The sequence below is a fragment of the Rattus norvegicus genome, chromosome 19 (genome assembly GCF_036323735.1).
Source record: "Rattus norvegicus strain BN/NHsdMcwi chromosome 19, GRCr8, whole genome shotgun sequence".
NCBI lineage: Eukaryota > Metazoa > Chordata > Mammalia > Rodentia > Muridae > Rattus > Rattus norvegicus.
The window spans coordinates 26,579,938-26,724,116 of record NC_086037.1 but is presented as its reverse complement, the minus strand read 5'-3'; the positions used below and the strand labels follow the sequence as shown (position 1 = coordinate 26,724,116).

Below are 144,179 nucleotides of genomic sequence, written 5' to 3'. Positions count from 1 at the left end.
CCAGACTGTCTGGTTGAGGTCCTTCTCCTTTCTCATACGGACAACACCATTTGAGAGACATCTGAGGGGACTGCCTTGACGTCTTGTCCTAGAGGAGAAACAGCACTACAACTGTGTTTCTAAATGTTCATTAAGAAAATGCTGTTAAGAAATGTTTTTGGTTATGATTTTCATTGAAGTTTTCTTTTTGTTATTTCATACTTATATATTCTTGTTACTGTTTTTCATTTTTTATACCATTTTAGTTGTTCATTTTATGCCTGTTTTTTGTAAATTGTATTCCTTATGAATAAAAATTGATTTGTAACTCTTGACTCTTAAGACCATCTTATTCAAGGGTCCTTTCCCCTCCTGTAGACTTAGAACTGACAGCTAGATATGGATCTTTGCATGGTCCAGGCAGCATGGGTAAATAGGGAATTCAAAGCCACCAAGGTGTACACAGGGTGATAGTGTCTTTTGTGTGGATAATGTGACTTTTTTTATGGACACACACTGTATGATGTAATCACTGACATACTGTATCCATGCTGTATTGTCTTCTGCTCATCCTAGTCTATATCAGTCTACAACACACATTCCTTATTGACTGTGTGCACCAGATATTGAGTAACACACACTCATGCCTGTAGAGCTGCAGAAAAAATGACAACTTTCACAAAGGATTATAGAATAATCCTAATCGAGAACCATGTGCCTCAGTTTTTCTTACAATACAGCATTAGTATTAAACCACAAAGATAATGACTATCAACGTCATTTTGGGAAATAGGTTTTTATAGGTGCTGTTTCACTTGATCATTCATATGCTGTGTTTTTTATTGTTGCTGATTATATTTATTTTATCATTTAACTCAATGGATCTTTTTTTTTCAAATGCATGTCTGGTCCACTCCTGAGTGCATTTCCCTTATGATCCAAAAGAGGGAATAGCATTCCCCATTGTAGATGATTGTTAGGGACCATGTGGCTCTTCTGAGAGAGCAGCAGATGCTCTAACCTGGGAGTCATCACCACAGCTCCTGTAGGTAGCTTTTGTCCTTCCAGGGCATGTGCTGTACTAGGTGGACACGATCACCTCCCATTTAGGAGAGAGATCTCAGGAGATGTGTATGTACAGGTGGTTGAGCAGTGCCTGCTCAATGTGGTAGGCTGCTAGGCAACCAACTGAACCCCAGCCCTGCTCCACCTGCATTCTTCGAGGCAGAGTTTCTATAGCCCAGGATGGTCTAGAATGCATCATCTAACTATGTCTTTTTTCCAATAATGCTAGGGTGAGGAGCATATGTCCTCCACACCCTTCTTTCCAAACAATGAACATGCTCATGGTCTGGTTATCACATGGCCATGAGGGAGGTAAATAACACTCAGCCAAAACAGAGGCGCATTCCACAGTCACACAGACAGCCTGGACAGATCTGACACGATCAGCACCAGGTTTGACTGCCACTACTTGAAGCAAGGTCCTCCAGTGTTAGGACAACCATTCAAACAGCAAAGAATGAACCTGTTCCCAGCATCCGAGGAGTGGGAGACCCAGAAACCCATGTGTCAATGTGGCCATTTGGAAAATGGAAGAGGGGAGGCAGGGAAGCAGCCAGAACTGGACACAGTTGCAGGGACCCAGGCAAAGAGGGAATATTGGGGCAGAGTCCATGAGATGTCAGTAGGCAACAGGCCAGCTGGGACTAGTGTGGGTACAGGGCTTCTAGTGTGGGTATGAGAGGAGCAAAAGTAGCAATGGTCAGATTCTGATGCAGCATAAATATTGGAAGGAGCTTAGACCGTCTCAGTGTCGTATAGGGGCATTATAGACACTGATGGGCAGTATGGGGATTGCAGGGTCCCTTATAGTGGTCTCTGCAGGTGTCAGGGCTCTGTCAGACCTATGACTATCAGGCAGGCTCTGAGCGCAAGTGAGAGTCACGGGACAGGCCCTGTGTACAGCCTGGTTTGGGGACATTTCCAGGTGCCCCATGGACTGCAAAATAAAGGCAAAGGACACAGGGAAGCCAGCAGTTCCCATGCACAGGACATAAATACTTGTAGACCTTTCTAGAATTTCCATAGACCATCTGTCACTAGTCCTCACTATAGAAGGCACCAGCATTCTGCCCTCTACTTCAATTGGTGAGACAGCTAGTCTAACTCCAGCAGTAAGGCCTCAGGGAAGACAGTAAGAACTCACAGGTGACCTCTTTTACTATTGAAACAGGCTCTTCCTATGGAGCCCAGAGTGACTGTAGGGTCCTAATTCTCCTGCCTCACAGTGACTGTAAATTCAAATCTACCTTCAAGAGCAATTGATTAATAGCACAGGGGGGAAGATCAGATTAAGGCTATCTAAAGGCCCCAGGGTGGTAGGATTACCAGGGTCCTAGTAAGTTTCTCCAGCCTTAATTAGAACCTGAGTCAGTCCTGCTGTATGGGATATCACCTGCTGCCCAGTGATATCACAACTTGGAATTCTTTGTCAAATATAAGCTGTTATGGGAATGAAGTAGCCACACAATAAACACTGGTCTGGATACTCCTAGGTCAAGAATCCCCTGTTGGAAATGCCTTGGACCGCACCATTTTACATTCTGGATCCTTCTGGCTTTTTAGCAGATTTATAAATACAAAAAAGAAAAATGGGCATAGTAATTTAAGCCTATGATCCCAGTCATGGGAAACTGAGTCAGGGTGATGGAAGACTGTAAGTTCCAGGGCAACCTGTGTTTCTAGAAAAAAAAAAAAAGGCATGGTGAAGATTCCACTCAAGTAGAAACCAAAAGGCTTTCACATGGGGCCTGCATTCCACTGGTCAGCACTCCCATCGTCACAGCCACAGGGAGACACTGGGGAATTTTTCCCACTGTCTCGCTTTGGGATGCAGTCCACCCCATGATTCTATGTGAGGAATGCCCCAAAGGTTGCATCATGTGAGGGACCTAGATAGTTCCAGGATTGGGAGAATTCAGGAGTTTATTATTAGGGATGATCTACAGCTTTGGCAAAGCTTTTCCCTCCACATGGCAGCCCCAGGTTTGGCCCCAACAGTAAAAATAAAATCCCCCCCAAAATAATGCCAACAAAATATCACGAAGCCTAAATGTCTGACCAGTCTCCTCAAAAGTGCACAGGAACCTGACTCCACATTTAGGACCCACTATGGCCTCTGTGACCTGTGAGAAGGGATCTAATATGGGAATTAGTACAGTATGACTTATCCTTATGGATATCTTTGGTGACAATCACCACCTGACCCCTGAAAACCCATCTACCTGGGAGGCTCAGCACTCATGTCACCAAAAAAAGCCCAGATCCTAGGGCCAGCATGGGCAGGAGGTGAAGAAAGTTTGTCCCTCGTGAACATCAGTTGCTGCTCCTGGCCTGACTCTATCCTCAGGAGACAATGTTGCCCCAGAAAGTGTGGGTGTCAATGGCTATTCCCAGGCCAAGGCTGGGATACTGCTGGTCATCCCCGCAGTGACACCTCACCCCTGCATTGTGTGGTCATCCCCGCAGTGACACCTCACCCCTGCAGTGTGTGGTCATCCCCGCAGTGACACCTCACCCCTGCAGTGTGTGGTCATCCCTGCAGTGACACCTCACCACTGCAGTGTGTGGTCATCCCCGCAGTGACACCTCACCCCTGCAGTGTGTGGTCATCCCTGCAGTGACACCTCACCCCTGCACTGTGTGGTCATCCTCGCAGTGACACCTCACCCCTGCAGTGTGTGGTCATCCCTGCAGTGACATCTCACCCCTGCAGTGTGTGGTCATCCCCACAGTGACATCTCACCCCTGCAGTGTGTGGTCATCCCTGCAGTGATACCTCACCCCTGCAGTGTGTGGTCATCCCTGCAGTGACACCTCACCCCTGCAGTGTGTGGTCATCCCCGCAGTGACACCTCACCCCTGCACTGTGTGGTCATCCCTGCAGTGACTCCTCACCCCTGCAGTGTGTGGTCATCCCTGCAGTGACTCCTCACCCCTGCACTGTGTGGTCATCCCTGCAGTGATGCCTCACCCCTACAGTGCAGACCTTTGGGCCTGTGGCCTTCAGGATCCGGATTATCTGTTAAACTCAGTTCATAATCAGAATGTTTTGTGTTCAGCCTCTGCCTGGACTGTACTCCAAGAAGAGTTCAAGGTTTTCTGTGGCAACATCTAGCGATCAAGCCTGAGCAAAAGGATTCTCACATCACCCTGCAGGCAGATTCCCATAGTCATTTCTAGTCCATTTAAGCTGCTGCTGAAGATGCCTTGAAGGCATAGCCACAGCGACCCTGTGTGTTCAGAGGTGATGTTTTCCTTCAGGAACCTGATGCTGAGTCTTCTAACCCAGCAGGCGGTCCCTGCATCAGGCTGGAGTCTTGAGTTTCTGTGTTGTCCTGATACCACCTGCTGTGTTCTCCTGGGGCAGAATGGATCTCAGAAGGTCTGGGCCAGTCTCACTGGTTGAGGATTCTTGCAAGGCCTCATCTCCAATTCCTGAGGGAAGGTGTAGGTTAGGAGAATGCCTGGATTCGAAATTCAATGTTTTCAGATTTCAGGATTGGATGAGGGGTACTCAGCATGTGCATGTGTCCATGTCTCTGTATGCATGCACATGCAGGCCAGGGATGGACACCAGCAAACTTCCTCAGTCACCCTACCCCTCTCACACAAAGGAGCTCTCACACAGAAGCTGTGGCTCACAGATGAGGTTGCTCAGGGTTAGAGTCCCAGAGATTCTTCTGCTGTGCTTCAAAACTTTGAGAGAGAGAGAGAGAGAGAGAGAGAGAGAGAGAGAGAGAGAGAGAGAGAGAGATTCTAGCAGCTTGTACAACCATGCATGCACATATGGATGCCAGAGGGAAATATCCGGTGTCTTCCTTTTCGAACAGGGTCCTAATCAACTATCAGGTCTCTATATCTTAATATCTAGAAGGGGTCCCAGCATGAGCATAGCCAGGGCATACACATGCTTGGCTGTCAGTCAGGCAAGACGCAGAGATCTTGTTCTATTTTTCATGGTTAATGCTCTTAGCACCCTTGAGGGCCTGGCGGAAAGCTGCCTGGAGACTGCTGGATCTGATGCTGGCCTAGACAGCCAGGGCTATTGATGATGGATGTCCAAAGTGGCCCTCATTCTTGGCAAACTTCTCTCTTCTAGTCTAAATGTGCTTGGGTGTTTAATGCAAGGACTGGGTTGTAGTTTTCCTGTTCTATCCTGCTGCCCCCTTGTTTTCTTCAGCGGGTCACCTGCCCTAGTGAGGAAAGAGAAGTGTGTGAGCCACAGCACCACCCTCCCATGCTTCTGCTTGCTGATCTGTGGTATCTGTTGATGTAGAACCGTTCCTGTGGCAGTCCTGTTGATGTTTGTGAGTTTTGAGGATTTACGCCAGTGTAGTAATGTGCATAGTCACCCTGGAAAACCCCACAGGAAGTTGGTCCCCAGGTTTCAGCACACAGAAGCACAGGCCATAAGAGATGCCCAGGTGTTGAAGGAGGTCCAGTAGATGTGCTGTTAGTTTCCTGTGTCTGATGCATGATTGTCACTTGCTTAATAAAATGTATACACAAAACTCTTTAAGTGTCCCACTGACCTCTGAGAAAGAACATCAGTGGGAAGATGGCTTTGAACTCTTAACTCCCTGTTCCTTTCCTCATAACAGGTTTCTGTAGCAACCAAAGGAGAGAAGCCACCTGAGGGAAGGAAGTCCAAGACAGTGCCTAGGAGCAGAAGTAGGGTCTGGCTGTAGAGGGGACAAGTGGCTGGGTATAGGGACTCTAGGATCAGAAAAGAGGTTGCCTGGCATCTCCCACAGCAACGAAGACAGTCACACATAGTCATGCTCAAAGGCCAGTCTGATCCAGACTGTCCCTCATTTCCCAGGCGATTATAGATGGTGTCAGGTAGCAGTTGAAAACTGGCCATCAGGGCATGATTCAAGTGTTTATTAAGGTATCATGGCATCAAGAGTATATGAGGGAATAGCCATATGTACACAGAACGACTTGCAGATCCAGAGAGCAGGGAGGGAATAGTCAGGAGCTCCTGCTTGCTGCTGCCTTAGGGGTTCTACAGAAATCCCAGTGGCACTTGGGAAGTGGAGGCAATATCAATTAGGGATTGTGGCCACATGGGGAGATTGAGACCAGCCATGTGCTGTGGCATCAGAACACTGACCAGCGATGACAAAATGAAACATAAAACACTGGTTGCTCAGCTTTGATACTGCTGACTGCTGACGTGGCCAGGGGCCATCCGGTTCACCAAAGGCTCAGCCAACAGTTGTCTCTCCACTCAATAAAAGTCAAAGAGTGGCCCAGCTCCAAAACCAAATGTGTGCCCACATTGCAATGGCTCCGGTACTGTTTCACCTCAGCTGCGGAGATCTCAGGATCCATGAGTGTCCAGCACGCACACACCCAAAAGAGACAGTCTTAGGGGTCTTAGGCAGCACTGAGGGTGGTGAGCCTCTGCCTCACGGCTCAACGGCCCTGACCTTGGCATTGTTTGGGCACAAGAGAGCAAAGTGCTGGGGACAGACAACCTGCAGTCTACCATACTGGAAGGGCATGACTAACACTGATTGATCACATCCATGTGACTACTGAAGCTTTTCCTGCTCTCTGTAGTGGTGACCTTACAGAAACCATGCACACCCGGTTTAGACTGTATTAAAGTAGCCACCATTTCAGGGTTCCCTGCAAGGTGCCATGGGACAGTAGTAGCATGAGTCTGCATGTATCTCGACAGTTTTCACTAGGGACTACACACACACACACACACACACACACACACACACACAAACACACACATACACACACACTTACTGACATGGTGCACATTCTTTGCACACAGAAGAAAGTGAGTAGTAGTGAAAACACACCAATCATGGAATTGATGGAGGGAGTTGTGGGCAGAAGCTGGGGTTTAGTGTTACTTAAAGGCCCTATGCAGGCTCTCCTTTTGTTGGATGAGAAACTTCAACTGCAATGTGGTTCTTTATTTTCTTTCTCTAAAGCACAGAGGGCTAGGGTGGATCTCAGGGCTTTGAGCATGTTCGGCAAGTGCAGTCACACTGAATTAAATCCTAGGGCTGGAAACCCTATTAATCTTCTACAGAATTATAGAGCAGGCTGGATGAAGACTCTTAGCTGAAAATGTGGACAACTCAAGACAGGTACTGGACAATGGCTGTCAGACTTGACTGAAGACTGGAAATGTTTTGCTATCTCACAGGAAAAGAAGGCCCCTCCCACTACACTGTACTCTAAGGACATTTTATTCAGGATAGGATGACATGAACTATTGTCTCATGTCACAGATGTCAGCACAAAGTATCCAAGGTATTGTATGCCAATGGTAGCATCAACAGAACAAAGCACACAGTGTCATGAAGACATAAATTATGAGTTTGTGTAGCAAGACCCAGGCCTCTTCCAGGTTCTTAGATAGTAACTGAGAACCTCAAATACGGTAGTGATGTGATAGTGTGGTGTAAATCTAGTTACAACTAGTTTTGACACAGATGACACTTTTTGTGTCATGGTCAGCTTATAGTGAATGACTAGACCTAAGCATGAGAATAACCAAATACTACATTGCTTCTCTAGCTGCTGAGCTTCTAAAAGCCCTGGGGTGACAGCAAGCTTTTGTGGACATACTGGATTGGTTCTTCTGTACTTTAACTCTCTGAGTCACCTGCACTCTCAGCAAGTTAGATGAATTCCACAAATTGGAAATCAGTCACCTGGAAAAAATACATTCTCAATACGATCCCAGATTGGCCATGGAAAAAGGGTAGCTTGAACTGTCCCACCTCGGTTGGGCTTGCACAGGCCTGCTCTCCAAAAGAAACCTGTGTTCACAGCTGCAGGCTGCATTCACTATGGATGCTCTTGAGGTTCCTTCCTAAACTGCTTAGATTACAATAATTTTCTTGCTAACAATCAAAAAACTGATTATGCCAAGCTGGCCTACAAGAAGCTAGTTTCTATTCTGTATTTTATCAGATGTGCAGAATACATATGGTCATCATTGATAACAGGTGAATGATCTGCTCTAATATGGACACTAAGTGATGCTGGAGGACGATCCTGACCCACAATGAGCAGTGGGGACACCAGAGCCCTGTAGGGATGCCTGGCAACCTAACACGTTGAGCACGCACAGCTCAGTAAGTTCCCTGTGAACACACATCTCCTGAGATCTCTCTATTTAATCATAGGTGATCCTGTCCACCTAATACAGCACCTCATGTGGAATAACAAAAGCCACCTGCAGGAGATGTGGTGATGACTCACAGGGTAGAGCACCTGCTGCTCTCTCAGAAGAACCACATGGACCCTAACAATTGGGTAAAGTGTGTCAGTGATTACATCATAAAGTGTGTGTCCGAGACACAGCCACATTCTCCACACAAAAGACACTGTCACACTGAGTACCCCTTGGTGACTTTGAATTCACTTATTAGCCCAGGATCCATGGAACATGCAGAGATCCATGTGTAGCTGTCAGTTCTAAGTCCACAGGAGGGGACAGAACCCTTGAGTAAGAATGATGGTCTTAAGAGTCAAGAGATAGAATTCAATTTTTATTCATAACAAATACATTTTTACAACAAAACAGGATTAAAATGAATAAAAATATTTAAAAATATTTGAAAGTAAAAATAGTAACAAGAACATATAAATATGAAACAACAAAAAGAAAACTTCAATTAAAATCATAACAAAAATATTTCTAAAAGCATATTCTTAAGGAACATTTAGAAGCACAGATGTATTGCTGTTTCTCCTCTAGCCCACATAATGAAAGGCGGTCCCCCAAGTTGTCTCTCAAGTGCTGTTTTCTGAGAAGAAAGTAAGACTTCAATCAGTCAGGCTGGCTTAGTGGTATATAAATTTAGCGTCTCTAAGAAATGACAAATTAACTCAGAGGATGAATACTCATCCAAAAAATGTTGTTACCATTCAGGATGTTGGTCATCAGGGACTCCTGAGAAAGCAACTTATTCTTCAGGAAGCTCTCTTACTGCTGTGTGTCCAATTCCAGCTCTCTTGCACTTTCTGAGACCTGGGAGAGGAAGGCAGTTTTTCAGACACTGATTTGGTGGGGAAATGCAAGCCAGCTGTCAGAATGCTGCCTTCTACCACCTCAGTTCTATTGGACAGTCGACATGGACATTTTAAGTGATATCATTTTTGCTAACTCTGTGGGCAGGGCAAAATCTCCAGAGAGCCTCACAGTAATGTGGGCTGACAATATGGGACCCAGACTTATACCAGTGCAAAACAAGAACAGGGCAATGGCAAGAGACCTCATCAGGTTGCAGGAAGAAAGGAGATGTCCATATGTCACCAAGGATAAAGCCAATGACAAGTACTAATTTGACATTTGCACTTGGTTCTTATCCCAAAGGTGCTTCCTACACAAGAGATCACATGACCACAGAGTGTCATTTGTCAAAGAACCAAGAACTTGTTCAAAACTCTACATAGGATCCAATGTATCACATGGATATGCAATAATATGATATGTTATTCATCTGTCACCATTTCTAGACTGCAGCTTCAAAACGAGCAGCAAAATATGCTTGCACAATAATTCAGTTTCTGAAAAGTGGTTAACTTCCCAGAATACTTGTGCATAGGCAGAGCAATGAACAATTCCATTACATGAGGTGGTTGGCTGGTTGTGAGTGTAAATTAGAAAGGTGGTAAGAGAAGCAAAGATGTATCAAATTGGCAAATTTTATCAGATATTGTTAAGCTATCAGGTCCCTACCTGATAATGCTGGTTCTGTCCGTTGATGGTCTTTATCGTTCTTGTTAAAGTCAACCAAATATTTCTGGTTCAGTGCACAATGAAGATGTACCTCCTTGCTCTCCTGCTTCAGTGGGACCAACTTCTTCCTACATGTGTTCTCCATCAGGAGCTGGCTGAGCAGGTTTCTGGAAATACAGTCTGCATAGTAAGATCATGCTGGCCCTTTCTCCCATTCCTACTCCCAAGTCCCACTAACTCTACCAGGTCCCAGATACCCATGAAGACTTAATAAAATGCATCTTGATACATTAAGGCTGCTGCACAGAACATAAAGAGTTAATTCGGGGAAGAATAAATTGTTTGCTTGGCCTGACACCAATTAGTGTCCACACCTCTGAGAAAGAACATGGATCCACAACTATCCATGAAAGCCCAATGCATGGGGGCAACATGAATTAGTACTGGGCCAACACCCTCAAAAGAGGTCAGTAGAACCAAGAGAAGGTCATGCTAACCATGTGGTCCACGCACTGAGTGTTGTAAAACCTGGTGTGACACCATAGGTCCAGGTAAGCCTAATAAACTTCTGCTGACTTCAATCAGTGCTGTTCTCTCTAGAGCCTTTTGAAGATGCCTCGACAATCCTGGGATGAGGAACAGTCTTTTATGGAACTGAAAACTGAGTCCTAATGACCCTGGAACACTGATGGGTAAATAGCACAAGAGATAGAACCAGAGCTGAAGACCGTCCAATCCAGAACAAAGAAAGTCAGAAATGGCCATTCCACAAGTGATAGCCTTTCTGACCAGGACTTACCTAGAGAAGGTAATCTCCTTCTTCAGCTTATGGTTGTTCTCATGGACCTCAGTGTTCTCCATCTCTAAGTTGTGCAGAATTGACATGACCGCCTCCTCCATTCTCTCCAGGTCTTCATAATATGGATTTGGCCTGAAGTGTGACCTGGCCCCAAATGATAGAATACAATGAACATCGGCATTTAGGAATATATGAACTCAGGGTGGGTCCTAAATTACCCCAGGCTGCTGCCTGGATCTTCCAGCACTCAGTCACCTGCCTAGCAAGTACAGAGACTCACCATAAACTCACTGCAATTACAATCTTGCAAAGCCACCAGCTGTCAAGGGCTTTGCAAATGCACACTGGGAACTCACTCTCCCTGACTTTATCCCTGAATTCTTCATTCAGACCACAAGTTCTGCTTTAAAATAAATGGAAGCAGATGAGTCCATTTTCAATCTCACTCCTCAGGAAGGGTCAGGTTCTGAATCTCCACTATATGGGAGGTGAGGTTTAGCACAGGGTGGTTAGGGAGGCACAGCTTTCTAGAACCCAAAACCTTAATAGGATAAGAAGGTGACCTTGCAGACCCAGGAATGAAACAAGAGCATTTGGAGCGATTCATACCTGTTCTTCATGGATCTCTCTGTCAGAAACCTCAGGCGATCTCTCAGGTCATTTCTCTCCTCGGTAATGAGCTGCAGCTCTTTAATCAGCCTCTCCTTTTCCTTCTTGGCCTGATTCTCGCTTAGTTCAGTGCCAGGGGATGATGTTTCTCTCCCAGCGTCTGTAGGTAGAAGAACACAAGTGAACCTGCATGGGGAGAATGTATAGAGTGTTCATAGACCTCAGTGAGGCCTAAACAGGAGAATAAGCCAGGAACCCAGTGTCACTGCTAGGCGATTGGTCTATGCTTAAGAGGCCTCCTCAGTGGATCTCAGTTCTCCCACTACTCTATAGATACCAAGAGACATAAGCAGCCAGGTGTTCCCTATGCCGGACATCACGTGCTTACATGTACCACGGAGATGGCTTCTCCAGGATTATCATCAGCTGAACAGGGTACAGCTTGGTTTCAGGACCCTCACTCCTGTGGCTTCAGAACTCAGATGATAAATTCACCATCCAGAAAACTTGAGTGATTGGAGACATTCAGATGCCCTACCCTGATACTCTAAGCCAACAACTTTGGATTTAAAACGCATTTCCGGGGAGGATATGTTCAACAGACTTATCAGTGTCCCTATGTGAAATACCAAATGCCCCAGAAGTGCGAATAGGTTACAGGCTGAATCTTGGTCTACACGATCCAAATAGTTTTGGTATTTTAGAAACATGTTTGTAACACACACTCTAATATATAAAGCTAACGATGACCCTGCCAGTTAGAAGAAATCAGAGAAGGTCTAAGAACATAAGGTTATTGCCTGGAGCACAATCTCTCCCTGTTACTACTGTCAGATACCCACTGTATTTAAAGAAGCAATGATAGTGAAATACATTGCTGCCCTGTCTAAACTCAGAAAAGGTGGACCCTCCATGACTACTGATGAGGTTATTATATCAATGTAACATAACAAATGAACTGAAAAGTAAAGACCAGAAGTCCACAGTATAATAGCATTGGCCTTACCATATCCTCCCAGTGGGGATGGGGAAACTAAAGTTCTGAAATCCTGACTTTCAGGAATTGTGATATTCATGGAAATTCAATTCCTTTTCAGATGCTCCAGTTGTTGTGGCCCATTGCTAGAAAGGTCAGCGTAAGCCTGCAGCCACCCTGGCAGGAAGCTCAAAATACACTGCCCAGAACTTACTCCACATTCCCCAGAAGTGCTGTCTTTGTCCATCATTACTTTGAGACGAAAGGCCAGACTCCTTCACTCTAGTCTCTCCACAATCGACGTTCCCCCTCCCAAAACGCTTGCGAAGACGGGAAAACATGTCTTAGCTTGTAACTGCCAGACTCAGACTGAGAGAAACTAGGGCACATTAAGAGTGCATACAAATGGACATCACCATCTGAACATCTTAGTATTATCTACTCTGTATATATAGCATAATACTGTGCCTATGACAGTCTTAAGCTTCCTTGAGTGTAGTTGCCCCATCAAGAAGTGTGAAGTTCTGAGTTCAAACCCCAGTGATGCTTTAAAGGGACTAGAAGAAAGCCATCAGAGATACTCCACTTCTTTGTCCTTAGATTAAATCAAGTTGACACAATGTGAACCTGGTGGGCTATTTAACCAGCATCTTTCTCCCAACCCCACTTCCACGAGTTCAGTCCATGGCAGAATTCATCCCCCACCATCCTAGATATTTCTTTGTATATTTCTACAAGAGCCAGGTTTCTTTTTTTTTAATAGAATTAGTTGTAGGCAATCAACTGCTGCCCTATGTGAGAAATGATTAGTATCTATTGCAACTTACCACAGTGTATTTGTGTATACAAGTACATTATTGGAAATCCAGCATTACTGAGGGATTGGAAACCAGTGCTGTGGCCTTGCCTTTCTGTGCCTCTTCCTGGCTCACAGGCAGCTGGGGGCAGACCTTGAGTTCCTCTTCAGGGACAGAGTGATGTTGAATGGGCACTGAGCAGGCAGAGAAACACAGCTGAGGCAGCTCCTTTCAGTTATTAAACACATCATCTCCTTCCGATCTTAAGGGCTACTGCTGAGGTCTTGCCCCCATACCTACCTTAATAGCAGTGAATTTGTTACACAGCAGCCAGCTCTTTCCTATTGCTCTGTAATACGCCTCCACATCATGGATGCCAAGAAAAACACTAACAAAGAACAAAAAACTCTGACGTTGAACTGTGTGGTGCTGGTCACATACCCTGTTATGTTCTGTATGTTATGAGGTTTGTTAATATTAACAAGTTCCCCAAGTGTATTCTTCACATAGGACCCAATAGATTCAAGGAAAATAGGAACAATTATGTGTAAAATGGCCTGAGTCAGGGCCCACAGACCGAAGCATTTCCAACACTTGTGCACCAGCCCATGTGGATTTTGCAATGAGCGGGGCCTAGCAATGTCCAGTACACAGTTGTGAGCTGTTGCTCTGGTTGAACTGTATTGGTGTGTGCATTAATAAACTACACCTATTTAAATGAATTCAGTGTCCTGTGGTTTGAATCCAGACCCCTTGACACCAGGTCTTCCCTTCTGCAGCACTCGGGAAAAAGGCTAAGTTTAGGAAAGGTGACCTCTTGTCATAAGTTATGTGACAAGAGGGATGGTGAATGATCCCTTGTGATAAGAATCAAGGTTTCCTCTGTGGTATTTAGGTCTATACTGGCCCTGTGCAACAGCTTCAAGAACCCATTTCTGATTTTCCTTGGGATTCCCGTGATGATGCACTCAGACAGGATTGGAAACAACCAAAACGGTGGTCAGACTTGATTTATAAAATGTAGGTAACATTGCAAACTTATGTTGTAGGATATTTGATCATATTGTCATCCCCAATATTGTGTTATTTACTTAGAAAAATACCTTCTGGCTGTGTAGTTCAGTACTAGCACCAATATTTAACCCTAGAGCTATTTTTGTTTGTTTGTTTGTTTTTTGTTTTTGTTTTTGGATGAACAAGTACTTTCCTATTTTGTGGCCCAGCCCTATCTCTTACTTCTTTGCACAGTCATAGAGAGACCTCAAACATATACTCAGACAAAGCCAGGGGAGTGTATAAAAGGGCCTAAGGCAATACCACATAATGACATTGAAAGTGGGCTCTCTTCTTCATGCACGCCTCCAGCTCTCCTGACATCTACATGAATTATAACTCCTAATGCAGTGTAAATGATGTCTGCGCTATTGCTGAAGGAATCATGAGAATAACAACTGTAAACATTCCACCATGGATAGAATTTGTGGAAAGAGGCAACTGGCAGCCAATGAGAGGGCTCTACAGTTAAAGGGACTTGCTGTCAAGTCTGATGAGCTTGACTCAATCCCCAGGACCCACGTGGTAAAAAGGAGAGAACCAAGGGCCAAGCTGTCCTCTGGCTTCCACTCATGTGCTTACATGTATGTGAGTATATATGTATATGTCTGTATGTACGTGTGGATATGAATGTGTGTATGCATGTATGTGTATACGTGTATATGTATATGTGTGTATATGTCTGTCTATATGTGTGTATAGGTGTATTTGTATGTGTGTATATGTATTGTATGTGTGTGTATGTGTGTATGTATATGTGTATGTGTGTATGCATGTATGTGTGTATGTGTGTATGTGTGTGTATGTATGTGTGTATGCATGTAGGTGTGTATATATCTGTGCATGAGCATGAATGTGTATAGTCATGTATATGCATGTGTTTTCAGGTACGTGTATTCGTGTTTATGTACGAATGTATGTGTGTATATGTATGTATGGACACACAAACACACACAATGTTAAAACATAAAAAGCTCCTTGGAGTATTCACCATGCCTGGATAAGTGGTGACCATGTGGGGGAAACACATGTCCATGTAAGCACACCTGTTCACGTGCACTGAGCAATGCCCAGCCTGGTCTTGAGCTCACTACCTGCCCAACGATGAGTTTCTGCCCACCTGGTCTTCTCAGAGCCAGGCGACGATTGTTCCTGCCATTCCAGTTCTGTTCCAGTTTCTCATGCCACAAACCTTCTAGCTTGAATCGCACCTACTGACGCAGGAACCTAACAGCCTCCAACCCAGTGAAGTAAGTAAACTTCTTCCTGACATCCTCAGGTTTGGTGTCCCCCATGAGTCACAGGGAGGAAGGATGGCATGCACCAAGGAGAAGGGCCATGGGCAAGGAAGACAGGATCATAAGTCAGTCATCCCTGACACCAGCAAAGTGTGTGCTTCAGAGCTGGCTCTGCTCACTCTTGTCCCAGTGGCAGGACTTAAGAGTGGAGCATACCTGTCACCCAGCGCTCAGAGACGTCTGAGGCATGAGAACCAGGAGTTCATGGCCATCGTAACTAATGGTGAGATCAAAGCCAGCCTGGGCTGCATGAGACTCAGTCTCAAAGCAGGCAAGGAGGAACTTGCTATATTTGAGCAAGGAAGCTGCCATCCTCCTGGGTTCTAAACATTCACTGCAATACAGAAAGATGCTAGGGCTAGTGTGGCAGAAAGTAGGAGACAGAGAAGCCAGGTTAACCCTCACTAATCTTCTCATGCTGTGTGAGCTATGAGTAGATGGTGCCCTATACACTGTGGACAGGATGGTCTCTCAGACAGTTCAGAAAGCCATGGAGGACTCCAGCAATTCTCCACTTGGGTGTCACTTGAGTCTTATATGTGTGTGTTTACAAGCCAACACATAAAATCCATAGGTGACTGTGTGAATTCAACATGGCCCAGCCATGTGCTGGAATATTATTCAGCCTTACATAGGATTCAGATTCTGATCCTTGAACAGGAATGAGAATGGTAGCCATTCTCCTAAGTCAGACCTCCAGGCAGTGCAAAGACAAACTAACACTGTATGACACCACTGAGGGCTGCAGTGTCACCAGTTATATAAAGACAGAAAGCAAGAAGGTTTACAGAGCCCCAGGGGTGACATGGAGGGGGGAGGTTGGAGGGTAGGTGTGTAAGTGGGACTGAGGCTCAGAGGAATCAGACATGGCTGCAGAATATGCATGTGGTTGCCTCCCATACCTGTGGGTGCTGCCTCCTCAGAAAGGCAAATACAGCAAAAGAAAGGACCAGAGGGGACAGGCTCTGACCTCCTGTAGACACACACAAATGACGTGACAGAATGTGCACACTGCTGCCTTGCTGCAGGAGCAGTTGAGCTTCCAGAAGGGTTGAAAGAGGCTGGAAGGGCTGAGCTTGGCACTGAGTTCAAGGACATAGCTTTAGGTCCTGGGGAACCTACGGTGCCCAGGCCCCATCCTGCTGATACTGAGGGACACAGCTGACATTCAGGGTGATGGCTGGGCTGGGCTGGGGAATAGGTGTCCACTCTCACCTGCTCCAGCTTGAAGGTGTGCTGGGTGAAGTAGGACTGCAACTGCTTTTTGGATTCATTGATGCAAATCTGCTCGAAGCTATTCTGTTCAAAGTCCTCAAATCTGAATATGGCCAAGACACCAATGGGCAAGCACTGGGAGACAAGGTTTGGTTATAGCCGGGGCCTCCTGGAAAGACTAGCCCTTCTGAGAGGAGTTGCAGCAGAGGGGGTGTGTTTTACTGACCTGTTTGGTACCCAATGTTTTTTGCCAAGGGTCCCTTTATTACTTCTTGATGGAACCAGGCCTGCACATATCCAGGAAACATTGGGGTGGAACCTGGGCTTGGTGCCCACATGCTGGCATCGCTGAGGGTGAAGTCTAGCCTATCACACTTCCAGACACCGAGTGCAGATGCCTGGGTTCCTATATAATGGCGGTTCTTACCCTTCCTAATCCTGTGTCTCTTTATTTCAGTTCCTCATGTTGTGATCCCAACATAAACTTATTGGAGAGCTACTTCATGAGTGTAACTTTGTTACTGTGAGGAACTGTAATGTAAATGTCTGGTGTGCAGGAGCTCTGATGTAGAACCCACAGATTGAGAGCAGCTGCTGTAGAGGATGAGAGTCCTCTGCCAGCCCTGGTGTTTGCAGAGATCCCCTGGGTTCCTAGTCTCCATGGCTTTCCCAAGGACAGGGTTTATTCTCGGCCGTCTCAGGGCCCTGGACCTCACAGAAACATCCTCTCCCATGTCCTTCCTGTTGAGGAGAGCGTGGTTGGTCCTCAGCACAGACCAGTCAAACAGGGCGCTGTATAGACACTTGGCCAGGGGTCTCCTGCAGTTATGGCCTCTGGACAGAGGGGTTTCTTACCTGGGGTGGGGCAACCATGCCAGGTACAGGCAGTGATGCTCAGAGTCAAGACCTAGTTTTGTCTTATTTTCATAGACAAAGTTGCCCAGGCTGGCCTCGAACTTGCCGTGTAGCCAAGGATATTTAAACAACTGATCCTACTGCCTCTACCCCCCATGGCCTGGCATTGCAGATGAGTGTTACCAGAGCTGGCTTGTCACAGCTGCTGTACGGCTCTAAGTCAGGGGCCTCATGTGCAGGAGTGTTATGACTGTGCCATCCCCACCCCGCAACCAGGGTTTTCACCTTTCTCCTGCTGAAGTCTGCTTAATCCTACCCTGGCCCCAGGACACAGCAGCTGTGGGAGACTCAAAACCTGGGGCTTCAGCACAGCATGGGTACACAGCATGGCATGCAGCCTACACGGCTGTGAAAAAGCCAAGGAAGTGCTTCTCAGCTCACCTCCTGTAGGAGTGTCTAGTCCATCCTTCTCTCCATGGACGCAGACATCTGCTTCCAACTGCCCGACATGTCCCTCTGGTTTTCACTTTCCTGGATGCCATGTCAATGCCACCACACAGAGTGCTGCCTCTACTGGGGACACACACACAACCTCTCTGGGGGACATCTGAGCCAAGCAGGAATTGGGTGCACTGCAGAGAGGTCAAGTCATGTCGTGAAGTACCTTGTCCCACAACGGCTCACTGTTCAGGGAGTTGACTGGAAAAGTAAGCTTATGCCCCTGGGCAGGGTCTCCATAGGGAGTGTCCCACACCCTGCTATCAGGTCTATTCCTGGTGCCATGCAAATTCAATTTGCAAGACCCAATGCTCTGGAAATGTCAAGAGCTAACGGAAATGTACCAGGAAGTGCACACCACAGCAAAGGGAGAGGATGGCACAGAGACCTATGCTATGGGTTAAGGGGCACGGAATGGCCACCTCGAGCACAGGAGTCAGTCACCTCTTTCACAAACAAGGCAAATGGTCAATGCTCTCAGCTCTGGGAGCCTAAAGGGCTCTGTGGCTCCTAAGCCCTGCAGCTGCAGCCAGAAGCAGCACTGAACAGGATGTAAATGCTGAGGATGGCAATGTCAATAAAACTTTATTTACAAAACCAAATTGGTGGTGGTGCTGGTAGTGGTGGTGGTGGTGGTGCTGGTGGTGGTGGTGGTGGTGGTGGTGGTGCTGGTGGTGGTGGTTGCGAACTGGTTCATTTCAAAGCATGTTGGAGTGGCATGGCCACTGAACATCAGGAAACACAGAAAGGAATGCGACCGGATGCAGGGCTCCCAACACCCTAGACGTCGACCTATGGCACTGGAACAGGGTCCCTGAAGGTAAGTCTGGACAGTCAGATAAGGTAAGTACATTTTATTACAAGGAAATGGGACAAGATAAACCTTCTCTTCATCTCGCTATGCTTACGCATCTTTAAGAGTGCAGGGAATTCATGTCTATCAGTCTGGTTTAGAAAAGTGTTTAGAGACAGCAAGAGTAAACTCCATGGTTCCCTGACGAGGGTTCCAGGGATTCTAATATCTGGGTCAAAGTGAAAGTTAAGGAGAAAAAGGCTGTCAGGCAGGGCAAAAAGATTCCAATTCCTGATCTCTTTGTGCTGTAATTTTTACTGTGTTCAAGGCCATGAATGCAGACAGGGTAATAACGAATACAGAACAAGAAGCTAGAGCTTCATTAAGACAAAACGAAAGTAAAAGTTTTGCCCTCTGCACCACTGCCTGAATCAGGTTTTTCTAAGTCTTTTCCCGAGGATGGCATGTTGACCATTATATTCACACGTTGATAATGATGAATTCACCTGCTTTTTCTTTTCCTATAACTAGGCCAGCGTAGATTCAAGGTGTGGCCCAACTGACTTATTATAAAGGATGATACTGGTTGGTTGAAAAAGGTAGTAGCTTTCTATGAACCATATATTAAGTTTTTATGTATATTAAAATTAACATTGGAAAGAACAATGGTAGGAGAGGAAGCTGGAGGACAACTGCTGCAAATGCTTGCTTTTGAAAATGCTAATGAAGAGTACAGGAGAGCATTATTACCTATAAAGGAGGCTGGGGATATTAATGCTTATATGAAGGCATGCAAGGGTATCTTTTCTGAAAATGGAAAGATGCATATTTGGCACGTATTGATCCAGATAGAGTTATTAAATTATATGTTTAAATACTCTTGAATATCCTACAGGCACTTTCGCTCAGGATGAGTTGCCTTTAGAATGGGTTTATATTAAATAAAACTTTAACCAAACATTAACAAATTATGAGGAACAAATTTCTTTAATTATTCAGCAAGGCATACAAAGACCTGTTACTTTGTGGGGATATGATTGTGCTGCTCTTGTTTTCCCATTACGCAAAGATAAAGTGGAATATTTAATGCAGATGTCTGAGGTTTTTCAATTAGCCATGATTTCTTACACTGGAAATATTGAATTTCATCCTCCCCATAGTAAATTGTGGGATTGCTTTAAAAAACAAAAAAAAATTTGATAAATACACTAATTTCTGTTGATCCATTACCATCAGACTTTACTGTGTTTACAGATGGCTCTAACACCAAGATGGCTTATTGGACCAAAGATTAATTTTGGGGACAAGAATCTTCTTTTGGGTCAGTACAACAAAATGAATTATTAGCGGTAATTAATGTATTCCAGGATTTTACTCATGATGTAAAAATATTATAGCTGAGTCTGCTTATGTTGTAGGAGTAGTACAGAATATTGCGACTGCTGTTGTTTCTACATCTAAGCCTATATTAAATGTTATTCTCACATATTAAAGGACTATTGTTATTATGAAACTCTAGAATATTCATTACACATACTAGATCACATTCAAAATTTCCAGAATCTTTAACACTTGGCAATCATATGGTAGATCAATTAGTGGCATTTGCTACCCAAGAAGAACACAGTCATAATCATGCCAATACAGGATATTTACATATTAAATATAAGCTTCCCTATTCTCAAGCCAAACAAATTATTGCTAATTGTCCTATGTGTCAGTCTTCATGTATAAAATGTGTTCCATCTCAAATTAATCCCAGAAGGATGCAACTTAATACATCGTGGCAGATGGATGGAACCCATATTTCTGAGTTTGGTCGCCTTTCACATATAGATGTAAGCATAGATAATTTTTCAAAATTTGTGTGGGCTACACCATTGCCAGGAGTACGCACTGCTCATGTTATACAGCATCTATTGGAAACTTTTGCTGTTATGGGACTGCCCTCTAAAATTAAAATTGATAATGGACCAACATATATTTCTTATCAATATAAACAATTTTGTCAACGATATCATATTGTACATATTACTGGTACAGAACACAATACACAAGGACAAGCTTTTGTTGAAAGAATTCACCATACCCTGAAATGACAAATTATAAAATTAAAAAGGGGGAAAAGAGATGGCCTTATGCAACCTGAATGGAGTTTGCAGACCAGTCCCAGAGCTATATTGGCACAAGCATTATACGTTATTAATTTTCTTAATTTACCACAAGGTGAAGTTATATCAAGAGCCGATAGACACTTTGTTGAACTTCCCCCCAGAAGGCATGGAACAGACAGTATGGATAAAAATTGCCTGGGATGCTGAATGGCAGGAAGGGACATCATTGTATGTAGGGGAGAGGGTTTTGTCTCATTACAGGATGGGAGACTATTCTGGTTACCCAGGAGATGGATCCAAGCACAGAATGATAAGAACTGCTCCCTACCCTCAAAGGAATCCAGTTAAACCAGCTACATTTTCTCCTGATGGATGTTCTCAGGAGATGAGGAGGTGTCCTCCATTACTGAGGCCCTGGCTTATCTTAGTGTCCACAAACAACAATGGATAAGGATCCGTGTAGTGACAACCCTATTACCTAAATGGGGTAAGGTGAAGCGATTAAGCACTGAAAGGAATAATTTTGTCCCCTTCAGGAAAGTCCTTTACTGCTGAGCACTTATTCTTAGCAATGTGTGTTTTAGTCATGGTTTCTTCTGCTGCGGCCATGCCAGTTATCGGGCTTATATTGCTTATCATGATGAAATCCTACTACTTTTCTGTTAGTAAATATATGGATAATGACACAGAACATGATTGGAAGTTAATTCAAGCCTATTTAGAGGGTAATGAAAGTGCTTCAAAAGTAATTAATGCCTTGAAATATGATGTTCGAATGTCTTTTGGTAAACAGCTAGAAGATACTACCCCTATGGAAATAGCGAAATTATTGGCTGATCAATTGACAGGATTAGATCCCAAGGCTTGGTTTCAAAGGATTTTCCATAGCTTGGGAGGAGCTAGTTTTGCCATAATCTTATGTACATTATGTATTATGTTGCTTTATTTTTACATGACTAAACCCCTATAAGGACCTTTAGCTATGTTATGTAAAGTGTTACTTTAAAACAAAAGAAAAAAGAAGGAATTGTTAAGACATAGAGATGCAGCTCCCAGGCAGGGTCAAGAAAGGCCTGGTGACAGATTCAAGTAGGGGCTGGAATGCCGCCCTGGAGAAGAAAATGTTTTTCTCACTTGGCCTTAAATTATGTTCTGCTGTGTCCCATTTCTGTGGAAGTGGTTCTAACGCTCTCTTGGTAATGGTGAGTATATTTTGATTATAATAAGAGAGGTGATTTGTTATATGAATATTTTTAGAAGAAGCTTTTGTTTATTCGTTTTTCTTTGTTTAATCTTCCCTCATTCTTCCTGGTATCCTGGGAATAATGATCTTATGGTATCTTGACACAATGAAAATTGTAGTAATGCATATTCTTAGCTTAATAAGGATTAATAAAGCTTGCAACTGCGTGCAGTTTCTTCTGCCTTTGCTCTGCATCCCCTGTGTCCTGGGGTATGCGACCATACCCAGGGCCCCAACTCACTACACATTGACAATGGGTCACCCCACAAAACACAGAAGCATCTACCTTAGTCAAAAATGGACATTTTATTGAATGCATACACTAACACTGATTGATCACATCCATAGCTAAGATACTAGGGGCAGATCCGTGGCCCAAAATACATTCCTCTAAACCTATAAAGAAAGAAAGAAAGAAAGAAAGAAAGAAAGAAAGAAAGAAAGAAAGAAAGGAAGGAAGGAAGGAAGGAAGGAAGGAAGGAAGAAGAAAAAACACAAAAAACTTAAGCTTCTCATAGGAACTTCGCAGGAAGTGTTGTCTGGCGGTCAGTTCTGATTAGGCCATTTTAGATGAAACACTGCATAGTGACCCTTAATGTGATGGGCCCTATATAAAGCTTTTTGCAATATTGGAATTTTAACAAACCTCATCCAGAACATACAGCAGAGACAAGGATGTGATCACCATGTCCTTGCTCTCTATCAGGTTATTTTTCTGTGTCCGTGATTGTCAGGCATAGAACAGCAACAATCTGAAATAGCTGGTAGACATGGAACAAAGTGGCTAAAACTATAGTTGTGGGTTGCACACCTCAACTGTCAATGGCTAATGCTGTCCTCAGAGACCTCGGAGGCCCCTCTTGTAAGACTATCTATTGGAAAGTGGAAGCAGGTTTATCTGAGCTCAAAGTGAACCTGGCCAGCCAGGGAGAGGGCAACATGGGATACTTGAGACCCTCCCTTAAACCAGCACAAAAACCAACCCTTCATTCAAAGCATCATCTATTAATTCTTTATTATTTACCACTTTCTCCCTACCAGCCTTTCAGTCTGGAATGGTAGAAAAGGACTGGGAATGTCCCTTCTATTCTAAGGACCTTGATCTCTCTTTCCTTAGGTCCACATTAAGAACACATGCAAATGGGTATCACCATCTGAACAACTTAGTATCATCTACTCAGTATATCTAGCCTAATACTGTTGTATGACAATCTCAAGCTTCCCTGAGTTTCGCTGACCTAGCAAGAAGTATGAAGTACTGAGGCCACACCCCAGTGATCCTTTCAAGGGGTTAGAAGAAAGCCGTGAGAGATGCTGCACTTCTTTGTCCTTAGATTAAATCACATTGACACAATGTGGGTGGACTATTTAACCAGACATGTTTCTCCCAACCCCACCTTTCTGAGTTCAGACCATGGCAGAATTCATGCCCCACCACCCTAGATATTGAGTTTAGTGATATGTAATTATTATTTAAACCTATGTATTAAATTTTGTCATTTTGTTAATTTTTGTGGTTTTCACAGTCTTCTTTGATTAACTTTCCTAGTTTTATTAATTTATCCCCTGTGTTCTCTGGTGTTTTGTCCTTCCCTTCAAAGTAAAGTATTCCTTTTAGGATCCGCTACAGAGCTGTCTTACTGGTTACTCATATATTGTTAAATTTATTTTTAGTGTGCATTAGTCAGCACAGTAGCTGTGCAGCTGCCTGACCTCCATGGACCAGATCTACTTTCCAAACAATAAGGCTCAACTCTTACAGGCTATGTAGCATCTTGGCTGCTCTTTGTTCCCCTTGGACAGCCCTCAGGACCAGGCTCTCCTCTCCCTTAACCATGGCTGCTTTCCTCTTCCTCTCTCCTCTCCATCACACATGTTCTTCCTTTATTCTCTGGCAGCTTCTTCCTCCTTCTTCCCTCCTCATGATCCTCTCTAGCAAAGCCCTCAAAGCTCACCTCCCCCATCTGTCTGCTGTGCAGCTGTTGGCTGGTGGCTTCTTTATAATCACAGTTAACTGGGAGCAGGGTCATTTATTTGGGGTTAACCAGTCTTGAGTTCTACAAATTAGCATTAAAATACAAGCAGCATTAGGCCAATCCACTACAGGGATTTTTGTTTGTTTGGTTGGTTGGTTTGGTTTAATTTTCATTTAACTTTTTACTTGTTATTTTATTTTTGGCTATTTTTTATTAATTGGTTATTTTATTTATTTACATTTCAACTGTTGTCCTGCTTTCCACACTCCCCTCATCAAACCTTACATCCCATTTCTGCTCACCTTTGCCTATGTGACCGTGCTCCTGCACCCACACATATCCATTCCCACCTCACACCTCTAGGGTCTGCATTTGGTGGGGCTACAGACCTCACTTTGAACCATAGAGCATCCTTGCATACACTTTGGCTGGCAGTTTGGTCCCTGGGAGCTTGGGGATTAGGGAAAGAGGATCTGGTCAGATATTAAAGCCCATGATTGCTGCATTCTCTTCTTTTTCTGGTTATAGGTGAAATTATGTTTGTGTGCTTCTCTTTTCTTAAATTATTGAGAGAAGATTAATTTCTTGGTTTTTCTTGGGTATAGTTTAGTTTATTTTCTTGGAGTTTTCCTCCTATTAGCCTCTGTTGTGCTTTCTTACAGAAAAGAATTCTATAAATTTGGTTTTGTCATGAAATATCCTGGTTCCTCCTTTTATGTTGATTGAGGATTATGCTGGATATAGGAGCCTGTGTCTGCATTACATCTGCCCAAGATTTTCTGACTTTTAGAATCTCTGTTGAGAAGTCTGGTGTAATTCAGATATGTCTGAATTTATTTGTTACTAGATATTTATACCTTACCCCTTTTAATGTTCTTTCTTGATCTGTGCATTTAGCATTTTAATTATTATGTGAATGGAGGAATTTTTCTGGTACAATTAGTTTGATGTTCTATAGGCTTGTTGTACCTTTATGGCCTTTTCTTTCTTTACCTTATGGAAGTTTGCTGCTATGATTTGTTGAAGGTGTTTACTGGATCTATGAACTAGAAATCTTAATTCTCTTCTCTATCTATTATCCTTAGGTTTCAACATTTAATTGTCTCCTGAAAATCATGGATGTTTTGGATTCAATAAATTATACATGTTTATCTGAGATGGGTGTTTTGTGCTTTGTGGGATGACCTCCTTGACCCCAGGCTGCATGAAGAATCTCAGTTGACAATGGAGACATAAATTATAAGTATGTGTAGCAAGACCCAGGCCTCTTCCAGGTTCTTAGATATTAACTGAGAACCTCAAATACAGTAGTAATGTGATAGTGTGGTGTGAATCTAGTTACTATTCTCTATTTTGATATAGATGACTCTTTTTGTGTCATGGTCAGCTTATAATGACTAGAAGACCTAAGCTTGAGAATAACCAAAGACTACATTGCTTCTCTAGCAGCTGAGCTTTTAAAAGTCCTGGTGTGACAGCAACTGTTGGTGGACATTCTGGATTATTCCTTCTGTACTTTAACTCTCTGTGTCACTTCCACCATCAGTAAGTTAGTTCAATTCCATAAATTGGAAATCCATCACCTGGAAGAAACACTCTTTTTTTTTTTAAAGATTTATTTATTTATTTATTATATACAAGTACACCGTGACTGTCTTCAGATACACCAGAAGAGGGCATCAGATCTCATTACAGATGGTTGTGAGCCACCATGTTGTTGCTGGGATTTGAACTCAGGACCTCTGGAAGAGCTGTCAGTGCTCTTAACCACTAAGCCAACTCTTTAGCCCAAGAAATACATTCTGAATATGATCTGAGATTGGCCATGGAAAAAGGGTAGCTTGAACTGTCCCACCTAGTTTCTGGGCCTGCACAGGCCTGCTCTCCAAAAGAAACCTGTGTTCACAGCTGTTGGCTGGCTAAGAAAGTTTTCACGAGACGTGATACACAGCCCTCGGTCTTCTGCTTCAGTCATCTGCACAATTTTTCCCGGACGATATCCTCATACCTCCAGCAGGCGGGTGATGAAGCTGTCCACTCTCAGCTCCCCTTCAGCCATCTTGTGGGCACTAGACTCTCCTCCCTGCAGCAGGAACAAAGGCTTCTCCATGGTGGCTGCAGCAGCAGTGGTGGTTTGGCATTCTCACCTAGGAGGCCCTATGCCTTTCTACCCCAGTTCCAACTCACCTCAGGCCCGGGCCTTCCCCCCATCCACTTCCCATGGAGCAGGGAGAGCAGCACCCACTAGAAATAAAAGGGAAGCCCTTGGTCCTGCCAAGAGTGAACCCCCAGTGAAGGGATTGTTGGGGGGAGGGTGGTAATGGGAGGAGGGTGGGGAGGGGAACACCCATATAAAAGGAGAGGGGGAGGGTTTAGGGGGATGTTTGCATGGAAACCCTGAAAGGTAATAACAATTGAACTGTAAATAAGAAATACCCAATTTAATAAAGATGGAGAAAAAAATAGAAAGAAAAGGCACACATTTAAAACAGAAGAATATGGACCCTAATTTTAAACCACAGCTCTGTCAATTAACTATACCTTTAAGGAAGCTCAGAAAAGCAGGCCAAACAATTAATATTTTCTCGGTTTAAGTAAATAATAATGTCCGCTTCTTGCTATTGTGGAGGGAATTAAATAGATAATATGTAATCATGGAAGTTTTGAAGTTCCATCCATTTTTCTGTTCATTAAATCAATCTTACTCATTTCATTGATCAAATATGTATGTTTTCCGTTTCACAGTTATATGTATAATAAAACCAGTATAAAAACCTTCAGAATATTCAGTTATTATAGATATTTGTCATTTCTTACAGAGGGCAACTATGATTGGCTACACCCAATTCTATAAAAAACAAAACTCAGGAAACCTGGCCCTGGGCAGCAATGAATCAAGAAATATCTAGGATGGTGGGGCATGAATTCTGCCAAGCAATGACCTCAGATAGGTGGGGTTGTGAGGAAGATGTATGGTTGAATATCCCAATAGATTCACGTTGTATCATCTTGATTTAATCGAAGGACAAAGAAGTGCAGTATCTCTGATGGCTTTCTTCTAACCCCTTGAAAGGTTCACTGGGGATTGACCATAGAACTTCATTCTTCTTGCTGGAGCAGCAACACTCAGGGAAGCTTGAGATTGCCATACGCACAGTATTAGGCTAGAAATGCTGAGTAGGTGATACTAAGTTGTTCAGATGGTCATACCCATTTCATTTGTTCTTAACGTGGACCTAAGGAAAGACAGATCGAGGTCCTTAGAATACAAAGATCATTTGCAGTTCTTTTCTACCTTTCCTGAATGAAAGACTGGTTGGCAGAGAATGGTAAAAATTCAAGAATTGGTAGATGATGCTTTGAATGGAGGGTGGGTTTCAGTGCTGGTTTTAGACAAGTTCTCAATTACCCCATCTTGTTCTCTACGTTGCTTGTCACGTTCACTTTGAGCTCAAATAAAGCTGCTTCTACTTTCCAACAGGTAGTCTTACAAAGGGGCCTCCAAGGACTGTGAGGACAGCATTAGCCAATGAGAACTGAGGTGTGTAACCCACAACTATAGCTTTATCTGAAAGACCCTCAGACACAGGAGACTCTCGCTCCAGTCCTGAGGACAATCACCACCCCATGAACACACAGGACTCAGTCTTGATGTAAAAACAAGAGGTTTACTTTGGGATACCAATGCACTGGGGCTCGACACGGTCCTCACACAGGAGGGATGTGAGGAGCCTCAAACAACAGAAATATACAGCTTAAATAGTCAGTTAAGATTACACAGTTTCCTTAGCTCAGCTATTTCGTGCCAAGGATAACTAGGCAGATCTTTCTCGTCCTGGAATTCCTGGGATAAGGCCGTAACCACATCAATGCAGCCATTTCAGTACGAAGGACTTCTAACTTGATATATGTTTTCTTATCCTGGGGTTCCCAGGACAAGGACCAAGGATATCTGTCTTGGCAGGTGTTTCTCTTCTGGAGTTCCCAGGACAAGGCTATAGCTATGTCAGCCTATAGCACAGCTGCATTCAGTACCAAGGACATCTCACTTCTATAGTGGTCAGTCAGCTTCCCAGAGATGTTTCCTGTCTTGTAATTGCCCTGCAGTAAATATGTTCTGTACCCTCTGTTCTTATGGTCCGGCAGCTTCCTAGAGAGTGGGTGGGAATGTGCTTTCTGTACTTTCTATTCTATTGTCTAATGTGTAGGGGCTAAGCGAGGGCCAGCTTAAAAGATTCTCATTCGTAAGAAATGGCTGTACTGATATCAAACGGGGATCTTTCATATCCACTTTCTTCCAAGTCTACCAGCCACCTCAGATTGTTGCTGTAATATGCCTGACAATCAAGGACATAGAAAAATAACTTGATACACAGCAAGGACATGGCAATCATATCCTGTGTTGTTATGTATGTTCTGGATGAGGTTGGTTAAAATGACAATATTGCACAAAGCTTTATATAGGACCCATCAAATTAAGGGTCACTATGCACTGTCATAGCTAAAATGGCCTGGTCAGAAGTGACCACTGGATCACTCTTCTGTAACTTCACATGAAAGGCTTGTGCTTTTTGTGTTTTTTTTTATTTTTCTGTTTTTTCTTTCTTATTTATTTATTTATTTATTTATTTATATATTGTTTTATATGTTGTCAGGAAGATAGTTCAAGTCATGGATCTGCCCCCAAAATCTGAGCTTTGCTACTAATACTGTAAACAGTATTAGTGTATGCATTCAATAAAATAACTTGTTTTTTTTTTAAGTAGGATAGATGCGTTTGTGTTTTGTGGGGTGATCCATGAAACAGGAGTGAAGATGCTTGTTTCTTACTCTGTCCACTGAGTTATGTCTCCAGGCTTGTCCTACTCCTTTGGCTGCACCCCCCCCACACACACACATCTGCTGACTGTTTTATTTTTCAGATGAAATCATATGTTATAGCTTAGAGAGGCCTGTAAGCAATCCTGCTTTGGTAACTTAGGTGCAGAGAGGAGAGCCCCACACTCAGCCTGAGGGTGCATTCCCTGGTGGATCCAATATTTCAGTTTCCTCTGCTAACAGATCACCACATTGTTGCCAAGACCATAATGAATGCAATTCTTTCTCCTAAGGAATCTGGTGGCAACTGTCAAATGTTAAGCACAAAGCTTCAGGTTGTACCTATAACACACACCCACATCGAAACCTATCCTACAGGCTATTTCTGGGTGTGATTTCATGCACCTGCACATGATGAGACAGGAGACCTCTTTGGCTACTTATAGGAACTGGTGTGATTTCTCAGTAATCTTTAATGGGTAATATTGCTGACTGAGGAGAATTTGAGGTAGGATGAAACATTTCTGTGCAGGGATTGGGGAGGAAGTACTCATTTAGATACATAGCAATGACTTCGGTTTTTCCAATCAAGCCTAGATTTGGCTTTGGAAGCATGTGGTGCTCAGTGGCTATGCCACAGGGAAGTCCCCTGAAAAGGGCACATCAGCTTTTGCTCAGTACAGGGAGAACATTAGCAGGGAGGCAAAGTCTGTTCTCCATGACATCAGCCGTCCCTTCGTGGACATTCTATTGTCTCCTAGAGACTTCTTGGAATCCCTGTGATGTCACCAGTATCGTTGTGACAACCAATTCCCTACTTTTTCTCTTAGTGTCCAAAGGATATATCCACAGACATGTTTGCCCGTCTTTGTAGGCGCTTTGGGAGAGTTGATGTTGATAGAGAAGAGTCTAGAGTGAAGCAAACGAAACCTAAAGGTAATGATGGACACAGGACATGGGGAATGTGGAGTAAGTTCTGGGCAGTGTATGTTGAGCTTCCTGTCAGGGGTGTGTGTGGGGGTCTTCCGCTGGCCGTTTTAGTAATGGGCCACAACCACTGGAACATCTCCACAGATATTGAATTCCATGATTATCACAATTCCTGAAAGTCAAGGTTTTCACATCATTAGTTTCTCCATAACCACATGGAGGATATGGCAATGCCTATGCTATTATTCGGTGAACTTCTAGTCTTTACTTTTACAGTGCATTCGGTATATTAAATTGATATAATAACACCATCAGGAGTCATGGAGGGTATAACTTTTCTGAATTAAACAGGGCATCAATGTACTTCACTTTCATTGCTTCTTTAAATTCAGTGAATATCTGACAGTAGTAAGAGGGAGAGAACTGTGCTCCTGGCATGACCTTATATTCTTAGAACTCCTTTGACTACCTCTGGCTGACGGGGCCAATCTTACCTTCATATATTAGACGTTCTGTGTAGCAGATATTTTTCTAAAGTAGCCAAACTATATGGAGCAGGGAGAGAAAGAGCCTGTAACCTATTGGCACTTCTGGGGCATTTGTCATTTCAGTAGGGGGAATTAATAAGTCTGTTGACCATGTCCTCCCCCTACATGACTTTTTAATGCAAAGTTATTGGACTAGAGTAACAGTGTAGGATATCTGACTATCCCTGATCAATCAAGTCATTGTGGATGCTGAATTGATGATCTGACTTCTGAAACCAGAGGGGTGAGGGTCCTGAAACCAGGTTGTAGCCTGCGTACCTGATAATAATCCTGGAGAAGGCATCTCTCTGGTACTTGTAAGCCTGTGTGGGTGGGCATGGGGAACACCTGGCTGCTTACATCTCTTGGTCTCTATATAGTAGTGGGGGAACTGTGATCCACTTAGGATGCCTCTTACACATAGACCAAACTCCTTGCAGTGACACTGGCTTCCAAGCATGTTCTCCTGTTTGGACCTCACTGTGGTCTATGTATGCTCTATGCATTCGCCCCATGCGGGTTCACTTGTGTTCTTCTACCTACAGAGGCCTGCAGACAGACGTCATCCCCTGAAAATGTCCTAAACAAGGTGCAGGCCAACGAGGAAGAGGAGAGGCTGAATAGAGAACTGGAGCTAACTACCAAGGAGAGAAATGAGCTGACAGATCGCCTCCTTTATGTGACAGGTGGATCCATGAGCAAGAGGTATGCATTGCTCCAAACAAACGACCTTGTTCTAAACCTCATCTCCCATAGAGAGGAGATTCAGAACCTGAGCCTTACTGAGGAGTGAGATTGAAAATGGACTCTCTGATTCTGCCTGTTGAAAATCTGAACTTTCAATCTCAGTGAAGATTTCAGGGATAAAGTCACTGGAGCATGATTTCCCAGTGTACAATTGGAAAGCCCTTGACAGGTGGCAGCTTTGCAAGGTTCTAGGTGCTGTGAGTTTGTGGAGAGTGTTTGTACTTGCTAGGAAGGTGACTGAACGCTATCATCTCCTGGCAGCAGCCTTAGGTGACAGGTCCCACAGTGTTCATATCAATGCTTAAGTAGAAGGCCTGAGGCTCTGGCCTGCTCCTTCTTGTCTCTGTGCCTTACACTCTGAGACAGTAATGGTGCATGCATTTCTACTGATTCTCATTGTGCTCTTTCCATATTTGTCTCTCTTTCTCATTCTCTGAGTCTGTTTACTTTTCTTTTCTTTTTTTTTTTTTTTTTTGGTTCTTTTTTTCGGAGCTGGAGACCTTAATTTTCTTTTCTTGTGGGTGTGCCCCAGTTTGTGTGTCTGTGTGTGCACAGCTTTGCATGCATATGCACAACCTTTATATGTTTCTCTATCCCTCCAGCTTTGGAATTTAGGGGTCTGTTTTTTGACCTCAGGATTTACCTTTATATTAGTTTCTTGGAGGTGTAAGTGCTTTATTTTGGAAGCCCCACTTTCAACAGCACAGTTCTTTGCCTGTGTAGTCACATTTGTATATACATTTGTATGCCTTGGGCTGATTATAAGTTTGTGGCAATATCTGGTCTCATCTCCAGAATTATGTGTACTGTCTGCCTCTAGAATATTAGTTATTCGGCTTGTAGCATTCCACTTGTCAAAACAGGAAAAATGAAATCAGAGGTTTCTGGATGTGTGTGTGTGTGTGTGTGTGTGTGTGTGTGTGTGTGGTTGGGTAATCTCTGTGGCCTAGGCTCTTGACAGCATAACAGGTTTGAATGCAGATCCAGCCCTCCTGATTGAAAAAAGTGAGCCAGGGGACCCTTTATTTGGGTGCTTAGTTTCTGTTGTCCTGGGCACACAATTCCAAGTTTCTGAAGCTGAAGAAGATCCAAATATGAAGAATTCAGAAAGTGTCCTTCCAGGCTTGGGGTAGTACAGGACACAGCCTGAGTTCCTATAATCCTAAACCTCGATGTTCATTGGGTTCTATCTTCCTGGGGCCAGCCCCTACTTCAGGCCAAATCCATTTTATGAAAACTTGAAGATAAAGGAGAAAGAGGTCATGTCATTACTGCACAACTTAGACACAAAGAACATTGAACATCGTGAGAAATTTCAGGAGCTCAAGAAGGAGATTAACTTCTATCGGTAAGTACTGGTCAGAAGTGCCCATCACTTGTGGAATATCCATTGCTGCCTCTCTTTGTTCTGGACCGGAGGGTCTGCAGCTCTGGGTCCATCTCTTCTGCTGTTTAAATATCACTGTGCCGTGGGTCTTTTGGACTCAGATTCAGTTCCATAAGAGACTGTCAGTTATCACCACAGTGTCTATGCATCTTTAGAAGGCTCTGGATAGGACTACACTGATTCAGGCATCAGAGTGTTATTAGGCCAACCTGTGGGTCTGGGGTCATACCAGGTTTAACAAAGCTCAATGTGTGGACCACATGGTTTGCATGACCTCCCTTGGTTCTACTGTCCTCTTGTGGTTATTTGCCGCCTACTAATTGATGTTGCCCCGATGCATTGGGCTCTCATGGGTAGTTGTAGATCCCTTGTTCTTTTGGAGAGACATGGACTCTTATTGGGGCTTGGGTCACAGAAACAATTTATTCTTCCCTGGATTGGCCGTTTGCTGTTTGGGCAGCAGCCTTACATGTATGGAGATGTATTCTATGAAGTCTTTATGGGTATCTGGGTCCTGGTGGAGTTTGTGGGATTTGGCAGTTGGAATGGGAGGAAGAGGCTTCAGGATCTTACTATGCAGAGTGTGTTTCCAGCAACCTGCACAGCCGGCTCCTGATGGACCAGGCATGTATGAAGAAGAAGTTGGTCACATTGAAGCAGGAGAGCAAGGAGTTACAGCGATATTTGTTTGAGTTGAACCCGAATGCTGAAGACGAACAGGAGAAGACCAGCAACCTCCAGACCCAGCAAAATGTGGTAGGAACAAGCAGCTGAGTCAGATTAACAATGTCTGATACCATTTGCCTATTGGATACATCTTTGCTTCCCCTATCATCTTTCTAATCTCCCCACACCCAATCAGTCACCTACCTCATGTGATAGAGTTATTCATTGCTCTGTCTATGCACAAGTATTCTGGGATGTTAACCACTCTTCAGAAACTGAATTATGGGCAAATACACTTATCTGCCCTTTTTGTAACTGCAGGCCAGAAATGGTGACAGAGGAATAACATATCACATGACTGCATCTCCCTGTCATAGATTGGATGCTATGAAGAGTTTTGAACGAGTTCTTGGTCGTGTGACAAAGGTCATACAGGGGTCATGTGATGGTTGGAAGCACCTTGTAGGGATAAGAACCAAGTGCAAATGGCAAATGAGTCCTGGTCATTGGCTTTGATCTCAGTATCATGTGGCCTTCTCCTTTCTTCCTGCAACCCAGTTAGGTCTCTTCTCCTTTCCCCGTTCTTGGTTTTCACTGGTAGAAGTCTGAGGAGCAGCTTGTTATCCCACAGTACTGTGAGGGTTGTTGGTGACTTTCCCCAGGCTGCAGAGATATCAGCAATGATTTCAGTGAAAAGATCAGTGCTGTCTGTCCAATGCAGCTGAAGGGACAGAAAGCAGCAACTTCACAGCTGGTATGCATGTCCCCACCAAATCAGTGTCTTAATAGCTGCCTTCTCCTCCCAGGTCTCAGGAACTGCAGGAGACATGGAATAGGACAGATCCCAGGAAGACAGCCCCCTGAAGAGTGAGTTTCTCTGTCAGGAGTTCCCTGCTGACGACAATCCTCAACAGTCAAAGACTTTTTTGGGGAGAATATTCTTCTTCTCAGTTAATTTCCTCATTGTATAGAGACCCTAAATTTATGTATCCATATGCCAGCCTGTCTCATTGAGGTCTTTCTCCTCTCTCATACAGATAACACCATTTGAGAGACATCTGAGGGGACTGCCTTGACATCTCATGTCCTAGAGGAGAAACAGCACTACAACTGTGTTTCTAAATGTTCATTAAGAAAATGCTGTTAAGAAATGTTTTTGGTTATGATTTTCATTGAAGTTTTCTTTTTGTTATATCATAGTTATATATTCTTGTAACTGTTTTTCATTTTTTATACCATTTTAGTTGTTCATTTTATGCCTGTTTTTTGTAAATTGTATTCCTTATGAATAAAAATTGATTTGTAACTCTTGACTCTTAAGACCATCTTATTCAAGGGTCCTTTCCCCTCCTGTAGACTTAGAACTGACAGCTGGATATGGATCTTTGCATGGTCCAGGCAGCATGAGTAAATAGGGAATTTAAAGCCACCAAGGTGTACACAGGGTGATAGTGTCTTTTGTGTGGATAATGTGACTTTTTTTATGGACACACACTTTATGATGTAATCACTGACATACTGTATCCATGCTGTCATGTGTTCTGCTCATCCTAATCTATATCAGTCTACAACACACATTCCTTATTGACTGATTGCCCAGATATTGAGTAACACACACTCATGCCTGTAGAGCTGCAGAAAAAATGACAACTTTCACAAAGGAATATAGAATAATCCTAATCAAGAACCATGTGCCTCGGTTTTTATTACAATACAGCATTAGTATTAAACCACAAAGATAATAACCATCAACGTCATTTTGGGAAATAGGTTTTTATAGGTGCTGTTTCACTTGATCATTCATATGCTGTGTTTTTTATTGTTGCTGATTATATTTATTTTTATCATTTAACTCAATGAATTTTTTTTTTCAAATGTATGTCTGGGCCACTCCTGAGTGCATTTCCCTCATGATCCAAAAGAGGGAATAGCATTCCCCATTGTAGATGATTGTTAGGGACCATGTGGTTCTTCTGAGAGAGCAGCAGATGCTCTAACCTGTGAGCCATCACCACAGCTCCTGTAGGTAGCTTTTGTCCTTCCAGGGCATGTGCTATACTAGATGGACGCCATCATCTCCCATTAAGGAGAGAGATCTCAGGAGATTTGTATGTACAGGTGGTTGAGCGGTGCCTGCTCAATGTGGGAGCCTGCTAGGCATCCACACCGGGCTCTGGTGCCTCCACTGCTCATTGTGCATTCAGGATCACCCTCCAGCATCACTCAGTTTCAATTCCAAACAGATCTTTCACTTACTATCGATGATTATATACATTAAGCACATCTGATAAAATACAGAAGAGACTAGCCTCCTTCTACAGGCCAACTTGGCATAATGAATTCTTTTGATAGAAAGCAAGATAATTATCTTAATCTATGCAGTTTAGGGAGGTCCTCAAGAGCACCCATAGTGAATGCAGACTGCAGCTGTGACCACATGTTTCTTTTGCAGAGCATGTCTGTGCTAGCCCAGAACTTAGGTGGGATAGTTCATGTTTCACCTTTTACATGGAAATCTGTGATCGTATTGAGAAAGTATATTTTCCACGTGACTCATTTACAATTTATGGAATTAAACTGACTTACTGAGAGTGGAGGTGACTCAGAGAGATAAAGTGCAGAAGACTTATTCAGTATGTCTGCAAACCGATGCTGTCTCATTAGGGCTTTTCAATGCTCAGCAGCTAGAGAAGCAAGGGAGAGGAATTGGTGACTCTCAAGCTTAGGTCCTCTAGTCATTATAAGCTGAGCATGACACAAAAAGTCATAGTTATCACACTAGAATCTAGTAACTAGATTTAACCAACCTATCACATTAATGCTATGTTTGGTGGTATTTTTTGCTCTCCTAGAACCTGGAAGAGGCTTGGGGTTTTCTAATCCTACTCATAATTTATTAATCTTCCCAACACTATGGGCTTTGTTCTGTTAATGCTAACAGCGCCATCCAATACCTAGGATATTTTCTACTGACATGTGTGACGTGAGACAAAACAGTCCCTGTCATCCCTCACCTGAATAAACTTCCTTAGAGGACAGTGTAGTTGGAGGGTCCTTCTTTCCTCTCCAAGATCGAGAAACATTTCCAGTCTTCAGACAAGTGTGTCAGCCATTGTCCAGTGACTGTCTTGAGATGTCCACAATGTCAGCTGAGTGAGGGCAGGGCAGGACAGGGTAGGGCAGGGGATTGGGGCAGGGCAGGGCAGGGCAGGGCACAGCAGGGCACTGGGGCAGGGCATTGGGGCGGGGCAGGGCAGGGCAGGGCAGGGCAGGGCAGGGCAGGGCAGGGCATTGGGGCAGAGTCCATGAGATGTCAGTAGGCAACAGGCCAGCTGGGGCTAGTGTGGGTACAGGGCTTCTAGTGTGGGTGTGAGAGGAGGAAATTAGGAATGGTCAGATTCTGAGGCAGCACATAGGCCGGAAGCAGCTTAGATCATCTCAGTGCCATGTAGGGACAATGTAGACACTGATGTGCAGTGTGGGGATGGTAGGGTCCCATATACTGCTCTCTGCAGGTGTCAGGTGAGCATACAGTGGCTCTGTCAGACTTATGACAATCAGGCAGGCACTGGGTGCAAGTGAGAATCATGGGACAAGCCCTGTGTGCAGCCTGGTTTGGGGACATTCCCAGGTGCCCCATGGACTGCAAATTAAAGGCAAAGGCCACAGGGAAGCCAGCAATTCCCATGCACAGGACATAAATACCTGTAGATCTTTCTAAAATTTCCATAGACCATCTGTCACTAGTCCTCATTATAGAAGGCACCAACATTCTGCCCTCTACTTCAACTTGGTGAGACAGTTATTCTAACTCCAGCAGGAAGGCCTCAGGGAAGACAGTAAGAACTCGCAGGTGACCCCTTTTACTATTGAAACAGGGTCTTCCTATGGAGCCCAGAGTGGCTGTAGGATACTAATGCTCCTGCCTCACAGTGACTAGAATTCCAATCCACCCTCAAGAGCAGTTGATTCATCACTAGATCAGACTAAGGAGTGTACACTGCTCATGTTATACAGCATCAATTGGAAATTTTGCTGTTATGGGACTGTCCTCTAAAATTAAAACTGATAATGGACCACCATATATTTCTTATCAATTTAAACAATTTTATCAACGATATCATATTGTACATATTACTCATATAGAACACAATTCACCAGGACAAGCTTTTGCTCAAAGGGTTCACCATACCCTGAAATGACAAATTATAAAATCAAAAAGGAGGAAAAGAGATGACCTTATGCAGCCTGAATGGAGTTTGCAGACCAGTCCCAGAGCTATATTGGCACAAGCATTATACGTTATTAATTTTCTTAATTTACCACAAGGTGAAGTTATATCAAGAGCAGATAGAAACTTTGTTGAACTTTCCCCCAGAAGGCATGGAACAGACAGTATGGATAAAAATTGCAGATCCGTGGTCCAAAATACATTCCTCTAAACCTATAAAGTGAAAGAAAGAAAGAAAGAAAGGAAGGAAGGAAGAAAGAAAGGAAGAAAGAAAGGAAGAAAGGAAGAAAGGAAGGAAGGAAGGAAGGAAGAAGAAAAAACACAAAAAACTTAAGCTTCTCATAGGAACTTCGCAGGAAGTGTTGTCTGGCGGTCAGTTCTGATTAGGCCATTTTAGATGAAACAGTGCATAGTGACCCTTAATGTGATGGGCCCTATATAAAGCTTTTTGGAATATTGGAATTTTAACAAACCTCTCCAGAACATACAGCAGAGACAAGGATTTGATCACCATGTCCTTGCTCTCTATCAGGTTATTTTTCTGTGTCCTTGATTGTCAGGCATAGAACAGCAACAATCTGAAATAGCTGGTAGACATGGAACAAAGTGGCTAAAACTATAGTTGTGGGTTGCACACCTCAACTATCAATGGCTAATGCTGTCCTCAGAGACCTCGGAGGCCCCTCTTGTAAGACTATCTATTGGAAAGTGGAAGCACTGACTTCAAAGTGAACCGGGCCAGCCAGGGAGAGGGCAACATGGGATACTTGAGACCCTGTCTAAAACCAGCACAAAAACCAACCCTTCATTCAAAGCATCATCTATTAATTCTTTATTAATTACCATTTTCTCCCTACCAGCCTTTCAGTCTGGAATGGTAGAAAAGGACTGGGAATGTTCCTTCTATTCTAAGGACCTTGATCTCTCTTTCCTTAGGTCCACATTAAGAACACATGCAAATGGATATCATCATCTGAACAACTTAGTATCATCTACTCAGTATATCGAGCCTAACACTGTGCTATGACAATCTCAAGCTTCCTTGAGTTTCGCTGACCTAGCAAGAAGTATGAAGTACTGAGGCCACACCCCAGTGATCCTTTCAAGGGGTTAGAAGAAAGCCATGAGAGATGCTCCACTTCTTTGTCCTTAGATTAAATCACATTGACACAATGTGGGTGGACTATTTAACCAGACATGTTTCTCCCAACCCTACCTTTTTGAGTTCAGACCATGGCAGAATTCATGCCCCACCACCCTAGATATTGAGTTTAGTGATATGTAATTATTATTTAAACCTATGTATTAAATTTTGTCATTTTGTTAATTTTTGTGGTTTGAACAGTCTTCTTTGATTAACTTTCCTAGTTTTATTAATTTATCCCCTGTGTTCTCTGGTATTTTGTCCTTCCCTTCAAACTAAAGTATTCCTTTTAGGATCCTCTACAGAGCAGTCTTACTGGTTATACATATATTGTTAAATTTATTTTTAGTGTGCATTAGTCAGCACAGTAGCTGTGCAGCTGCCTGCCCTCCATGGTACCAGATCTACTTTCCAAACAATAATGCTAACTCTTACAGGCTGTGTAGCATCTTGGCTGCTCTTTGTTCCCCTTGGACAGCCCTCAGGACCAGGCCCTCCTCTCCCTTAACCATGGCTGCTGTCCTCTTCCTCTCTCCTCTCCATCACACATGTTCTTCCTTTATTCTCTGGCTGCTTCTTCTTCCTTCTTCCCTCCTCATGATCCTCTCTAGCAAAGCCCTCAAAGCTCAGCTCCCCCATCTCTCTGCTGTGCAGCTGTTGGCTGTTGGCTTCTTTATAATCACAATTATCTGGGAACAGGGTCAGTTTTTTGGGGGTTAGCCAGTCTTGAGTTCTCCAAATTAGAATTAAAATAGAAGCAGAATTAGGCCAATACACTACAGGGAATTCTTTTGTTTTGTTTTGGTTTAATTTTTCTTTTACCTTTTTACTATTTATTTTATTTTTGGCTATTTTATTAATTTGCTATTTTATTTACTTATATTTCAACTGTGGCCCCCTTTCAAGTATCCCCTCATCAAACCATACTTCCCATTTCTGTTCGGCTTTGCCTATGTGACAGTGCTCCCCCAACCACACATATCCATTCCCACCTCACACCTCTAGTATCCCAATTTGGTGGGCAACAGGTTTCACAAGAGCCAAGGTCCTACCAGCGCATTAATGCCAGGTAAGTCAATCAATCCTCTTCTACACAGGGACCTAGAACCATAGACCCATTCTTGTATACACTTTGGCTGGCAAAAGTGGTCCCTAGGAGCTGGGGAATTGGTGACAGACAGACTAGTTAAATATTAAAGACCAATGATTGCTGCTTTCGTTTCTTTTTCTGATTGTGGGTGAAATTATGTTTGTGTGCTTGTCTTTTTTTCTTTTTGAAATTATTGCGAAGTGATTAATTTCTTACTTTTTGGGGGTATAGTTTAGCTCATTGTCTTTGAGTTTTCCTCCTATTATCATGTGTTATGCTGTCTTAGAGAAAAATATTGTTTAAATTTGGATTTGTCATGAAATATCTTGGTTTCTCCATCATGATGATTGAGAATTATGCTGGGTATAGGATCCTGGGTCTGCATTACATCTGTCCAGGATTCCCTGGCTTTTGGAGTCTCTGTTGAGAAGTCTGGTGTAGAGACCCTGAAGGGACAGACCAGATAAACAGTGCTCTGCACCCAAATCCCGTGGGAGCGAGAGATAAACCAACAGAGAAGCAGTCACGCCTGGGAAACCAGAAGAGACTGCACTCTGCACACATCTCTGACGCCAGAGGAAAACACCAAACGCCATCTGGAACCCTGGTGCACAGAGGCTCCTGGAAAAGACGGCGCAGATCTTCCTGGTTGCTGCTGCCGCAGAGAGCTCGTAGGCAGCACCCCACGAGCAAACTTGAGCCTCGGGACCACAGGTAAGACCAACTTTTCTGCTGCAACTGACCTGCCTGGTGAACTCAAGACACAGGCCCACAGGAACAGCTGAAGACCTGTAGATAGGAAAAACTACACGCCCGAAAGCAGAACACTCTGTCCCCATAACTGGCTGAAAGAAAACAGGAAAACCCTACAGCACTCCTGACAAACAGGCTTATAGGACAGTCTAGCCACTGTCAGAAATAGCAGAACAAAGTAACACTAGAGATAATCTGATGGCGAGAGGCAAGCGCAGGAACCCAAGCAACAGAAACCAAGACTACATGGCATCATCGGAGCCCAATTCTCCCACCAAAGCAAACACGGAATATCCAAACACACCAGAAAAGCAAGATCTAGTTTCAAAATCATTTTTGATCATGATGCTGGAGGACTTCAAGAAAGACGTGAAGAACTCCCTTAGAGAATAAGTAGAAGCCTACAGAGAGGAATCGCAAAAATCTCTGAAAGAATTCCAGGAAATCATAAATAAACAAGTAGAAGCCCATAGAGAGGAGTCACAAAAATCCCTGAAAGAATTCCAGGAAAACACAATCAAACAGTTGAAGGAATTAAAAATGGAAATAGAAGCAATCAAGAAAGAACACATGGAAACAACCCTGGATATAGAAAAACCAAAAAAAAGAGACAAGGAGCTGTAGATATGACCTTCACCAACAGAATACAAGAGATGGAAGACAGAATCTCAGGAGTAGAAGATTCCATAGAAATCATCGACTCAACTGTAAAAGATGATGTAAAGTGGAAAAAGCTTCTGGTCCAAAACATACAGGAAATCCAGGACTCAATGAGAAGATCAAACCTAAGGATAATAGGTATAGAAGAGAGTGAAGACTCCCAGCTCAAAGGACCAGTAAATATCTTCAACAAAATCATAGAAGAAAACTTCCCTAACCTAAAAAAAGAGATACCCATAGGCATTCAAGAAGCCTACAGAACTCCAAATAGATTGGACCAGAAAAGAAACACCTCCCGTCACGTAATAGTCAAAACACCAAACGCACAAAATAAAGAAAGAATATTAAAAGCAGTAAGGGAAAAAGGTCAAGTAACAAATAAAGGCAGACCTATCAGAATTACACCAGACTTTTCGCCAGAAACTATGAAAGCCAGAAGATCCTGGACAGATGTCATACAGACCCTAAGAGAACACAAATGCCAGACGGGTTACTGTATCCTGCAAAACTCTCAATTAACATAGATGGAGAAACCAAGATATTCCATGACAAAACCAAATTTAAACAATATCTTTCTACAAATCCAGCACTACAAAGGATAATAAATGGTAAAGCCCAACATAAGGAGGCAAGCTATACCCTAGAGGAAGCAAGAAACTAATCGTCTTGGCAACAAAACAAAGAGAAGAAAAGCACACAAACATAACCTCACATCCAAATATGAATATAACAGGAAGCAATAATCACTATTCCTGAATATCTCTCAACATCAATGGCCTCAACTCCCCAATAAAAAGACATAGATTAACAAACTGGATACGCAACGAGGACCCTTCATTCTCCTGCCTACAGGAAACACACCTCAGAGAAAAGACAGACACTACCTCAGAGTGAAAGGCTGAAAAACAACTTTCCAAGCAAATAGTCAGAAGAAGCAAGCTGGAGTAGCCATTCTAATATCAAATAAAATCAATTTTCAACTAAAATTCATCAAAAAAGATAAGGAAGGACACTTCATATTCATCAAAGGAAAAATCCACCAAGATGAACTCTCAATCCTAAATATCTTTGCCCCAAATACAAGGGCACCTACATACGTAAAAGAAACCTTACAAAAGCTCAAAACACACATGGCACCTCACACAATAATAGTAGGAGACTTCAACACCCCACTCTCATCAATGGACAGATCATGGAAACAGAAATTAAACAGAGACTTACACAGACTAAGAGAAGTCATGAGCCAAATGGACTTAACTGATATTTATAGAACATTCTATCCTAAAGCAAAAGGTTATACCTTCTTCTCAGCTCCTCATGGTACTTTCTCCAAAACTGACCATATAATTGGTCAAAAAACGGGCCTCAACAGGTACAGAAAGATAGAAATAATCCCATGCGTGCTATCGGACCACCACGGCCTAAAACTGGTCTTCAATGACAATAAGGGAAGAATGCCCACATATACATGGAAACTGAACAATGCTCTACTCAATGATAACCTGGTCAAGGAAGAAATAAAGAAAGAAATTAAAGACTTTTTAGAATTTAATGAAAATGAAGGTACAACATACCCAAACCTATGGGACACAATGAAAGCTGTGCTAAGAGGAAAACTCATAGCGCTGAGTGCCTGCAGAAAGAAACAGGAAAGAGCATATGTCAGCAGCTTGACAGCACACCTAAAAGCTCTAGAACAAAAAGAAGCAAATACACCCAGGAGGAGTAGAAGGCAGGAAATAATCAAACTCAGGGCTGAAATCAACCAAGTAGAAACAAAAAGGACCATGGAAAGAATCAACAGAACCAAAAGTTGGTTCTTTGAGAAAATCAACAAGATAGATAAACCCTTAGCCAGACTAACGAGAGGACACAGAGAGTGTGTCCAAATTAACAAAATCAGAAATGAAAAGGGAGACATAACTACAGATTCAGAGGAAATTCAAAAAATCATCAGATCTTAGTATAAAAGCCTATATTCAACGAAACTTGAAAATCTGCAGGAAATGGACAGTTTCCTAGACAGATACCAAGTACCGAAGTTAAATCAGGAACAGATAAACCAGTGAAACAACCCCATAACTCCTAAGGAAATAGAACCAGTCATTAAAGGTCTCCCAACCAAAAAGAGCCCAGGTCCAGACGGGTTTAGTGCAGAATTCTATCAGACCTTCATAGAAGACCTCATACCAATATTATCCAAACTATTCCACAAAATTGAAACAGATGGATCACTACCGAATGCCTTCTATGAAACCACAATTATTCTTATACCTAAACAACACAAAGACCCAACAAAGAAAGAGAACTTCAGACCAATTTCCCTTATGAATATCGACGCTAAAATACTCAATAAAATTCTGGCAAACCGAATCCAAGAGCACATCAAAACAATCATCCACCATGATCAAGTAGGCTTCATCCCAGGCATGCAGGGATGGTTTAATATACAGAAAACCATCAACATGATCCATTCTATAAACAAACTGAAAGAACAAAACCACATGATCATTTCATTAGATGCTGAGAAAGCATTTGACAAAATTCAACACCCCTTCATGATAAAAGTCCTGGAAAGAATAGGAATTCAAGGCCCATACCGAAACATAGTAAAAGCTATATACAGGAAACCAGTTGCTAACATTAAACTAAATGGAGAGAAACTTGAAGCAATCCCACTAAAATCAGGGACTAGACAAGGCTTCCCACTCTCTCCCTACTTATTCAATATAGTTCTTGAAGTTCTAGCCAGAGCAATCAGACAACAAAAGGAGGTCAAGGGGATACAGATCGGAAAAGAAGAAGTCAAAATATCACTATTTGCAGATGATATGATAGTATATTTATGTGATCCCAAAAGTTCCACCAGAGAACTACTAAAGCTGATAAACAACTTCAGCAAAGTGGCTGGGTATAAAATTAACTCAAATAAATCAGTAGCCTTCCTCTACACAAAAGAGAAACAAGCCGAGAAAGAAATTGGGGAAACGACACCCTTCATAATAGACCCAAATAATATAAAGTACCTCGGTGTGACTTTAACCAAGCAAGTAAAAGATTTGTACAATAAGAACTTCAAGACTCTGAAGAAAGAAATTGAAGAAATCCTCAGAATATGGAAAGATCTCCCATGCTCATGGATTGGCAGGATTAATATAGTAAAAATGGCCATTTTAGCAAAAGCGATCTACAGATTCAATGCAATCCCCATTAAAATACCAATCCAATTCTTCAAAGAGTTAGACAGAACAATTTGCAAATTCATCTGGAATGACAAAAAACCCAGGATAGCTAAAACTATCCTCAACAATAAAAGGACTTCAGGGGGAATCACTATCCCTGAACTCAAGCAGTATTACAGAGCAATAGTGATAAAAACTGCATGGTATTGGTACAGAGACAGACAGATAGACCAATGGAACAGAATTGAAGACCCAGAAATGAACCCACACACCTATGGGCACTTGATTTTTGACAAAGGAGCCAAAACCATCAAAAGGAAAAATGATAGCTTTTTTTAGCAAATGGTGGTGGTTCAACTGGAGGTCAACATGTAGAAGAATGCAGATCGATCCATGCTTATCACCCTGTACAAAGCTTAAGTCCAAGTGGATCAAGGACCTCCACATTAAACCAAATACACTCAAACTAATAGAAAAAAAAAACTAGGGAAGCATCTGGAACACATGGGCACTGGAAAAAATTTCCTGAACAAAATACCAATGGCTTATGCTCTAAGATCAATAATCGACAAATGGGATCTCATAAAACTGCAAAGCTTCTGTAAGGCAAAGGACACTGTGGTTAGGACAAAACGGCAACCAACAGATTGGGAAAAGATCTTTACCAATCCCACAACAGATAGAGGCCTTATATCCAAAATATACAAAGAACTCAAGAAGTTAGACCGCAGGGAAACAAATAACCCTATTAAAAAATGGGGTTCAGAGCTAAACAAAGAATTCACAGTTGAGGAATGCTGAATGGCTGAGAAACACCAAAAGAAATGTTCAACATCTTTAGTCATAAGGGAAATGAAAATCAAAACAACCCTGTGATTTGACCTCACACCAGTGAGAATGGGTAAGATCAAAAACTCAGGTGACAGCAGATGCTGGCGAGGATTCGGAGAAAGAGGAACACTCCTCCATTGTTGGTGGGAGGCAGACTGGTACAACCATTCTGGAAATCAGTGTGGAGGTTCCTCAGAAAATTGGACATTGAACTACCTGAGGATCCAGGTATACCTGTCTTGGGCATATACCCAAAAGATGCCCAAACATATATAACAGACACGTGCTCCACTATGTTCATTGCAGCCTTATTTATAATAGCCAGAAGCTGGAAAGAGCCCAGATGCTCTTCAACAGAGGAATGGATACAGAAAATGTGGTACATCTACACTATGGAATATTATTCAGCTATCAAAAGCAATGACTTTATTAAATTCATAGGCAAATGGTTGGAACTGGAAAATATTATCCTGAGTGAGGTAACCCAATCACAGAAAAACACACATGGTATGCACTCATTGATAAGTGGCTATTAGCCCAAATGCTTGAATTACCCTAGATGCCTAGAACAAATGAAACTCAAGACGGATGATCAAAATGTGAATGCTTCACTCCTTCTTTAAAAGGGGAACAAGAATACCCTTGGCAGGGAATAGAGAGGCAAAGATTAAAACAGAGACTGAAGTAACACCCATTCAGAGCCTGCCCCACATGTGGCCCATACATATACAGCCATCCAATTAGACAAGATGGATGAAGCAAAGAAGTGCAGGCTGACAGGAGCCGGATGTATATCTCTCCCGAGAGACACAGCCAGAATACAGCAAACGCAGAGGCGTATGCCAGTAGCAAACCACTGAACTGAGAATAGGACCCCCGTTGAAGGAATCAGAGAAAGAACTGGAAGAGCTTGAAGGGACTCGAGACCCCTTATGAACAACAATGCCAAGCAACCAGAGCTTCCAGGGCCTAAGCCACTACCTAATGACTATACATGGACTGACCCTGGACTCTGACCTCATAGGTAGCAATGAATATCCTAGTAAGAGCACCAAGGAAGGGGAAGCCCTGGGTCCTGCTAAGACTGAACCTCCAGTGAACTAGATTGTTGGGGGGAGGGCGGCAAGGGGGGGAGGATGGGGAGGGGAACACCCATAAAGAAGGGGAGGGGGAGGGGGATGTTTGCCCGGAAACACTCGAAGTATACATAAGAAATACTCAAGTTAATAAAAAAAAAAAGAGAAGTCTGGTGTAATTCAGATAGGTCTGAATTAATTTGTTACTGCATATTTATGCCTTACCCCTTTTAATATTCTTTCTTTGATCTGTGCATTTAGGGTTTTAATTGTTATGTGAATGGAGGTATATTTTCTGGTCTGCTCCCATCTGTCAGCTTCTATGGCAGTGGTTCTCAACACTCCTAGTGCTGCACACCTGTAATACAGCGCTTCATGCTGTGATGACTCCCACCATAAAATTATTTCAGTACTACTTCATAACTAATATTGCTACTCTTATAAGTCATAATGTGCAAGGTATCTGATATACATTCTTTGTGAGTGGTCGTGGCCCAGAGTTTGAGAAACATTGCATTATATACATTTTTTTTTTTAAGAGAGGCCTTCATCTAAGAAGATCCTGACACAGGTGTAAGAGCAGAGACACCCTGACGTAGTGACAAGTTAGGAGACCCAAGGTCGCTTGCCTTAATGGCAACAGAGATTCCTGGGTAAAGGCACAATCTGAAATCACTGTCCCCAGGACATTTCTTACCTCAGTTTCCCCCCATTACACGGTGTGTCTGCTTGGCTATGTCTGTCCAGGAAGCCAGTCCCTGTAGTCTCTAATACAGACAGAATGCTAAAGGCAAGAATGTTTTCCCTCTGTTGGCTCCAAGTCACTTCTATAGAAGTAAGTTCAAATCACCCGTGGGTAAATGTGTCTCTCTCACATAATGTGTGAGACTTGAAATGTCATCCATTTGAGTTGACAAAAACCAACTCTCACTTCAGATTTACAGCTGACCAACAGTTAGTTTCAGGAGAATGAAGAAGCTGGCCAGGCCTGCAGAGTCAGATCTCCTCCCTGCCTGGGACAATCCCACCCACTGCAGACTTCAGCTTCACCTAACAGCTGTTATCAGAAAATCTGACCTTAAGGTTCTGAAGTCCACATATGCACAAACCCTAAAGTTGTTAGATGGTGGATATGGGGTTTTTCTCCAATTTAAAATCATTCAGGCCTCTTTTTTCCCCTGGGATGCACTCTGTTCTCTCAGGTCTGTTCTTCTCAGAAGTCAACTCTCAGAAGGGGCACTTTGCTCTAACTCCTCCATGGGACCCACCCAGCATTGTTACTGGAGGATCCTATGGAGTTGTAGCTCTGAGCTGGGAGGGGGAGCTCTCACCCTGACAAGGAGAAGCCTGTTTTCACAGCTGATCTGGATCTGAGGAAAAGGTGCTTTTAAAGAAGCCTGTGAAAGTGTCTCCTGCAGGAGAGCCCACCCTGCAGGGAAAGTCACACAAGACAGGGAAAAGTAGCTTCCCAACTTTCCCAGGGCTCTCAAACCAGGGAGGGTACCTGATTTCAGAGAGTTTGAGAAAGGCCTCCATCTCCCTGAAAGACTTCCCTCAATCATAAGTCCCACCACTATCCCAGCCTCAGCAAAGCCCTCCACCTGCCAGTTCCTTCCAAAGGAAACTCAGTGTGGAGAATTGAGGATAACAGTTCTAGGAAAAGGGAGACACAAGCCTCTGGGGGTCCTGGCCTGGGGTCTGTCCCTTAGGCTCTCCTCACTTCCCCTAGGTGCCTAGGGCAGAGGCAGGGTCAGGGGTACGGGGAGGGGCAAGTTCATGGTCAGGGGCAAGCAGTGACCTCCAGACAAAAGTTAGGCTTTGGGTCCATGGAACAGGCAGCAGCAGACGGATCCCTGCCCTCCTCCTCTCTGGAGTGGGAAAGCATGGAGACCTGAGAGGTTGGGAAGAGTTGGGGAACTCACAGCTGCTTTTCCTCTGACTGCAACTGCAAGTGCAGGGCCAAAGAAGCCAGAGAGGCTCAGGAGATCCCCCCATTTCCTGATGTCATTGTCCTTGTGGATGTCCAGGATGAAGGCTGTGCTTGGCTGGGCCAGAAGCCCCGCAGACAGGTAGAAGATGCACAACTGGCCTGTGACCTCCCTTGGCACCCACTGGGACCCAGCTCAAGTGGCCACAGACACTCACCATGCACCCTGCCCCAGCCCTAAGCCTGTGCACACCAAGGCCATAGCACCTCTGCTAGTCCCTCCCACCATGAGCACTCCACCTTGGCCCCCTGGTTGGCTTACACTCTCTGTAGGGAGCTCCTTGTGTGGTTTAGACACCAGGTTGATTATGACATCAGAGAAGGAGTTTGACAATGTTCCTTCTCTTTCAATATAGTGGAATAATTGAAGCACTGTTGTTATTAGGTCTTCATTAAAAGTCTGATAGGATTTTGCATTATAGCCATATGGCCTGAGATTTCGCTTTTTAATTTTGGGAGGGGCAAGCTATACTGACTGTATCTATTTTCTTCTGAGAATTATCCATGTACCTTCCCAGATCTGTGTTTATGTTGGTAATTGTTATCTGTCTAGAAAATACCAATATCAAATAGATTTTCAGTTTTCTTGAGTAAAGGCCTCTGAGATAAGACCTAATGTTTGTTGAATTTGTTCATTGTCTATTGTTAGATCCCTCTTTCCATTTCTAATTGTGTCAACTTAAGTATTGTCTATGGTGTGCAGTTTGTTTGTGGAGGTGTTGCCTATGTGGTGGATCTTCTCAACAAAAATACAAAAAAAGAAACAAACAACAAAACAAACAAACAAAAAAACCAAAAAAACCCAAACCACAGACCTTGCTTCCCTTCTCTCTTTGTATTTTTCACTTTGTTTGTAACTGACTAATTTGATTTGAGCCCTGAATTAATTTCCTGCCATCAAATCCTACCTGACATTCTATGGGATCAGGTTTGGCCTCATCTTGGTAAGAGCAACATATAACTACTGAAGCTTTTTCTGCTCTCTATAGTGGTGATGACGTCAAAACCTTACTGAAAACAATGCACAGCACGTTTTAGGCTGTCGTAAAGTAGCCCACCATTTCAGTGTTCCCTGCAAGGTGCCATGGGACAGTATTAGCATATGTCTGCATGTAATTTGACAGTTTTCATTAGGAACTACACACACACACACACACACACACACACACACACACACACACACTTTTCTGACATGGTGCACATTCTTTGCACACAAAGAAGAAAGTGAGCAGTAATGAAAACACAACAATCATGGAATTGATGGAGGGAGCTGTGGGGAAGCTGGGGCTTAGAGTTACTTAAAGGCCCTGTGCAGGCTCTCCTTCTGTTGGAGGAGAAACTTCAAGTGCAATGTGGTTCTTTATTTTCTTTCTCTAAAGCACATAGGGTTAGGGTGGAACACAGGGCTTTGAGCATGTTCGGCAAGTGCAGTCACACTGAATTAAATCCTAGGGCTGGAACCTATTAATCTTCTACAGAATTACAGAGCAGCCTGGATGAAGACTCTCAACTGAAAAGGTGAACTTCTCAAGACAGGCACTGGACAATGACTGACAGACTTGACTGAAGACTGGAAATGTTTTGCTATCTCATAGGAGAAGAAGGCACCTCATAAAACACTGTACTCTAAGGACAGTTTATTCAGGTTAGACATGACATGAACTATTGTCTCATGTCACAGATGTCAGCACAAAGTATCCAAGGTATTGTATGCCAATGGTAGCATTAACAGAACAAAGCACACAGTGTCATGAAGACGTAAATTATGAGTTTGTGTAGCAAGACCCAGGCCTCTTCCAGGTTCTTAGATAGTAACTGAGAACCTCAAATACAGTAGTGATGTGATAGTGTGGTGTGAATCTAGTTACAACTAGTTTCTATTGTGACACAGATGACACTTTTTGTGTCATGTTCAGCTTATGATGAATGACTAGACCTAAGCATGAGAGTAACCAAATACTACATTGCTTCTCTAGCTGCTGAGCTTTTAAAAGCCCTGGGGTGACAGCAAGCTTTGTGGATATTCTGGATTATTCCTTCTGTACTTTAACTCTCTGAGTCATCTCCACTCTCAGTAAGTTAGTTCAATTCCATAAATTGGAAATCAGCCACCTGGAAAAAATACATTCTCAATACGATCCCAGATTGGCCATGGAAAAAGGTTAGCTTGAACTGTCCCACCTAGGTTCTGGGCTTGCACAGGCCTGCTCTCCAAAAGAAACCTGTGTTCACAGCTGCAGGCTACATTCATTATGGATGCTCTTGAGGTTCCTCCCTAAACTGCTTAGATTAAGATAATTTTCTTGCTAACAATCAAAAAACTCATTATGCCAATCTGGCCTACAGGAAGCTAGTTTCTATTCTGTATTTTGTCAGATGTGCATAATACATGTGGTCATCACTGATAATAGGTGAAAGATCTGCTCTAATATGGACACTAAGTGATGCTGGATGATGATGCTGACCCACAATGAGCAGTGGGAACACCAGAGCCCTGTAGGGATGCCTGGCAACCTAACACGTTGAGCACGCACGGCTCAGTAAGTTACCTGTGAACACACATCTCCTGAGATCTCTCTATTTAATTGGAGGTGATCCTGTCCAACTAATACAGCACCTCCTGTGGAATAACAGAAGCCACCTGCAGGAGCTGTGGTGATGACTCACAGGGTAGAGCATCTGCTGCTCTCTCAGAAGAACCACATGGACCCTAACAATTGGGTAAAGCATGTCAGTGATTACATCACAAAGTATGTGTCGGAGAAACAGCCACATTATCCACACAAGAGACACTGTCACACTGGGTACCCCTTGGTGACTTTGAATTCACTTATTAGCCCAGGCTCCATGGAACATGCAGAGATACATCTCTATCTGTAAGTTCTAAGTCCACAGGAGCGGACAGAACCCTTGAGTAAGAATGATGGTCTTAAGAGTCAAGAGATAGAATTCAATTTTTATTCATAACGAATACATTTTTATAACAAAACAGGATTAAAATGAATAAAAATATTTAAAAATATTTGAAAGTGAAAAATAGTAACAAGAACATATAAATAGGAAACAACAAAAAAACTTCAATTAAAATCATAACAAAAATATTTCTAAACTGCATATTTTTAACGAACATGTAGAAGCACAGATGTATTGCTGTGTCTCCTCTAGCACACGTAATGAAAGGCGGTCTCCCAAGGTGTCACTCAAGTGGTGTTTTCTGAAGAAGAAAGTGAGTAAGATCTCAATCAGTCAGGCTGGCTTGGTGTTATATAAATTTACGGTCTCTAAGAAATTTCAAATTAACTCTGATGAAGAATACTCATCCAAAAAATGTTGTTACCATTCAGGATGTTAGACATCAGGGACTCCTGAGAAAGCAACTTATTCTTCAGGAAGCTCTCTTACTGGGGTGTGTCCAATTCCAGCTCTCTTGCACTTTCTGAGACCTGGGAGAGGAACGCAGTTTTTAAGATACTGATTTTGTGGGGAAATGCAAGCCAGCTGTCAGAATGCTGCCTTCTACCACCTCAGTTCTATTGGACAGTCGACATGGACCTTTTAACTGATATCATTGTTGCTAACTCTGCAGGCAAGGCAAAATCTCCAGAGAGCCTCAAAATAATGTGGGCTGCCAATCTGGGACCCAGACTTATACCAGTGCAAACCAAGAACAGGGCAATGGGTAGAGACCTCATTGGGTTGCAGGAAGAAAGGAGATGTCCATATGTCACCAAGGTTAAAGCCAATGACAAGTACTAATTTGACATTTGCACTTGGTTCTTATCCCGGAAAGGTGCTTCCTACACAAGAAGTCACATGACCACAGAGTGTCATTTGTCAAAGAACCACGAACTTGTTCAAAACTCTACATAGGATCCAATCTATCACATGGATATGCAATAATGAGGTATGTTATTCATCTGTCACCATTTCTAGACTGCACCTTCAAAAAGAGCAGCAAAATATACTTGCAAAATAATTCAGTTTCTGCAAAGTGTTTAACTTCCCAAAATACTTGTGCATAGGCCGAGCAATGAACAATTCCATTGCATGAGGGGGTTGGCTGGTTGGGAGTGTAAATTAGAAAGGTGGTAGGAGAAAGCACAGATGTATGAAATTGGCAAATTTTATCAGATATTGTTAAGCTAACACAGCTGCTCGTCCCTACTAGATGATGCTGGGTCTTTATCTTTCTTGTTGAAGTCAACCAAATATTTCTGGTTCAGTGCACACTCAAGATGTCCCTCCCTGCTCCCCTGCTTCAGTGGGACCAACTTCTTCCTGCATGTGTTCTCCATCAGGAGCTGGCTGAGCAGGTTTCTGGAAATACAGTCTGCATAGTAAGATCATGCTGCCCCTTTCTCCCATTCCTACTCCCAAGTCCCACTAACTCTACCAGTTCCCAGATACCCATGAAGACATAATAAAATACATCTTGATACATATAAGGCTGCTCCACAAACCACAAAGAGTTAATTCGGGGAAGAATAAATTGTTTGTTTGGCCTGAGCACAATTAGTGTCCACATCTCTCAAAAAGAACACGGATCTACATCTATCCATGAAAGCCCAATGCATGGGGGCAACATAAATTAGCAGTGGGCCAACACCCTCAAAGGAGGTCAGTAGAACCAAGAGAAGGTCATGCTAACCATGTGGTCCACACACTGAGTGTTGTAAAACCTGGTGTGACCCCAGAGGTCCAGGTCAGCCTAATAACCTTCTGCTGACTTCAATCAATGCTGTTCTATCTAGAGCCTTCTGAAGATGCCTAGACAATCCTGGGATGAGTAACAGTCTTTTGTGGAACTGAAAACTGAGTCCTAATGACCCTGGCACACCGATGTATAAACAGCACAAGAGATAGAATCATAGCTGAAGACTGTCCAATCCAGAACAAAGAAATCAGAAATGGCCATTCCACAGGTGATAGCCTTTCTGACCAGGACTTACCTAGAGAAGGTAATCTCCTTCTTCAGCTTATGGTTGTTCTCATGGATCTCAGTGTTCTCCATCTCTAAGTTGTGCAGAATTGACATGACCGCCTCCTCCATTCTCTCCAGGTCTTCATAATATGGATTTGGCCTGAAGTGTGGCCTGGCCCCAAATGATAGATTCCAATGAACATCACCATTTAGGAATATATGAACTCAGGGTGGGTCCTGTACTACCCCAGTCCTGGAAGGACACCTTCTGAATTCTACATATTAGATCTTCTTCAGCTTCAGAAACGTGTTTTTCTGCGTCCAGGACACCAGAATCTCAGCATCCAGATGGAGGGTTCCCTGGCTCCCTTTGTTCAATCAAGAGGAAATCTGCAGTCAAGCCAGTTGAGCTATCAAGAGCCTAGGCCACACCTCTCCATGCTCCCCACCCCAACACAGCCAGAAACCTGTGATTTCTTTTCTCCTGTTTTGATAAAAGACCTTATATCAACACAAAATTATAATCTACACAAAGAATAAAAATAAACATACAAACGTGGTCACATAGACAAAGAACTGTGTTGTTGACAGTGGGGCTCCCAGAACAAGGCATTCACATCACCATGAAGGTGTTACAAGTAAATACTCAGGCCAAGACATAGACCCCTAGATTCCAATGTGGAGGGAAATATAAACATTTAAAAGTTGTCCATATGCATTTGGATGTATGCACACACAGACTCACAGACTAAGACACACCCACAAAAAAGTGAAATGTAAACAGAGTCAGAGAAAGACAAATATGGAAACAGAGAGCACTGTGAGAACCAGGAGAAATGCATGCACCATTGCTGTCTCAGAGGGCAAGACACACAGACAATAACAAACAGGCCTGAGCCTGAGACCTTCTAGTCAAGCATTGAGATGAACAGTTTGGGACCAGGCCCCTCAGGCTGCTGCCTGGATCTTCCAGCACTCAGTCCCCTGCCTAGCAAGTATAGAGACTCACCATAAACTCACTGCAATTACAATCTTGCAAAGCCACCAGCTGTCAAGGGCTTTGCAAATGCACACTGGGAACTCACTCTCCCTGACTTTATCCCTGAATTCTTCATTCAGACCACAAGATCTGCTTTTCAATAAATGGAAGCAGATGAGTCCAATTTCCATCTCAATCCTCAGGGTCAGGTTCTGAATCTCCTCTATATGGGATGTGAGGTTTAGCACAGGGTGGTTAGGGAGGCACAGCTTTCTAGAACCCAAAACCTTAATAGGATAAGATGAAGGTGACCTTGCAGTCCCAGGAATGAAACAAGAGAATTTGGAGCGATTCATCCCCGTTCTTCATGGATCTCTCTGTCAGAAACCTCAGGTGATCTCTCAGGTCATTTCTCTCCTCGGTAATGAGCTGCAGCTCTTCAATCAGCCTCTCCTTTTCCTTCTTGGCCCGATGCATAGAGTGTTCATAGACCACAGTGAGGCCTAAACAGGAGAACAAGCCTGGAACCCAGTGTCACGGCTAGGCGATTGGTCTATGCTTAAGAGGCCTCCTCAGTGGATCTCAGTTCTCCCACTACTCTATAGAGACCAAGAGATGTAAGCAGCCAGGTGTTCCCTATGCCGGATATCACGTGCTTACATGGACGACGGAGATGGCTACTCCAGGATTATTATCAGCTGAACAGGGTACAGCTTGGTTTCCTCACCCCTGTGGTTTCAGAACTCAGATGATAAATTCACCATCCAAGACTTGAGTGATTGGAGACACTCAGATGTCCTACCCTGATACTCTAGGCCAACAACTTTGGATTAAAATGCATTTCCAGGGAGGACATGGTCAACAGACTTATCAATTCCCCTATTTGAAATACCCAATGCCCCAGAAGTACCCATAGGTTACAGGCTGAATCTTGGTCTACACGTTCCAAATAGTTTTGGTATTGTAGAAACATGTTTGTAACACACATCTCTAATATAGAAAGCTAACGTTGACCCTGCAATTAGAAGAAATCAGAGAAGGTCTAAGAACATAAGGTTATTGCCTGGAGCACAATTCTCCCCCTGTTCCTACTGTCAGATATCCACTGTATTTAAAGAAGCAATGATAGTGAAGTACATTGCTGCCCTGTCTAAACTCAGAAAAAGTGGACCCTCCATGACTCCTGATTGTGTTTTTATATCAATGTAACATACCAAATGAACTGAAAAGTAAAGGCCAGAAGTTCACAGTGTAATAGCATTTGCCTAACCATATCCTCCCAGTGGGGATAGAGAATCTAAAGTTCTGAAATCCTTGACTTTCAGGAATTGTGATATTCATGGAAATTCAATTCCTTTTCAGATGCTCCAGTTGCTGTGGCCCATTGCTAGAAAGGTCATCTTAAGCCTGCAGCCCCCCTGACAGGAAGCTCAAAATATACTGCCCAGAACTTACTCAACATTCCCCAGAAGTGCTGTCTTTGTCCATCATTAATTTGAGACGAAAGGCTAGACTCCTTCACTCTAGTCTCTCCACAATCAACGTTCCCCCTCCCAAAACGGTTGTGAAGACAGGAAAACATGTCTTAGGGTGTAACCACCAGACTCAGTCTGAGAGAAACTAGGGCACTGGTTGTCACTCCAACACTGGTGACATCACAGAGGATGCCAGAACTCTCTAGGAGACAATAGAGTGTCATAGAAGGGACAGCTGATGTCACGGGGAGCAGACTTTGCCTCCCTGATAATAATCTCCCTGTACTGAGCATAAGCAGATGTGCCCTTTCCAGGAGACTTTCCTGGGGAGAGCCACTGAGCATCTCCTGCTTCCAAAGCCAAATTTTCCTCAAGGCTTGATTATAAAAAACCTTAGTAATTCCTATGCATCTAAATGAATGTTTCTTTTCATATCTTGCCCAAAAATGTCTCATCCTAACTCAAACTGTCCTCATTCACCAATGTTAGCCATTAAAACTTCCTGAGATTTCACACCAGCTTGAATATGCAGTCAAAAGTTCTCCTGTCTCATTCTGTACAGGTGCTTTATATCACATCAAGAAATAGTCTGCATGGTAGGTTACAACATGGGTGTGTGTTAGGGGAACACTCATGAAGTCATGTGCTTAGCAATCGACAATTGCCAAGAAATTCCTTAGGAGAAAGAGTTGATGTCTTTAAAGTGCTAGGCAAAGTGTGGAGACCAGTTGGCAGAGGAAAGTGCAAATTGGAGCCACCAGTGAAGGGAACCTCATTCTGCTTGTGGGGTTCTCCTCTCTGCACCAATGTCGCCAAAGGAGCACTGCTCACAAGCCTGAGTAAGATATACCAAGAGCTTCTGTCAGAAAAATAAAATAGTCAAGAGATATAGGGGGTGCACATAAACGTCTAAAATGAAGCTATAAACATCATTAAGTGGATAGAGTAAGGTCCCAGCACCTGTACACTGGGAAATAGCCACCACACCAAACACAAAAGCATCTATCATAATAAAAAATGAATACTGTATAGAATTTACACATTAACACTGATTGATCACATCCGTAGTTCAAATTTTGGGGGCAAATTCATGGCCCTAACTATCTTTCTCTCAACTTATATAGCAAAAAATAAGAAGGAAAGAGAAAAGAAAAAGTCAAAGCAAAAAGCTCAAGCTTCTCATATGAGGACTGCAGGAAGTGTTATATGTTAGTCAGTTCTGATTAGACCATTTTAGATAGAACAGTGCACAGTGACCCTTAATGTGATGGGCCCTATATAAAGCTTTTTTCAATATTGGAATTTTAACAAACCTCATCCAGAACGTACAGAAGAGGCAAGGATGTGATCACCATGTCCTTGCTCTCTATCTGGTTATTTTTCTGCGTCCTTGATTGTCAGGCATAGAACAGCAACAATCTGAAATAGCTGGTAGACATGAAAAAAGGTTGCTAAAACTATAGTTGTGGGTTGCACACCTCAACTGTCAAAGGCTAATGCTGTCCTCACAGTCCTTGGAGGCCACTCTTGTAAGCCTATTTATTGGAAAGTGGAAGGAGGTTCATCTGAGCTCAAAGTGAACCTAGCCAGCCATGTAGAGGGCAACATGTGATACTTGAGACCCTGTCTAAAACCAGCACAGAAACCCACCCTGCATTCAAAGCATCATCTGTGAATTCTTGATTATTTACCATTCTCTCCCTACCAGTCTTTCAATCTGGAATGATAGAAAAGAACTGGAAATGATCTTCCTATTCTCAGGACATTAATCTCTCTTTCCTTAGGTGCACATCAAGAACCCATGCAAATGGGTATGACCATCTGAACAACTTAGTATCATCTACTCAGTATATCTAGCCTAATACTGTGCCTATGGCAATCTCAAGCTTCCCTGAGTGTTGCTGACCCAGCAAGAAGTATGAAGTACTGAGGTCAAACCCCAGTGATCCTTTCAAGGGTTTAGAAGAAAGCCATCAGAGAAACTCCACTTCTTTGTCCTTAGATTAAATCACATTGACACAATGTGAACCCGGTGGACTATTTAACCAGACATCTTTCTCCTAACCCCAGCTTTCTGAGTTCAGTCCATGTGAACCTGCATGGGGAGAATGCATTGAGTGTACATAGACCACAGTGAGGCCTAAACAGGAGAACAAGCCTGGAACCCAGTGTAACTGCAAGGAGTTTGGTCTTTGCTTAAGAGACCTCCTCAGGGGGTTGGGGATTTAGCACTTGCCTAGGAAGTGCAAGGCCCTGGGCAAGGCCCTGGGTTCGGTCCCCAGCTCCAGAAAAAAAAAAGAACCAAAAAAAAAAAAAGAGAGTGAGAGAGAGAGAGAGAGACCTCCTCAGTGGGTCTCAGTTCTCCCACTACTCTATAGTGACCAAGAGATGTAAGCAGCCAGGTGTTCCCTATGCCTGCTGACACACGCAATAAATGCAGTAAATTTTAATTTCTGTTCAATTGTTCAGTAACTTACTTACACTTGCATATTGCTTTGGAAGTGGTGGGGTTTCATGATCAGCATTACATTTAATAATACATAACCAATCATCCCTCCTAGAATGACTCTGTATATAGAGAAAGAAAATTTATTAGAATGGCTTATAGGCTGTGGTACAGCTAATTCAACAAGGAATGGAAGGTCTAAAACACAGTAGTTACCCCTGTTGAAGCCAATTCCCAAAGCATAGCTGTAGCCATTTTGTTCCATGCCTGCCAGATAGTTCATATTCTTGCTGTAATATGTCGCCTATCATTGTTGTCTGAAAATAATTTAACTCACAGCAGGGTCAGGCATGATCACATAACTTGTGTATGTTTTTCTTATTGGTTATTTTGTTTATTTATGTTTCAAATGTTAACCCCCTTTCCAGTTTCCCCTCCAAAAACCCTGCATTCCACCCCTTTCCCCAGCACCCTCGAGGGTGCTCCCCCACCCACCCGTTCCCAAACCACTGGGAGGAAGTTGTTTATGTTGTGAGGTTTCTTAATCTTAAATTACATAAGTATAAGCTTCATGTAGGACCAATAAAATTAAAGGTCAATATGAGGCCTGCAGAGATGGCTCCATGGTTAAGAACACTGACTGCTCTTCCAGAGGTCCTGAGTTCAAATCCCAGCAACCACATGGTGGCTCACAACCATCTGTAATGAGACCTGATGTCCTCTTCTGGTGTGTCTGAAGACAGCTACAGTATACTTATATGTAAATAAATAAATCTTTAAACAGATAAAAAGTCAGTATGAACCTTTGTTGTCTAAAATGGCTTGAGTCAGTGCTGACAACTAGACAGCCCTTCCAGCATCTGCCTATGACCTCACAGTTTAGTCTTCATAAACTGACATAGAAAAATGTCCAGGGTCCTAGCCTGACAAATTCTCAGCTACGTCTCTGATGATCAGTCTTAGGGTGGGCATTCAAAAAACCATCCCTCTCTAAGTAAGGTCAGAGTTTGTGTGGTTTATGGGGCAACTCCTGAACCCCAACGGATTTGTCCATAAGGCTGGATATTTCAGCTGCTCTTCAGTACATGCAGGAATCCTGAAGAAGTAGGCAAATTAATAAAGCAAACTTCCTTCTTCCATGTCCTTGATGTAAGCTGCCAGCAGAAGGTGTGGTCCAAACAACAACCAACAGATTGGGTAAAGATCTTTACCAATCCTACAACAGATAGAGGGCTTATATCCAAAATATACACAGAACTCAAGAAGTTAGACCGCAGGGAGAATAATAACCCGATTAAAAAAATGGGGTTCAGAGCTAAACAAAGAATTCACAGCTGAGGAATGCCGAATGGCTGAAAAACACCTAAAGAAACGTTCAACATCTTTAGTCATAAGGGAAATGCAAATCAAAACAACCCTTAGATTTCACCTCACACCAGTGAGAATGGCTAAGATCAAAAACTCAGGTGACAGCAAATGCTGGCGAGGATATAGAGAAAGAGGAACACTCCTCCATTGTTGGTGGGATTGCAGACTGGTACAACCATTCTGGAAATCAGTCTAGAGATTCCTCAGAAAATTGGACATTGAACTGCCTGAGGACCCAGCTATACGTCTCTTGGGCATATACCCAAAAGATGCCCCAACATATAACAAAGACACATGCTCCACTATGTTCATAGCAGCCTTATTTATAATAGCCAGAAGCTGGAAAGAACCCAGATGCCCTTCAAAAGAGGAATGGACACAGAAAATGTGGTACTTCTACACAATGGAATATTAGTTATCAAAACCAATGACTTTATGAAATTCATAGGCAAATGGATGGAACTGGAAAATATCATCCTGAGTGAGGTAACCCAATCCCAGAAAAACACACATGGTATGCACTCATTGATAAGTGGATATTAGCCCAAACGCTCGAATTGCCCTAGATGCACAGAACACATGAAAATCAAGAAGGATGACCAAAATGCGAATGCTTCACTCCTTCTTTAAAAGGGGAACAAGAATACCCTTGGCAGGGAATAGGGAGGCAAAGTTTAGAACAGAGGCAGAAGGAACACCCATTCACAGCCTGCCCCACATGTGGCACATACCTATACAGATATTAGATAAGATGATTGAAGCAAAGAAGTGCAAGCCGACAGGAAGTGGATGTAGATCTCTCCTGAGAGACACAGCCAGAATACGGCAAATACGTAGCCGAATGCCATCATTAAACCACTGAACTGAGAACGGGGCCTCCGTTGAAGTAATCAGAGAAAGGACTGGAAGAGTTTGAAGGGGGTTAAGACCCCATATGAACAACAATTCCAACCAACCAGAGCTTCCAGGGACTAAGCCACTACCCAAAGACTATACATGGACTGACGGTGGACTCCAACTGCATACGTAGCAATGAATAGCCTAGTAAGATCACCAGTGAAAGTGGAAGCCCTTGGTCCTGCCAAGACTGAACCCCTAGTGAATGTGATTGTTGCGGGGGAGGGCGGTAATGGTGGGAGGATGGGGAGGGGAACACCCATACAGAAGGAGAGGGGGAGGGGTTGGGGTCTGTTGGCCCGGAAATCGGGAAGGGGAATAACAATCGAAATGTAAATAAGAACTACTCAAATTAATAAAGATGAAAAAAATAAAAAAAAAAGAAGGTGTGGCCCAGATTAGATGTGGGCCTTTCCATCTCAAAAGATCTGAATTAAAGATTTATCTCCTCATCTCAAATATTTGGATTAGAAGTAGGTCTTCTTGCTTCAAATAATTTAATTAAGAAAAAAAATCCAATGGTGCTCATGCCTTTAGCCTCAGCACCCAGGAGGTAGAGGCAGTTGGATCTCTGAGTTCAAGGCCAGCCTGGTCTACAAAATGAATTCCAGGACAGCCAGAGCTACACAGGGAAACCCTGTCTCAAAAAAAACAAAGAAGAGGAGGAGGACCAAGAGGAGGGGGTTGAAGAGAGGAAAACAGAAAGAAGGAAGGAGAGAGAGAGAGAGAGAGAGAGAGAGAGAGAGAGAGAGAGAGATCCCCCTCACAGGGCGTCAAGCCATTTGGCATTAGTTAATTCCAGGTACACTCAAGTTGACAACCAAGAACACCAATCACATTACCCGTGGTTGTGATCTCACCCTGGTAGGCTCCTGAGTAGGAGGCTGAAGCAGGAGAATTGCCATAAGTCTGATGCCAGCATGAACTACACACGTGTTCCAAGCCAAGCCAATCTCAGCTACAGTTTGAGATTCTGTCTGAAAAATATGAAAGAGAAAGAAAACATAATTTCCTAGAGCAGTGTTTCTCAACCTTCCTATGGCCTCAACCCTTTAGAACAGTTCCTCATGCTGTGGGGATCCCAACTACAAATACAAAATTATTTTGTCGCTACTTCACAACTGTAAATTTGCTACTGTAATGAATCTTTATTGTAGTGTAAACTATCCGATAGGAGACCCTGTGTGGGTCACGACCCCCAGGCTGAGGGCCTTTGCCCTAGAGGTGGTCTTGGCCTAGTTTATATAGTTCATATTATAATGTGCTCTCTCAGCGTTTGAAGGTCAAGTATATTCACTTGTAACATCAAAACTTAAAAATTCAGTTGAGCTGCTGGCTGGTACGCTCTGACATCCCCCAGAATACCTTTGCCATTTTGTTCCATGCCTGCCAGCCATTTCATATTGTTGCTGTAACATGCCTGCTGTCACTGAGGAGGAGAAGGGACTTGGCTCAAGGACATGCTGACCACACATCTTGTTTTGTTCTGAATGTTCTGTATGCGGTTTGCTAATCTTGAGAAATTGGCACCTGAAGGAGTGGTTCCCTGAAGTGGACACAGGTGAATGGCTAAGGCAGATCTGTGAAGGAATGTTTCACTGAGGCAGACACAGGTAAAAGGATGTTCTGCTAAAGCACGCATGTGAAAGGACACGTGATGAAGGGTTCTGCACTAAGGACACACATGCATTGGTCTGCCTTGCATTCTGTAGTTGAGCTGCATTTGTTGGGACTTCATAGAACCACAGCAAAAACCCTTCGGGTGGGCTGTGTAGTTTCTCACTGTTTCCTTGGGCTCCGGCTGATGGGCAGAGTGATGTCCGCTGAGACAGACACATGTGCTGACGCAGGACACAGGCTGAGGCCAGGCCCATGGAGGACATGGGATATTGAGAGGGAGTTTGGATGGAGTTATGCTTGCGTAGCTTGTTGGTCTGGGGTCTCTGCTGATCTCTGCTCGCCTGAGAGCTGCTCTTACTGACTGTGTAGCATCTTGGCTGCTCTTTGTTCCCCTTGGACAGCCCTCAGGACCAGACTCTCCTCTCCCTTAACCATGGCTGCTGTCCTCTTCCTCTCTCCTCTCCATCACACATGTTCTTCCTTTATTCTCTGGCAGCTTCTTCCTCCTTCTTCCCTCCTCATGATCCTCTCTAGCAAAGCCCTCAAAGCTTACATCCCCCATCTCTCTGCTGTGCAGCTGTTGGCTATTGGCTCCTTTATAATCACAGTTAACTGGGAGCAGGGTCAGATTTTTGGGGTTAACCAGTCTTGAGTTCTACAAATTAGCATTAAAATACAAGCAGCATTAGGCCAATACACTACAGGGGTTTTTGTTTGTTTGTTTGGTTGGTTTGGTTTAATTTTTATTTACCTTTTTACTTGTTATTTTGTTTTTGGCTATTTTTTATTAATCGGTTATTTTATTTATTTACATTTCCAATATTGTCCTACTTTCCACACTCCCCTCATCAAACCTTACATCCCTTTTCTTCTCAGCTTTGCCTATGTGACAGTGCTCCTGCACCCACACATATCCATCCCCACCTCACACCTCTAGGATCTGCCTTTGGTGGGGCTACAGGCCTCACCTTGAACCATAGAGCATCCTTGCATACACTTTGGCTGGCAGTTTGGTCTCTGGAAGCTTGGGGATTAGGGAAAGAGGATCTGGTCAGATATTAAAGCCAATGATTGCTGCATTCTCTTCTTTTTCTGGTTATAGGTGAAATTATGTTTGTGTGCTTCTCTTTTTTTAAATTATTGAGAGAAGATTAATTTCTTGGTCTTTCTTGGGTATAGTTTAGTTCATTGTCTTGGAGTTTTCCTCCTATTAGCCTCTGTTGTGCTTTCTTACAGAAAAGAATTGTTTAAATTTGGTTTTGTCATGAAATATCCTGGTTCATCCTTTTATGGTGATTGAGGATTATGCTGGCTATAGGAGCCTGTGTCTGCATTACATCTGCCCAATATTTTCTGATTTTAGAATCTCTGTTGAGAAGTCTGGTGTAATTCAGAGACGTCTGAATTTATTTGTTACTAGATATTTATACCTTACCCCTTTTAATGTGCTTTTTTGATCTGTGCATTTAGCGTTTTAATTATTATGTGAATGGAGGCATTTTTCTGGTACAATTAGTTTGATGTTCTGTAGGGTTGTTGTACCTTTATGGCCTTTTCTTTCTTTACCTTATGGAAGTTTGCTGCTATGATTTGTTGAAGGTGTTTACTGGATCTATGAACTAGAAATCTTAATTCTCTTCTCTATCTATTTTCCTTAGGTTTCAACATTTAATTGTGTCCTGAAATTCATGGATGTTTTGGATTCAATAAACCATACCTGTTTATCTGAGATGGGTGTTTTGTGCTTTGTGGGATGACCTCCTTGACCCCAGGCTGCATGAAGAATCTCAGCTGACAATGGGGACATAAATTATAAGTATGTGTAGCAAGACCCAGGCCTCTTCCAGGTTCTTAGATATTAACTGAGAACCTCAAATACAGTAGTAATGTGATAGTGTGGTGTGAATCTAGTTACTATTCTCTATTTTGATATAGATGACTCTTTTTGTGTCATGGTCAGCTTATAATGACTAGAAGACCTAAGCTTGAGAATAACCAAAGACTACATTGCTTCTCTAGCAGCTGAACTTTTAAAAGTCCTGGTGAGACAGCAACTGTTAGTGGACATTCTGGATTATTCCTTCTGTACTTTAACTCTCTGTGTCACTTCCACCATCAGTTAGTTAGTTCAATTCCATAAATTGGAAATCCATCACCTGGAAGAAATACTCTTTTTTTTAAGATTTATTTATTTATTTATTATATACAAGTACACCGTGACTGTCTTCAGACACACCAGAAGAGGGCATCATATCTCATTACAGATGTTTGTGAGCCACCATGTGGTTGCTGGGATTTGAACTCAGGACCTCTGGAAGAGCTGTCAGTGCTCTTAACCACTAAGCCATCTCTTTAGCCCAAGAAATACTTTCTGAATATGATCTGAGATTGGCCATGGAAAAAGGGTAGCTTGAACTGTCCCACCTAGGTTCTGGGCCTGCACAGGCCTGCTCTCCAAAAGAAACCTGTGTTCACAGCTGTTGGCTGGCTAAGAAAGATTTCACGAGACATGATACACAGCCCTCGGACTTCTGCTTCAGTCATCTGCACAATTTTTCCCGGTGATATCCTCATACCTCCAGCAGGCGGGTGATGAAGCTGTCCACTCTCAGCTCCCCTTCAGCCATCTTGTGGGCACCAGACTCTCCTCCCTGCAGCAGGAACAAGGGCTTCTCCATGGTGGCTGCAGCAGCAGTGGTGGTTTGGCATTCTCACCTAGGAGGCCCTATGCCTTTCTACCCCAGTTCCAACTGACCTCAGGCCCGGGCCTTCCCCCCATCCACTTAACATGGAGCAGGGAGAGCAGCACCCACTAGAAATAAAAGGGAAGCCCTGGGTCCTGCCAAGAGTGAACCCACAGTGAAGGGGCTTGTTGGGGGGAGGGTGGTAATGGGAGGAGGATGGGGAGGGGACACCAATAGAGAAGGGGAGGGGGAGGGGTTAGGGGGATGTTTGCCTGGAAACCTGGAAAGGTAATAACAATTGAAAAGTAAATAAGAAATACCCATTTAATAAAGATGGAGAAAAAAAAGAAAAGTGTCACACGTTTAAAACGGAAGAATATGGACCCTAATTTTAAACCACAGCTCTGTCAATTAACTATATCTTTAAGGAAGCTCAGAAAATCAGGCCAAACAATATTTTCTCGGTTTATGTATCTGTAATGTCGCATAAATAATAATGTCCGTGTCTTGCTGTTGTGGAGGGAATTAAATAGATAATATGTAATCATGGAAATTTTGAAGTACCATCCATTTTTCTGTTCATTAAATCAATCTTCCGCATTTCATTGATCAAGTATGTATGTTTCCTTTTCATAATTACATGTATAACAAAACCAGTATAAAAACCTTCAGAATTGTATAAGCTTTCACTTTTAACAAATGAAATTAGCTATTCTTTGTATTTCTGCTGAACATTTAAGTGTTCTTTCTATGTCCCAATGCTAGTTTATTAGGTACCTATAAACTTTAAACTCTTTGCCTGAGAGCATGAGTACTATTTAATTATATAGTAACTACACTCAGGCTGTCTTTGTATTAGAACCAATTATATCAGGCTCTAAGAAAAATTACTTTTGCTTTAAAGTTTGTGTGTGTATGAGTGAGAGAGTGTGTGTGTGTGTGTGTGTGTGTGTGTTTGTGTCTGTGTGTATGAGTGTGAGTATGAGTATGAGTGTGTGTGTGTGTGAGTGTGTGTGAGTGTGTGAGTGTGTGTGTGTGTGTGTGTGTGTGTGTGTGTGTGTGTGTTGCACCACATGACCAAACAACTTTCAGGAGCCATTTCTCTCCTACTGTCATGTGGGTCCCAGGATGTAACCCAGATGTTTGACTTTGGCAATAAATAATATTACCCACTAAATAAATAAATAAACAAACAAAAAACAAGCCACAAATCAACTTTGAAAGTAAAGGCCAGAAGTTCACAGAATAGTAGCATTGGCCTTACCATATCCTTTCTTTGGGGATGGGAAAATTAATGTTCTGAAATCCATGACTTTCAGGAATTGTGATATTCATGGAAATTCAATTCCTTTGCAGATGCTCCAGTTGTTGTGGCCAATTGCTAGAAAGGTCAGCTTAAGCTTGCAGGACCCCCACCATCCCTCCCCCCGCCTCCACAGAAAGCTCAAAAGACACTGCCCAGGACTTACTCCACATTCCCCAGAACCACATTCTTTGTCCATCATTTCTTTGAGACGAAAGGTCAGACTCCTTCACCCTAGTCTCTCCACAATCGACATCCCTCCTCCCAAAACACTTCTAAGACTGGAAAACATGTCTTAGGGTGTATCTGCCAGACTCGGACTGAGAGAAACTAGGGCACTGGTTGTCACTACAACATTGGTGACATAGCAGAGGATGCCAGAACTCTCTAGGAGACAATAGAATGTCCAAGAAGGGACGGCTGATGTCATGGGGAGCAGACTTTGCCTCCCTGCTAATGTTCTCCCTGTACTGAGCATAAGCAGAGGTGTCCTTTCCAGGAGACTTTCCCGGGGCAGAGCCACTGAGCACCTCCTGCTTCCAAAGCCAAATTTTCCTCAAGGGTTGATTATAAAAACCTTAGTAATTCCTATGCATCTAAATGAATGTTTCCTTCCAAATCCTGCCCAAAAATGTCTCATCCTAACTCAAATTATCCTCCTTCACCAATATTAGCCATTAAAAATTCCTGAGAAATAATACCAGTTTGAATATGCAGTCAAAATGTTCTCCTGTCTTATTATGTACAGGTGCTTGAAATCACATCAAGAAATAGCCTGCATGGAAGGTTGCAACATGGGTGTGTGTTAGGGGAACACTCATGAAGCCTTGTGCTTAGCATTCAACGGTTGCCACAAAATTCCTTATAAGGAAGACTTGAAATCATTATGGTGCTAGAAACAGTGTGGAGGCCAGTTGGCAGAGGAAAGTGAAACATTAGAGCCACCAGTGAAGGCTCCTGTTGGGCCCTACCTTGGTGTTTCCCTCCTCCCTCGCTGAGCCTTTCAGCCTGCTATAGCAAGAAATTGTTTACACCTTTGACAGCTGCTCTTAGCCCCTGATTTGGGGCTGGGATTTTCCATGGCACCCTTCCTCCCCACTGAGCTTTCCTGCTTCTTGTTTTTAAGAAGCTATTTATGCCCCTGATTGGGCTGGAACTTTCACCACACAGACTTGTCCTATTTTCCTGGTTGGGGATTTTCACCTGCCTTGTTGTTTTTCCACAGCTTTTGCCTCTGGTATATAAGGAGATCTCAGTAAAGCCTTGGTGGCACTCGCTAAAAAGGGGTGACCCGTGTACGTGTTTTCTTTCAACCCCACAAACCTACACCCGATATTCACACACTGTCGGCGCAGACACTGACAATAGGTATCACAATAGAAAGTAGTAACTAGATTTAACCAAACTATCACATTAATGCTGTATTTCATGGTATTTTTTTTTTGCTCTCCTAGAACCTGGAAGAGGCTTGGGGTTTTCTAATCCTACTCATAATTTATTAATCTTCCCAACACTATGTCCTTTGTTCTGTAAATGCTAACAGCGGCATCCAATACCTAGGATATTTTCTACTGACATGTGTGACGTGAGACAAAACAGTCCCTGTCATCCCTCACCTGAATAAACTTCCTTAGAGGACAGTGTAGTTGGAGGGTCCTTCTTTCCTCTCCAAGATCGAGAAACATTTCCAGTCTTCAGACAAGTGTGTCAGCCATTGTCCAGTGACTGTCTTGAGATGTCCACAATGTCAGCTGAGTGTCGTCATCCAGCCTGCCCTGTAATTGTTGTCGATGATTAATAGGGTTCCAGCCCTAGGATTTAATTCAGTGCTACAGTACTTGCCAAACATGCTCAAAGCCCTAGCTGCCACCCTAGTCCTGTATGCTCTAGAGAAAGAAAATAAAGAACCACATTGTCTATCAAGTTTCTCCTCCAATAGAAGGAGAATCTGCATCGGGTCTTTTAAGTAACTCTAAGCCCCACCTTCCCCACAGCTCCCTCCTTCGATTCCATTATTGGTGCATTTTCAGTAACGCTCACTTTATTTTTGGTGTGCAAAGAATATGCACCATGTCAGTAAAGTGTGTGTTTGTGTGTGTGTGTGTGTGTATGTGTGTTCATCCATGAACTCACTATAAATTATTATCAAATGACCCAGAAGACCGTGGAGAAACCTGTCGATGTGCCTGCAGAATTATGTTACTACCGTTCCATGGCACCTTGCAGGGAACACTGAAATAGTGGGCCACTTTTATAGAGCCTAAAACCAGGCTATGCATGGTTTTCGGTGAGATTGTGATGTGCAACACCACAACAGAGATCAGCAGAAGCTTCATTTATTCCATGCTGCTGTTACCAAGTGAGGCAAAGCCTCATCCCATAGAGAGTCTGGTAGGATCTGATGAAGGGCAATAAACTCAGGGTTGAAATCAAGCCTTTAGAAACAAAGAGAAAAATACAAAGTCAAGGAAAGCAAGAGCTGTCTTTTCTTCCTCTTTTTTTTTTTTTTTTGAGATGATCCACAAGAGAGACAACCCCTTCCTCAAACTAACAATGCACAAGAGAGACAATACATGAATTAAAAATCAGAAATGAAATGAGGGACATAACAACAGACACGGAGCAAATTCCAAAATCATTAGTTCTTACTCCCGAGGACTTTACGCCAGAAAACAGAAATATTTATTTGATATTGTTGATTTTCTAGACAGATAACAATTACCAAAGTTAAATCCAGATCTGGGAAGATATCTGAAAAATACACCTAAGAAAATAGATACACTCATTAAAGGTTGCCTATATTATATATTATATTGCTTTCTTTTTGCATGATTAAACCCCTTCGAGGACATTTAGCTGTGTTATAGACAGTGTTACTTTTAAAACAAAAGAACAAAGAAAGAAATTGTGGAGTCATTGAGATACACTTCCCAGACAGGATCAAGGAAAGACGGCTGAGAGATGCAAGCAGGGGCTGGAACGCTGCCCTTGAGAAGGAAATGTTTTTCTCACTTTACCTTACACTCTGTTGCACTGTGTCCTATTTTGTGGAAGCGGCTCTCATGCTCTCTGGCTTATGACAAGGATATTGTGATACTAGGAAGAGGGGTGATTTGCTATACAGATATTTTAAGAAGAAGCCTTTGCTTAGTCTTACTTCTTTGCCTAGTCTTGCCTCGGTTGTTCCTGGTATCATGGGAATAACGATCTTATTATATCTTGCCAAAAGGGAAAGTGAGGTAATGCATATTCATGCCTATATAAGGGTTAATAAGCTTGCAGCTGCATGCAGTTGCATCTGCCTTTGCTCTGCATCCCCTGTGTCCTGGTTATTTGTGACCGTACCTGGGCCGCCAACGCACTAGATGTTGACAAGCATCACCCTTCTCACTGTCAGGTTTATTATCTTTCTTTTTTGAAATCTATGATGTGGAGGCGTATTACAGCAACAATATGAAATAGCAGGCTGGCATGTATGAAAATTGCTGTGTTTAAGCTAGGTGTGGGGACAAGTCCTCAAAACAAGCTGTTAAGATGGGAAACAAATAATGTGTTTGTTGCTGGAACTGAGTTGCATCAGCTGTGTTGCTCTGCCTGCTCAGTGTCCATTCATCCTCACTCTGTTTCTACAGAGGAACTCAAGGTTTGCTCCAGCTGCCTGTGAGCTGTGATATGGGCAGAGAAAGGCCAGGACACAGTGGTGATTTCCCACTCCTCAGTTATGCTGAATTTTCCACTACTGTACTTGTATACACAAGTACAGTGTGGTCAGTTATTATAGATATTTGTCATTTCTTACAGAGGGCAACTATGATTGACTACACCCAATTCTATAAAAAACAAAACTCAGGAAACCTGGCCCTTGGCAGCAATGAATCAAGAAATATCTAGGATGGTGGGGCATGAATTCTGCCAAGCAATGAACTCAGATAGGTGGGGTTGTGTGGAAGATGTAAGGTTGAATAGCACAATCTATTCATGTTGTATCATCTTGATTTAATCTAAGGACAAAGAAGTTCAGTATCTCTGATGGCTTTCTTCTAACCCCTTGAAAGGTTCACTGGGGTTTGACCTCAGTTCTTCATTCTTCTTGCTGGGGCAGCAACACTCGGGGAAGCTTGAGATTGCCATAGGCACAGTATTAGGCTAGAAATGCTGAGTAGGTAATAGTAAGTTATTCAGATGGTGATACCCATTTCATTTGTTCTTAACGTTGACCTAAGGAAAGACAGATCAAGGTCCTTAGAATACAAAGATCATTTCCAGTTCTTTTCTACCTTTCCTGAATGAAAGACTGGTTGGCAGAGAATGGTAAAAATTCAAGAATTGGTAGATGATGCTTTGATTGAAGGGTGGGTTTCTGTGCTGGTTTTAGACAGGGTCTCAATTACCCCATCTTGTTCTCTACGTCGCTCGTCAGGTTCACTTTGAGCTCAAATAAAGCTGCTTCCACTTTCCAACAGGTAGTCTTACAAAGGGGCCTCCAAGGAATGTGAGGACAGCATTAGCCAATGAGAATTGAGGTGTGTAACCCACAACTATAGCTTTATCTGAAAGACCCTCAGAGAGAGGAGACTCTCGCTCCAGTCCTGAGGACAATCACCACCCCATGAACACACAGGACTCAGTCTTGATGTAAAAACAAGAGGTTTACTTTGGGATACCAATGCACTGGGGCTTGACACAGTCCTCACGCAGGAGGGATGTGAGGAGGCTCAAACAACAGAAATGTACAGCTTAAATAGTCAGTTAAGATTACACAGTTTCATTAGCTCAGCTATTTCGGTGCCAAGGATATCTAGGCAGATGTTTCTCGTCCTGGAATTCCTGGGATAAGGCCGTAACAACATCAATGCAGCTATTTCAGTATGAAGGACGTCTGACTTGATATATGTTTTCTTATCCTGGGGTTCCCAGGACAAGGACCAAGGATATCTGTCTTGGCAGGTGTTTCTCTTCTGGAGTTCCCAGGACAAGGCTATAGCGATGTCAGCCTATAGCACAGCTGCATTCAGTACCAAGGATATCTCACTTCTATAGTGGTCAGTCAGCTTCCCAGAGATGTTTCCTGTCTTGTAATTGCCCTGCAGTAAATATGTTCTATACCCTCTGTTCTTATGGTCAGGCAGCTTCCTAGAGAGTGGGTGGGAATGTGCTTTCTGTACTTTCTGCTCTATTGTCTAATGTCAAGGGTCTAAGCGAAGGCCAGCTTAAAAGATTCTCATTCTTAAGAAATGGCTGTGCTGATATATAAATGGGGATCTTTCATATCCACTTTCTTCCAAGTCTACCAGCCATCTCAGATTTTGCTGTAATATGCCTGACAATCAAGGACACAGAAAAATAACTTGATACACAGCAAGGACATTGTGATCATATCCTGTGTCGTTATGTATATTCTGGATGAGGTTTGTTAAAATGACAATATTGCACAAAGCTTTATGTAGGACCCATCAAATTAAGGGTCACTATGCACCGTCACAGCTAAAATGGCCTGGTCAGAAGTGACCACTGGATCACTCTTCTGTAACTTCACATGAGAGGCTCGTGCTTTTTGTGTTTTTGTATTTTTTCTGTATTTTTCTTATTTATTTATTTATTGCTTTATATGTTGTCTGGAAGATAGTTCAAGTCATGGATCTGCCCCCAAAATTTGAGCTTTGCTACTAATACTTTAGTGTATGCATTCAATAAAATAATTTGGTTTTTTTTTTAGTACGATAGATGCTTTTGTGTTTTGTGGGGTGATCCATGAAACAGAAGTGAAGATGCTTGTTTCTTATTCTGTCCACTGAGTTATGTCTCTAAGCTTGTCCTACTCCTTTGGCTGCACCCCCCACACACACACACACACATCTGCTGACTATTTTATTTTTCAGATGAAATCACACATTATAGCTTAGAGAAGCCTGTAAGCAATCCTGCTTTGGTAACTTAAGTGCAAAGAGGAGAGCCCCACACTCAGCCTGAGGGTGCATTCACTGGTGAATCCAAAATTTCAGTTTCCTCTGCTAACAGATCACCACATTGTTGCCAGGACCATAATGAATGCAATTCTTTCTCCTAAGGAATCTGGTGGCAACTGTCAAATGTTAAGCACAAAGCTTCAGGTTGTACCTATAACACACACCCACATCGCAACCTACCCTACAGGCTATTTCTGCATGTGATTTCATGCACCTGCACATGATGAGACAGGAGAACTCTTTGGCTACTTATAGGAACTGGTGTGATTTCTCAGTAATCTTTAATGGGTAATATTGCTGACTGAGGAGAATTTGAGGTAGGATGAAACATTTCTGTGCAGGGATTGGGGAGGAAGCACTCATTTAGATACATAGCAATGACTTAGGTTTTTCCAATCAAGCCTAGAGCCAAATTTGGCTTTGGAAGCATGTGGTGCTCAGTGGCTATGCCACAAGGAAGTCCCCTGAAAAGGGTCCATCAGCTTTTGCTCAGTACAGGGAGAACATTAGCAGGGAGGCAAAGTCTGTTCTCCATGACATCAGCCGTCCCTTCGTGGACATTCTATTGTCTCCTAGAGAGACCTTGGAATCCCTGTGATGTCACCAGTACCGTTGTGACAACCAATTCCCTACTTTTTCTCTTAGTGTCCAAAGGATATATCCACAGACATGTTTGCCCGTCTTCTCAGGCGCTTTGGGAGAGTTGATGTTGATAGAGAAGAGTCTAGAGTGAAGCAAACGAAACCTAAAGGTAATGATGGACAGAGGACATGGGGAATGTGGAGTAAGTTCTGGGCAGTGTATGTTGAGCTTCCTGTCAGGGGTGTGTGTGGGGGTCTTCCGCTGGCCTTTTTAGTAATGGGCCACAACCACTGGAACATCTCCACAGATATTGAATTCCATGATTATCACAATTCCTGAAAGTCAAGGTTTTCACATCATTAGTTTCTCCATAACCACATGGAGGATATGGCAGTGCCTATGCTATTATTGGGTGAACTTCTAGTCTTTACTTTTACAGTGCATTCGGTATGTTAAATTGATATAATAACACCATAAGTAGTCATGGAGGGTATAACTTTTCTGAATTAAACAGGGCATCAATGTACTTCACTTTCATTGCTTCTTTAAATTCAGTGACTATCTGACAGTAGTAAGAGGGAGAGAACTGTGCTCCTGGCCATGACCTTATATTCTTAGAACTCCTTTGACTAACTCTGGCTGACGGGGACAATCTTACCTTCATATATTAGAGGTTCTGTGTGGCAGATATTTTTCTACAGTAGCCAACTATACGGAGCAGGTACAGAAAGAGCTTGTAACCTATTGGCACTTCTGGGGCATTTGTCATTTCTGTAGGGGGAATTAATAAGTCTGTTGACCATGTCCTCCCCCTATATGACTTTTTAATGCAAAGTCATTGGACTAGAGTAACAGTGTAGGATATCTGAGTATCCCTGATCAATCAAGTCATTGTGGATGCTGAATTGATGATCTGACTTCTGAAACCAGGTTGTAGCCTGCGTACCTGATAATAATCCTGGAGAAGGCATCTTTCTGGTACTTGTAAGCCTGTGTGGTTGGGCATAGGGAACACCTGGCTGCTCACATCTCTTGGTCTGTATATAGTAGTGGGGGAACTGTGATCCACTTAGGATGCCTCTTACACATAGACCAAACTACTTGCAGTGACACTGGCTTCCAAGCATGTTCTCCTGTTTGGGCGACACTGTGGTCTGTGTATGCTCTATGCATTCGCCCCATGCGGGTTCACTTGTATTCTTCTACTTACAGAGGCCTGCAGACAGACGTCATCCCCTGAAAATGTCCAAAACAAGGTGCAGGCCAATGAGGAAGAGGAGAGGCTGAATAGAGAACTGGAGCTAACTACCAAGGAGAGAAATGAGCTGACAGATCGCCTCCTTTATGTGACAGGTGGATCCATGAGCAAGAGGTATGCATTGCTCCAAGAAAACGACCTTGTTCTAAACCTCATCTCCCATAGAGAGGAGATGCAGAACCTGACCCTTACTGAGGAGTGAGTTTGGAAATGGACCCTCTGATTCCACCTGTTGAAAATCTGAACTTGTGATCTGAGTGAAGATTTCAGGGATAAAGTCACTTGGGCATGAGTTCCCAGTGTACAATTGGAAAGCCCTTGACAGGTGGTAGCTTTGCAAGGTTCTAGGTGCTGTGAGTTTATGGAGAGTGTTTGTACTTGCTAGGAAGGTGACTGAATGCTATCATCTCATGGCAGCACCCTTAGGTGACAGGTCCCACAGTGTTCATATCAATGCTTAACTAGAAGTCCTGAGGCTCAGGCCTGTTCCTTCTTGTCCTTGTGCCTTAAATTCCGAGACAGTAATGGTGCATACATTTCTACTGATTCTCATTGTGTTCTTTCCATATTTGTCTCTCTTTCTCATTCTCTGAGTCTGTTTACTTTCCTTTTCTTGTGGGTGTGTCCCAGTTTGTGTGTCTGTGTGTGCACAGGTCTGCATGCATATGCACAACTTTTATATGTTTCTGTGTCCCTCCACCCTTGGAATTTAGGGGTCTGTTTTTTGACCTCAGGATTTACCTGTATAATAGTTTCATGGAGGTGTGAGTGCTTTATTTTGGAAGCCCCACTTTCAACAGCACAGTTCTTTGCCTGTGTGGTCACATTTGTCTATACATTTGTATGCCTTGGGCAGATTATAAGTTTGTGGCAATATCTGGTCTCATCTCCAGAATTATGTGTACTGTCTGCCTCTAGAATATTAGTTATTCGGCTTGTAGCATTCCACTTGTCAAAACAGGAAAAATGAAATCAGAGGTTTCTGGAAGTGTGTGTGTGTGTGTGTGTGTGTGTGTGTGTGTGTGTGTGTGTGTGTGTGTGTGGTTGGGTAAGCTCTATGGCCTAGGCTCTTGACAGAATAACAGGTTTGAATGCAGATCCAGCCCTCCTGATTGAAAAAAGTGAGCCAGGGAACCCTTTATCTGGGTGCTTAGCTTCTGTTATCCTGGGCACACAATTCCAAGTTTCTGAAGCTGAAGAAGATCCAAATATGTAGAATTCAGAAAGTGTCCTTCCAATGCTGGGGTAGTACAGGACGCAGCCTGAGTTCATATAATCCTAAGCCTCGATGTTCATTGGGTTCTATCTTCCTGGGGCCAGCCCGTACTTCAGGCCAAATCCATTTTATGAAAACTTGAAGATAAAGGAGAAACAGGTCATGTCATTACTGCACAACTTAGACACAAAGAACATTGAACATCGTGAGAAATTTCAGGAGCTCAAGAAGGAGATTAACTTCTATCGGTAAGTACTGGTCAGAAGGGCCCATCACTTGTGGAATATCCATTGCTGCCTCTCTTTGTTCTGGACTGGAGAGCCTGCAGCTCTGGGTCCATGTCGTCTGCTGTTTAAATATCACTGTGCTGTGGGTCTTTTGGACTCAGTTTCAGTTCCATAAGAGACTGTCAGTTATCACCACAGTGTCTATGCATCTTTAGAAGGCTCTGGATAGATCTATACTGATTCAGGCATCAGAGTGTTATTAGGCCGACCTGGGCCTCTGGGGTCATACCAGGTTTAACAAAGCTCAATGTGTGGACCACATGGTTAGCATGACCTCCCTTGGTTCTACTGTCCTCTTGTGGTTGTTTACTGCCTACTAATTGATGTTGCCCCGATGCATTGGGCTTTCATGGATAGTTGTAGATCCCTTGTTCTTTTGGAGAGACATGGACTCTTATTGGTGCTTGGGTCACAGAAACAATTTATTCTTCCCTGGATTGGCCGTTTGCTGTTTGTGCAGCAGCCTTACATGTATGGAGATGTATTCTACGAAGTCTTTATGGGAATCTGGGTCCTGGTGGAGTTTGTGGGATTTGGCAGTTGGAATGGGAGGAAGAGGCTTCAGGATCTTACTATGCAGAGTGTGTTTCCAGCAACCTGCACAGCCGGCTCCTGATGGACCAGGCATGTATGAAGAAGAAGTTGGTCACATTGAAGCAGGAGTGCAAGGAGTTACAGCGATATTTGTTTGAGTTGAACCCGAATGATGAAGACGAACAGGAGAAGACCAGCAACCTCCAGACCCAGCAAAATGTGGTAGGAACAAGCAGCTGAGTCAGATTAACAATGTCTGATACCATTTGCCTATTGGATACATCTTTGCTTCCCCTATCACCTTTCTAATCTCCCCACACCCAGTCAGTCACCCACCTCATGTGATAGAGTTATTCATTGCTCTGTCTATGCACAAGTATTCTGGGATGTTAACCACTCTTCAGAAACTGAATTATGGGCAATTATACTTCTCTGCCCTTTTTGAAACTGCAATCCAGAAATGGTGACAGAGGAATAACATATCACATGACTGAAGGCAGCAACTTGACAGCTGGTATGCGTGTCCCCACCACATCCGTGTCTTAATAGCTGCCTTCTTCTCCCAGGTCTCAGGAACTGCAGGAGACATGGAATAGGACGGATCCCAGGAAGACAGCCCCCTGAAGAATGAGTTTCTCTCTCAGGAGTTCCCTGTGACGACAATCCTCACAGTCAAAGACTTTTTGTGGGTGAATATTCTTCTTCTCAGATAATTTCCTCAATGTATAGAGACCCTACATTTATGTATCCGTATGCCAGCCTGTCTGGTTGAGGTCTTTCTCCTCTCTCATACCGACAACACCATTTGAGAGACAACTGAGGGGACTGCCTTGACATCTCACGTCCTAGAGGAGAAACAGCACTACAACTGTGTTTCTAAATGTTCATTAAGAAAATGCTGTTAAGAAATGTTTTTGGTTATGATTTTCATTGAAGTTTTCTTTTTGTTATTTCATACTTATATATTCTTGTTACTGTTTTTCATTTTATACCATTTTAGGTATTCATTTTATTCCTGTTTTTTGTAAATTGTACTCCTTATGAATAAAAATTGATTTGAAACTCTTGACTCTTAAGACCATCTTATTCAAGGGTCCTTTCCCCTCCTGTAGACTTAGAACTGACAGCTGGATATGGATCTTTGCATGGACCAGGCAGCATGGGTAAATAGGGAATTCAAAGCCACCAAGGGGTACACAGGGTGATAGTGTCTTTTGTGTGGATAATGTGACTTTTTTTATGGACACACACTTTATGATGTAATCACTGACATACTGTATCCATGCTGTCATGTATTCTTCTCATCCTAACTATATCAGTCTACAACACACATTCCTTATTGACTGTGTGCACCAGATATTGAGTAACACACACTCATGCCTGTAGAGCTGCAGAAAAAATGACAACTTTCACAAAGGAATATAGAATAATCCTAATTGAGAACCATGTGCCTCAGTTTTTCTTACAATACAGCATTAGTATTAAACCACAAAGATAATGACCATTAACGTCATTTTGGGAAATAGGTTTTTATAGGTGCTGTTTCACTTGATCATTCATATGCTGTGTTTTTTATTGTTACTGATTATATTTATTTTTATCATTTAACTCAATGGATCTTTTTTTTTCAAATGTATGTATGTATGTATGCACTCCTCAGTGCATTTCCCTCATGATCCAAAAGAGGGAATAGCATTCCCCACTGTAGATGATTGTTAGGGACCATGTGGTTCTTCTGATAGAGCAGCAGATTCCCTAACCTGGGAGTCATCACCACAGCTCCTGCAGGTGGCTTTTGTCCTTCCAGGGCATGTGCTATACTAGATGGACGCCATCATCTCCCATTAAGGAGAGAGATCTCAGGAGATGTGTATGTACAGGTGGTTGAGCAGTGCCTGCTCAATGTGGCAGCCTCCTAGGCATCCACACCGGGCTCTTGTGCCTCCACTGCTCATTGTGCATTCAGGATCATCCTCCAGCATCACTCAGTTTCAATTTCAAACAGATCTTTCACTTACTATCGATGATTATATACATTAAGCACATCTGATAAAATACTGAAGAGACTAGCCTCCTTCTACAGGCCAACTTGGCATAATGAATTCTTTTGATAGAAAGCAAGATAATTATCTTAATCTATGCAGGTCAGGGAGGACCTCAAGAGCATCCATAGTGAATGCAGACTGCAGCTGTGACCACATGTTTCTTTTGCATAGCACGTCTGTGCAAACCCAGAGCTTAGGTGGGACAGTTCATGTTTCACCTTTTACATGGAAATCTGTGATTGTATTGAGAAAGTATATGTTCCACGGGACTCATTTCCAATTTATGGAATTAAACTGACTTACTGAGAGTGGAGGTGACTCAGAGCGATAAAGTGAAGAAGAATAATCCAGTATGTCTGCAAACAGATGCTGTCTCATTAGGGCTTTTCAATGCTCAGCAGCTGGAGAAGCAAGGGAGAGGCATTGGTGACTCTCAAGCTTAGGTCCTCTAGTCATTATAAGCTGACCATGACACAAAAAGGGTCATAGGTATCACACTAGAACCTAGTAACTAGATTTAACCAACCTATCACATTAATGCTATGTTTGGTGCTATTTTTTGCCCTCTTAGGACCTGGAAGAGGCTTGGGGTTTTCTATCCTACTCATAATGTATTATCCTACCCAACACTATGGGCTTTGTTCTGTTAATGCTAACAGCGCCATCCAATACCTAGGATATTTTCTACTGACATGTGTGACATGAGACAAAACAGTCCCTGTCATCCCTCACCTGAATAAACTTCCTTAGAGGAAAGTGTAGGTGGAGGGTCCTTCTTTCCTCTCCAAGATCGAGAAACATTTCCAGTCTTCAGACAAGTGTGTCAGCCATTGTCCACTGACTTTCTTGAGATGTCCACAATGTCAGCTGAGTGAGGGCAGGGCAGGGCAGGGCAAGGGATTGGGGCAGGGCAGGGTAGGGCAGGGGATTGTGGCAGGGCAGGGGAGGGCAGAGCACTGGGGCAGGGTATTGGGGCAGGGCAGGGGTTTGGGGCAGGGCAGGGGTTTGGGGCAGGGCACAGCAGGGCATTGGGGCAGGGCAGGGCAGGGCATTGGGCAGGGCATTGGGGCGGGGCAGGGCAGGGCATTGGGGCAGTGCATTGGAGCAGGGCAGGGCAGGGCAGGGCAGGGCAGGGGATTGGGGCAGAGTCCATGAGATGTTAGTAGGCAACAGGCCAGCTGGGGCTAGTGTGGGTACAGGGCTTCTAGTGTGGGTGTGAGAGGAGTAAATTAGGAATGGTCAGATTCTGATGCAGCATATAGGCGGGAAGCAGCTTAGACCATCTCAGTGCCATATAGAGACATTGTAGACACTGATGGGCAATGTCGGGATAGTAGGGTCCCATATAGTGCTCTCTGCAGGTGTCAGGAGAGCATACAGTGGCTCTGTCAGACTTATGACAATCAGGCAGGCACTGGGTGCAAGTGAGAATCATGGGACAAGCCCTGTGTGCAGCCTGGTTTTGGGACATTCCCAGGTGCCCCATGGACTGCAAATTAAAGGCAAAGGACACAGGGAAGCCAGCAATTCCCATGCACAGGACATAAATACCTGTAGATCTTACTAGAATTTCCATAGACTATCTGTCACTCGTCCTCATTATAGAAGGCACCAACATTCTGCCCTCTACTTCAACTTGGTGAGACAGCTATTCTAACTCCAGCAGGAAGGCCTCAGGGAAGACAGTAAGAACTCACAAGTGACCCCTTTTACTATTGAAACAGGGTCTTCCTATGGAGCCCAGAGTGGCTGTAGGATACTAATGCTCCTGCCTCACAGTGACTAGAATTCCAATCCACCCTCAAGAGCAGTTGATTCATCAATAGATCAGACTAAGGACATGTGAGGCTCCAGGGTGCTAGGATTACCAGGGTCCTAGTAAGTTTCTCCAGCCTAAATTACAACCTGAGTCAGTGCTGCTATTTGGGACACCGCCTGATGCCCAGTGACATCACACCTTGGAACTCTTTGTCAAGCATAAGCTGTTATGGGAATGAAGTACCCACACAATAAAAACTGGTCTGGATACTCCTAGGTCAAGAATCCCCTGTTGGAAATGCCTTGGACCGCAAAATTTTAAATGCTAGATCCTTCTGGCTTTTAGAAGATTTATAAATACAAAAAAAGAAAGATGGGCATAGTAATTTAAGCCAGTGATCCTAGTCATGGGAAACTGAGTCAGAGTGATGGAAGACTGTAAGTTCCAGGGCAACCTGTGTTTCAAGAAAAAAAAAAAAAAGGAATGGTGAATATTCCACTCAAGTAGAAAACAAAAGGGTTTCACATGGGCCCTGCCATCTACTGGTCAGCACTCTCATCACCACAGCCACAGGGAGACACTGGGGAACATTTCCCACTGTCTCTCTTTGGGATGCATTCCACCCCATGATTCTATGTGAGGAATCCCCCAAAGGTTGCATCATGTGAGGGACCTATAAAGTTCCAGGATTGGGAGAATTTAGGAGTTTATAATTAGGGATGATCTACAGCTGTGGCAAAGCCTTTTCCCAGCACATGGCAGCCCTAGGTTTGTCCCCAACAGTAAAAATAAAATCCCCCAAAATAATTCAAACAAAATGTCCTGTAGCCTGCGCCCTGACCAGTCTCCTCAAAAGTGCGCAGGAACCTGGGTCCACATTTAGGACCCAGCACGGCCTCTGTGACCCGTGAGAAGGGATCTAATATGGGAATTAGTACAGTATGACTTATCCTTGTGGATACCTTTGGTGACAATAACCACCTGACCCCTGAAAACCCATCTACCTGGGGGGCTCAGCACTCATGTCACCCAAAAAGCCCAGATCCTAGGGCCAGCATGGGCAGGTGGTGAAGAAAGTTTGTCTCTCGTGAACATCAGTTGCTGCTCCTGACCTGACTCTATCCTCAGGAGACAATGTCACCCCAGAAAGTGTGGGTGTCAATGGCTCTTCCCAGGCCAAGACTGGGATACTGCTTAAGTTCCACAATGCACAGCAGTGCTCACTCTAGAGCTAAATGTTCTACAGCTGAAAGGGGTGGGTGCTCTGCTGGCCACGCCCCTCCCCTGCAGTATTTAGTGCACTCAGAGTGGTGCTTCAGATGTGAGGGACTTCTTGAGGCTACTCCCATGGAGAATGGCAGATTCATCAGAACGGGGCACAGGGTGAGTTCAGAGCACAGCTGGGAGGAATTTAGGGATGCCAAGCCATGACTAAGACCAGATCCTGGGCTGACAGGCAGTTGAGCTGGAGAACTGGCATCCAAAGTGTGACTGCCTAAATTCCTCTTAGACCAAAAGCCCTGGATCTGAGCTACTTTGGTGCGTGCTCCTAAGTGGGGTCCCAGACACAGCTCAGAATTGGGGCTGTGCATGGACTTTGGTGCTGGCAGCAGGTGGCTTAGCCATAAAGTGCCGAGCTTTCCCATCTGTGCCCACTCAAACTCCTCTGTTTCATTTTAGGTGTGTTTGGTATAGTTTTGAGACAGGGTATCTTGTAGCAGCCCAACTCGCTTTGAGCAACAATGTAACAGAAAAATAACCTTGAATTCAAAATCCTCCAACCCCTCTGTCCCAAGTCCTGGAATTAAGACCTCCAGCTGTGACCATTTTACTGCAGCATAGGATCCATCTGTATTAGAGTGAGCTTTGGAAATACTGGAGCTCCGACTGTTCCTTAGAATTCAGGTTTCCTTAATTCTTAGCAGGAGTTTTGTGATGATCGTGATGAGAGAGTCAGGAGTTACACTGGGAGAGGTAACAGTCCTGGCAGCCCTGAGTGCTCAGTGAAAGTCAAGACAGAAGCCTGCTGATTAGCACCTGAGTGAAAGTGGGAGGATTCAGAGTTCAAGAACAGACTCAGTTACATTCCTAAAACCATATTGCAACATTTTTGTTTCATTTTTGGCTTGTTTTCTTTGAGACAAGGTGTTAATTTATAGCCCTGGCTGTCCTGGAACTCACAATGCCTCTGCCTCCCAACGGACGGAATTAAAGGCATGTGCCAACATGCACTGCCACTAATTAATTTTTAATTAAACATGCTGGCACAATCCAGTAATTCCAGTGCTTAAGAGGCCGAGGCAGGCAGATATCTGGCTTCCTGACAAGTCTGATCTACAGAGAGCATGTCAGAATAGCCAGGGCCAAACAGAGAAACCCTGTCTCAAAAAACAAACAACAAAATGAATTTGTTTTAAAGAAGAGAGGAACGATTTAACAGAGAATTAGAGGCCAAGATCCAAATGATATTGGGTAGTACAGAGCCTAGCTTCTGAGATGAAACTGGACACTATGGGGTTAGGGTGGGGATTCTCATCTTGGACTGGGAGACAGAGGGTGACTTCAGGCATGGAAGGTTCAGTCAGTCATTAGTCAGGATTCTCAATCAAGTGGGTGTTGTAAGTTCCAAAATGTGTGAGCAGTGTTCTGCATGAGAGTAGAAGAACCCGCCTACCTATACAAAACAGCCAATGAAGAGTAATCACAAGCATACGTCTGGAGGTCCATGGAGAGGTTAACATCCACCTTAGTGTGGATTCTTCAGAGCACAGGTGGAGAGGAGTAGAAGAGCTAATGGTGGCTGAGGCAGGAGAGGAGTTCGGGTGTGAATTTGAGCCAGTAAAGGAGCTTGTAGGTTGGGCAGAGCAATGAGAGGTCTAACAGCATAGCTGTTGAGATCCTTCAGATTAATTTGTCTTAAGAGCCTCATGCCATAGCCAGGGACAGGAGTAGATCTGACTATTGGGTGGCTGGGCTCATATAGCCCAACAGGTTTGTCCTTGCATCTGTGGGATTCCAAGTCTCTCCCTTTAGACACAGCCATGGAGAAGGTGTAGCAGTGAAGGTGCAGATGGCTTTGCAATGCTTGGCTTATGGTGTTGAGTACTTCATGCTCCACAGAGCTAGGAAATGTCCTAGAAGCCAGGGAGGCTGAGCATGAGGAAGACAGGTCTCTGGGAGAGAGAAATGATAACCAAAGTCACTAAGAACTTCCTGAATCACAGTGTCTGTTAACCATATATTTTATTTACTTATTTTTATGGGCCTGAGTGCTTCACCTAATAAATGCTTGTGCACCATGTGGTATGTGTGGTGCCCATGAAGTCCAGACTGATTCCCTAGAATTGCAATTACAGGTTAATAGGAGCCACCATGTGGCCACTGGGAACTGAACCTTGGTCTTCTGCTCTTAGCCACTAAACCAACCATCTCTTCAGCACCACCCCCCAATTGTATAGTCATTAAGATTTAACCATTTGGCCTTCAGTATTTGAATTAATACAGATGTGACAAGAGTTATAGTTAACATGGTGGTTCAGGTATAGACAGGCAGGCATCTCATTGTATACAAAATATGAATCCTTCCTTCCTTCCTTTCTATCTTCCTTTCTTTCTTTCTTTCTTTCTTTCTTTCTTTCTTTCTTTCTTTCTCTTTTTGATTTACTCTTGGAGACAGTGTTGTTTTTTGTGTAGCTGACCTGGAATTAGCTCTGTAGAGGAAGCTGGCCTGGAATTCAGAAATCTGTCTGCCTCTGCCTCCCAAGTGTTAGGATCAAAGGCCTGTGCCACACCACCACACATCCTTCTGTTTAAAGGAAAAATGTAGTCTTACAGGTCAGCATGAGTTTAGCCCCGGTATAGACATTTTCCTAGGCCTTAGGAGCTGTAGAGTTCATGAAGGATTTGCTGCCTTCCCCTTTAGCCTGGCTAACTATGAGAGCTGCACACCCATGGGTGTTTGCTTCACAAGAGTCTGGAGGATGAGGGTCACAGGCTGAGGTAACTGTGTAGAGCAAAGGATGCTTGGTGAAGGTCAAGTGGGTAAAATGCTGAAATGCTGAGAGAAGAGGCCTATGGTAGGCGCCTCCTACACCTGAGACTTCCAACCCCGAAAAGCAGGGGGTAGAGAGTGAGGATGCACAGTGCACACAGGTCAGGAAAAAGCCATGTTCCCGAAGCCTCCATGAGTGGTGGACAGGCTCTAGGGCACCATGAGGGACCTCAGGAGCTTCTGCACTTTGTAGAATTACAGGGTTATATGTTTCACATGCCCATGATTTGACCCCTGCAGCAGGGAGAAGCCAACACCAGAAACCTCCAGCTCCCAGCCCTGCTTTTGCCATGTAGGTTTATCCAGAAAGAGCTTGGAAGTCCCTGGACCTGGAGTCTCAGTTGGTTGTAAGCCACCTGACCTTGGTGCTGGAGACTGAACCCAAGTCTTCTGCAAGAGCAGCAAAGACCTGTGCGCTGCCTGGCCCAGCCAGGGCTGTGAAATGGGATTTATTTTCATGCTGAACAAGCCCAACAACAGTTTAGGTCCCTAGAAGCCACGTAAACCTGGATGCAGTAGTGTCTGTCATCCCGCCCTTCCTACTGGGAAATATGAACCTAAAGTGGACAGTCTCTAGGATTAGGGGGAAGGGCTAGCCTAGCAATCACAGCCATGGATGAGAGGTAGGTGAGGACCTGTGCTCAGTTTGTCTCTGACCTTTACACAGGCACACACACACCTGTACTCACAGAAACGCCATACAGACATACGTGAAAAAGGAAATAAAAACAAACAACATTGAAAATACAGTATACTGGGGCTGGAGGGATGGCTCAGTGGTTAAGACCACTGACTGCTCTTCCAGAGGATCTGAGTTCAATCCCCAGCAACCACACATTGTGTCTCATAACCATTTCTACTCTCATATACTACCCTTTACTGTTGTGTCTGAAAACAGGGACAGCGTACTCAGATGGACAAAATAAATAGTTTTTTAAAATCCTTTTCTTAAAAAAAAAAAAAAAAAACTCTTCTGTGACACATGATCATTGTGTGATTCCAAATGTCGCTAAGTCAGTAAAGTCCTATTGCTACATGGTGCACCAGTTGTGTCAGCCTTGGTAGTAGAATGGCACAGTTGAAAATTTGCTGGTCACAGTGACCAGGCAGCCTAGAAAGCTCACCATGTGCAGAGAAGGCTGTGCTGTGTCCTAGTCCTCTACCCCACACTGCCCCTCATCCCTACGAACAGAGCACAAAGAACAGATGAGGAATGTTCCAGGATTCTTTCCTCTTTGATTGCCTTACTAACCTAGCCCTGTGCTACATGTAACCTTGTCACATCCTCTGTCCCATCCCTAAGCCCTCATACCTGTCAGATAAGACAGGGATCTTGCTTTGGGGGGAAGCTCTGGTCCCTCTCTGTCCTAACAGGCTCTGAGCCATCGCTGAAAGAGAGTCCTCTGAGGACTGAGGGACATCCATAGCCAGTTCTCGGACTTCCAGGAAGGTTTGAGGAACGGGGTCCTCTTCTTGTGGTGCCTCTAGTAGGAGCAGCCCACACTTGGGCCCAGCTCCCACTGTCAGAAAAAGGAGGGTGGCTCTGGTCTTTGCACAGCTCTCCAGCTGAATGAACAGTGCATCTCTCCTCTCTCTTTTGCAGGAAGTCTCCAGTCTCTGGTGCAGGTGCTGTTCCCAAGACAAAGGAAAGGAAAGTGCTAAGTGAGGGTTCCCAGGATCCTTTAAAACATTATCTGCATTGTCTTCATTAATGTTTCTGTTTAATTTTTTATTCCATGTGTATTGATCTCCTTGTAGGGGTGTGCATGCCAAAGCATGAGTGTTGAAGGTGGAGGAAAAGCCATGGGAGTCACTTTATCCTACTGTGCGGGGTCCCAGGCTCTGAACTGGGTCATTGAGCTTCTTTACAAAGAGCTTTCATGCTGAATTTCTTGCTGACTCTGATTTCAGGGAGAGCATCTCATACAGCCCAGACTGGCCAGTAAACTACTGATCATCCTACCTCAAGCATTACCATCTAGTTCATGAAAGGTTGAGTTATTGACATGAGGAACTGGGGATGGGCAGAGGTGCATGACTGAGGCTATCTCTGCTCAGTGGCATGCCTATGGGGACAGATAGTTTTCATCACTGAGGTGTCATTTGAGTGCAGTGCTCCTCTGGAGAGAAGGAGTCTCTTTTGCCAGGGCATCAGGCTCTCCAGACAGGACTTGAAGGTGGAGGTCTGGAGGCCAGGCCTGCATTCCTCTTCAGAAGCTGCATTTACCACTCTGGACAGTGCTATAGCACAGGGTCACATATCCAGTTCCACCCTGAGACCTGCTGAGTCACATGCAGTTTGTGCTGAGAAGCAAACTGGGGTCTCCTGCAAGGGCAGTGTGTGCCTCTCAACCACTTACTCATGCTTTCCTTAATTGTACACTCGAAGTGGGGCGGGCATGACACATGTGGGGGTCAAACACAAATCAAGGGAGTTTTTTTCTCTTTTTGTATCAGAGAGGGCCTAAGGATCAAACTCAAGCCCTCAGGATTGACAGTGATGCCTGGACCTGGTGAGTTCAGGGTAGGGGATGAGGGTTTAGTCCTAGGGATGGAGCCCAGGACCTCACATACGCTAGGCAAGTGCCTAATCACTGAGCTACATCCCCAGCAGATGTTGGTTGCAAGAGAACTTGGGCCCTCACCATGCCAAAGGAGCACTCTATCACTAAGTGGCCCCAGCCTGGTAGTCTTGTTTGTAACCTCTGCTGTGTTTGCATGCTGCCTGAGCTTATTAATATAGCCACATCCTCAGGGTGACAAAAACTTCATGGAGACTCCCACTGTCAGATACCTGAAGACAGGTTTCAAAGAGAACAGGTAACCAGTGCAGAAGTCTCACAGTGTTCGTGTGAAGTACATGGAATATAAGTCCCAGATGACAGAATGCTCAGAACACTGGTGTCCCCACTCTTGGAAGTAACCAGGGCCACAGATCCCAGTCTTTCATCACACCTGAAGACCCCTAGCTTGCATGGTGGCACATACTTCTCATCCCAGCACTTGGGAGGCTTAGTCAGGAGAATCTCCTGAGAACAGGAGTAGGAGGACAGCCTGGGCAACCCATCAGGTGTTACCTGCAGGTCTAGTTCCAGACATAATCCTAGCATGCAGTCATCCCCGGCCATGCAGGGAAAGCATCATGGCACACCAGGAAGCCAGTGAGGCCCATGTTGCTTGACTGGGCAGCTACTTGTTAGCCATAAGGACTAGGGCTCAGAGTGCCCAGAGGCTGTGAGACTGAGGGTTTCAAGGACCCAGCAGCAGGCCAGATGGTCTCAGCCTGGACTCGATACTGAAGAAGGAAGGAGCCCTGAGTCCTGGGCCAAAGCTGTTAGTAGCCCCATGACCTGGGCTGCTGGTGGCTGCTGGGGTCAGGAGCAGTGTCTTGGTGGGTCCTGCTGTGGTGAGAGAGAGCAGCAGAACTTCTGGAGGACAGAGAGGGAGCAAAATAGAACAGGAATCCAGTGTAGAGATCTTAGAGTGTTTGTGTGAAGCAGAGCTAGGAAGTGGGTTGCAGGGGCAGGGGAGCAGCAGGCTGTTCCTGTAGAGATGAGTCCAGCAGCATGGGGTGGGAGAGTATCTCAGGGGAGTGGCTCCTGTCCTTCCAGGACAGTCTCCATCAGAGACTGAAGGGCTGGGCCTAAGAGGCGAGGGGAATTAGGGATGAGGGAGAGACTAGAGAGATGTGGGAAACGGATGCACCTAGGAGTGAAGCAGGGCCCCCAATGTGGGATGGCTGAGGTCCAACAGAGTTGGATGTTGCTGATCCTACATTAGGCCAGGCCAGAGGGCCCAAGCTCCAGCAGCCAGAAAGGAAGCCAAAGTGTCTGAGGAGGCCTGCATCAGATTGCTGCATCTCATGAGGGTCCCACCAGTGCCCAGGCAGGATTTGTTGAAAGCAAGGTTGTGGGTATAATTGTTCTCACCTCAGAAGGGAATAGGTGGCCATGGCTCTCACAGGTACTGAGGGTGCAGGGACAGGAGACCTATGGACTGACCTTACTGCCACAGGGCGGCTGAAGGCTCTTGCTGCCTTCAGTTAGTTGTTATATTAACCTGGTAGCTTCATTTCTTGAGAAGCTTGGGTGGATGAGGTGTAGCAGATCAAGGTCCAGCTGTGAGGAGGGATCCAGAGTGTTCCATGGTTGGCAAACAGGTTCGGAGATCTGGCCTGTGCACTCAGGCCAGTGTAACTGTTTGTCTTAGCTGCAGGCTCAAGAGGGTTGAACTGTCCCAGGATCAAACACCACATGTGCCCTGTGTTTTCCAAGCTTTCTCATGGTTGCAAGCGCTGGGCGATCTCACATGGACTTTTCCATCATTCCCTGAGCTCTAGGTGACTCGGATGGATCATGGAGATATCACTAAGCCTATGCCAGCACAGCAGTGACATCATGGCAGTGTCCTCTAGGGTTCCAGGACTGGATCTTTTTTTTTTTCTCTCTCTGCTGATACAAGGAATAAGACATCCTATAAAACAAGGCCAAGCCTTCCTAGAGTTGAAGCCCAGAATACACAAGACTCCCCCAGGGATGGGCCCATCCAAGAAGGTGTGGGATGTTTTGTGGCTTAGGTTGTTTCACGGTGAGTATGAAGTGTCTAAGACGCATACATGTAGCTGCTTGGGAGCTGGGGAGGTCATGGGACCCCCTAGATCTGATTCTACAGATGACTGTGAACATCCATGTGCTGGAAACTGAACTCTGGTCCTCAATCACTGAGCCATCCCACTGGCCCCTGGCTGTCCCTTCCTAGAATGTTTCTGTATTTCCTCCTACTTGATGCTTTGATGCTGGCTCCTAGCCCAATGGCCTTATATACAAGATGAATTCTATAAATGTCTTATAAACACTAAGTATCCTGTGAAGGGTACTAGTGCCCTGTTCATAACAGGAAGGCTGAGGAATCCAGTCTGCAACAAAGAGAAGGCTGGGTGCTTTTCCTGTCATTCAGCATGAAGGGCCAGTCATGTTTTCATTGTAGCGTCCTGGTTATGCTCTGGGTCTTCCTGGTGCAGCAGTCCTGTTCTGTGACAAATGATGTGTCTCCTGCAGGAGGAAGAGTGGTCGAGTCACAGTACCTGCAATATGAGAAGAAAACGAAAAAGTTGATGAAGTCCTTGACTCCCAGAACCACAGGAAGTGGGTTAGGTGGAGGGCAAGTAGGGAGACAGCTGAATCCTGAAGGACACTGTTGGGACCTTTGCCAGGTGCCTCTGTGACATCCAGACTTGGACACAGGGATGAGTCTGGGTAGTCTAACATCAGCATATATCAGTCTCCATGGTCTACGGCCCCTGCACCTCCTCACTGCTCCTCTGGCTTTGGAGACCTCAATTTTGCCAAGCCTTTTCTTCAGGACCATCCCCTGAATCATCCAGGTGGCTCCTAAGAGACAGGCAGTGACAGCAGACATTTGGTATGGATCACAGGCGAAATTGTCATGGTGCTTTGTGCCATCCTACCCAGAATGCTGTGAAAGGCCCCACTTTGGTGGTGTTCACTTCTGGAATGCCCTGTGTGATAGTTTCAGCTGTGAATAACAAGGCTAGCAGTTTCTACTGCTGCCCACACAGGCCTTCAGCACCCTGAAAGCTGCAGTGCTCACCTAGAAGGGAAGCACATTCAGGACAGGGAGAGCCCTGAGGAGCTCAGTCAACTGCCTGGTCATCCCTGCAGGGACACCTCACCCCTGCAGTGTGGTCATCCCCGCAGTGACACCTCACCCCTGCAGTGTGTGGTCATCCCCGTAGTGACACCTCACCCCTGCAGTGTGTGGTCATCCCCGCAATGACACCACACCCCTGCAGTGTGTGGTCATCCCCGCAGTGATGCCTCACCCCTGCAGTGTGTGGTCATCCCTGCAGTGATGCCTCACCCCTGCAGTGTGTGGTCATCCGCGCAGTGACACCTCACCCCTGCAGTGTGTGGTCATCCCTGCAGTGACTCCTCACCCCTGCAGTGTGTGGTCATCCCTGCAGTGACGCCTCACCCCTGCAGTGTGTGGTCATCCCTGCAGTGACTCCTCACCCCTGCAGTGTGTGGTCATCCCTGCAGTGACATCTCACCCCTGCAGTGTGTGGTCATTCCTGCAGTGACACCTCACCCCTGCAGTGTGTGGTCATCCCTGCAGTGATGCCTCACCCCTGCAGTGTGTGGTCATCCGCGCAGTGACACCTCACCCCTGCAGTGTGTGGTCATTCCTGCAGTGACTCCTCACCCCTGCACTGTGTGGTCATCCCTGCAGTGATGCCTCACCCCTGCAGTGCAGACCTTTGGACCTTTGGCCTTCAGGTTCCGGATTATCTGTTAAACTCAGTTCATAATCAGAATGTTTTGTGTTCAGCCTCTGCCTGGACTGTACTCCAAGAAGAGTTCAAGGGTTTCTGTGGCAACATCTAGCGATCAAGCCTTAGCAAAAGGATTCCCACATCACCCTGCAGGCAGATTCCCATAGTCATCCCTAGTCCATTTAAGCTGCTGCTGAAGATGCCTTGAAGGCATAGCCACATCGACCCTGTGTGTTCAGAGGTGATGTTTTCCTTCAGGAACCTGATGCTGAGTCTTCTCCTAACCCAGCAGGCGGTCCCTGCATCAGGCTGGAGTCTTGAGTTTCTGTGTTGTCCTGATAACACCTGCTGTGTTCTCCTGGGGCAGAATGGATCTCAGAAGGTCTGGGCCAGTCTCACTGGTTGAGGATTCCTGCAAGGCCTCATCTCCAATTCCTGAGGGAAGGTGTAGGTTAGGAAAACGCCTGGATTTGAAATTCAGTGTTTTCAGATTTCAGGATTGGATGAGGGGAACTCAGCGTGTGCATGTGTCCATGTGTCTGTATGCATGCACATGCAGGCCAGGGATGGACACCAGCAACCTTCCTCAGTCACCCTATGCCTCTCACACAAAGGAGCTCTCACACAGAAGCTGTGGCTCACAGATGAGGTTGCTCAGGCTTAGAGTTCCAGAGATTCTTCTGCTGTGCTTCAAAACTTTGAGAGAGAGAAAGAGAGAGAGAGAGAGAGAGAGAGAGAGAGAGAGAGAGAGAGAGAAAGAGAGATTCTACCAGCTTGTACAACCATGCATGCACATATGGATGCCAGAGGGAAATATCCTGTATCTTCCTTTTCGAACAGGGTCCTAATCAACTATCAGGTCTCTATATCTTAATATCTAGCAGGGGTCCCAGCGTGAGCATAGCCAGGGCATACACATGCTTGGCTGTCAGGCAGGCAAGAGGCAGAGATCTTGCTCTATTTTTCATGGTTAATGCTCTTAGTGCCCTTGAGGGCCTGGCGGACACCTGCCTGGAGACGGCTGGATCTGATGCTGGCCTAGACAGCCAGGGCTATTGATGATGGATGTCCAAAGTGGCCCTCATTCTTGGCAAACTTCTCTCCTCTAGTCTAAATGTGCTTGGGTGTTTAATGCAAGGACTGGGTTGTAGTTTTCCTCTTCCATCCTGCTGCCTCCTTGTTTTCTTCAGTGGGTCACCTGCCCTAGTGAGGAAAGAGAAGTGTGTGAACCACAGCACCACCTGCCCATGCTTCTGCTTGCTGGTCTGTGGTATCTGTTGATGGAGAACCGTTCCTGTGGCGGTCAGTCCTGTTGCTGTTTGTGAGTTTTGAGGATTTACGTCAGTGTAGTAATGTGCACAGTCATCCTGGGAAACCCCACAGGAAGTTGGTCCCCAGGTTTCAGCACACAGAAGCACAGGCCAGAAGAGATGCCCAGGTGTTGAAGGAGGTCCGGTAGATGTGCTGTTAGTTTCCTGTGTCTGATGCATGATTGTCCCTTGCTTAATAAAATGTATACACAAAACTCTTTAAGTGTCCCACTGACCTCTGAGAAAGAACATCAAAGGGAAGATGGCTTTGAACTCTTAACTCCCTGTTCCTGTCCTCATAACAGGTTTCTGTAGCAGCCAAAGGAGAGAAGCCACCTGAGGGAAGGAAGTCCAAGACAGTGCCTAGGAGCAGAAGTAGGGTCTGGCTGTAGAGGGGACAAGTGGCTGGGTATAGGGACTCTAGGATCAGAAAAGAGGCTGCCTGGCATCTCCCACAGCAACGAAGACAGTCACGCATAGTCATGCTCAAAGGCCAGTCTGATCCAGACTGTCCCTCATTTCCCAGGCGATTATAGATTGTGTCAGGTAGCAGTTGAAAACTGGCCATCAGGGCATGATTCAAGTGTTTATTAAGGTATCATGGCATCAAGAGTATATGAGGACATAGCCATATGTACACAGAACGACATGCAGATGCAGAGAGCAGGGAGGGAATAGCCAGGAGCTCCTGCTTGCTGCTGCCTTAGGGGTTCTACAGAAATCCCAGTGGCACTTGGGAAGTGGAGGCAATATCAATTAGGGATTGTGGCCACATGGGGAGATTGAGACCAGCCATGTGCTGTGGCATCAGAACACTGACCAGCGATGACAAAATGGAACATAAAACACTGGTTGCTCAGCTTTGATACTGCTGACTGCTGATGTGGCCAGGGGCCATCCGGTTCACCAAAGGCTCAGCCAACAGTTGTCTCTCCACTCACCAAATGTCAAAGAGTGGCCCAGCTCCACAACCAAATGTGTGCCCACATTGCAATGGCTCCGGTACTGTTTCACCTCAGCTGCGGAGATCTCAGGATCCATGAGTGTCCAGCACACACACACCCGAAAGAGACAGTCTTAGGGGTCGTAGGCAGAACTGAGGGTGGTAAGCCTCTGCCTCACGGCTCAATGGCCCTGACCTTGGCATTGTTTGGGCACAAGAGAGCAAAGTAATGGGGACAGACAACCTGCAGTCTACCACGCTGGAAGGGCATGACTAACACTGATTGATCACATCCATGTGACTACTGAAGCTTTTCCTGCTCTCTGTAGTGGTGACCTTACAGAAACCATGCACACCCGGTTTAGACTGTATTAAAGTAGCACACCATTTCAGGGTTCCCTGCAAGGTACCATGGGACAGTAGTAGCATGAGTCTGCATGTATCTCGACAGTTTTCACTAGGGACCAAACACACACACACACACACACACACACACACACACACACACACACACCCTTTACTGACATGGTGCACATTCTTTGCACACAGAAGAAAGTGAGTAGTACTGAAAACACACCAATCATGGAATTGAAGGAGGGAGTTGTGGGGAAGCTGGGGCTTAGAGTTACTTAAAGGCCCTATGCAGGCTCTCCTTTTGTTGGAGGAGAAACTTCAAGTGCAATGTGGTTCTTTATTTTCTTTCTCTAAAGCACAGAGGGCTAGGGTGGATCACAGGGCTTTGAGCATGTTCGGCAAGTACAGTCACAGTGAATTAAATAATAGGGCTGGAACCCTATTAATCTTCTACAGAATTACAGAGCTGCCTGGATGAAGACTCTCAGCTGAAAAGGTGGACATCTCAAGACAGGCACTGGACAATGGCTGACAGACTTGACTGAAGACTGGAAATGTTTTGGTACCTCATAGGAAAAGAAGGCCCCTCCCACTACACTGTACTCTAAGGACAGTTTATTCAGGTTAGGATGACATGAACTATTGTCTCAGGTCACAGATGTCAGCACAAAGTATCCAAGGTGTTGTATGCCAATGGTAGCATCAACAGAACAAAGCACATAGTGTCATGAAGACATAAATTATGAGTTTGTGTAGCAAGACCCAGGCCTCTTCCAGGGTCTTAGATAGTAACTGAGAACCTCAAATATGGTGGTGATGTGATAGTGTGGGGTGAATCTAGTTACAACTAGTTTGTATTGTGACACAGATGACACTTTTTGTGTCATGGTCAGCTTTTAATGAATGACTAGACCTAAGCATGAGAGTAACCAAATACTACATTGCTTCTCTAGCTGCTGAGCTTTTAAAAGCCCTGGGGTGACAGCAAGCTTTTGTGGACATACTGCATTGGTCCTTCTGTACTTTAACTCTCTGAGTCACCTCCACTCTCAGCAAGTTAGATCAATTCCACAAATTGGAAATCAGTCACCTGGAAAAAATACATTCTCAATACGATCCCAGATTGGCCATGGAAAAAGGGTAGCTTGAACTGTCCCACCTAGGTTGGGCTTGCACAGGCCTTCTCTCCAAAAGAAACCTGTGTTCACAGCTGCAAGCTACACTCACTATGGATGCTCTGGAGGTTCCTTCCTAAACTGCTTAGATTAAAATAATTTTCTTGCTAACAATCAAAAAACTGATTATGCCAATCCGGCCTACAAGAAGCTAGTTTCTATTCTGTATTTTATCAGATGTGCAGAATACATATGGTCATCACTGATAATAGGTGAAAGATCTGCTCTAATATGAAAACTAAGTGATGCTGGAGGATGATCCTGACACACAATGAGCAGTGGGAACACCAGAGCTCTGTAGGGATGCCTGACAACCTAACACGTTGAGCACGCACGCCTCAGTAAGTTCCCTGTGAACACACATCTCCTGAGATCTCTCTATTTAATTGGAGGTGATCCTGTCCACCTAATACAGCACCTCATGTGGAATAACAAAAGCCACCTGCAGGAGCTGTGGTGATGACTCACAGGGTAGAGCATCTGCTGCTCTCTCAAAAGAACCACATGGACCCTAACAATTGGGTAAAGTGTGTCAGTGATTACATCATAAAGTGTGTGTCCGAGACACAGCCACATTATCCACACAAAAGACACTGTCACACTGGGTACTCCTTGGTGACTTTGAATTCACTTATTAGCCCAGGCTCCATGGAACATGCAGAGATCCATCTGTAGCTGTAAGTTCTAGGTCCACAGGAAGGGACAGAACCCTTGAGTAAGAAAGATAGTCTTAAGAGTCAAGACATAGAATTCAATTTTTATTCATAACAAATACATTTTTACAACAAAACAGGATTAAAATGAATAAAAATATTTAAAAATATTTTAAAGTAAAAATAGTAACAAGAACATATAAATATGAAACAACAAAAAGAAAACTTCAATTAAAATCATAACAAAAATATTTCTAAACAGCATATTCTTAACGAACATTTAGAAGCACAGACATATTGCTGTTTCTCCTCTAGCACAAATAATGAAAGGCGGTCCCCCAAGTTGTCTCTCAAGTGCTGTTTTCTGAAGAAGAAAGTGAGTAAGACCTCAATCAGTCAGGATGGCTTAGTGGTATATAAATTTAGGGTCTCTAATAAATGACAAATTAACGCAGAGGATGAATACTCATCCAAAAAATGTTGTTACCATTCAGGATGTTGGTCATCAGGGACTCCTGAGAAAGCAACTTATTCTTCAGGAAGCTCTCTTACTGGGGTGTGTCCAATTCCAGCTCTCTTGCACTTTCTGAGACCTGGGAGAGGAAGGCAGTTTTTCAGACACTGATTTGGTCGGGAAATGCAAGCCAGCTGTCAGAATGCTGCCTTCTACCACCTCAGTTCTATTGGACAGTCGACATGGACCTTTTAACTGATATCATTGTTGCTAACTCTGTGGGCAGGGCAAAATCTCCAGCAAGCCTCACAGTAATGTGGGCTGCCAATCTGGGACCCAGACTTATACCAGTGCAAACCAAGAACAGGGCAATGGGAAGAGACCTCATCGGGTTGCAGGAAGAAAGGAGATGTCCATATGTCACCAAGGTTAAAGCCAATGACAAGTACTAATTTGACATTTGCACTTGGTTCTTGTCCCAAAGGTGCTTCCTACACAAGAGGTCACATGACCACAGAGTGTCAATTGTTCAAGAACCAAGAAATTGTTCAAAACTCTACATAGGATCCAATCTATCACATGGATATGCAATTTTAGATATGTTATTCATCTGTCACCATTTCTAGACTGCAGCTTCAAAAAGAGCAGCAAAATATGCTTGCACAATAATTCAGTTTCTGAAAAGTGGTTAACTTCCCAGAATACTTGTGCATAGGCAGAGCAATGAACAATTCCATTACATGAGGTGGTTGGCTGGTTGTGAGTGTAAATTAGAAAGGTGGTAAGAGAAGCAAAGATGTATCAAATTGGCAAATTTTATCAGATATTGTTAAGCTAACACATCTGCTCATCCCTACCTGATAATGCTGGTTCTGGCCGTTGATGGTCTTTATCTTTCTTGTTGCAGTCAACCAAATATTTCTGGTTCAGTGCACAATCAAGATGTACCTCCTTGCTCTCCTGCTTCAGGGGGACCAACTTCTTCCTACATGTGTTCTCCATCAGGAGCTGGCTAAGCAGGTTTCTGGAAATACAGTCTGCATAGTAAGATCATGCTGGCCCTTTCTCCCATTCCTACTCCCAAGTCCCACTAACTCTACCAGGTCCCAGATACCCATGAAGACTTAATAAAGTGCATCTTGATACATATAAGGCTGCTGCACAAACCATAAAAAGTTAATTCGGGGAAGAATACATTGTTTGCTTGGCCTGACACCAATTAGAGTCCACACCTCTGAGAAAGAACATGGATCTACAACTATCCATGAAAGCCCAATGCATGGGGCCAACATCAATTAGTAGTGGGCCAACACCCTCAAAGGAGGTCAGTAGAATCAAGAGAAGGTCATGCTAACCATGTGGTCCACGCACTGAGTTTTGTAAAACCTGGTGTGACAACATAGGTCCAGGTCAGCCTAATGACCTTCTGCTGACTTCAATCAGTGCTGTTCTATCTAGAGCCTTCGGAAGATGCCTAGACAATCCTGGGATGAGGAACAGTCTTTTATGGAACTGAAAACTGAGTCATAATGACCCTGGAACACTAATGGGTAAATAGCACAAGAGATAGAACCAGAGCTGAAGACCGTCCAATCCAGAACAAAGAAAGTCAGAAAGGGCCATTCCACAAGTGATAGCCTTTCTGACCAGGACTTACCTAGAGAAGGTAATCTCCTTCTTCAGCTTATGGTTGTTCTCATGGACCTCAGTGTTCTCCATCTCTAAGTTGTGCAGAATTGACATGACCGCCTCCTCCATTCTCTCCAGGTCTTCATAATATGGATTTGGCCTGAAGTGTGGCCTGGCCCCAAATGATAGAATACAATGAACATCGGCATTTAGGAATATATGAACTCAGGGTGGGTCCTATATTACTCCAGGCTGCTGCCTGGATCTTCCAGCACTCAGTCCCCTGCCTAGCAAGTACAGAGACTCACCATAAACTCACTGCAATTTCAATCTTGCAAAGCCACCAGCTGTCAAGGGCTTTGCAAATGCACACTGGGAACTCACTCTCCCTGACTTTATCCCTGAATTCTTCATTCAGACCACAAGTTCTGCTTTTAAATAAGTGGAAGCAGATGAGTCCATTTTCAATCTCACTCCTGAGGAAGGGTAAGGTTCTGAATCTCCACTATATGGGAGGTGAGGTTTAACACAGGATGGTTAGGGAGGCACAGCTTTCTAGAACCCAAAACCTTAACAGGATAAGAAAAAGGTGACCTTGCAGACCCAGGAATGAAACAAGAGCATTTGGTGTGATTCATACCTGTTCTTCATGGATCTCTCTGTCAGAAACCTCAGGCGATCTCTCAGGTCATTTCTCTCCTCGGTAATGAGCTGCAGCTCTTTAATCAGCCTCTCCTTTTCCTTCATGGCCTGATTCTTGCTTAGGTCAGTGCCATGGGAAGATGTTTCTCTCCCAGCGTCTGTAGGTAGAAGAACACAAGTGAACCTGCATGGGGAGAATGCATAGAGTGTACATAGATCACAGTGAGGCCTAAACAGGAGAACAAGTCAGGAACCCAGTGTCACTGCTAGGCGATTGGTCTATGCTTAAGAGACCTCCTCAGGGGATCTCAGTTCTCGCACTACTCTATAGAGACCAAGAGATGTAAGCAGCCAGGTGTTCCCTATTCCGGACATCACGTGCTTACATGTACCACGGAGATGGCTTCTCCAGGATTATTATCAGCTGAACAGGGTACAGCTTGGTTTCAGGACCCTCACCCCTGTGGCTTCAGAACTCAGATGATAAATTCACCATCCACAAAACTTGAGTGATTGGAGACACTCAGATGTCCTACCCTGACACTCTAAAGCAACAACTTTGGATTTAAAACGCATTTCCAGGGAGGATATGTTCAACAGACTTATCAGTGTCCCTATGTGAAATACCAAATGCCCCAGAAGTGCGAATAGGTTACAGGCTGAATCTTGGTCTACACGTTCCAAATAGTTTTGGTATTGTAGAAAAATTTTTGTAACATACAACCTCTAATATATAAAGCAAACGATGACCCTGCCAGTTAGAAGAAATCGGAGAAGGTCTAAGAACATAAGATTATTGCCTGGAGCACAATCTCTCCCTGTTACTACTGCCAGATACCCACTGTATTTAAAGAAGCAATGATAGTGAAATACATTGCTGCCCTGTCTAAACTCAGAAAAGGTGGACCCTCCATGACCACTGATGGTGTTATTATATCAATGTAACAGAGCAAATGAACTGAAAAGTAAAGACCAGAAGTTCACAGTATAATAGCATTGGCCTTACCATATCCTCCCAGTGGGGATGGGGAAACTAAAATTCTGAAATCCTTGACTTTAGTGAATTGTGATATTCGTGGAAATTCAATTCCTTTTCAGATGCTCCAGTTGCTGTGGCCCATTGCTAGAAAGGTCAGCTTAAGCCTGCAGCCACCCTGGCAGGAAGCTCAAAATACACTGCCCAGAACTTACTCCACATTCCCAAGAAGTGCTGTCTTTGTCCATCATTACTTTGAGACGAAAGGCCAGACTCCTTCACTCTAGTCTCTCCAGAATCGACGTTCCCCCTCCCAAAACGTTTGCGAAGACGGGAAAACATGTCTTAGGGTGTAACCGCCAGACTCAGACTGAGAGAAACTAGGGCACTGGTTGTCACTACAACACAGGTGACATCACAGAGGATGCCAGAACTCTCTAGGAGACAATAGAATGTCCAAGAAGGGACAGCTGATGTCACGGGGAGCAGACTTTGCCTCCTGCTAATGTTCTCCCTGTACTGAGCATAAGCAGAGGTGCCCTTTCCAGGAGACTTTCCTGGCGCAGAGCCACTGAGCATCTCCTGCTTCCAAAGCCAAATTTTCCTTAAGGCTTGATTATAAAAACCTTAGTAATTCCTATGCATCTAAATGAATGTTTCCTTTCAAATCTTTCCCAAAAAATGTCTCACTAACTCAAATTGTCCTCATTCACCAATGTTAGCCATTAAAGCTTCCTGAGATTTCACACCAGCTTGAATATGCAGTCAAAAGTTCTCCTGTCTCATTATGTACAGGTGCTTTATATCACATCCAGAAATAGTCTGCATGGTAGGTTACAACATGCGTGTGTATTAGGGGAACACTCATGAAGTCATGTGCTTAGCAATCGACAATTGCCAGAAAATTCCTTAGGAGAAAGAGTTGAAGTCTTTAAGGTGCTAGGAAAAGTGTGGAGACCAGTTGGCAGAGGAAAATGCAATATTAGAGCCACCAGTGAAGGGAACCTCATGCTGCTTGTGGGGTTCTGCTCATTGCACCAATGTCGCCAAAGGAGCACTGCTCACAGGCCTGAGTAAGATATACCACGAGCTTTTATCAGAGAAATAAAATATACAAGAGATATAGAGGTTGGCACAGAAATGTCTAAAATGAGGCTATAAACATCATTAAGTGGATAGAGCAAGGTCCCAGCACCTGTACACTGGGAAATGGCCACCCCACCAAACACAAAAGCATGTATCATAGTAAAAAATGAATACTTTATAGAATGCACCCACTAACACTGATTGATCACATCCGTAGTTCAAATTTTGGGGGCAAATTCATGGCCTTAACTATCTTTGTCTCAACTTATATAGCAAAAAATAAGAAAGAACGAGAAAAGAAAAAGTCAAAACTAAAAGCTCAAGCTTCTCATATGAGGATTGCAGGAAGTGTTATATGGGAGTCAGTTCTGATTAGGCCATTTTAGATAGAACAGTGCATAGTGACCCTTAATGTGATGGGCCCTATATAAAGATTTTTGCAATATTGGAATTTTAACAAACCTCATCCAGAACGTACGGAAGAGGCAAAGATGTGATCACCATGTCCTTACTCTGTATCAGGTTATTTTTCTGCATCCTTGATTGTCAGGCATATAACAGTAACAACCTGAAATAGCTGGTAGACATGGAAAAACATGGGTAAAAGTATAGTTGTGGGTTACACACCTCAACTGTGAAAGGCTAATGCTGTCTGCACAGTCCTTGGAGGCCACTCTTATAAGCCTATTTATTGAAAAGTGAATGGAGGTTTATCTGAGCTCAAAGTGATCCTGGCCAGCCAGGTAGAGGGCAACATGTGATACTTGAGACCCTGTTTTAAACCAGCACAGAAATCCACACTTCATTCAAAGCATCATTTACTAATTCTCGATTATTTACCATTCTCTCCCTACCAGTCGTTCTGTTTGGAATGGTAGAAAACAACTGGAACTGATCTTTCTATTTTAAGGACCTTGATCTCTCTTTTTTTAGGTCCACATTAAGAGTGCATACAAATGGACATCACCATCTGAACATCTTAGTATTATCTACTCTGTATATATAGCATAATACTGTGCCTATGAAAATCTTAAGCTTCCTTGAGTGTAGTTGCCCCATCAAGAAGTGTGAAGTTCTGAGTTCAAACCCCAGTGATGCTTTAAAGGGACTAGAAGAAAGCGATCAGAGTTACTCCACTTCTTTGTCCTTAGATTAAATCAAGTTGACACAATGTGAACCTGGTGGGCTATTTAACCAGCATCTTTCTCCCAACCCCACTTCCACGAGTTCAGTCCATGGCAGAATTCATCCCCCACCATCCTAGATATTTCTTTATATATTTCTACAAGAGCCAGGTTTCTTTTTTTTTAATAGAATTAGTTGTAGTCAATCAACTGCTGCCCTATGTGAGAAATGATTAGTATCTATTGCAACTTACCACAGTGTATTTGTGTATACAAGTACATTATTGGAAATCCAGCATTACTGAGGGATTGGAAACCAGTGCTGTGGCCTTGCCTTTCTGTGCCTCTTCCTGGCTCACAGGCAGCAGGGGGCAGACCTTGAGTTCCTTTTCAGGGACAGAGTGATGTTGAATGGGCACTGAGCAGGCAGAGAAACACAGCTGAGGCAGCTCCTTTCAGTTATCAAACACATCATCTCCTTCCCATCTTAAGGGCTACTGCTGAGGTCTTGCCCCCATACCTACCTTAATAGCAGCGAATTTGTTACACAGCAGCCAGCTCTTTCCTATTGTTCTGTAATACGCCTCCACATCATGGATGCCAAGAAAAACACTAACAAAGAAAAAAAAAACTCTGACGTTGAACTGTGTGGTGCTGGTCACATACCCTGTTATGTTTTGTATGTTATGAGGTTTGTTAATCTTAACAAGTTCCCCAAGTGTATTCTTCACATAGGACCCAATAGATTCAAGGAAAATAGGAACAATTATGTGTAAAATGGCCTGAGTCAGGGCCATAGACCGAAGCATTTCCAACACTTGTGCATGAGCCCATGTGGATTTTGCAATGAGCTGGGCCTAGCAATGTCCAGTACACAGTTGTGAGCTGTTGCTCTGGTTGAACTGCATTGGTGTGTGCATTAATAAACTACACCTATTTAAATGAATTCAGTGTTCCTGTGGTTTGAATCCAGACCCCTTGACACCAGATCTTCCCTTCTGCAGCACTTGGGAAAAAGGCTAAGTTTAGGAAAGGTGACGTCTTGTCATAAGTTATGTGACAAGAGGGATGGTGAATGATCCCTTGTGATAAGAATCAAGGTTTCCTCTGTGGTATTTAGGTCTATACTGGCCCTGTGCAACAGGTTCAAGAACCCATTTCTAATTTTCCTTGGGATTCCCGAGATGATGCACTCAGACATGATTGGAAACAACCAAAACGGTGGTCAGACTTGATTTATACAATGTAGGTAATATTGCAAACTTATGTTGTAGGATATTTGATCATATTGTCATCCCCAATATTGTGTTATTTACTTAGAAAAATACCTTCTGGCTGTGTAGTTCAGTACTAGCACAAATATTTAACCCTAGAGCTATTTTTGTTTGTTTGATTGTTTGTTTTTTGTTTTTGTTTTTGGATGAACAAGTACTTTCCTATTTTGTGGCCCAGCCCTATCTCTTACTTCTTTGCACAGTCATAGAGAACCCTCAAACATATACTCAGACAAAGCCAGGGGAGTGTATGAAAGGGCCTAAGGCAATACCACATAATGACATTGAAAGTGGGCTCTCTTCTTGATCCACGTCTCCAGCTCTCCTGACATCTACATGAATTATAACTCCTAATGCAGTGTAAATGATGTCTGCGCTATTGCTGAAGGAATCATGAGAATAACAACTCTAAACATCCCACCATGGATAGAATTTGTGGAAAGAGGTGACTGGCAGCCAACAAGAGGGCTCTACAGTTAAAAGGGCTTGCTGTCAAGTCTGATGAGCTTGACTCAATCCCCAGGACCCACGTGGTAAAAAGGAGAGAAACAAGGGCCAAGCTGTCCTCTGGCTTCCACTCATGTGCTTACATGTATGTGAGTATATATGTATATGTCTGTATGTACGTGTGGATATGAATGTGTGTATGCATGTATGTGTATACGTGTATATGTATATGTGTATATGTCTGTCTATATGTGTGTATAGGTGTATTTGTATGTGTGTATATGTATTGTATGTGTGTGTATGTGTGTATGTATATGTGTATGTGTGTATGCATGTATGTGTGTATGTGTGTATGCATGTAGGTGTGTATATATGTGTGTGTGAGCATGAATGTGTATAGTCATGTATATGCATGTGTTTTCATGTACATGTATTCGTGTATATGTACGAATGTATGTGTGTATATGTATGTATGGACACACAAACACACACAATGTTAAAACATAAAAAGCTCCTTGGAGTATTCACCGTGCCTGGATAAGTGGTGACCATGTGGGGGAAACACATGTCCATGTAAGCACACCTGTTCACATGTGCTGAGCAATGCCCAGCCTGGTCTTGAGCTCATTACCTGCCCAACGATGAGTTTCTGCCCACCCGGTCTTCTCAGAGCCAGGCGACGATTTTTCCTGCCGTTCCAGTTCTGTTCCAGTTTCTCATGCCACAAACCTTCTAGCTTGAATCTCACCTACTGACGCAGGAACCTAACAGCCTCCAACCCAGTGAAGTAAGTAAACTTCTTCCTGACATCCTCAGGCTTGGTGTCCCCATGAGTCACAGGGAGGAAGGATGGCATGCACCAAGGAGAAGGGCCATGGGCAAGGAAGACAGGATCATAAGTCAGTCATCACTGACAACAGCAAAGTGTGTGCTTCAGAGCTGGCTCTGCTCACTCTTGTCCCAGTGGCAGGACTTAAGAGTGGTGCATACCTGTCACCCAGCACTCAGAGAAGTCTGAGGCCCAAGAACCAGGAGTTCATGGCCATCTTAACTAATGGTGAGATCAAAGCCAGCCTGGGCTGCATGAGACTCAGTCTCAAAGCAGGCAAGGAGGAACTTGGTATATTTGATCAAGGAAGCTGGAATCCTCCTGGGTTCTAAACATTCACTGCAATACAGAAAGATGCTAGGGCTAGTGTGGCAGAAAGTAGGAGACAGAGAAGCCAGGTTAACCCTCCCTAATCTTCTCATGCTGTGTGAGCTATGAGTAGATGGTGCCCTATACACTGTGGACAGGATGGCCACTCAGACAGTTCAGAAAGCCATGGAGGACTCCAGCAATTCCCCACTTGAGTGTCACTTGAGTCTTATATGTGTGTGTTTACAAGTCAAAATATAAGATCCATAGGTGACTGTGTAAATTCAACATGGCACAGCCATGTGCTGGAATATTATTCAGCCTTACATAGGATTCAGATTCTGATCCTTGAACAGGAATGAGAATGGTAGCCATTCTCCTAAGTCAGACCTCCAGGCAGTGCAAAGACAAACTAACACTGTATGACACCACTGATGGCTGCAGTGTCACCAATTATATAAAGACAGAAAGCAGGAAGGTTTACAGAGCCCCAGGGGTGACATGGAGTGGGGAGGTTGGAGGGTAGGTGTGTAAGTGGGACTGAGCCTCAGAGGAATCAGACATGGCTGCAGAATATGCATGTGGCTGCCTCCCATACCTGTGGGTGCTGCCTCCTCAGAAAGGCAAATACAGCAAAAGAAAGGAACAGAGGAGACAGGCTCTGACCTCCTGTAGACACACACAAATGATGTGACAGAATGTGCACACTGCTGCCTTGCTGCAGGAGCAATTGAGCTTCCAGAAGGGTTGAAAGAGGCTGGAAGGGCTGAGCATGGCACTGAGTTCAAGGACATAGCTTTAGGTCCTGGGGAACCTATGGTGCCCAGGCCCCATCCCGCTGATACTGAGGGACACAGCTCACATTCAGGGTGATGGCTGGGCTGGGCTGGCGAATAGGTGTCCACTCTCACCTGCTCCAGCTTGAAGGTGTGCTGGGTGAAGTAGGACTGCAACTGCTTGTTGGATTCATTGATGCAAATCTGCTGGAAGCTATTCTGTTCAAAGTCCTCAAATCTGAATATGGCCAAGACACCAATGGGCAAGCACTGGGAGACGAGGTTTGGTTATAGCCGGGGCCTCCTGGGAAGACTAGCCCTCCTGAGAGGAGTTGCAGAAGAGGGGGTGTGTTTTCCTGACCAGTTTGGTACCCAGTGTTTTTTTGCCAAGGGTTCCTTTATTACTTCTTGATGGAACCAGGCCTGCACATATCCAGTAAGCATTGGGGTGGAACCTGGGCTTGGTGCCCACATGCTGGCATCGCTGAGGGTGAAGCCTAGCCTACCACACTTCCAGACACCGAGTGCAGATGCCTGGGTTCCTATAGAATGGCGGTTCTTACCCTTCCTAACACTGTGACTCTTTATTTCAGTTCCTCATGTTGTGATCCCAACCATAAACTTATTGGAGAGCTACTTCATGAGTGTAACTTTGTTACTGTGAGTAACTGTAATGTAAATGTCTGGTGTGCAGGAGCGCTGATGTAGAACCCACAGATTGAGAGCAGCTGCTGTAGAGGATCAGAGTCCCCTGCCAGCCCTGGTGTTTGCAGAGATCCCCTGGGTTCCTAGTCTCCATGGCTTTCCCAAGGACAGAGTTTATTCTTGGCCGTCTCAGGGCCCGGGACCTCACAGAAACAGCCTCTCCCATGTCCTTCCTGTTGAGGAGAGCGTGGTTGGTCCTCAGCACAGACCAGTCAAACAGGGCGCTGTATAGACACTTCGCCAGGGGTCTCCTGCAGTTATGGCCTCTGGACAGAGGGGTTTCTTACCTGGGGTGGGGCAACCATGCCAGGTACAGGCAGTGATGCTCATAGTCAAGACCTAGTTTTGTCTTATTTTCATAGACAGAGTTGCCCAGGCTGGCCTCGAACTTGCTGTGTAGCCAAGGATAATTAAACAACTGATCCTACTGCCTCTACCCCCCATGGCCTGGCATTGCAGATGAGTGTCACCAGAGCTGGCTTGTCACAGCTGCTATATGGCTCTAAGTCATGGGCCTCATGTGCAGGAGTTTTATGACTGTGCCATCCCCACCCTGCAACCAGGGTTTTCACCTTTCTCCTGGTGAAGTCTGCTTAATCCTACCCTGGACCTAGGACACAGCAGCTGTGGGAGACTCAAAGCCTGGGGCTTCAGCACAGCATGGGTACACAGCATGGCATGCAGCCTACACGGCTGTGAAAAAGCCAAGTAAGTGCTTCTCAGCTCACCCCCTGTAGGAGTGTCTAGTCCATCCTTCTCTCCATGGACGCAGACATCTGCTTCCAACTGCCCGACATGTCCCTCTGGTTTTGACTTTCCTGGATGCCCTGTCAATGCCACCACACAGAGTGCTGCCTCTACTGGGGACACTCACACAACCTCTCTGGGGGACATCTGAGCCAAGCAGGGATTGGGTGCACTGCAGAGAGGTCAAGTCATGTCGTGAAGTACCTTGTCCCACAAAGGCTCACTGTTCAGGGAGTTGACTGGAAAAGTAAGCTTATGCCCCTGGGCAGGGTCCCCATAGGGAGTGTCCCACACCCTGCTATCAGGTCTATTCCTGGTGCCATGCAAATTCAATTTGCAAGACCCAATGCTCTGGAAATGTCAAGAGCTAACAGAAATGTACCAGGAAGTGCACACCACAGCAAAGGGAGAGGATGGCACAGAGACCTATGCTATGGGTTAAGGGGCACGGAAAGGCCACCTCGAGCACAGGGGTCAGTCACCTCTTTCACAAACAAGGCAAATGGTCAATGCTCTCAGCTCTGGGAGCCTAAAGGGCTCTGTGGCTCCTAAGCCCTGCAGCTGCAGCCAGAAGCAGCACTGAACAGGATGTAAATGCTGAGGATGGCGATGTCAATAAAACTTTATTTACAAAACCAAATTGGTGGTGGTGCTGGTGGTGGTGGTGGTGCTGGTGGTGGTGGTGGTGGTGGTGGTGGTGGTGGTGGTGGTTGCGGATTGGTTCATTTCAAAGCATGCTGGAGTGGCATGGCCACTGAGCATCCGGAAACACAGAAAGGAATGCGACCGGACGCAGGGCTCCCAACACCCTAGACGTCGACCTATGGCACTGGAACAGGGTCCCTGAAGGTAAGTCTGGACAGTCAGATAAGGTAAGTACATTTTATTACAAGGAAATGGGACAAGATAAATCTTCTCTTCATCTCGCTATGCTTAAGCATCTTTAAGAGTGCAGGGAATTCATGTCTCTCAGTCTGGTTTAGAAAAGTGTTTAGAGACAGCAAGAGTAAACTCCATGGTTCCCTGACGAGGGTTCCAGGGATTCTGATATCTGGGTCAAAGTGAAAGTTAAGGTGAAAAAGGCTGTCAGGCAGGGCAAAAAGATTCCAATTTCTGGTCTCTTTGGGCTGTAATTTTTACTGTGTTCAAGGCCATGAATGCAGACAGGGTAATAACGAATACAGAACAAGAAGCTAGAGCTTCATTAAGACAAAACGAAAGTAAAAGTTTTGCCCTCTGCACCACTGCCTGAAGCAGGTTTTTCTAAGTCCTTTCCCGAGGATGGCATGCTGACCATTAGATTCACACAATGATGATGACGAATTCACCTGCTTTTTCTTTTCCTATCATTAGGCCAGCATCGATTCAAGGTGTGGCCCAACCGACTTATTATAAAGGATGATACTGGTTGGTTGAAAAAGGTAGTAGCTTTCTATGAACCATATATTAAGTTTTTATGTATATTAAAATTAACATTGGAAAGAACAGTGGTAGGAGTGGAAGCTAGAGGACAACTGCTGCAAATGCTTGCTTTTGAAAATGCTAATGAGGAGTACAGGAGAGCATTATTACCTATAAAGGAGACGGGGGATATTAATGCTTATATGAAGGCATGCAAGGGTATCTTTTCTGAAAATGGAAAGATGCATATTTGGCACGTATTGATCCAGATAGAGTTATTAAATTATATGTTTAAATACTCTTGAATATCCTACAGGCACTTTCGCTCAGGATGAGTTGCCTTTAGAGTGGGTTTATATTAAATAAAACTTTAACCAAACATTAACAAAATATGAGGAACAAATTTCTTTATATTCAGCAAGGCATACAAAGACCTGTTACTCTGTGGGGATATGATTGTGCTGCTCTTGTTCTCCCATTAAGCAAAGATAAAGTGGAATATTTAATGCAGATGTCTGAGGTTTTTCAATTAGCCATGATTTCTTACACTGGAAATATTGAATTTCATCCTCCCCATAGTAAATTGTGGGATTGCTTTATAAAACAAAAAAAAATTGATAAATACACTAATTTCTGTTGATCCATTACCATCACACTTTACTGTGTTTACAGATGGCTCTAAGACCAAGATGGCTTATTGGACCAAAGATTAATTTTGGGGACAAGAATCTTCTTTTGGGTCAGTACAACAAAATGAATTATTAGCGGTAATTAATGTATTCCAGGATTCTACTCATGACATAAAAATATTATAGCTGAGTCCGCTTATGTTGTAGGAGTAGTACAGAATATTGCGACTGCTGTTGTTTCTACATCTAAGCCTATATTAAATGTTATTCTCACATATTAAAGGACTATTGTTATTATGAAACTCTAGAATATTCATTACACATACTAGATCACATTCAAAATTTCCAGAATCTTTAACACTTGGCAATCATATGGTAGATCAATTAGTGGCATTTGCTACCCCAGAAGAACACAGTCATAATCATGCCAATACAGGATATTTACATATTAAATATAAGCTTCCCTATTCTCAAGCCAAACGAATTATTGCTAATTGTCCTATGTGTCAGTCTTCACGTATAAAATGTGTTCCATCTCAAATTAATCCCAGAAGGATGCAACTTAATACATCGTGTCAGATCGATATAACCCATATTTCTGAGTTTGGTCGCCTTTCACATATACATGTAAGCATAGATAATTTTTCAAAATTTGTGTGGGCTACACCATTGCCAGGAGTACGCACTGCTCATGTTATACAGCATCTATTGGAAACTTTTGCTGTTATGGGACTGCCTTCTAAAATTAAAATTGATAATGGACCAACATATATTTCTTATCAATATAAACAATTTTGTCAACGATATCATATTGTACATATTACTGGTATAGAACACAATACACAAGGACAAGCTTTTGTTGAAAAAATTCACCATACCCTGAAATGACAAATTATAAAATTAAAAAGGGGGGAAAGAGATGGCCTTATGCAACCTGAATGGAGTTTGCAGACCAGTCCCAGAGCTCTATTGGCACAAGCATTATACGTTATTAATTTTCTTAATTTACCACAAGGTGAAGTTATATCAAGAGCAGATAGACACTTTGTTGAACTTCCCCCCAGAAGGCATGGAACAGACAGTATGGATAAAAATTGCCCGGGATGCTGAATGGCAGGAAGGGACATCATTGTATATAGGGGAGAGGGTTTTGTCTCATTACAGGATGGGAGACTATTCTGGTTACCCGGGAGATGGATCCAAGCACAGAATAATAAGAACTGCTCCCTACCCTCAAAGGAATCCAGTTAAACCAGCTACATTTTCTCCTGATGGATGTTCTCAGGAGATGAGGAGGTGTCCTCCATTACTGAGGCCCTGGCTTCTCTTAGTGTCCACAAACAACAATGGATAAGGATCCGTGCAGTGACAACCCTATTACCTATGTGGGGTCAGGTGAAGTGATTAAGCACTGAAAGGAATAATTTTGTCTCCTTCAGGAAAGTCCTTTACTACTGAGCACTTATTCTTAGCAATGTGTGTTTTACTCATGGTTTCTTCTGCTGCGGCCAATGCCAGTTATCGGGCTTATATTGCTTATCATGATGAAATCCTACTACTTTTGTGTTAGTAAATATATGGATAATGACACAGAACATGACTGGAAGTTAATTCAAGCCTATTTAGAAGGTAATGAAAGTGCTTCAAAATTAATTAATGCCTTGAAATATGATGTTCGAATGTCTTTCGGTAAACAGCTAGAAGATACTACCCCTATGGAAATAGCTAAATTATTGGCTGATCAATTGACAGGATTAGATCCCAAGGCTTGGCTTCAAAGGATTTTCCATAGCATGGGAGGAGCTAGTTTTGCCATAATCTTATGTACATTATGTATTATGTTGCTTTATTTTTACCTGACTAAACCACTACAAGGAACTTTAGCTATGTTATGTAAAGTGTTACGTTAAAACAAAGAAAAAAGAAGGAATTGTTAAGACATAGAGATGCAGCTCCCAGGCAGGGTCAAGAAAGGCCTGGTGACAGATTCAAGTAGGGGCTGGAATGCCGCCCTGGAGAACAAAATGTTTTTCTCACTTGGCCTTAAATTATGTTCTTCTGTGTCCCGTTTTTGTGGAAGTGGTTCTAAATCTCTCTTGGTAATGGTGAGTATATTTTGATTATAATAAGAGAGGTGATTTGTTATATGAATATTTTTAGAAGAAGCTTTTGTTTATTCGTCTTTCTTTGTTTAATGTTCCCTCATTGTTCCTGGTATCCTGGGAATAATGATCTTATGGTATCTTGACACAATGAAAATTGTAGTAATGCATATTCTTAGCTTAATAAGGATTAATAAAGCTTGCAACTGCGTGCAGTTTCTTCTGCCTTTGCTCTGCACCCCCTGTGTCCTGGGGTATGCGACCATACCCAGGGCCCCAACTCACTACACATTGACAATGGGTCACCCCACAAAACACAGAAGCATCTACCTTAGTCAAAAATGGACATTTTATTGAATGCATACACTAACACTGATTGATCACATCCATAGCTAAGATACTAGGGACAGATCCGTGGCCCAAAATACATTCCTCTAAACCTATAAAGCGAAAGAAAGAAAGAAAGAAAGAAAGAAAGAAAGGAAGAAGAAAAAACACAAAAAACTTAAGCTTCTCATAGGAACTTCGCAGGAAGTGTTGTCTGGCGGTCAGTTCTGATTAGGCCATTTTAGATGAAACAGTGCATAGTGACCCTTAATGTGATGGGCCCTATATAAAGCTTTTTGCAATATTGGAATTTTAACAAACCTCATCCAGAACATACAGCAGAGGCAAGGATGTGATCACCATGTCCTTGCTCTCTATCAGGTTATTTTTCTGTGTCCTTGATTGTCAGGCATCTAACAGCAACAATCTGAAATAGCTGGTGGACATGGAACAAAGTGGCTAAAACTATAGTTGTGGGTTACACACCTCAACTGTCAATGGCTAATGCTGTCCTAGAGACCTCGGAGGCCCCTCTTGTAAGACTGTCTATTGGAAATGGAAGCACTGACTTCAAAGTGAACCGGGCCAGCCAGGGAGAGGGCAACATGGATACGTGAGACCCTGTCTAAAACCAGCACAAAAACCAACCCTTCATTCAAAGCATCATCTATTAATTCTTTATTATTTACCACTTTCTCCCTACCAGCCTTTCAGTCTGGAATGGTAGAAAAGGACTGGGAATGTTCCTTCTATTCTAAGGACCTTGATCTCTCTTTCCTTAGGTCCACATTAAGAACACATGCAAATGGATATCACCATCTGAACAACTTAGTATCATCTACTCAGTATATCTAGCCTAATACTGTGCTATGACAATCTCAAGCTTCCTTGAGTTTCGCTGACCTAGCAAGAAGTATGAAGTACTGAGGCCACACCCCAGTGATCCTTTCAAGGGGTTAGAAGAAAGCTGTGAGAGATACTCCACTTCTTTGTCCTTAGATTAAATCACATTGACACAATGTGGGTGGACTATTTAACCCGACATGTTTCTCCCAACCCCACCTTTCTGAGTTCAGACCATGGCAGAATTCATGCCCCACCACCCTAGATATTGAGTTTAGTGATATGTAATTATTATTTAAACCTATGTATTAAATTTTGTCATTTTGTTAATTTTTGTGGTTTTCACAGTCTTCTTTGATTAACTTTCCTAGTTTTATTAATTTATCCCCTGTGTTCTCTGGTATTTTGTCCTTCCCTTCAAACTAAATTACTCCTTTTAGGATCCTCTACAGAGCTGTCTTACTGGTTATACATATTTTGTTAAATTTATTTTAGTGTACATTAGTCAGCACAGTAGCTGTGCAGCTGCCTGCCCTCCATGGTATCAGATCTACTTTCCAAACAATAACGCTCAACTCTTACTGGCTGTGTAGCATCTTGGCTGCTCTTAGTTCCACTTGGACAACCCTCAGGACCAGGCTCTCCTCTCCCTTAACCATGGCTGCTGTCCTCTTCCTCTCTCCTCTCCATCACACACGTTCTTCCTTTATTCTTTGGCAGCTTCTTCTTCCTTCTTCCCTCCTCATGATCTTCTCTACCAAAGCCCTCAAAGCTCCCCTCCCCCATCTCTCTGCTGTGCAGCTGTTGGCTGTTGGCTTCTTTATAATCACAGTTAACTGGGAACAGGGTCAGTTATTTGGGGTTAACCAGTCCTGAGTTCCACAAATTAGCATTAAAATGCAAGCAGCATTAGGCCAATACACTACAGGGATTTTTGTTTGTTTGTTTGGTTGGTTTGGTTTAATTTTCATTTACCTTTTCACTTGTTATTTTATTTTTGACTATTTTTTATTAATCGGTTATTTTATTTATTTACATTTCAACTGTTGTCCTGCTTTCAAGACTCCCCTCATCAAATTTACATCCCATTTCTGCTCAGCTTTGCCTATGTGACAGTGCTCCCCCACCCACACATATCCATCCCCACCTCACTCCTCTAGGATCTGCATTTGGTGGGGCTACAGGCCTCACCTTGAACCATAGAGCATCCTTGCATACACTTTGGCTGGCAGTTTGGCCCCTGGGAGCTTGGGGATTAGGGAAAGAAGATCTGTTCAGATATTAAAGCCAATGATTGCTGCATTCTCTTCTTTTTCTGGTTATATGTGAAATTATGTTTGTGTGCTTCTCTTTTTTTAAACTATTGAGAGAAGATTAATTTCTTGGTTTTTCTTGGGTATAGTTTAGTTCATTGTCTTGGAGTTTTCCTCCTATTAGCCTCTGTTGTGCTTTCTTAGAGAAAAGAATTGTTTAAATTTGGTTTGGTCATGAAATATCCTGGTTCCTCCTTTTATGGTGATTGAGGATTATGCTGGATATAGGAGCCTGTGTCTGCATTACATCTGCCCAAGATTTTCTGACTTTTAGAATCTCTGTTGAGAAGTCTGGTGTAATTCAGATACGTCTGAATTTATTTGTTATTAGATATTTATACCTTACCCCTTTTAATGTTCTTTCTTGATCTGTGCATTAGGGTTTTAATTATTATGTGAATGGAGGAATTTTTCTGGTACAATTAGTTTGATGTTCTGTAGGCTTGTTGTACCTTTATGGCCTTTTCTTTCTTTACCTTATGGAAGTTTGCTGCTATGATTTGTTGAAGGTGTTTACTGGATCTATGAACTAGAAATCTTAATTCTCTTCTATATCTATTATCCTTAGGTTTCAACATTTAATTGTGTCCTGAAATTCATGGATGTTTTGGATTCAATAAACCATACATGTTTATCTGAGATGGGTGTTTTGTGCTTTGTGGGATGACCTCCTTGACCCCAGGCTGCATGAAGAATCTTAGCTGACAATGGGGACATAAATTATAAGTATGTGTAGCAAGACCCAGGCCTCTTCCAGGTTCTTAGATATTAACTGAGAACCTCAAATACAGTAGTAATGTGATAGTGTGGTGTGAATCTAGTTACTATTCTCTATTTTGATATAGATGACTCTTTTTGTGTCATGGTCAGCTTATAATGACTAGAAGACCTAAGCTTGAGAATAACCAAAGACTACATTGCTTCTCTAGCAGCTGAGCTTTTAAAAGTCCTGGTGTGACAGCAACTGTTGGTGGAGATTCTGGATTATTCCTTCTGTACTTTAACTCTCTGTGTCACTTCCACCATCAGTAAGTTAGTTCAATTCCATAAATTGGAAATCCATCACCTGGAAGAAATACTCTTTTTTTAATGATTTATTTATTTATTTATTTATTTATCATATACAAGTACACCGTGACTGTCTTCAGACACACCAGAAGAGGGCATCATATCTCATTACAGATGGTTGTGAGCCACCATGTGGTTGCTGGGATTTGAACTCAGGACCTCTGGAAGAGCTGTCAGTGCTCTTAACCACTAAGCCATCTCTTTAGCCCAAGAAATACTTTCTGAATATGATCTGAGATTGGCCATGGAAAAAGGGTAGCTTGAACTGTCCCAACTAGGTTCTGGGCCTGCACAGGCCTGCTCTCCAAAAGAAACCTGTGTTCACAGCTGTTGGCTGGCTAAGAAAGATTTCACGAGACGTGATACACAGCCCTCGGACTTCTGCTTCAGTCATCTGCACAATTTTTCCTGGACGATATCCTCATACCTCCAGCAGGTGGGTGATGAAGCTGTCCACTCTCAGCTCCCCTTCAGCCATCTTGTGGCCACCAGACTCTCCTCCCTGCAGCAGAAACAAGGGCTTCTCCATGGTGGCTGCAGCAGCAGTGGCAGCTTGACATTCTCACCTAGGAGGCCCTATGCCTTTCTACCCCAGTTCCAACTCACCTCAGGCCCGGGCCTTCCCCCCATCCACTTCCCACGGAGCAGGGAGAGCAGCACCAACTAGAAATAAAAGGGAAGCCCTTTGTCCTTCCAAGAGTGAACCCCCAGTGAAGGGGCTTGTTGGGGGGGAGGGTGGCAATGGGAGGAGGATGGGGAGGGGACACCAATAGAGAAGGGGAGGGGGAGGGGTTAGGGGGATGTGTGCCTGGAAACCCAGAAAGGTAATAACAATTGAAATGTAAATAAGAAATACCCAATTTAATAAAGATGGAGAAAAAAAGAGAAAAGTGTCACACATTTAAAACAGAAGAATATGGACCCTAATTTTAAACCACAGCTCTGTCAATTAACTAAGCCTTTAAAAAGCTCAGATAATCAGGCCAAACAATATTTTCTCGGTTTATGTATCTGTAATGTCGCATAAATAATAATGTCCGTTTCTTGCTATTGTGGAGGGAATTAAATAGATAATATGTAATCATGGAAATTTTGAAGTACCATCCATTTTTCTGTTCATTAAATCACTCTTCCTCATTTCATTGATCAAGTATGTATGTTTTCTTTTCATAGTTACATGTATAATAAAACCAGTATAAAAACCTTCAGAATTGTATAAGCTTTCACTTTTAACAAATTAAATTAGTTGTTCTTTGTATTTCTGCTGAACATTTAAATGTTCTTTATATGTCCCAATGCGAGTTTATTAGGTACCTATAAACTTTAAACTCTTTGCCTAAGAGCATGAGTACTATTTAATTATATAGTAACTACACTCAGGCTGTCTTTGTATTAGAACCAATTATATCAGACTCTAAGAAAAATTACTATTGCTTTAAAGTTTGTGTGTGTATGAGTGAGAGTATGAGTATGAGTGTCTGTGTGTGTGTGTGTGTGTGTGTGTGTGCGCGCGCAGCACATGACCAAACAACTTTCAGGAGCCATTTCTCTCCTTCTGTCATGTGGGTCCGAGGATGTAACCCAGATGTTTGACTTTGGCAATAAATAATATTACCAACTAAATAAATAAACAAACAAAAAACAAGCCACAAATCAACTTTAAAAGTAAAGGCCAGGACACACCCGCGGATCCCGGCCCGCAGCAGCTCTCTGCCCGCAGACCCTGTGAGAGAGAGACCCAACCGCCTGGTCAGGTGGGCACTCCTGAGGCTGCAGAGCGGAAGAGACCACCAACACTGCTCACCCCTGCCCACATCCCTGGCCCAAGAGGAAACTGTATAAGGCCTCTGGGCTCCCGTGGGGGAGGGCCCAGGAGCGGCAGGACCCCTGCCTGAGACACCTCCGGAACCTGAAAGAAACAGACCGGATAAACAGTTCTCTGCACCCAAATCCCGTGGGAGGGAGAGCTAAACCTTCAGAGAGGCAGACAAGCCTGGGAAACCAGAAGAGACTGCTCCCTGCACACACATCTCGGACGCCAGAGGAAAAAGCCAAAGACCATCTGGAACCCTGGTGCACTGAAGCTCCCGGAAGGGGCGGCACAGGTCTTCCTGGTTGCTGCCGCTGCAGAGAGCCCCTGGGCAGCACCCCACGAGCGAACTTGAGCCTCGAGACCACAGGTAAGACCAAATTTTCTGCTGCAAGAAAGCTGCCTGGTGAACTCAAGACACAGGCCCACAGGAACAGCTGAAGACCTGTAGTGAGGAAAAACTACACGCCAGAAAGCAGAACACTCTGTCCCCATAACTGACTGAAAGAGAGGAAAACAGGTCTACAGCACTCCTGTCACACAGGCTTATAGGACAGTCTAGCCACTGTCAGAAATAGCAGAAAAAGTAACACTAGAGATAATCTGATGGCGAGAGGCAAGGGCAGGAACCCAAGCAACAGAAACCAAGACTACATGCCATCATCGGAGCCCAATTCCCCCACCAAAACAAACATGGAATTTCCAAACACACCAGAAAAGCAAGATCTAGTTTCAAAATCATATTTGATCCTGATGCTGGAGGAATTCAAGAAAGACATGAACACACTTAGGGAAACACAGGAAAACATTAATAAACAAGTAGAAGCCTACAGAGAGGAATCGCAAAAATCCCTGAAAGAATTCCAGGAAAACACAATCAAACAGTTGAAGGAATTAAAAATGGAAATAGAAGCAATCAAGAAAGAACACATGGAAACAACCCTGGATATGGAAAACCAAAAGAAGAGACAAGGAGCTGTAGATACAAGCTTCACCAACAGAATACAAGAGATGGAAGAGAGAATCTCAGGAGCAGAAGATTCCATAGAAATCATCGACTCAACTGTCAAAGATAATGTAAAGCAGAAAAAGCTACTGGTCCAAACCATACAGGAAATCCAGGACTCAATGAGAAGATCAAACCTAAGGATAATAGGTATAGAAGAGAGTGAAGACTCCCAGCTCAAAGGACCAGTAAATATCTTCAACAAAATCATAGAAGAAAACTTCCCTAACCTAAAAAAAGAGATACCCATAGACATACAAGAAGCCTACAGAACTCCAAATAGATTGGACCAGAAAAGAAACACCTCCCGTCACATAATTGTCAAAACACCAAACGCACAAAATAAAGAAAGAATATTAAAAGCAGTAAGGGAAAAAGGTCAAGTAACATATAAAGGGAGACCTATCAGAATCACACCAGACTTCTCGCCAGAAACTATGAAGGCCAGAAGATCCTGGACTGATGTCATACACACCCTAAGAGAACACAAATGCCAGCCCAGGTTACTGTATCCTGCAAAACTCTCAATTAACATAGATGGAGAAACCAAGATATTCCATGACAAAACCAAATTTACACAATATCTTTCTACAAAACCAGCACTACAAAGGATAATAAATGGTAAAGCCCAACATAAGGAGGCAAGCTATACCCTAGAAGAAGCAAGAAACTAATCGTCTTGGCAACAAACAAAGAGAATGAAAGCACACAAACATAACCTCACATCCAAATATGAATATAACGGGAAGCAATAATCACTATTTCTTAATATCTCTCAACATCAATGGCCTCAACTCCCCAATAAAAGACATAGATTAACAAACTGGATACGCAACGAGGACCCTGCATTCTGCTGCCTACAGGAAACACACCTCAGAGACAAAGACAGACACTACCTCAGAGTGAAAGGCTGGAAAACAACTTTCCAAGCAAATGGTCAGAAGAAGCAAGCTGGAGTAGCCATTCTAATATCAAATAAAATCAATTTCCAATTAAAAGTCATCAAAAAAGATAAGGAAGGACACTTCATATTCATCAAAGGAAAAATCCACCAAGATGAACTCTCAATCCTAAATATCTATGCCCCAAATACAAGGGCACCTACATATGTAAAAGAAACCTTACTAAAGCTCAAAACACACATTGCACCTCACACACTAATAGTGGGAGATTTCAACACCCCACTCTCATCAATGGACAGATCATGGAAACAGAAATTAAACAGTGATGTCGACAGACTAAAAGAAGTCATGAGCCAAATGGACTTAACGGATATTTATAGAACATTCTATCCTAAAGCAAAAGGATATACCTTCTTCTCAGCTCCTCATGGTACTTTCTCCAAAATTGACCATATAATTGGTCAAAAAACGGGCCTCAACAGGTACAGAAAGATAGAAATAATCCCATGCGTGCTATCGGACCACCACGGCCTAAAACTGGTCTTCAATAACAATAAGGGAAGAATGCCCACATATACGTGGAAATTGAACAATGCTCTACTCAATGATAACCTGGTCAAGGAAGAAATAAAGAAAGAAATTAAAAACTTTTTAGAATTTAATGAAAATGAAGATACAACATACTCAAACTTATGGGACACAATGAAAGCTGTGCTAAGAGGAAAACTCATAGCGCTGAGTGCCTGCAGAAAGAAACAGGAAAGAGCATATGTCAGCAGCTTGACAGCACACCTAAAAGCTCTAGAGCAAAAAGAAGCAAATACACCCAGGAGGAGTAGAAGGCAGGAAATAATCAAACTCAGAGCTGAAATCAACCAAGTAGAAACAAAAAGGACCATAGAAAGAATCAACAGAACCAAAAGTTGGTTCTTTGAGAAAATCAACAAGATAGATAAACCCTTAGCCAGACTAACGAGAGGACACAGAGAGTGCGTCCAAATTAACAAAATCAGAAATGAAAAGGGAGACATAACTACAGATTCAGAGGAAATTCAAAAAATCATCAGATCTTACTATAAAAACCTATATTCAACAAAATTTGAAAATCTTCAGTAAATGGACAATTTCCTAGACAGATACCAGGTATCGAAGTTAAATCAGGAACAGATAAACCAGTTAAACAACCCCATAACTCCTAAGGAAATAGAAGCAGTCATTAAAGGTCTCCCAACCAAAAAGAGTCCAGGTCCAGACGGGTTTAGTGCAGAATTCTATCAAACCTTCATAGAAGACCTCATACCAATATTATCCAAACTATTCCACAAAATTGAAACAGATGGAGCCCTACCGAATTCCTTCTACGAAGCCACAATTACTCTTATACCTAAACCACACAAAGACCCAACAAAGGAAGAGAACTTCAGACCAATTTCCCTTATGAATATCGACGCAAAAATACTCAATAAAATTCTGGCAAACCGAATTCAAGAGCACATCAAAACAATCATCCACCATGATCAAGTAGGCTTCATCCCAGGCATGCAGGGATGGTTTAATATACGGAAAACCATCAACGTGATCCATTATATAAACAAACTGAAAGAACAGAACTACATGATCATTTCATTAGATGCTGAGAAAGCATTTGACAAAATTCAACACCCCTTCATGATAAAAGTCCTGGAAAGAATAGGAATTCAAGGCCCATACCTAAACATAGTAAAAGCCATATACAGCAAACCAGTTGCTAACATTAAACTAAATGGAGAGAAACTTGAAGCAATCCCACTAAAATCAGGGACTAGACAAGGCTGCCCACTCTCTCCCTACTTATACAATATAGTTCTCGAAGTTCTAGCCAGAGCAATCAGACAACAAAAGGAGATCAAAGGGATACAGATCGGAAAAGAAGGGGTCAAAATATCACTATTTGCAGATGACATGATAGTATATTTAAGTGATCCCAAAAGTTCCACCAGAGAACTACTAAAGCTGATAAACAACTTCAGCAAAGTGGCTGGGTATAAAATTAACTCAAATAAATCAGTTGCCTTCCTCTATACAAAAGAGAAACAAGCCGAGAAAGAAATTAGGGAAACGACACCCTTCATAATAGACCCAAATAATATAAAGTACCTCGGTGTGACTTTAACCAAGCAAGTAAAAGATCTGTACAATAAGAACTTCAAGACACTGAGGAAAGAAATTGAAAAAGACCTCAGAAGATGGAAAGATCTCCCATGCTCATGGATTGGCAGGATTAATATAGTAAAAATGGCCATTTTACCAAAAGCAATCCACAGATTCAATGCAATCCCCATCAAAATACCAATCCAATTCTTCAAAGAGTTAGACAGAACAATTTGCAAATTCATCTGGAATAACAAAAAACCCAGGATAGTTAAAGCTATCCTCAACAATAAAAGGACTTCAGGGGGAATCACTATCCCTGAACTCAAGCAGTATTACAGAGCAATAGTGATAAAAACTGCATGGTATTGCTACAGAGACAGACAGATAGACCAATGGAATAGAATTGAAGACCCAGAAATGAACCCACACACCTATGGTCACTTGATTTTTGACAAAGGAGCCAAAACCATCCAATGGAAAAAAGATAGCATTTTCAGCAAATGGTGCTGGTTCAACTGGAGGGCAACATGTAGAAGAATGCAGATCGATCCATGCTTATCACCCTGTACAAAGCTTAAGTCCAAGTGGATCAAGGACCTCCACATCAAACCAGACACACTCAAACTAATAGAAGAAAAACTAGGGAAGCATCTGGAACACATGGGCACTGGAAAAAAATTCTGAAACAAAACACCAATGGCTTACGTTCTAAGATCAAGAATCTACAAATGGGATCTCATAAAACTGCAAAGCTTCTGTAAGGCAAAGGACACTGTGGTTAGGACAAAACGGCAACCAACAGATTGGGAAAAGATCTTTACCAATCCTACAACAGATAGAGGCCTTATATCCAAAATATACAAAGAACTCAAGAAGTTAGACCGCAGGGAAACAAATAACCCTATTAAAAAATGGGGTTCAGATCTAAACAAAGAATTCACAGCTGAGGAATGCCGAATGGCTGAGAAACACCTAAAGAATTGTTCAACATCTTTAGTCATAAGGGAAATGCAAATCAAAACAACCCTGAGATTTCACCTCACACCAGTGAGAATGGCTAAGATCAAAAACTCAGGTGACAGCAGATGCTGGCGAGGATGTGGAGAAAGAGGAACACTCCTCCATTGTTGGTGGGATTGCAGACTGGTAAAACCATTCTGGAAATCAGTCTGGAGGTTCCTCAGAAAATTGGACATTGAACTGCCTGAGGATCCAGCTATACCTCTCTTGGGCATATACCCAAAAGATGCCCCAACATATAAAAAAGACACGTGCTCCACTATGTTCATTGCAGCCTTATTTATAATAGCCAGAAGCTGGAAAGAACCCAGAAGCCCTTCAACAGAGGAATGGATACAGAAAATGTGGTACATCTACACAATGGAATATTACTCAGCTATCAAAAACAACGAGTTTATGAAATTCGTAGGCAAATGGTTGGAATTGGAAAATATCATCCTGAGTGAGCTAACCCAATCACAGAAAGACATACATGGTATGCACTCATTGATAAGTGGCTATTAGCCCAAATGCTTGAATTACCCTAGATCCCTAGAACAAACGAAACTCAAGACAGATGATCAAAATGTGAATGCTTCACTCCTTCTTTAAATGAGGAAAAAGAATACCCTTGGCAGGGAACGGAGAGGCAAAGATTAAAACAGAGACTGAAGGAACACCCATTCAGAACCTGCCCCACATGTGGCCCATACATATATAGCCACCCAATTAGACAAGATGGATGAAGCAAAGAAGTGCAGACCGACAGGAGCCGGATGTAGATCGCTCCTGAGAGACACAGCCAGAATACAGCAAATACAGAGGCGAATGCCAGCAGCAAACCACTGAACTGAGAATAGGTCCCCCGTTGAAGGAATCAGAGAAAGAACTGGAAGAGCTTGAAGGTGCTCGAGACCCCAAAAGTACAACAATGTCAAGCAACCAGAGCTTCCAGGGACTAAGCCACTACCTAAAGACTATACATGGACTGACCCTGGACTCTGTCCCCATAGGTAGCAATGAATATCCTAGTAAGAGCACCAGTGGAAGGGGAAGCCCTGGGTCCTGCTAAGACTGAACCCCCAGTGAACTAGACTATGCGGGGAGGGTGGCAATGGGGGGAGGTTGGGAGGGGAACACCCACAAGGAAGGGGAGGGGGGAGGGGGATGTTTGCCCGGAAACCGGGAAAGGGAATAACACTAGAAATGTATATAAGAAATACTCAAGTTAATAAAAAAAAAATAAAAAAATAAAGTAAAGGCCAGAAGTTCACAGAATAGTACCATTGGCCTTACCATATCCTTTCTTTGGGGATGGGAAAGTTAATGTTCTGAAATCCATGACGTTCAGGAATTGTGATATTCATGGAAATTCAATTCCTTTGCAGATGCTCCAGTTGTTGTGGCTAATTGCTAGAAAGGTCAGCTTAAGCTTGCAGGACCCCCACCATCCCTCCCCCCGCCTCCACAGAAAGCTCAAAAGACACTGCCCAGAACTTACTCCACATTCCCCAGAACCACTTCCTTTGTCCATCATTTCTGTGAGACGAAAGGTCAGACTCCTTCACCCTAGTCTCTCCACAATCGACATCCCCCTCCTAAAACACTTCTAAGACTGGAAAAAATGTCTTAGGATGTATCTGCCAGACTTGTAGTGAGAGAAACTAGGGCACTGGTTGTCACTACAACATTGGTGACATAGCAGAGGACGCCAAGAACTCTCTAGGAGACAATAGAATGTCCAAGAAGGGACAGCTGATGTCATGGGGAACAGACTTTGCCTTCCTGCTAATGTTCTCCCTGTACTGAGCATAAGCAGAGGTGCCCTTTCCAGGAGACTTTCCCGGGGCAGAGCCACTGAGCATCTCCTGCTTCCAAAGCCAAATTTTCCTCAAGGCTTGATTACAAAAACCTTAGTAATTCCTATGCATCTAAATGAATGTTTCCTTCCAAATCCTGCCCAAAAATGTCTCATCCTAACTCAAATTATCCTCCTTCACCAATATTAGCCATTAAAAATTCCTGAGAAATAATACCAGTTTGAATATGCAGTCAAAATATTCTCCTGTCTTATTATGTACAGGTGCTTGAAATCACATCAAGAAATAGCCTGCATGGAAGGTTGCAACATGGGTGTGTGTTAGGGGAACACACATGAAGCCTTGTGCTTAGCATTCAACGGTTGCCACAAAATTCCTTATGAGGAAGACTTGAAATCATTATGGTGCTAGAAACAGTGTGGAGGCCAGTTGGCAGAGGAAAGTGAAACATTAGAGCCACCAGTGAAGGCTCCTGTTGGGCCCTACCTTGGTGTTTCCCTCCCCCCTCGCTGAGCCTTTCAGCCTGCTATAGCAAGAAATTGTTTACACCTTTGACAGCTGCTCTTAGCCCCTGATTTGGGGCTGGGATTTTCCATGGCACCCTTCCTCCCCACTGAGCTTTCCTGCTTCTTGTTTTTAAGAACCTGTTTATGCCCCTGATTGGGCTGGAACTTTCACCACACAGACTTGTCCTATTTTCCTGGTTGGGGATTTTCACCTGCCTTGTTGTTTTTCCACAGCTTTTGCCTCTGGTATATAAGGAGATCTCAGTAAAGCCTTGGTGGCACTCGCTAAAAAGGGGTGACCCGTGTACGTGTTTTCTTTCAACCCCACAAACCTACACCCGATATTCACACACTGTCGGCGCAGGCACTGACAATAGGTATCACAATAGAAACTAGTAACTAGATTTAACCAAACTATCACATTAATGCTGTATTTCGTGGTATTTTTTTTTTTTTTTTTTGCTCTCCTAGAACCTGGAAGAGGCTTGGGGTTTTCTAATCCTACTCATAATTTATTAATCTTCCCAACACTATGTGCTTTGTTCTGTTAATGCTAACAGCGGCATCCAATACCTAGGATATTTTCTACTGACATGTGTGACGTGAGACAAAACAGTCCCTGTCATCCCTCACCTGAATAAACTTCCTTAGAGGACAGTGTAGTTGGAGGGTCCTTCTTTCCTCTCCAAGATCGAGAAACATTTCCAGTCTTCAGACAAGTGTGTCAGCCATTGTCCAGTGACTGTCTTGAGATGTCCACATTGTCAGCTGAGTGTCGTCATCCAGCCTGCCCTGTAATTGTTGTAGATGATTAATAGGGTTCCAGCCCTAGGATTTAATTCAGTGCTACAGTACTTGCCAAACACACTCAAAGCCCTAGCTGCCACCCTAGTCCTGTGTGCTCTAGAGAAAGAAAATAAAGAACCACATTGTCTATCAAGTTTCTCCTCCAATAGAAGGAGAATCTGCATCCGGTCTTTTAAGTAACTCTAAGCCCCAGCTTCCCCACAGCTCCCTCCTTCGATTCCATTATTGGTGCATTTTCAGTAACGCTCACTTTATTTTTGGTGTGCAAAGAATATGCACCATGTCAGTAAAGTGTGTGTGTGTGTGTGTGTGTGTGTGTGTGTTCATCCATGAATCACTATAAATTATTATCAAATGACCCAGAAGACCGTGGAGAAACCTGTCGATGTGCATGCAGAATTATGTTACTACCGTTCCATGGCACCTTGCAGGGAACACTGAATTAGTGGGCTGCTTTAATAGAGCCTAAACCAGTCTATGCATGGTTTTCGGTGAGATTGTGATGTGCAACACCACAACAGAGATCAGCAGAAGCTTCATTTATTCCATGCTGCTGTTACCAAGGTGAGGCAAAGCCTCATCCCATAGAGAGTCTGGTAGGATCTGATGAAGGGCAATAAACTCAGGTTTGAAATCAAGCCTTTAGAAACAAAGAGAAAAATACAAAGTCAAGGATAGCAAGAGCTGTCTTTTCTTCCTCTTTTTTTTTTTTTGAGAAGATCCACAAGAGAGACAACCCCTTCCTCAAACTAACAATGCACAAGAGAGACAATACATGAATTAAAAATCAGAAATGAAATGAGGGACATAACAGTACACACCAAGCAAATTCCAAAATCATTAGTTCTTACTCCCGAGGACTTTACGCCAGAAAACTGAAATATTTATTTGATATTGTTGATATTCTAGACAGATAACAATTACCAAAGTTAAATCCAGATCTGGGAAGATATCTGAAAAATACCCCTAAGAAAATAGATACACTCATTAAAGGTTGCCTATATTATATATTATATTGCTTTCTTTTTGCATGATTAAACCCCTTCGAGGACATTTAGCTGTGTTATAGACAGTGTTACTTTTAAAACAAAAGAACAAAGAAAGAAATTGTGGAGTCACTGAGATACACTTCCCAGACAGGATCAAGGAAAGACGGCTGAGAGATGCAAGCAGGGGCTGCAATGCTGCCCTTGAGAAGGAAATGTTTTTCTCACTTTACCTCACACTCTATTGTACTATGTCCTATGTTTGTGGAAGAGGCTCTCATGCTCTCTGGGTTATGACAAGTATATTGTGATACTAGGAAGAGGGGTGATTTGCTATACAGATATTTTAAGGAGAAGCCTTGGCTTAGTCTTACTTCTTTGCCTAGTCTTGCCTCGGTTGTTCCTGGTATCATGGGAATAACGATCTTATTATATCTTGCCAAAAGGGAATGTGAGGTAATGCATATTCATGCCTATATAAGGGTTAATAAGCTTGCAGCTGCATGCAGTTGCATCTGCCTTTTCTCTGCATCCCCTGTGTCCTGGTTATTTGTGACCGTACCTGTGGCCCCAATGCACTAGATGTTGTCAAGCATCACCCTTTTCAGTGTTAGGTATATATTTTTTGAAATCTATGATGTGGAGGCGTATTACAGCAACAATATGAAATAGCAGGATGGCATGTATGAAAATTGCTGTGTTTAAGCTAGGTGTGGGGACAAGTCCTCAAAAGGAGCTGTTAAGATGGGAAACAAATAATGCGTTTGTTGCTGGAATTCAGTTGCCTCAGCTGTGTTGCTCTGCCTGCTCAGTGTCCATTCAACCTCACTCTGTTTCTACAGAGGAAATCAAGGTTTGCCCCAGCCGCCTGTGAGCTGTGATATGGGCAGAGAAAGGCCAGGACACCGTGGTGATTTCCCACTCCTCAGTTACGCTGAATTTTCCACTACTGTACTTGTATACACAAGTACAGTGTGGTCAGTTATTATAGATATTTGTCATTTCTTACAGAGGGCAACTATGATTGACTACACCCAATTCTATGAAAAACAAAACTCAGGAAACCTGGCCCTTGGCAGCAATGAATTGAGAAATATCTAGGATGGTGGGGCATGAATTCTGCCAAGCAATGAACTCAGATAGGTGGGGTTGTGAGGAAGATGTATGGTTGAATAGCCCAATAGATTCACCTTGTATCATCTTGATTTAATCGAAGGAAAAGAAGTGCAGTATCTCTGATGGCTTTCTTCTAACCCCTTGAAAGGTTCACTGGGGATTGACCATAGAACTTCATTCTTCTTGCTGGGGCAGCAACACTCAGGGAAGCTTGAGATTGCCATAGGCACAGTATTAGGCTAGAAATGCTGAGTAGGTGATACTAAGTTGTTCAGATGGTGATACCCATTTCATTTGTTCTTAACGTGGACCTAAGGAAAGACAGATCAAGGTCCTTAGAATACAAAGATCATTTCCAGTTCTTTTCTACCTTTCCTGAATGAAAGACTGGTTGGCAGAGAATGGTAAAAATTCAAGAATTGGTAGATGATGCTTTGAATGAAGGGTGGGTTTCTGTGCTGGTTTTAGACAGGGTCTCAATTACCCCATCTTGTTCTCTACGTTGCTCGTCAGGTTCACTTTGAGCTCAAATAAAGCTGCTTCCACTTTCCAACAGGTCGTCTTACAAAGGGGCCTCCAAGGACTGTGAGGACAGCATTAGCCAATGAGTTCAAGTCATGGATCTGCCCCCAAAATCTGAGCTTTGCTACTAATACTGTAAACATTCACTAAAATAAATTGTTTTTTTTGTTTTTTTGGTTTTTTTTTTAGGATAGATGCTTTTGTGTTTTGTGGGGTGATCCATGAAACAGGAGTGAAGATGCTTGTTTCTTACTCTGTCCACTGAGTTATGTCTCTAGGCTTGTCCTACTCATTTGGCTGCATCCCCCCCACATCTGCTGACTATTTTATTTTTCAGATGAAATCACGCGTTATAGCTTAGAGAGGCCTGTAAGCAATCCTGCTTTGGTAACTTAAGTGCAAAGAGGAGAGCCCCACACTCAGCCTGAGGGTGCATTCACTGGTGGATCCAATATTTCAGTTTCCTCTGCTAACAGATCACCACATTGTTGCCAGGACCATAATGAATGCAATTCTTTCTCCTAAGGAATCTGGTGGCAACTGTCAAATGTTAAGCACAAAGCTTCAGGTTGTACCTATAACACACACCCACATCGCAACCTACCCTACAGGCTATTTCTGGGTGTGATTTCATGCACCTGCACATGATGAGACAGGAGACGTCTTTGGCTACTTATAGGAACTGGTGTGATTTCTCAGTAATCTTTAATGGGTAATATTGCTGACTGAGGAGAATTTGAGGTAGGATGAAACATTTCTGTGCAGGGATTGGGGAGGAAGCACTCATTTAGATACATAGCAATGACTTAGGTTTTTCCAATCAAGCCTAGAGCCAAATTTGGCTTTGGAAGCATGTGGTGCTCAGTGGCTATGCCACAGGGAAGTCTCCTGAAAAGGGGACATCAGCTTTTGCTCAGTACAGGGAGAACATTATCAGGGAGGCAAAGTCTGTTCTCCGTGACATCAGCCGTCCCTTCGTGGACATTCTATTGTCTCCTAGAGAGACCTTGGAATCCCTGTGATGTCACCAGTATCGTTGTGACAACCAATTCCCTACTTTTTCTCTTAGTGTCCAAAGGATATATCCACAGACATGTTTGCCCGTCTTTGTAGGCGCTTTGGGAGAGTTGATGTTGATAGAGAAGAGTCTAGAGTGAAGCAAACGAAACCTAAAGGTAATGATGGACACAGGACATGGGGAATGTGGAGTAAGTTCTGGGCAGTGTATGTTGAGCTTCCTGTCAGGGGTGTGTGTGGGGGTCTTCCGCTGGCCTTTTTAGTAATGGGCCACAACCACTGGAACATCTCCACAGATATTGAATTCCATGATTATCACAATTCCTGAAAGTCAAGGTTTTCACATCATTAGTTTCTCCATAACCACATGGAGGATATGGCAATGCCTATGCTATTATTGGGTGAACTTCTAGTCTTTACTTTTACAGTGCATTCGGTGGGTTAAATTGATATAATAACACCATCAGGAGTCATGGAGGGTATAACTTTTCTGAATTAAACAGGGCATCAATATACTTCACTTTCATTGCTTCTTTAAATTCAGTGACTATCTGACAGTAGTAAGAAGGAGAGAATTGTGCTCCTGGCCATGACCTTATATTCTTAGAACTCCTCTGACTACCTCTGGCTGACGGGGCCAATCTTACCTTCATATATTAGAGGTTCTGTGTGGCAGATATTTTTCTACAGTAGCCAAACTATATGGAGCAGGTAGAGAAAGAGCCTGTAACCTATTGGCACTTCTGGGGCATTTGTCATTTCAGTAGGGGGAATTAATAAGTCTGTTGACCATGTCCTCCCCCTACATGACTTTTTAATGCAAAGTTATTGGACTAGAGTAACAGTGTAGGATATCTGAGTTTCCCTGATCAATCAAGTCATTGTGGATGCTGAATTGATGATCTGACTTCTGAAACCAGAGGGGTGAGGGTCCTGAAACCAGGTTGTAGCCTGCGTACCTGATAATAATCCTGGAGAAGGCATCTCTCTGGTACTTGTAAGCCTGTGTGGGCGGGCATAGGGAACACCTGGCTGCTTACATCTCTTGGTCTCTATATAGTAGTGGGGGAACTGTGATCCACTTAGGATGCCTCTTACACAGACCAAACTCCTTGCAGTGACACTGGCTTCCAAGCATGTTCTCCTGTTTGGACCTCACTGTGGTCTGTGTATGCTCTATGCATTCACCCCATGCGGGTTCACTTGTGTTTGTCTACCTACAGCGGCCTGCAGACAGACGTCATCCACTGAAAATATCCTAAACAAGGTGCAGGCCAACGAGGAAGAGGAGAGGCTGAATAGAGAACTGGAGCTAACTACCAAGGAGAGAAATGAGCTGACAGATCGCCTCCTTTATGTGACAGGTGGATCAATGAACAAGAGGTATGCATTGCTCCAAACAAACGACCTTGTTCTAAACCTCATCTCCCATAGAGAGGAGATTCAGAACCTGACCCTTACTGAGGAGTGAGTTTGGAAATGGACTCTCTGATTCCGCCTGTTGAAAATCTGAACTTGTGACCTGAGTGTAGAGTTCAGGGATAAAGTCACTGGAGCATGAGTTCCCAGTGTACAATTGGAAAGCCCTTGACAGGTGGTAGCTTTGCAAGGTACTAGGTGCTGTGAGTTTGTGGAGAGTGTTTGTACTTGCTAGGAAGGTGACTGAATGCTATCATCTCCTGGCAGCACCCTTAGGTGACAGGTCCCACATTGTTCATATCAATGCTTAACTAGTAGTCCTGAGACTGTGGCCTATTCCTTCTTGTCTGTGTGCCTTACACTCTGAGACAGTAATGGTGCATGCATTTCTACTGATTCTCATTGTGCTCTTTCCATATTTGCCTCTCTATCTCATTCTCTGAGTCTGTTTTCTTTTCTTGTGGGTGTGCCTCAGTTTGTGTGTCTGTGTGTGCACAGGTCTGCATGCATATGCAAAACTTTTATATGTTTCTCTATCCCTCCCCCCTTGGAATTTAGGGGTCTGTTTTTTGACCTCAGGATTTACCTGTATAATAGTTTCATGGAGGTGTAAGTGCTTTATTTTAGAAGCCCCACTTTCAACAGCACAGTTCTTTGCCTGTGTGGTCACATTTGTCTATACATTTGTATGCCTTGGGTAGATTATAAGTCTGTGGCAATATGTGGTCTCATCTCCAGAATTATGTGTACTGTCTGCCTCTAGAATATTAGTTATTCGGCTTGTAGCATTCCACTTGTCAAAACAGGAAAAATGAAATCAGAGGTTTCTGGATGTGTGTGTGTGTGTGTGTGTGTGTGTGTGTTTGTGTATGTGTGTGTGTGTGTGTGTGTGTGTGTGGTTGGGTAAGTTCTGTGGTCTAGGCTCTTGACAGCATAACAGGTATGAATGCAGATCCAGACCTCCTGATTGAAAAAAGTGAGCCAGGGAACCCTTTATCTGGGTGCTTAGCTTCTGTTGTCCTGGGCACACAATTCCAAGTTTCTGAAGCTGAAGAAGATACAAATATGTAGAATTCAGAAAGTGTCCTTCCAGGCATGGGGTAGTACAGGACACAGCCTGAGTTCATATAATCCTAAACCTCGATGTTCATTGGGTTCTATCTTTCTGGGGCCAGCCCCTACTTCAGGCCAAATCCATTTTATGAAAACTTGAAGATAAAGGAGAAAGAGGTCATGTCATTACTGCACAACTTAGACACAAAGAACATCGAACATCGTGAGAAATTTCAGGAGCTCAAGAAGGAGATTAACTTCTATTGGTAAGTACTGGTCAGAAGGGCCCATCATTGTGGAATGGCCATGTCCGCCTCTCTTTGTTCTGGACTGGAGAGCCTGCAGCTCTGGGTCCATGTCTTCTGCTGTTTAAATATCACTGTGCCGTGGGTCTTTTGGACTCAGTTTCAGTTCCATAAGAGACTGTTACTTATCACCACAGTGTCTATGCATCTTTAGAAGTCTCTGGATAGAACTATACTGATTCAGGCATCAGAGTGTTATTAGGCCGACCTGGGCCTCTGGGGTCATACCAGGTTTAACAAAGCTCAATGTGTGGACCACATGGTTACCATGACCTCCCTTGATTCTACTGTCCTCTTGTGGTTGTTTACTGCCTTCTAATTGATGATGCCCGATGCATTGGGCTTTCATGGATAGTTGTAGATCCCTTGTTCTTTTGGAGAGACATGGACTCTTATTGGTGCTTGGGTCACAGAAACAATTTATTCTTCCCTGGATTGGCCATTTGCTGTTTGTGCAGCAGCCTTACATGTATGGAGATGTATTGTATGATTATGGGTATCTGGGTCCTGGTGGACTTTGTGGGATTTGGCAGTTGGAATGGGAGGAAGAGGCTTCAGGATCTTACTATGCAGAGTGTGTTTCCAGCAACCTGCACAGCCGGCTCCTGATGGACCAGGCATGTATGAAGAAGAAGTTGGTCACATTGAAGCAGGAGAGCAAGGAGGTACAGCGATATTTGTTTGAGTTGAACCCGAATGATGAAGATGAACAGGAGAAGACCAGCAACCTCCAGACCCAGGAAAACTTGGTAGGAACAAGCAGCTGAGTCAGATTAACAATGTCTGATACCATTTGCCTATTGGATACATCTTTGCTTCCCCTATCATCTTTCTAATCTCCCCACACCCAGTCAGTCACCCACCTCATGTGATAGAGTTATTCATTGCTCTGTCTATGCACAAGTATTCTGGGATGTTAACCACTTTTCAGAAACCGAATTATTGGCAATTATACTTCTCTGCCCTTTTTGAAACTGCAGTCCAGAAATGGTGACAGAGGAATAACATATCACATGACTGCATCTCCCTATCACAGATTGGATGCTATGAAGAGTTTTGAATGAGTTTTTGGTCGTGTGACAAAGGTCATACAGGGGTCATGTGATGGTTGGAAGCACCTTGTAGGGATAAGAACCAAGTGCAAATGGCAAATGAGTCCTGGTCATTGGCTTTGATCTGGGTATCATGTGGCCTTCTCCTTTCTTCCTGCACCCCAATTAGGTCTCTCCCCATTTCCCCATTCTTGGTTTGCACTGGTAGAAGTCTGAGGAGCACCTTGTTCTCCCACAGTACTGTGAGGGTTGCTGGTGATGTTCCCCAGCCTGCAGAGATATCAGCAATGATTTCAGTGAAAGATCAGTGTTGTCTGTCCAATGCAGCTGAAGGGACAGAAGGCAGCAACTTGACAGCTGGTATGCATGTCCCCACCAAATCAGTGTCTTAATAGCTGCCTTCTCCTCCCAGGTCTCAGAAACTGCAGGAGACATGGAATAGGACGGATCCCAGGAAGACAGCCCCCTGAAGAGTGAGTTTCCTTCCCAGGAGTTCCCTGCTGATGACAATCCTCAACAAAGTCTTTTTTGGGGGGAATATTCTTCTTCTCAGATAATTTCCTCAATGTTTAGAGACCCTAAATTTATGTATCCATATGCCAGCCTGTCTCCTTGAGGTCTTTCTCCTCTCTCATACGGACAACACCATTTGAGAGACATCTGAGGGGACTGCCTTGACGTCTCGTGTCCTAGAGGAGAAACAGCACTACAACTGTGTTTCTAAATGTTCATTAAGAAAATGCTGTTAAGAAATATTTTTGGTTACGATTTTCATTGAAGTTTTCTTTTTGTTATATCATAGTTAATATATTCTTGTTACTGTTTTTCATTTTTTATACCATTTTAGTTGTTCATTTTATGCCTGTTTTTTGTAAATTGTATTCCTTATGAATAAAAATTGATTTGTAAGTCTTGAATCTTAAGACCATCTTATTCAAGGGTCCTTTCCCCTCCTGTAGACTTAGAACTGACAGCTGGATATGGATCTTTGCATGGTCCAGGCAGCATGGGTAAATAGGGAATTCAAAGCCACCAAGGGGTACACAGGGTGATAGTGTCTTTTGTGTGGATAATGTGACTTTTTTTATGGATACACACTTTATGATGTAATCACTGCCATACTGTATCCATGCTGTCATGTGTTCTGCTCATCCTAGTCTATATCAGTCTACAACACACATTCCTTATTGACTGTGTGCACCAGATATTGAGTAACACACACTCATGCCTGTAGAGCTGCAGAAATAATGACAACTTTCACAAAGGAATATAGAATAATCCTAATGGAGAACCATGTGCCTCAGTTTTTCTTACAATACAGCATTAGTATTAAACCACAAAGATAATGACCATCAACGTCATTTTGGGAAATAGGTTTTTATAGGTGCTGTTTCACTTGATCATTCATATGCTGTGTTTTTTATTGTTGCTGATTATATTTATTTTTATCATTTAACTCAATGGACCTTTTTTTTTTCAAATGTATCTGGGCCACTCCTGACTGCATTTCCTCATGATCCAAAAGAGGGAATAGCATTCCCCATTGTAGATTATTGTTAGGGACCATGTGGTTCTTCTGAGAGAGCAGCAGATGCTCTGACCTGGGAGTCATCACCACAGCTCCTCTAGGTAGCTTTTGTCCTTCCACGGCATGTGCTGTACTAGGTGGACACGATCACCTTCAATTAAGGAGAGAGATCTCAGGAGATGTGTATGTACAGGTGGCTGAGCGGTGCCTGCTCAATGTGGTAGCCTGCTAGGCATCCATACTGGGCTCTGGTGCCTCCACTGCTCATTGTGCATTCAGGATCACCCTCCAGCATCACTCAGTTTCAATTCCAAACAGATCTTTCACTTACTACCGATGATTATATACATTAAGCACATCTGATGAAATACAGAAGAGACTAGCCTCCTTCTACAGGCCAACTTGGCATAATGAATTCTTTTGATAGAAAGCAAGATAATTATCTCAATCTATGCAGCTTAGGGAGGACCTCAAGACCATCCATAGTGAATGCAGACTGCAGCTGTTACCACATGTTTCTTTTGCAGAGCACGTCTGTGCAAGCCCAGAGCTTAGGTGGGACAGTTCATGTTTCACCTTTTACATGGAAATCTGTGATTGTTTTGAGAAAGTATATGTTCCAAGTGACTCATTTCCAATTTATGGAATTAAACTGACTTACTGTGAGTGGAGGTGACTCAGAGAGATAAAGTGAAGAAGAATAATCCAGTATGTCTGCAAACAGATGCTGTCCCATTAGGGCTTTTCAATGCTCAGCAGCTGGAGAAGTAAGGGAGAGGCATTGGTGACTCTCAAGCTGAGGTCCTCTAGTCATTATAAGCTGAGCATGACACAAAAAGGGTCATAGGTATCACACTAGAATCTAGTAACTAGATTTAACTAACCTATCACATTAATGCTATGTTTGGTGGTAGTTTTTGCCCTCTTAGGACCTGGAAGAGGCTTGGGGTTTTCTAATCCGACTCATAATTTATTATCCTTCCTAAAACTATGGGCTTTGTTCTGTTAATGCTAACAGTGTCATCCAATACCTAGGATATTTTCTACTGTCATGTGTGACATGAGACAAAACAGTCCCTGTCATCCCTCACCTGAATAAACTTCCTTAGAATTCAGTGTAGTTGGAGGGTCCTTCTTTCCTCTCCAAGATCGAGAAACATTTCCAGTCTTCAGACAAGTGTGTCAGCCATTGTCCAGTGACTGTCTGGAGATATCCACAATGTCAGCTGAGTGAGGGCAGGGCAGGGCTGGGCAGGGCAGGGCATTGGGGCAGGGCAGGGCAGGGCTGGGCAGGGGATTGGGGCAGGGCAGGGTAGGGCAGCGGATTGTGGCAGGGCAGGGCAGGGGATTGGGGCAGAGTCCATGAGATGTCAGTAGGCAACAGGCCAGCTGGGGCTAGTGTGGGTACAGGGCTTCTAGTGTGGGTGTGAGAGGAGGAAATTAGGAATGGTCAGATTCTGATGCAGCATATAGGCGGGAAGGAGCTTAGACCATCTCAGTGCCATATAGGGACATTGTAGACACTGATGGGCAGTGTGGGGAGGGTAGGGTCCCATATACTGCTCTCTGCAGGTGTCAGGTGAGCATACAGTGGCTCTGTCAGACTTATGACAATCAGGCAGGCACTGGGTGCAAGTGAGAATCACGGGACAAGCCCTGTGTGCAGCCTGGTTTGGGGACATTCCCAGGTGCCCCATGGACTGCAAATTAAAGGCAAAGGACACAGGGAAGCCAGCAATTCCCATGCACAGGACATAAATACCTGTAGATCTTTCTAGAATTTCCATAGACTATCTGTCACTAGTCCTCATTATAGAAGGCACCAACATTCTGCCCTCTACTTCAACTTGGTGAGACAGCTATTCTAACTCCAGCAGGAAGGCCTCAGGGAAGACAGTAAGAACTCCCAGGTGACCCCTTTTACTATTGAAACAGGGTCTTCCTATGGAGCCCAGAGTGACTGTAGGATCCTAATGCTCTTGCCTCACAGTGACTAGAATTCCAATCCACCCTCAAGAGCAGTTGTTTCATAGCCAGATCTGATTAAGGACAGCTAAGGCCCCAGGGTGCTAGGATTACCAGGGTCCTAGTAAGTTTCTCCAGCCTAAATTACAACCTGAGTCGGTGCTGCTATTTGGGACACTGCCTGTTGCCCAGTGACATCACACCTTGGAACTCTTTGTCAAACATAAGCTGTTCTGGGAATGAAGTACCCACACAATAAAAACTGGTCTGGATACTCCTAGGTCAAGAATCCCCTGTTGGAAATGCCTTGGACTGCAAAATTTTAAATTCTAGATCCTTCTGGCTTTTAGAAGATTTATAAATACAAAAAAAAAAAACAAAGATGGGCATAGTAATTTAAGCCTGTGAGCTCAGTCATGGGAAACTGAGTCAGAGTGATGGAAGACTGTAAGTTCCAGGGCCACCTGTGTTTCAAGAAAAAAAAAAAGCATGGTGAAGATTCCACTCAAGTGGAAACCAAAAGGGTTTCACATGGGCCCTGCCATCCACTGGTCAGCACTCTCATCACCACAGCCACAGGCAGACACTGGGGAACATTTCTCTCTTTGGGATGCAATCCACCCCATGATTCTATGTGAGGAATCCCACAAAGGTTGCATCATGTGAGGGACCTAGAAAGTTCCAGGATTGGGAGAATTTAGGAGTTTATAATTAGGGATGATCTACAGCTGTGGCAAAGCCTTTTCCCAGCACATGGCAGCCCTAGGTTTGTCCCCAACAGTAAAAATAAAATCCCCCAAAATAATTTAAAAAAATGTCATGAAGCCTGCTCCCTGACCAGTCTCCTCAAAAGTGTGCAGGAACCTGGGTCCACATTTAGGCCCCAGAACGGCCTCTGTGACCCGTGAGAAGGGATCTAATATGGGAATTAGTATATTATGACTTATCCTTGTGGATACCTTTGGTGACAATAACCACCTGACCCCTGAAAACCCATCTACCTGGGGGGCTCAGCACTCATGTCACCCAAAAAGCCCAGATCCTAGGGCCAGCATGGGCAGGTGGTGAAGAAAGTTTGTCTCTCGTGAACATCAGTTGCTGCTCCTGACCTGACTCTATCCTCAGGAGACAATGTCACTCCAGAAAGTGTGGATGTCAATGGCTCTTCCCAGGCCAAGGATGGGATACTGCTTAAGTTCCACAATGCACAGCAGTGCTCACTCTAGAACTCTAAATGTTCTACAGCTGAAAGGGGTGGGTGCTCTGCTGGCCACGCCCCTCCCCTGCAGTATTTACTGCACTCAGAGTGGTTCTTCAGATGTGAGGGACTTCTTGAGGCTACTCCCATGGAGAATGGCAGATTCATCAGAACGGGGCACAGGGTGAGTTCAGAGCACAGCTGGGAGGAATTTAGGGGTGCCAAGCCGTGACTAAGACCAGATCCTGGGCTGACAGGCAGTTGAGCTGGAGAAATGGCATCCAAAGAGTGACTGCCTGAATTCCTCTTAGACCAAAAGCCCTGGATCTGAGCTACTTTGGTGCATTCTCCTGAGCAGGATCCCAGACGCAGCTCAGAATCGGGGCTGTGCATGGACTTTGGTGCTGGCAGCAGGTTGCTTGGCCATAAAGTGCCGAGCTTTCCCATCTGTGCCCACTCAAACTCCTCTGTCTCATTTTACGTGTGTTTGGTATAGTTTTGAGACAGGGTATCTTGTAGCAGCCCAACTCGCTTTGAGCAACACTGTAACATAAAAATAACCTTGAATTCAAGATCCTCCAACCCCTCTGTCCCAAGTCCTGGAATTAAGACCTCCAGCTGTGACCATTTTACTGCAGCATAGGATCCATCTGTATTAGAGTGAGCTTTGGAAATACTGGAGCTCCGACTGTTCCTTAGAATTCAGGTTTCCTTAATTCTTAGCAGGAGTTTTGTGATGATGCTGATGAGAGAGTCAGGAGTTACACTGGGAGAGGTAACAGTCCTGGCAGCCCTGAGTGCTCAGTGAAAGTCAAGACAGAAGCCTGCTGATTAGCACCTGAGTGAAAGTGGGAGGATTCAGAGTTCAAGAACAGACTCAGTTACATACTGAAGACCATATTGCAACATTTTTGTTTCATTTTTGGCTTGTTTTCTTTGAGACAAGGTGTTAATTTATAGCCCTGGCTGTCCTGGAACTCACAATGCCTCTACCTCCCAATGGATGGAATTAAAGGCATGTGCCAACATGCACTGCCACTAATTGAGATCCTTCAGATTAATTTTTCTTAAGAGCCTCATGCCATAGCCAAGGACAGGAGTAGATCTGACTATTGGGTGGCTGGGCTCACATAGCCCAACAGGTTTGGCCTTGCATCTGTGAGATTCCAAGTGTCTCCCTTTAGACACAGCCATGGAGAAGGTGTAGCAGTGAAGGTGCAGATGGCATTGCAATGCTTGGCTTATGGTGTTGAGTACTTCATGCTCCACAGAGCTAGGAAATGTCCTAGAAGCCAGGGAGGCTGAGCATGAGGAAGACAGGTCTCCAGGAGAGAGAAATGATAACCAAAGTCACTAAGAACTTCCCGAATCACAGTGTCTGTTAACCATATATTTTATTTACTTATTTTTATGGGCCTGAGTGTTTCACCTAATACATGCTTGTGCACCATGTGGTATGTCTGGTGCCCATGAAGTCCAGAACGATTCCATTGAACTGCAATTACAGGCTAATAGGAGCCACCATGTGGGCACTGGGAACTGAACCCTGGTCTTCTGCTCTTAGCCACTAAACCACCCATCTCTTCAGCACCCCCCCCCATTGTATTGTCATTAAGATTTAACCATTTGGCCTTCAGTATTTGAATTAATGCAGATGTGACAAGAGTTATAGTTAACATGATGTTTCAGGCATAGACAGGCAGGCATCTCATTGTATACAAAATATAAATTCTTTCTTTCTTTCTCTCCTTTCTTTCTTTCTTTCTTTCTTTCTTTCTTTCCTTCTTTCTTTCTTTATCTTTCTTTGTTTTACTCTTGGAAACAGGGTTTCTTTTGTGTAGCTGACCTGGAACTAGCTCTGTAGAGGGAGCTGGCCTAGAATTCACAGAGATCTGTCTGCCTCTGCCTCCCAAGTGTTAGGATCAAAGGCCTGTGCCACCACCACCACACATCCTTCTGTTTTAAAGGAAAAATGTAGCCCTACATGGCAGCACGAGTTTAGTCCCAGTATAGACATTTTTCTAGAGTTCCTGAAGGGCTTGCTGCCTTCCCCTTTAGGCCTGGCTAACATGAGAGCTCCACACTATGGGGTTTGCTTCATAAGAGTCTGGAGGATGAGGGTCACAGGCTGATATATCTGTGTACAGCAAAGGATGCTTGGTGAAGGTCAAGTGGGTACAGATCAGCAGGTAAAGGCTCTGCCACCCAGCCTCATGGCCTCAGTTTGATCATGGATGAAAGCAGAGAACTGAGTCCACATTGTGTCCTCTGCTTTCCATGTGCATATCATGGCACAGGAAGACCACAAACTACATAAAATGTAAAATGCTGAAATGCTGAGAGAAGAGGCCTATGGTAGGCGCCTCCTACACCTGAGACTTCCACCCCGAAAAGCAGGGGGTAGAGAGTGAGGATGCAGAGTGCACACAGGTCAGGACAAGGCCATGTTACTGAAGCCTCCATGTGTGGTGAGCAGGCTCTGGGGCACCATGAGGGAAATCAGGAGCTTCTGCACTTTGTAGAATTACAGGGTTCCATGTTACCTCACATGCCCATGATTTGCCCCCTACTGCAGGGAGAAGCCAACACCAGAAGCCTCCAGCTCCCAGCCCTGCTTTTGCCATGTAGGTTTATCCAGAAGAGCTTGGAAGTCCCTGGACCTGGAGTCTCAGGTGGTTGTGAGCCACCTGACCCTGGTGCTGGAGACTGAACTCAAGTCTTCTGCAAGAGCAGCAAAGACCCGTGCGCTGCCTGGCCCAGCCAGGGCTGTGAAATGGTGTTTATTTTCATCTGAACAAGCCCAACAACAGTTTAGGTCCCTAGAAGCCACATGAACCTGGATGCAGTAGTGTCTGTCATCCAGCCCTTCCCACAGGGAGATAGGAGCCTAAAGTAGACAGACAGTCTCTAGGATTAGGGGGAAGGGCTAGCCTAGCATACACAGCCATGGAGGAGAGGTAGAAGGTGAGGACCTGTGCTCAGGTTGTCCCTGACCTTTACACAAGCACATGAGTACCTGTACTCACAGAAACGCCATACAGACATAGGTGAGAAAAGAAATAAAAACAAACAATATTGAAAATACAATATACTGGGGCTGGAGGGATGGCTCAGTGGTTAAGACCACTGACTGCTCTTCCAGAGGATCTGAGTTCAATCCCCAGCAACCACACATTGTGTCTCATAACCATTTCTACTCTCATATACTACCCTTTACTGTTGTGTCTGAAAACAGGGACAGCATACTCAGATGGACAAAATAAATAGTTTTTTAAAATCCTTTTCTTAAAAAAAAAAAAAAAACTCTTCTGTGACACATGATCATTGTGAGATTCCAAATGTCGCTAAGTCAGTACAGTCCTATTACTACATGGTGCACCAGTTGTGTCAGCCTTGGTAGTAGAGTCGCACAGTTGAAAATTTGCTGGTCAGAGTGACCAGGCAGCCTAGAAAGCTCACCCTGAGCAGAGAAGGCTGTGCTGTGTCCTAGTCCTCTATCCCACACTGCCACCTCATCCCTACGAATAGAGCAAAAAGAACAGATGAGGAATCGTCCAGGTTTCTTTCCTCTTTGATTTCTTTATTAACCTAGCCCCTGTGGTACATGTAACCTTGTCACATCCTCTGTCCCATCCCTAAGCCCTCATACCTGTCAGATAAGACAGGGATCTTGCTTTGGGAGGAAGCTCTGGTCCCTCTCTGTTCTAAGAGGCTCTGAGCCATCGCTGAAATTGTGTCATCTGAGGATTGAGGGACGTCCATAGCCTGTGCTCTGACTTCCAGGAAGGTTTGAGGAAGGTGGTCCTCTTCTTTTGGTGCCTCTAGTAGGAGCAGCCCACACTTGGGCCTAGCTCCCACTGTCAGGAAAAGGCGGGTGGCTTTTGTCTTTGCACAGCTCCCCGGCTGAATGAACAGTGCATCTCTCCTCTCTCTTTTGCAGGAAGTCTCCAGTCTCTGGTGCAGGTGCTGTTCCCAAGGCAAAGGAAAGGACAGTACAAAGTGAGGGCTCCCGGGATCCTTTAAAAAGTGTCTGCATTGTCTTCATTAATGTTTCTGTTTAATTTTTTATCCCATGTATATTGATCTCCTTGTAGGGGGGTGCATGCCAAAGCATGAGTGTTGAAGGTGGAGGAAAAGCCATGGGAGTCACTTTATCCTACTGTGTGGGGTCCCAGGCTATGAACCAGGTCCTTGAGCTCGGCTACAAAGAGCTTTCAAGCTGAATTTCCTGCTGGCTCTGATTTCAGGGAGAGTAACTCATAGAGCCCAGACTGGCCAGTAAACTACTGATCATCCTACCTCAAGCATTGCCATCTACTTCATGAAAGGTTGAGTTATTGACACGAGGTACTGGGGATGGGCAGAGGTGTATGACTGAGGCTATCTCTGCTCAGTGGCATGCCTTTGGGGACTGATAGTTTTCATCACTGAGGTGTCATTTGAGTGCAGTGCTCCTCTGGAGAGATGGAGTCTCTTTTGACAGGGCATCAGGCTCTCAAGACAGGCCTGGAAGGTGGAGGTCTGGAGGCCAGGCCTGCATTCCTCTTCAGAAGCTGCAGTCCCCACTCAGGACAGTGCTTTAGCACAGGGTCACATATCCAGTTCTACCCTGAGACCTGCTGAGTCACATGCAGTTTGTGCGGAGAAGCAAACTGGGTGTCCTGCAAGGGCAGTGAGTGCCTCTCAACCACTTACTCATGCTTTCCTTAATTGTACACTCGAAGTGGGGTGGGCATGACATATGTAGGGGTCAAACACAAATCAGGGGAGTTTTTTCTCTTTTTGTATCAGAGAGGGCCTAAGGATCAAACTCAAGCCCTCAGGATTGACAGTGATGCCTGGACCTGGTGAGTTCAGGGTAGGTGATGAGGGTTTAGTCCTAGGGATGGAGCCCAGGACCTCACATACGCTAGGCAAGTGCCTAATCACTGAGCTACATCCCCAGCAGATGTTGGTTGCAAGAGAACTTGGGCCCTCACCATGCCAAAGGAGCACTCTATCACTTAGTGGCCCCAGCCTGGTAGTCTTGTTTGTAACCTCTGCTGTGTTTGCATGCTGCCTGAGCTTATTAATATAGCCACATCCTCAGGGTGACAAAAACTTCATGGAGACTCCCACTGTCAGATACCTGAAGACAGGTTTCAAAGAGAACAGGTAACCAGTGCAGAAGTCTCACAGTGTTCATGTGAAGTACATGGAATATAAGTCCTAGATGACAGAATGCTCAGAACACTGGTGTCCCCACTGTTGGAAATAACCAGGACCACAGATCCCAGTCTTTCATCACACCTGAAGACCCCTAGCTGGCATGGTGGCACATACTTCTCATCCCAGCACTTGGGAGGCTTAGTCAGGAGAATCTCCTGAGAACAGGAGTAGGAGGACAGCCTGGTCAACCCATCAGGTGTTACCTGCAGGTCTAGTTGCAGACAGAATCCTAGCATGCAGTCATCGCCGGCCATGCAGGGAAAGCATCATGGCACACCAGGAAGCCAGTGAGGCCCATGTTGCTTGACTCGGCAGCTACTTGTTAGCCATAAGGACTAGGGCTCAGAGTGCCCAGAGGCTGTGAGACTGAGGGTTTCAAGGACCCAGCAGCAGGCCAGATGGTCTCAGCCTGGACTCGATACTGAAGAAGGAAGGAGCCCTGAGTCCTGGGCCAAAGCTGTTAGTAGCCCCATGACCTGGGCTGCTGGTGGCTGCTGGGGTCAGGAGCAGTGTCTTGGTGGGTCCTGCTGTGGTGAGAGAGAGCAGCAGAACTTCTGGAGGACAGAGAGGGAGCAAAATAGAACAGGAATCCAGTGTAGAGATCTTAGAGTGTTTGTGTGAAGCAGAGCTAGGAAGTGGGTTGCAGGGGCAGGGGAGCAGCAGGCTGTGCCTGTAGAGATGAGTCAGCCCAAGGGCAGAGTTGTCAGAGCCCAGCAGCAAGGGGTGGGAGAGTATCTCAGGGGAGGGGCTCCTGTCCTTCCAGGACAGTCTCCATCAGAGACTGAAGGGCTGGGCCTGAGAGGCGAGGGGAATTAGGGATGAGGGAGAGACTGGAGAGATGTGGGAAAAGAATGCACCTAGGAGTGAAGCAGGGCCCCCAATGTGGGGTGGCTGAGGCCCGACAGAGTTGGATGTTGCTGATCCTACATTAGGCCAGGCCAGAGGGCCCAAGCTCCAGCAGCCAGAAAGGAAGCCAAAGTGTCTGAGGAGGCCTGCATGAGATTGCTGCATCTCATGAGGGTCCCACCAGTGGCCAAGGCAGGATTTGTTGAAAGCAAGGTTGTGGGTATAATTGTCCTCACCTCGGAAGGGAATAGGTGGCCATGGCTCTCACAGGTACTGAGGGTGCAGGGACAGGAGACCTATGGACTGACCTCATTGCCACTGGGCGGGTGAAGGCTCTTGCTGCCTTCAGTTTGTGGTTGTATTAACCTGGTAGCTTCATTTCTTGAGAAGCTTGGGTGGATGAGGTGTAGCAGATCAAGGTCCAGCTGAGAGGAGGAATCCAGAGTGTTCCATGGTTGGCAAACAGGTTCTGAGATCTGGCCTGTGCACTCAGGCCAGTGTATCTGTTTGTCTTAGCTGCAGGCTCAAGAGGTTTGAACTGACCCAGGATCAAACACCACATGTGCCCTGTGTTTTCCAAGCTTTGTCATGGTTGTAAGCGCTGGGCGATCTCACATGGACTTTTCCATCATTCCCTGAGCTCTAGGTGACTCGGATGGATCATGGAGAGATCTCTAAGCCTATGCCAGCACAGCAGTGACATCATGGCAGTGTACTCTAGGGTTCCAGGACTGGATCTTTTTTTTCTCTCTCTGCTGATACAAGTAATAAGACATCCTATAAAACAAGGCCAAGCCTTCCTAGAGTTGAAGCCCAGAACACACAAGACTCCCCCAGGGATGGGCCCATCCAAGAAGGTGTGGGATGTTTTGTGGCTTAGGTTGTTTCACAGTGAGTGAGAAGTGTCTAAGACGCACACATGTAGCTGCTTGGGAGCTGGGGAGGTCATGGGACCCCCTAGGTCTGATTCTACAGATGACTGTGAACATCCATGTGCTGGGATCTGAACTCTGGTCCTCAATCCCTGAGCCATCCCACTGGCCCCTGGCTGTCCCTTCCTAGAATGTTTCTGTATTTCCTCCTACTTGATGCCTTGATGCTGGCTCCTAGCCCAATGGCCTATATACAAGATGAATTCTATAAATGTCTTATAAACACTAAGTATCCTGTGAAGGTTACTAGTGCCCTGTTCATAACAGGAATGCTGAGGAATCCAGTCTGCAACAAAGACAAGGCCGGGTGCTTTTCCTGTCATTCAGCATGAAGGGTCAGTCCTGCTTTCATTGTAGCGTCCTGGTTATGCTCTGGGTCTTCCTGGTGCAGCAGTCCTGTTCTGTGACAAACGATGTGTCTCCTGCAGGAGGAAGAGTGGTCGAGTCACAGTACCTGCAATATGACAAGAAAACGAAAAAGGTGATGAAGTCCTTGACTCCCAGAACCACAGGAAGTGGGTTAGGTGGAGGGCAAGTAGGGAGACAGCTGAATCTTGAAGGACACTGTTGGGACCTTTGCCAGGTGCCTCTGTGACATCCAGACTTGGACACAGGGATGAGTCTGGGTATCTAACATCAGCATATATCAGTCTCCATGGTCTACGGCCCCTGCACCTCCTCACTGCTCCTCTTGCTTTGGGGACCTCAATTTTGCCAAGCCTTTTCTTTAGGACCATCCCCTGGATCATCCAGGTGGCTCCTAAGAGACAGGCACTGACAGCAGACGTTTGGTATGGATCGCAGGTGAAATTGTCATGGGGCTTTGTGCCATCCTACCCAGAATGCTGTGAAAGTCCCCACTTTGGTGGTGTTCACTTCTGGAATGCCCTGTGTGATAGTTTCAGCTGTGAATAACAAGGCTAGCAGTTTCTACTGCTGCCCACACAGGCCTTCAGCACCCTGAAAGCTGCAGTGCTCACCTAGAAGGGAAGCACATTCAGGACAGGGAGAGCCCTGAGGAGCTCAGTCAGCTTCCTGGTCATCCCTGCAGGGACACCTCACCCCTGCAGTGTGGTCATCCCCGCATTGACATCTTACCCCTGCAGTGTGTGGTCATCCCCGCAGTGACACCTCACCCCTGCAGTGTGTGGTCATCCCTGCAGTGACACCTCACCCCTGAAGCGTGTGGTCATCCCCGCAGTGACTCCTCACCCCTGCAGTGTGCGGTCATCCCTGCAGTGACAGCTCACCCCTGCAGTGTGTGGTCATCCCTGCAGTGACACCTCACCCCTGCAGTGTGTGGTCATCCCTGCAGTGACGCCTCACCCCTGCAGTGTGTGGTCATCCCTGCAGTGACATCTCACCCCTGCAGTGTGTGGTCATCCCTGCAGTGACACCTCACCCCTGCAGTGTGTGGTCATCCCTGCAGTGACGCCTCACCCCTGCAGTGTGTGGTCATCCCTGCAGTGACATCTCACCCCTGCAGTGTGTGGTCATCCCTGAAGTGACACCTCACCCCTGCAGTGTGTGGTCATCCCTGCAGTGTCTCCTCACCCCTGCAGTGTGTGGTCATCCCTGCAGTGACACCTCACCCCTGCAGTGTGCGGTCATCCCCGCAGTGATAGCTCACCCCTGCAGTGTGTGGTCATCCCTGCAGTGACACCTCACCCCTGCAGTGTGTGGTCATCCCTGCAGTGACGCCTCACCCCTGCAGTGTGTGGTCATCCCTGCAGTGACATCTCACCCCTGCAGTGTGTGGTCATCCCTGCAGTGACACCTCACCCCTGCAGTGTGTGGTCATCCCTGCAGTGACGCCTCACCCCTGCAGTGTGTGGTCATCCCTGCAGTGACACCTCACCCCTGCAGTGTGTGGTCATCCCTGAAGTGACACCTCACCCCTGCAGTGTGTGGTCATCCCTGCAGTGTCTCCTCACCCCTGCAGTGTGTGGTCATCCCTGCAGTGACACCTCACCCCTGCAGTGTGTGGTCATCCCTGCAGTGATGCCTCACCCCTGCAGTGCAGACCTTTGGGCCTGTGGCCTTCAGGTTCCAGATTATCTGTTAAACTCAGTTCATAATCAGAATGTTTTGTGTTCAGCCTCTGCCTGGACTGTACTCCAAGAAGAGTTCAAGGGTTTCTGTGGCAACATCTAGCGATCAAGCCTTAGCAAAAGGATTCCCACATCACCCTGCAGGCAGATTCCCATAGTCATCCCTAGTCCATTTAAG

General features: G+C 44.1%; 1 protein-coding gene and 1 long non-coding RNA gene across 3 annotated transcripts; one reads left to right on the top strand and one right to left on the bottom strand.

The window, feature by feature from the left end:
* The first annotated feature begins 29,600 nt into the window (after positions 1-29,600).
* Positions 29,601-112,391, top strand: LOC134483569 (disks large homolog 5-like). 2 transcript variants are annotated; one of them, XM_063278806.1, is made up of 4 exons: positions 29,604-29,746; positions 30,813-30,972; positions 32,219-32,362; positions 32,995-33,528. In XM_063278806.1, exons 1-4 carry the CDS (start codon positions 29,665-29,667, stop codon positions 33,173-33,175), a joined length of 567 nt encoding a protein of 188 aa, XP_063134876.1. In that variant the 5' UTR covers positions 29,604-29,664; the 3' UTR covers positions 33,176-33,528. The 2 variants fall into 2 exon arrangements, with proteins under 2 accessions (XP_063134877.1, XP_063134876.1); XM_063278807.1 differs by lacking the exons at positions 32,219-32,362; positions 32,995-33,528 and adding an exon at positions 112,321-112,391 and having other exon boundaries at positions 29,601-29,746.
* LOC134483557 (uncharacterized) lies at positions 50,972-55,619 on the bottom strand. The gene is made up of 3 exons (XR_010060372.1): positions 55,377-55,619; positions 51,359-54,424; positions 50,972-51,235 (listed from the first exon to the last, which is right to left on the bottom strand). It is a non-coding gene; the product is annotated as an uncharacterized LOC134483557 (long non-coding RNA).
* Positions 112,392-144,179: the final 31,788 nt, after the last annotated feature.

Bases quoted from the DNA above. Each gene is read 5' to 3' on its own strand.
- LOC134483569 (XM_063278806.1), top strand. From the start codon at position 29,665: ATGTTTGCCCGTCTTTGTAGGCGCTTTGGGAGAGTTGATGTTGATAGA. The intron at 29,747-30,812 runs GTAATGATGGAC...TTCTACCTACAG, and splicing joins GAAGCAAACGAAACCTAAAG to AGGCCTGCAGACAGACGTCA. The intron at 30,973-32,218 runs GTATGCATTGCT...TCCTGGGGCCAG, and splicing joins GGTGGATCCATGAGCAAGAG to CCCCTACTTCAGGCCAAATC.